The 144,179-nt window shown below is 44.0% G+C and overlaps 3 protein-coding genes across 4 annotated transcripts in view; 2 read left to right on the forward strand and 1 right to left on the reverse strand.

The window, feature by feature from the left end:
* Positions 1–17,260: 17,260 nt before the first annotated feature.
* Positions 17,261–27,594, forward strand: LOC139537152 (erythropoietin-like). Its single transcript, XM_071338116.1, has 5 exons — positions 17,261–17,406; positions 23,185–23,315; positions 23,515–23,601; positions 26,445–26,609; positions 27,290–27,594. Exons 1-5 carry the CDS (start codon positions 17,391–17,393, stop codon positions 27,443–27,445), a joined length of 555 nt encoding a protein of 184 aa, XP_071194217.1. The 5' UTR covers positions 17,261–17,390; the 3' UTR covers positions 27,446–27,594.
* A 995-nt stretch (positions 27,595–28,589) lies between these two features.
* On the reverse strand, positions 28,590–112,477 carry LOC139537153 (neuroligin-2-like). 2 transcript variants are annotated; one of them, XM_071338117.1, is made up of 9 exons: positions 111,146–112,477; positions 83,237–84,063; positions 66,117–66,170; positions 58,976–59,125; positions 37,630–37,815; positions 34,528–34,793; positions 34,223–34,376; positions 33,077–33,443; positions 28,590–32,935 (listed from the first exon to the last, which is right to left on the reverse strand). In XM_071338117.1, the coding sequence occupies exons 2-9, from the start codon at positions 83,730–83,732 to the stop codon at positions 32,002–32,004; spliced, it is 2,607 nt and encodes an 868-aa protein (XP_071194218.1). In that variant the 5' UTR covers positions 83,733–84,063; positions 111,146–112,477; the 3' UTR covers positions 28,590–32,001. The 2 variants fall into 2 exon arrangements, with proteins under 2 accessions (XP_071194218.1, XP_071194219.1); XM_071338118.1 differs by lacking the exon at positions 66,117–66,170.
* A 29,659-nt stretch (positions 112,478–142,136) lies between these two features.
* Positions 142,137–144,179, forward strand: part of LOC139537155 (fibroblast growth factor 11-like) — a 63,568-nt gene continuing 61,525 nt past the window's right edge. Inside the window, exon 1 of the mRNA XM_071338119.1 lies at positions 142,137–143,351. Within this exon, the coding sequence (XP_071194220.1) occupies positions 143,159–143,351 (193 nt within the window). The 5' untranslated portion in view covers positions 142,137–143,158. The remainder of the gene's footprint in view (positions 143,352–144,179) is intronic.

A 144,179-nucleotide genomic window follows, 5' to 3' on the forward strand; every position in this document is an offset into this window, starting at 1 on the left:
GTCACCGGGGTGACCACCATCGGTAACATGATCCGCCGGAACAACCTGGAGAACTTCCTAAAGACCCGGATGGACGTGGACCAGAATCTGCAGATCTTCTATGACAACTGCATCTCCCCCTCTCCCCTTCCTCTGTATCTCCACCGCACCATAAAAGAGCTCCTCAACAACCCTCACACACGCCTACTCTGTGTGCACAAGTGTTTACAACTATCTCCATAGATCTACTATTATGTGCTTATTATAATGATTAAGCATGTATTTTTAACATAACAATTATATAGTACTTGTGATGCTTTGGCAAAGCTTTCATTATCGAAGATCTGCTTTGCAAATTACTTCCCTTGTAGCGTAATTGTTCCTCCATTCTCTGTATTTGTAGCATTCTTTATTTATCTGCCCCCTTATAAAACAGCTCAGTGACATTCAGACACAATGGTTCAGTGTGTCAGCCATTCGTGGAGAGGTGTTATCGGCTCACATTTGGCAAAAGTGGTTGTAAAATGGATACCATTAAAGGTTGTGTTTTGAGCTGTAAAGAGCATCTTCTTTGACTAAAATAAATTTGTTATTTGACTTCCAGGTGCCATGGTTTACTGTTTCAACCAGTCACACACAATGTTACAGTATGAAACATAATAATTTAGGGTCACAGTTATGAAAACTGTGTAATTACAATTATTGACACATCCATAGACGGGGTGGTTGTTTAGAAACAAAACCAACGCGTGCTCAACTATGGGGCAAAACAGATGGAGCTGGCTTAGACTGTTGACAACATGAAAACTATGTCTCCAAATTTTGGGGGAAAACATAAATACATTTGCACAATGAGCACTTGTTGTCTCTCAAATACATTGTTACAGTTGTTGGCTAGCTAGCTAATTTTAGCCATATTAGCATAGACATGACATGAGTCAAAACACCTCAAAACAAGACATGGTATCAATAACAAGATACAACAAGCTGAAACGAGCCACCTACGATTCCCCACATAGCAGCTTCTTGCCATTGTTGTGCTAGCTATCTGACCGTTCAGAATTATAACATCATATGGCCTTCTGCCTCATCGATGTACGCATCTACAGTGCGTTCGGAAAGTATTCAGACCCCTTCACTTTTTCTACATTTTGTTACTTTACAGCCTTATTCTAAAATTGATTAAATTGTTTATTTCCCTCATCAATCTACACACACAATAACCAATAATGATAATGCAAAAACAAGTGTTTAGAAATTCTTGCAAATGCATTAGAAATTCTTGCAAATGCATTGACTGAAATGTAAAACTGAAATATCACATTTACCAAAGTATTCAGACCCTTTACTCAGTACTTTGTTGAGGCGTCTTTGGCAGCGATTACAGCCTTTAGTCTTCTTGGGTATGAAGCTAGAAGTTTGGCACACCTGTATCTGGGGAGTTTCTCCCATTCTTCTCTGCAGATCCTCATAAGCTCTGTCAGGTTGGATGGGGATTGTTACTGCACAGCTATTTTCAGGTCTCTCCAGATATGTTTGATTGGGTTCAAGTCATTCAGAGACTTGTCCTGAAGCCACTCCTGAGTTGTCTTGGCTGTATTCTTAGGGTCGTTGTCCTGTTGGTAGGTAAACCTTTGCCCCAGTCACTCCAGAAGTGATGCTTGGAATTCAGGCCAAAGAGTTCGATCTTGGTTTCATCAGACCAGAGAATCTTGTTTCTCATGATTTTAGAGTCCTTTAGGTGCCTTTTGGCAAACTCCAAGCGGGCTGCAGTGTGCCTTTTACCGAGGAGTGGCTTCCGTCAGGCCACTCTACCATAAAGGCCTGATTTATGGAGATGGGAGAACCTTCCAGAAGTCAAAGATGACTTTGACTGACATAAAGTCATCCCTCAAAATGTCCCTATAACTCAGAACACGTTGAGCTCTGGTCATTAAACAAAGTGTTTGACATGTGCATGGTCAAATTTGAATGAATGGTGTGTGAGTGTGTGCGGTACGACAATTGTTGCATAAAACTTCTGGTAAACTACAGCCACTCATATCTGATGATGAGGAATAACTATTTATTAGGCTGCCTACTGTTCTCAGTGCAATTAAACATGAGTATTTGAACATGTGACTCATGTGATGTGGGAATGACAAGAACTGTGAGTATCAAGGTTACAGGTGATTCCTGGCCAATCATATATAACACTGATTTGCATAGGGGGGAGTCATGAATAAGTTTAGTGAAGGAAATGCCGTAATGCTGACATACTGCTGAATGGTGCTGACACAGAAAAAGTGACAGACGAGTGTGAAGGTACCAGAGCAGTATTAAATATGGGTCTATTTCTATAGACTTAGCATGGGGTCTATATGGTGGCAGCCTTGGAGTGCTGCTGTGTGCATTTTCCTCTTGGTGCTCTGGGCCTGGTGTGGTGGAGGACTTTAACCATGTGGAGCACTGTAAGGACTCTCTACATGCTCAGCCCACCACGGGGCTACCTGGGGGGGCAGCAACCTGAAGAAGATATGCCAGCGCCTGGAGGACAAGCGCTGATTCGTCACCCTCTATGACCCCCGCAGACACATGCCCCTCTAATCTGCCTACACCTTCAAATGGTCTGACGGGGAGAAGTGCAAGGATCAGCCTTGAGGTGAGTTAAGGTCTGTGGACAGAGGGAAGGAAAGGGAAGCTGATCATTGTTTATGACAATTCACATTTCTACAACTTAAATTGTGTTCTTATATGAAGAAGACTGTTCTGGTCCCTTAGAAATGGACTTATATATAAACTAAAGCTCACTGTCTTGATCAGAGAATGTGTGAGCCTTTGTTTCGCCCACACATTCCATAACTCACTATCTTCCTTTAGTAATAGCATGAATCACCACAGTAAATATAGAGATCTTTAATTTCACCTAATTACAACAGTAGGTTATAATTTAAAAGATAGTTAGTAGATCGGTAGACAGTCGGGCACTGCTTTCCCGCAGTTCTGCTAACGACGGCAAGAGCAGGTGTTCGGGTACAGATTGTAAGTTGCTCTGGTAAGCAGGTGCATGGGGTTTCTCCGCTAGTGATTCCGAACAGATGGGAATTAAATCAAGAAGCCCTTTTGTTAAGGAAACAGAAAATGTCACACAGTATACAGTCTGATAAATAAAATCTTTGGCTTTGGAAAAAAAAAAGATTATTGAAACACTGAGTTTTCATCATTCCTGAAATGTTAAATCTGCACACCTTGCACCTGATAATCAAATTGATGACCTCTCTCTGCCTCTTTCTCTCTCTCTATCTCTCTCTCTGCCTCTCTGTCTCTCTCCCTGTCTCTCTGCCTCTCACTCACTCTCTCTCTCTCTGCCAATATCTCTCTGCCTCTCTTTCTCTCTAGTTCTCTCTCTGCCTCTCTTCCTCCTTCTAGCTGGCCTCCAGTAAAGCCAGTAGTAATATGGAGCCCTTCCCCCAGTCGGCCTAGATGCACATGCGTCTCATGGACAGTCAGGCGGTGCTGGATGACTTTGCAGACGTGACCCAGAACAAGAGAGGCCACCTGAACCCAGACCAGCACCAGTCTGAGCCCCTGGAAAAGCCCATAAAAGCAAGGTTGTAGTATTGTGGTGTGGATGCATTTATTCATACATACACTAGAGGGCGCTTCTATCAAACGTCTGTGGTCAAATGTTTCTTAATGTTTCTTTAATCTGCTTTGAAGCGACCTTTTAAAGGTTATGTGATTGTGAAGAAACGCAAAAGACTGATGCAACAATGTAATTTCATTTGTGTTATTGACAAAGAGCCGGGAGGAAGAATCGTGCTGTGCTTGGTGTAACATTCATCTATTACATCCAGGGGAGAATGACTACCCCTCACAAGTTGACCGACCGCGGTACTGCAGGTATTATTTCCAGAAAACAGGATACCCATTAGACAGAATTGGGAAATGGCGATCTCCGTGGTCAATATTCATGGTATACAGTGCACTCGGAAATTATTCAGACCCCTTGACTTTTTCCCACATTTTGTTACGTTACAGCCATATTCTAAAATTGATTAAATAAATAAAAAATCCTCATCAAATCTACACACAATACCTCATAATGACAGAAATATATTATTTACATAAATATTCAGACCCCTTGCTATAAGACTCAAAATTGAGATCAGGTGCATCCTGTTTCCACTGATCATCTTTGAGATGTTTCTTCAACTTGAGTGGAGTCCACCTGTGGTAATTTCAATTGATTGGACATGACTTGGAAAGGCACACACCTGTCTATAGAAAGTCTCACATTTGATAGTGCATGTCAGAGCAAAAACAAAGCCACGAGGTTGAAGGAATTGTCCGTAGAGCTCAGAGACAGGATTGTGTTGAGGCACAGATCTGGGCAAGGGCACCAAAAAATGTCTGCAGCATTGAAGGTCCCCAAGAACACAGTGGCCTCCATCTTTCTTAAATGGAATAAGTTTGGAACCACCAAGACTCTTCCTAGAGCTGGTCGCCCAGCCAAACTGAGCAATTGGGGGAGAAGGGCCTTGTTCAGGAGGTGACCAAGAACCCGATGGTCACTCTGAGAGATCCAGAGTTCCTCTCTGGAGATGGGAGAACCTTCCAGAAGGACATTTTTACATTACATTTAAGTCATTTAGCAGACGCTCTTATCCAGAGCGACTTACAAATTGGTGCATTAACCTTATGATATCCAGTGGAACAACCACTTTACAATAGTGCATCTAACTCTTTTAAGGGGGGGGTTAGAAGGATTACTTTATCCTATCCTAGGTATTCCTTAAAGAGGTGGGGTTTCAGGTGTCTCCGGAAGGTGGTGATTGACTCCGCTGACCTGGCGTCGTGAGGGAGTTTGTTCCACCATTGGGGTGCCAGAGCAGCGAACAGTTTTGACTGGGCTGAGCGGGAACTGTACTTCCTCAGAGGTAGGGAGGTAAGCAGGCCAGAGGTGGATGAACGCAGTGCCCTTGTTTGGGTGTAGGGCCTTATCAGAGCCTGAAGGTACGGAGGTGCCGTTCCCCTCACAGCTCCGTAGGCAAGCACCATGGTCTTGTAGTGGATGCGAGCTTCAACTGGAAGCCAGTGGAGAGAGCGGAGGAGCGGGGTGACGTGAGAGAACTTGGGAAGGTTGAACACCAGACGGGCTGCGGCGTTCTGGATGAGTTGTAGGGGTTTAATGGCACAGGCAGGGAGCCCAGCCAACAGCGAGTTGCAGTAATCCAGACGGGAGATGACAAGTGCCTGGATTAGGACCTGCGCCGCTTCCTGTGTGAGGCAGGGTCGTACTCTGCGAATGTTGTAGAGCATGAACCTACAGGAACGGGTCACCGCCTTGATGTTAGTTGAGAACGACAGGGTGTTGTCCAGGATCGCGCCAAGGTTCTTAGCACTCTGGGAGGAGGACACAATGGAGTTGTCAACCGTGATGGCGAGATCATGGAACGGGCAGTCCTTCCCCGGGAGGAAGAGCAGCTCTGTCTTGCCGAGGTTCAGCTTGAGGTGGTGATCCGTCATCCACACTGATATGTCTGCCAGACATGCAGAGATGCGATTCGCCACCTGGTTATCAGAAGGGGGAAAGGAGAAGATTAATTGTGTGTCGTCTGCATAGCAATGATAGGAGAGACCATGTGAGGATATGACAGAGCCAAGTGACTTGGTGTATAGCGAGAATAGGAGAGGGCCTAGAACAGAGCCCTGGGGGACACCAGTGGTGAGAGCACGTGGTGCGGAGACAGATTCTCGCCACGCCACCTGGTAGGAGCGACCTGTCAGGTAGGACGCAATCCAAGCGTGGGCCGCGCCGGAGATGCCCAACTCGGAGAGGGTGGAGAGGAGGATCTGATGGTTCACAGTATCAAAGGCAGCCGATAGGTCTAGAAGGATGAGAGCAGAGGAGAGAGAGTTAGCTTTAGCAGTGCGGAGCGCCTCCGTGACACAGAGAAGAGCAGTCTCAGTTGAATGACTAGTCTTGAAACCTGACTGATTTGGATCAAGAAGGTCATTCTGAGAGAGATAGCAGGAGAGCTGGCCAAGGACGGCACGTTCAAGAGTTTTGGAGAGAAAAGAAAGAAGGGATACTGGTCTGTAGTTGTTGACATCGGAGGGATCGAGTGTAGGTTTTTTCAGAAGGGGTGCAACTCTCGCTCTCTTGAAGACGGAAGGGACGTAGCCAGCGGTCAAGGATGAGTTGATGAGCGAGGTGAGGTAAGGGAGAAGGTCTCCGGAAATGGTCTGGAAAAGAGAGGAGGGGATAGGGTCAAGCGGGCAGGTTGTTGGGTGGCCGGCCGTCACAAGACGCGAGATTTCATCTGGAGAGAGAGGGGAGAAAGAGGTCAAAGCACAGGGTAGGGCAGTGTGAGCAGAACCAGCGGTGTCGTTTGACTTAGCAAACGAGGATCGGATGTCGTCGACCTTCTTTTCAAAATGGTTGACGAAGTCATCCGCAGAGAGGGAGGAGGGGGGGGAGGGGGAGGAGGATTCAGGAGGGAGGAGAAGGTGACAAAGAGCTTCCTAGGGTTAGAGGCAGATGCTTGGAATTTAGAGTGGTAGAAAGTGGCTTTAGCAGCAGAGACAGAAGAGGAGAATGTAGAGAGGAGGGAGTGAAAGGATGCCAGGTCCGCAGGGAGGCGAGTTTTCCTCCATTTCCGCTCGGCTGCCCGGAGCCCGGTTCTGGACAACCATCTCTGCAGCACTCCACCAATGGCCAGACGGAAGCCACTCCTCAGTAAAAGGCACATGGCAGCCCTCTTGGAGTTTGCTTAAAGGCATCTAAAGAATTGTCAGACCATAAGAAACAAGATTCTATGGTCTGATGAAATCAAGATTGAACTCTTTAGCCTGACAGACGAGAATCAAGTCTGTAGGAAACCTGGCACTATCCCTACGGATAAGCATGGTGGTGGCAACATCATGCTGTGGGGATGTTTTTCAGCGGTAGGGACTGGGAGACTAGTCAGGATCGAGGGAATGATGAACGGAGCAAAGTACAGAGAGATCCTTGATGAAAACCTGCTCCAGAGAGCTCAAGACCTCAGACTGGGGCGAAGGTTCACCTTCCAACAGGTCAACGACCCTAAGCACACAGCCAAGACAACGCAGGAGTGGCTTCAGGACAAGTCTCTGAATGTCCTTAAGTGGCCAAGCCAGAGCCCAGACTTGAACCCGATCAAACATTTCTGGAGAAACCTGAAAATAGCTTTGCCACGACGCTCCTCATCCACCCTGACAAAGCTTGAGAGGATCTGCAGAGAAGAACGGGAGAAACTGTCACGTTCCTGACCTGTTTTCTGTTAGTTTTGTATGTGTTATGAGGGGACGCGTCTAGCACGGAAGCCCGAAAAGCCCGTGAGTACTACCCAAAAATTTATTGGGGGGCGGCTAAGAGGTAGTGGGCCAAGGGCAGGTAGGAGACCTGCGCCCACTTCACAGGCTAACCGTGGAGAGCGGGAGTACGGGCGAACACCGTGTTACGCAGTAGAGCGCACGGTGTCTCCTGTACGTGTGCATAGCCCGGTGCGGGTTATTCCACCTCCCCGCACTGGTAGGGCTAGATTGAGCGTTGAGCCGGATGTCATGAAGCCGGCCCTACATATCTGGCCACCAGTACGTCTCCTCGGGCCGGCTTACATGGCACCAGCCTTACGCATGGTGTCTCCGGTTCGCCTACATAGCCCGGTGCGGGTTATTCCACCTCCCCGCACTGGTCGGGCGACGGGGAGCATTCAACCAGGTAAGGTTGGGCAGGCTCAATGCTCAAGGGAGCCAGTACGCCTGCACGGTCCGGTATTTCCGGCGCTACCTCCCCGCCCCAGCCCAGTACCACCAGTGCCTACACCACGCACCAGGCTTCCAGTGCGTCTTCAGAGCCCTGTTCCTCCTCCACGCACTCTCCCTATGGTGCGTGTCTCCAGCCCAGTGCCTCCAGTTCCGGCACCACGCACTAAGCCACCTGTGCGTCTCCAGAGTCCTGTACACACTGTTCCTTCTCCCCGCACTCGCCCTGAGGTGCGTGCCCTTAGCCCGGTACCACCAGTGCCGGTACCACGCACCAGGCCTATAGTGCGCTTCGAGAGGTCAGTGTGCCCTGTCCCTGCTCCCCGCACTAGGCTTGAAGTGCGTGTCTCCAGTCCGGTGCCTCCAGTTCCAGCACCACGTACCAGGCCTACAGTGCGTCTCAGCCGGCCAGAGTCTGCCGTCTGCCCAACGGCGCCTGAACTGTCCGTCTGCCAAGCGCCGCATGAACTGCCCGTCTGTATTGAGCCTTCAAAGCCGCCCGTCTGCCATGAGCCTGCAAAGCCGCCCGTCTGCCATGAGCCTACAGAGCCTTCCGCCAGACAGGAGCCGCTAGAGCCTTCCGCCAGACAGGAGCCGCTAGAGCCTTCCGCCAGACAGGAGCAGCCAAAGCCTTCCGCCAGACAGGATCAGCCAGAGCCATCCGTCTCCGCAGCGCCATCTGAGCCATCCGTCTCCGCAGCGCCATCTGAGCCATCCGTCTCCTCAGCGCCGTCTGAGCCATCCGTCTCCCCAGCGCCGTCTGAGCCATCCGTCTCCCCAGCGCCGTCTGAGCCATCCGTCTCCCCAGCGCCGTCTGAGCCATCCGTCTGTCCCGAGCCATTAGAGCCGCCCGTCTGTCCCGAGCCGTCAGAGCCGTTAGTCAGTCAGGAGCCGCTAGAGCCATTCGTCAGTCAGGATCTGCCAGAGCCGCCAACCAGACAGGATCTGCCAGAGCCGCCAACCAGACAGGATCTGCCAGAGCCGCCAACCAGACAGGATCTGCCAGAGCCGCCAACCAGACAGGATCTGCCAGAGCCGTCAGCCAGCCATGAGCGTCCAGAGCCATGAGCCAGCCATGAGCGTCCAGAGCCGTCAGCCAGCCATGAGCGTCCAGAGCCGTCAGCCAGCCATGAGCGTCCAGAGCCGTCAGCCAGCCATGAGCGTCCAGGGCCGTCAGCCAGCCATGAGCGTCCAGAGCCGTCAGCCAGCCATGAGCGTCCAGAGCCGTCAGCCAGCCATGAGCGTCCAGAGCCAGTCATGAGCTGCCCCTCAGCCCAGAGCGGCCATTTATCCAGAACTGCCCCTCAGTCCAGAGCTGTCTCTCTGTCCGGAGCTGCCCTTCAGTCCGGAGTTGCCCCTCTATCCTGAGCTACCTCTCTATCCTGACCTACCTCTCTGTCCTGTGCTATATCTCTGTCCTGAGCTACCTTATCCCGGTGCTGCCCCTTGTCCCGGTGCTGCCCCTTATATTAAGGTTACCATTAAAATTAAGTGGGTGTAAGAGGAGGGTGTTCATTCTAAGGGGGAGACGTAAGCTGGGATTGACTATGGTGGGGTGGGGACCTCGCCCAGAGCCTGAGCCACCACCGTGGTCAGATGCCCACCCAGACCCTCCCCTAGACTTTGTGCTGGTGCGCCCGGAGTTCGCACCTTGAGGGGGGGGTTATGTCACGTTCCTGACCTGTTTTCTGTTAGTTTTGTATGTGTTAGTTGGTCAGGACGTGAGTTTGGGTGGGCAGTCTATGTTTTCTGTTTCTATGTTGGTTTAAAGGGTGACCTGATATGGCTCTCAATTAGAGGCAGGTGGTTGTCATTTCCTCTGATTGAGAGTCATATTAAGGTAGGTGTTTTCACACTGTTTGTTGTGGGTGGTTGTCTCCTGTGTCTGTGTCGATGTTGCACCATACGGGACTGTTTCGTTCGTTCGTCGTTTTGTTTGTAGTAAGTACTTGTTCGTTCGTTCTTCGTGTTTCATGTAAGTTCGTGGTCCAAGTCTGTCTACATTCGGTTTGTTATTTTGTTTAGTTGTCAAGTATAGTTTGTTTTGTCTTGTTTAAATAAATATCATCATGTCATATCACAACGCTGCGCCTTGGTCGAATCACTACTCCTCCTCTTCGTATGAAGAGGAGGAGGAACACCGTTACAGAAACTCCCCAAATACAGGTGTTTCGAGCTTGTAGCGTCATACCCAAGAAGAGTCCAGGCTGTAATCGCTGTCAAAGGTGCGTCAACAAAGGGTCTGAATACTTATGCTTTGACATTATGGGGTATTGTGTGTAGATTGATGAAGAAAAAACCCCAATTCAATCCATTTTAGAATAAAGCTGTAACTTAACAGAATGTGGAAAAAATCAAGGGGTCTGAATACGTTCTGAATGCACTGTATAAAAAAATCAGCAAACACAATCAGTAATTGCTTCAATTTTACCAGATGTCTTTCACCAGATGTATGTCCTTGAACCGATTACTTTAAAATCCCTCAGCCTGCAGTACCTCGTCAGCCTTCAACTTGAGAAAATCAATGAGAGGGCACAATACTGAGCTACTCTGCAACGTCACTTCCTAGAGTAGCTCAAATTGTGTATCTAATGTTTCCAACAACTCCTCCACGTAGCAAGATGGTGACACTTCCTGATATTCTTGCGCAACTGAGCATTCTCATCGGAAACAATAAAATGACGTCATCGATGGCTTCGTCTATTTTTTTTAATACCGTCTATGATTACATCAGAGTAAACTTAACATTAAAATTGGGGTTCTAGACAATGCTGTAATGCAGCATTACATCACTGCTGAAACATTACGCCTTGAGCCGCTGGCTGTGACAGAAAACCAGAACCATTAGGAATGTAGGTCAGAGGACCGGGAGGGGTTAAATGCACTTCATTGGCAGAATTGACCAGTCATAAAAGGCTTTTAGATGCATCTGTCTCTTCTTTTCATTGCTAGAGCACAGCTGAGTGGTTCCTCTGTGGTTCCTCTGTCCTTGTTGGCACATGTAGTCTTTTTTGGTCTATACAAATCCCTGCAGCTATATTTATAGATCTGTATTCCTAGAACTGCAGGTAGCGGCAGGTAGTCTAGTGGTTAGAGTGTTGGGTCAGTAACTGAAAGGTTGCTAGGTCAAATCCCAGAGCTGACAAGGTAAACATCTGTCGTTCTGCCACTGAACAAGGCAGTTAACCCACTGTTCCTAGACCATCTTTGTAAATAAGAATTTGTTCTTAACTGACTTGCTTAGTTAAATAGAAAAAACTGCAAGTCATCCCAAAAAGCACAGACTATAGGCTACACATCCCTTGTATATATGTATAAACTCCTTGTGTAGGCCTGTCTGTGCTAAATTACTTTCCACACACATAAAACAACTGAGAAAATATCTTCAGCTCAATAATAAATTAGGTCTTTGAATCAATGTTCATTCAAACCACAGGGCTGGTAACCTCAGGGGCCCCCAGATAGGAAAATGTGTAGAATTGCAGGAATTTTGTTTTAAAACGGCTAAATATTTAGCTCAGCCTCATGGCAAATTGTGAACAAAATCAGACGATGAGCTATAAAACAGCAAATAAAGATCTCTGCCTCATGACAAAAATGTGTAGAATAGCATTACTAAACAGCACACTTTTCTTTCTGCACCATGGCACAATGTGTTGAAATGCAGTAAGTTAGCTGATTCCCCACTCCAAAACCCCCCCAAAGTCGGTGCCCTGTGGCCCCAAACGCAGTAGCCCGGTGCTGGTTACCGAGAAGGCCTACATCAATGCCATCTCATTTAGAAAAGACCGCTGAAGAATGACAGCCTCTATTTGCAGGTTCAGAATACAGTGGTGAGATAAATCCATAAGTGCATAGTAGTTTGCCAAACCACAACCCGGTTAACCTGTAATGAAAGTATTCCCCCATAGTTCTCCTCGCCTGGGCATGTTCAGTACAAAAACTTTTTGGGGAACGGTGCAGATGGAAATCCATGAACGTAACTGACATGACTCCTTTGAATCAGAGAGGCATGTTTGTTCTACGTAATACATTTGTATCTAAACATACACCAACGTTGTGTCAGTGTCCGTCCTTTTACTGAACGCGGCCCTGGTTCCCAGTGTCCCTCGTACCTCGAATTGTCCCTACCTATGTGAAGCTTGCCACAATAACGATTAGCTACAATAGTGGAATTTGCAGTTTGCCTATAAAATAAAAATCCCTCATTGAAAGTGATGAATATGGATACAAATAGTGGAATCATGCCATATTTGGCCTAGATAATGCTAAACAGGGTTGGAATATTTTTTACATAATTCAAGATTAAATACAATATTAATTAGTTTAATACAATATTAATTCGTTTGACAATAAACAGGAAAATCTGTTAAAATCCCACTATGGATGTATCAGACAGAATAATTGCATTGGGGACATACTTATATGCACTGTACAGCCTTCCCTAAGGACTGCACCCATGAAATGGGGTATCAGGCTACTCAGTGAAACCGACAGAACACAATTCTCAAGAGTTTGACCCCAATGCAATTCTGCAGTCTGATACATCCATAGCATGAATGAGAGATTAGCTCCCCTAAATGTAACAAAGGACAAACTTTGGAGGGGTCTCTAAATAATGCTAATTTAACTATTCTTCTATTTGTTTAAAATGCTATGGTAAATATGAAAATAAAAGCTTACAAATTAAACGAACATCCCCACCTCTATGTCATGGTTTAAACCGTATATTTCTACATAGCTGCACATGGCTGCACGGTCTAGCTGTCCACTAATGGTTCACTAACTGTCGACTAATGCCTCCCTGCCCATCCAACATTTCCTCATCTCCCACCCCTTCTAATGCAATTATCCCCGATGTGTGTCCCTCTTTTTCCCCTGCCCCACTACAAAGTTTCTCCCTGCAGGCAGTCACTGAGTCCGAGGTGCTAAAGGAGCTCCTTCAACTTGACCCCCTCCTTTCTGGGGAGGTTCCCATTGCTTGAAAGGCAGCCACAGTTCGTCCTTTATTTAAAGGGGGAGATCAAGCTGATCCTAACTGTTATAGGCCAATTTCTATTTTGCCCTGTTTATCAAAAGTGTTGGAAAAACTTGTCAATAATCAACTGACTGGCTTTCTTGATGTCTATAGTATTCTCTCGGTTATGCAATCTGGTTTCCGCTCAGGTTATGGATGTGTCACTGCAACCTTAAAGGTCCTCAATGATGTCACCATTTCCCGAGATTCTAAGCAATGTTATGTTGCTATTTTTATTAACTTGGCCAAGATACGGTAGACCATTCCAATCTTGTGGGCCGGCTAAGTACTATTGGTGTCTCGGAGGGGTCTTTGGCCTGATTTGCTAACTACCTCTCTCAAAGTGTGCATTGTATAATGTCATAAAATCTGCTGTCTCAGCCACTGCCTGTCACCAAGGGAGTACCCCAAGGCTCAATCCTAGGCCCCACGCTCTTCTCAATTTACATCAACAACATAGCTCAGGTAGTAAGAAGCTCTCTCATACACTTATATGCAGATGATACAGTCTTATACTCAGCTGGCCTCTCCCCGGATTTTGTGTTAAATGCTCTACAACAAAGCTTTCTTAGGGTCCAACAAGCTTTCTCCAACCTTAACCTTGTTCTGAACACCTCCAAAACAAAGGTCATGTGGTTTGAATGCCCCTCTCCCCACAGGTGTTATTACTACCTCTGCGGGTTTAGAGCTTGAGGTAGTCACCTTGTACAAGTACTTGGGAGTATGGCTAGACGGTGCACTGTCCGTCTCTCAGCACATATCAAAGCTGCAGGCTAAAGTTCAATCTAGACCTGGTTTCCTCTATCGTAATCGCTCCTCTTTCACCCAAGCTGCTAAACTAACCCTGATACAGTTGACCATCTTACCCATGCTAGATTACGAAGACAAAAATTAAAATAAATCAAACGGTATTGGAGAATTCTAGTGGCGCTGTTTACTCAGTAGTGCTGAATTTCAGCCTCAGCTGAGCTTCTTTAAATCAATCAAATGTATTTATAAAGCCCTTCTTACATCAGCTGATGTCACAAAGTGCTGTACAGAAACCCAGCCTAAAACCCCAAACAGCAAGCAATGCAGGTGTAGAAGCATGGTGGCTAGGAAAAACTCCCTAGAAAGGCCAGACCCTAGGAAGAAACCTAGAGAGGAACCAGGCTATGAGGGGTGGCCAGTCCTCTTCTGGCTGTGCCGGGTGGAGATTATAACAGAACATGGACAAGATGTTCAAATGTTCATAGATGACCAGCAGGGTCAAATAATAATAATCACAGTGGTTGTAGAGGGTGCAACAGGTCAGCACCTCAGGAGTAAATGTCAGTTGGCTTTTCATAGCCAATCATTCAGAGTATCTCTACCGCTCCTGCTGTCTCCAGAGAGTTGAAAACAGCAGGTCGTCCGGTGAACAGGTCAGGGTTCCATAGCCGCAGGCAGAACAGTTGGAACTGGAGCAGCAGCATGACCAGGTGGACTGGGGACAGCAAGGAGTCATCAGGCCAGGTAGTCCTGAGGCATGGTCCTAGAGCTCAGTTCCTCCGAAAGAGAGAAAGAAAGAAAGAAAGAAAGAAAGAAAGAAAGAAAGAGAGAAAGAGAGAAAGAAAGAAAGAGAGAAAAAGAGAGAGATAATTAGAGAGAGCATACTTAAATTCACACAGGACACCGGATAAGACAGGAGAAATACTTCAGATATAACAGACTGACCCTAGCCACCCGACACATAAACTATTGCAGCATAAATACTGGAGGCAGAGACAGGAGGCGACGGGAGACACTGTGGCCTCGTCCGACGTTTAAACATATAGATTTTCCTTTGTACTTTCTCATTTCCGCCATTTGTTTGCCATGCATCCTTGATAAAAAAAATAGCCTTGATTCCAATGCATTAGCTGTATCAGTCATCGTTGCTTTTGTCAGTCAGCTGTTCAGAGAACTCACTGCTTTGTTTTTCAGGTGTGCGCGGGTATTGGAGCTCTCCTTGCTGTCTGTGGTCAGAAGAGTAGCCCATTTATTTAGCTTTATTATTTTCTATCAATATTTGTTGTCTTTCCTGGAACAGCTGATGATGGTCGACAATATCAGTAGACAACTAGCCTATAGCTAGACACCAATACGCATCCGATCCATCCAACAAGTATACGTTAATGACAGTAGGCCTATAGTTGACTCTTTTGGTTAGAAGCATTTGATTTTGCAATGCCACAGGCCTACATTATTTTGTGTGCCCATGAAAACAGTTTTCACGGTGAAACATAATGAAATGGTATCGTACAGAGTTTAAGTTCAATGTTTTAGAGTGTTACTTTTTTTCACCGCGACCGGCAATCAGAGTTTACCCAACAATTTTTTTTTACCACTATATCACTGGCTACTGGTAGGTCTATTTGACGTTCATGGTAATACACAATAGCCTATACAAGTAAATTAACTGTGTGTTAGGGTGACCATCACTTTGTTCCAGGGACAGTTTCAGACCCATTTCAGGTGTTCCGACTTTTCAGGCTACAAATAAGGTAAATTTGTCAGCATGATGCATCAATTAACGTAGACGTAATCAATGGCAATCACCGAATGTCATTAGACTCACTTTTTGGTGTTTTGTAAACAGATGTTTATTTCCATTCATCAAATGGTGCGAGTATACATGCAGTTTGGATGCTGGAATTATTTTGGAGTAGACAAACATGCATAACAGGTAACCTACTTTTTGAAGTGATTTGTTTGACAATCATGAGTGGTTGTGTTCATGCCAAAAAGGTCATACGTTTACCGTTAAATTATGTATTTGTTATTAGGCCCATAACTTCTTTTTTTTTAAAGACCCCGAATGTCACAGTTTAATTCACACTCTGACTGGATCTCCCCGCTTCCCGCCTGTCTACCAGAGTCCTAGCTTAAAAATGGACCAATAGAAGTATAAAGAGGGGTTCCGATGGAATGTAGGAATGGCAACATGCAGGAACGCCCCGAATTGCTGGGCGCTAATGCACCCTTCTCGAGATGGAGAACAACAGATCCCGGTGACCCAGTGGCATGTATTCATGGATGCCAAGGGAAGCCAGGCTTCCACAAAAAATGTACCAAGAAAAAATGACCAATACTAAACAAGTTATCTTTTGTCTCTCTGAGGTTTCATAATTGTCCTTCCATTTGCAAGAGGCTGAATGTATCTCAATGGAGAAAGCATTCGGGCAAGCGAAACAGCGCCCCTCTGTCTCTGTATGTGTAGCCCATCTATCTGATGCTGTCTGGTCAAAAAGAGTATGATATTGTTGCTGCCCTTTGCATTGAATGCAAGGGGAGCCAGCGAGCATTTGGCCTCCCTTGATATTTAAAAAAAAATACAATAATATCCAAACAGCTTTGAGCTAAACTGAGTGAGCTAAACTGTGAACGGTCCTGGCACACCAAGAAAAAGTGTCAAGGGAAGCCAGTTTAGATTTGGCTTCACACCAATCACACCACATCAAGACAAATGTCATTGACAGAAAAAACATGTGAATTGTGTCATCTTGTTGTGTTGTTGTCCTCAGGTGACTAGCTAGCTAGCTAGCTAAAATTGTCCCTTTCCTAAATTAGCCATGGACTGAGATAGGGATTTGGACTTGTGGTTTTGCTTAATTATCCGTACTGGCCAATGATTATGATGTTAATTCTGATCCAACCATAAATTTATACATTGTAACTCTGGCCTGAGACAATTGAAGTTCAATATGTAGCTAGATGTAGTAGGCAAATGGTGATAAATCAGCACGTACTTGTAACAGATCATCTAAGTTAGCTGACTGTGCAATTATATGATTATAGAGTCACGTCTAACAATAACAAATCAATGTTTTCTAATCTCATTTTGAGTTAATAATTTATCTTGCCTTTAAATACTTTTTATGAATGCTTATGGTGTTATAACTATTCACTTTTTTCACATGTTGAAAATGTTTGTTTATTTCGTTGCTATGGTCACCGCAGTTGTGGCGCATGAGTGAAGTCACTGAGGAAGCCAAGCCAGGGAAAAAACATAGTACTGAGGAAGCCAAGCCAGGGAAAAAACATAGTACAACCGATGTGTTGTGATACTTGCGTTGTTTGCTCTATATAACCGGCTAGTTCATATGACTTGCCACCATGATATATAGGCACAAGGCCAAGACAATAAGAAAACACAGAATAGATTCAATGACTCTTACGCAGTGCACACTTTTAGTTTTTGTTGTCCTAGGCTACCTGGCTAAAATGCTTGATCGCTAGCCTAACTTCCTTTCATGAGAAACGATTAGCCAGCTACTTAACATTAGGCTACTTTGTGTTGAGCGTGTTGGAATGGGAATACGCCTCAACCAATGAAAACTTTTGGTGGGCGGGTCCGGCACGGGCCGAACCCTCCTCGTTACATGTGCTGCAGCGATGGGTACTTGCTCCGGTGCGCACGCGGCATTTCTTTGCGCTCGGAACAATGGACAAGGATACAGGTGGAGAAAACATAGACGAATTTCGAGATAATTTCATATAGGCTACTGCAGTTTAGGCCTACAAAATAGTCAATTCGGTCACGGATGTGTTTTTTTTATACTGTGTATATTACACATTTACTTTGTTTAGCAATGCATTCTAAAAATGTTGGACCATTTTGCGAATGTCTTCCATTTCAGGTAAGATATCTATAGCACACGATTGAAACAATTCTTAATTTGATAACCATACTGTGTTGGTGATATAGCTTAAAACTGAGGCAAACATATTCAGGAGAATATATCTATCCATGAACTTTAGTGCGCAAAGTTCCAAACGCATTCTTGAAGGTTTCCAAAGTACCCTATATTTTCAGAGGGACTACGGTGCCTTCGATGGTATCCGTATGGTATGGTTATTGGCATCGCACCACCAGTTTTAAGGGTTTAAACATTAGAAAAGTTATGGGGAACGATTTACTTGGACTACATATCCATACCGCATGCATTACACATCTATAAGCATTTCATGAAGGTCCTAAAGGTTAATTAAATATATCTATATCGCATTCATAGCATACTATGCAATATCTCATATTTAGGTATCTTAATAGATGCACTATTACAACGACAACATCGGATCATCATTAGGCTGTTCTCAAACTTGTGCTTCTGCCATACCAGTTAGTGAATATGCCAAAAGGCTAAACCACGTTTTGAAAACTATGCTGATATAGCTGGCCTGTACCAGCTCCATTTCCCCCACTGGCCAGAATAGGCCAGTGGCCAGAATAGGCCAGTGACTTAACTTCTTCTCACTGAAGGTCAATGGTGCGTGAAGAACACCTCAGGGTTGAATCCCCAGGGCACATTTTACAGATCAAATCGTGTAGTTGAGGGTAAAAACTATTTCGTAACTAATTTATAGCCCTCCACATCACAATCAAGTTGGTCATGCTGGTCTATAACGCACACACGAAAGGTCTATGTATGAATTCTATGAAGTCAAAGTAATGTCATCTATTTTCCCATTCATAAAGCATTTATAGCTAAGCACATCATGGTAATTAACTGTGCAGTTTGCCACTCTGATCTATAACACCAACATTAAAGGTCAATGTTAGAATTCTATGCAGTCAATGTAATGCCATTTCTATTTTTCCATTCATATAAACATACCTCACTTATAAATAAAAAAACACAGACACAACACAAAATTTTAAGCCTAAAGGAAACATGAACATTTTCTAGATGAAGCATATTAAACAATTGCTGAGGACTTCGCTGAAGAATCCTACTATTGACGTTTTATAGGTTTGCTTTTTCTTGAATAGATTTAACAAAGATTCACATTCAAAGCATTACAATTAAATTCCCCATTTCAGACTCATAGCATTAACTATTTAAGTGAGTAAAACATACTAACACAGGGTGGTAAAGCTAGTAGCTAGCATTTCCCCATTGTTCACTAATGTAGCTAGCTGCTAGCTAAGCCCCTGCCCTGGCAATGTCAACACTTAGAACTCATCAAATATTTAGTTAACAATGGTGGCTATCTCATAATTTGAAAGTGATGTTCTGGAACTTTTGTAAAATTTCAACCAGTAGTTTTGAAAGTGTTGATCACAAGCCAAAACGGGCCCCTGTATTTTGTGTACTTCGTCATCCAATTGCCTACTACATCATCAATTTCTTATAATATGTTAAGTATTTAAAACATTTCTGCAATTTCATATGATATGTTACGAATCCAATTCGTACAATATGTTACGTATTTGTTGTACTTAAGATCCCGACTGCATCTTTAAGACTTTTTACTTTTTACAACAGGACAAGTTAAGAGACAGAAACATTGGGCTTGTTCGACATTGCAGCCCACTGTCGAAGGCCGACTGACTGATCTACAAAGAACCTTGCATCATAAATAACTACTCATTATTATGTGTAGATCAGTCAGTCACAATGTACCCATGATACATTACAATTTGGACCCTCTCGAACACAGCCATCATGACATTCTTTCAATATTGTCTGCACCAAAGATGATCAATTATATTGACAAGATAGTCGAGTGAGAGCTCTAGCAATGGAAATATATGTCTTCAAATATGGAAGGCAGGCGGGAGGAGGCAGAAGCCTCCACCTGCAGATTATGCACCCTGATGCGCCTCAGATGATATTTTTGTGTCTCAATTGGTATGTGTGCGCAACCTGAACTCGCAACGTGTTCCAGGGCATCAGTGTGCTACGCACATACAGTCAGCCCTACGCACATAACAGTTTTGCTTCCATCCATCTTTTGCCCCAACCTGGGCTCGAACCAGCAATCATCTGAACACATCAACAACTGCCTCCCACTAAGCATTGTTACCTATCCACAAAAGCCACAGCCCTTGCAGAGCAAGGGAAACAACTACTTCAAGCTCTCATAGCGAGTGACGTCACCAACTGAAACGCTACTAGCACACACCACTAACTAGCCAGCCATTTCACACCGGTTACACTTACCCCCCTTTGACCTCCTTCTCCGCTGCCACCTCAGCAGCTGGGCAGAGCCCAAGTGAGTTATCTGTTAGCATCAATGTAAAAGTATACATATGATGTCATCTATTGAAACGCTTCTAGCGCGCAACGCTAACTAGCTAGCCATTTCATACTGGTTACACTTTGAATATCAATCTTTGTTAAATATATTGAACAAAAATATTATCGCAACATGTAATCATTTCAAAGATTTTACTGAGTTATATTTCATATAAGGAAATCAGTCAATTGAAATAAATTCATTGGGCCCTAATCTATGGATTTTACATGACTGGGAATACAGATGTGTATCTGTTGGTCACAGATACCTTAAAAACAAGGTAGGGGTCTGGATCAGAAAACCAGTCAGTATCTGGTATCACCACCATTTGCCTCATGCACCGTGACACATTTCCTTCGCATTGCGTTGATCAGGCTGTTCATTGTGGCCTGGGGAATGCTGTCCCACTCCTCTTCAATGGCTGTGCGAAGTTGCTGGATATTGACGGCAACTGGAACACGCTGTCGTACACGTAGTTCCAGAGCATCCCAAACATGCTCAATGGGTGACATGTCTAGTGAGTATGCAGGCCATGGAAGAACTGGGACATTTTCAGCTTCCAGGAATTGTGTACAGATCCTTGTGACATGGGGCCGTGCATTATCATGCTGAAACATGAGGTGACGGCGGCGGATGAATGGCACGACAATGGCCCATCGACAAAATGAAATGTTTTCGTTGTCTGTAGCTTATGCCTGCCCATACCATAACCCCACCGCCACCATGGGGCACTCTGTTCACAACGTTGACATCAGGAAACCGCTCGCCCACTCAATGCCATATACGTTGTGAGGCCGGTTGGACGTACTACCAAATTCCCTAAAACGATGTTGGAAGCGGCTTATGGTAGGGAAATGAACATTCAATTCTCTGGCCACAGCTCTGGTGGACATTCCTCTGGTGGACATTCCTGATTTTTGGTTCCAACTTCCGTGTCTTTGTGAGATGCAGATAGGTGAACGGATGACCTCCACATGTGTGGTTCCCACCGTGAAGCATGGAGGAGGAGGTGTGATGGTGTGGAGGTGCATTGCTGGTGACACTGTCTGTAAGCTTTTTATTCACTATGTTGGTTGGGTCGGGGTGTGACTAGGGTGGGCCATCTAGGTGTTTGTGTGTCTATGTTGGCATGTTATGGATCCCAATCAGAGGCAGCTGTTTATCGTTGTCTCTGATTGGGGATCTTATTTAGGCATCCATTTCCCCTTTGTGCGTTGTGGGATCTTGTCTATGGATAGTTGCATGTCAAATGATAGTCCCACTAATCACAAACCAGATGGGATGGCGTATCGCTGCAGAATGCTGTGGTAGCCTTGCTGGTTACGTGTGCCTTGATTTCTAAGGCAAAGGGTGGCTACTTTATGAATATAAAATATATTCTGATCTGTTTAACACTTTTTTGGTTACATACACTAAGTTGACTGTGCCTTTAAACAGCTTGGAACATTCCAGAAATTATGTCATGGCTTTAGAAGCTTCTGATAGGCTAATTGACATAATTTGAGTCGATTGGAGGTGTACCTGTGGATGTATTCCAGGGCCTACCTTCAAACTCAGTGCCTCTTTGCATGACATCATGGAAAAATCAAAAGAAATCAACCTCAGTCTCAGAAAACAAATTGTAAACCTCCACAAGTCTGGTTCATCCTTGGGAGCAATTTCCAAATGCCTGAAGGTACCACGTTCATCTGTACAAACAATAGTATGCACGTATAAACACCATGGGACCACACAGCCGTCATACCGCTCAGGAAGGAGACGCGTTCTGTCTCCGAGAGATGAACATACTTTGGTGCGAAAAAGTGCAAATCAATCCCAGCAGAACAACAGCAAAGGACCTTGTGAAGATGCTGAAGGAAACAGGTACAAAAGTATCTATACCCACAATAAAATTTGTCGTATATCGACATAACCTGAAAGTCCGCTTAGCAAGGAAGATGTCACTGCTCCAAAACCACCATAAAAAAGCTAGACTACTGTTTGCAACTGCACATGGGGACAAAGATCATACTTTTTGGTGAAATGTCCTCTGGTCTGATGAAACAAAAATAGAACTGTTTGGCCATAATGACCATCGTTATGTTTGGAGGATAAAGGGGGAAGCTTGCAAGCTGAAGAACACCATCCCAACTGTGAAGCACAGGGGTGGCAGCATCATGTTGTGGGGGTGCTTTGCTGCAGGAGGGACTGGTGCACATCACAAAATAGATGGCGTCATGAGGGAGGAAAATGATATGGATATATTGAAGCAACATCTCAAGACATCAGTCAGGAGTTAAAGCTTGGTCGCAAATGGATCTTCCAAATGGACAATGACCCCAAGCATACTTCCAAAGTTGTGGCAAAATGGCTTAAGGACAACAAAGTCAAGGTATTGGAGTGGCCATCACAAAGCCCTGACCTCAATCCTATAGAAAATGTTTGGGCAGAACTGAAAAAGCGTGTGCGAGCAAGGAGGCCTACAAACCTGACTCAGTTACACCAGCTCTGTCAGGAGGAATGGGCCAAAATACACCCAACTTATTGTGGGAAGCTAGTGGAAGGCTACCTGAAACGTTTGACCCAAGTTAAACAATTTAAAGGGCAATGCTATCAAATACTAATTGAGTGTATGTAAACTTCTGACCAACTGGGAATTAGATGAAAGAAATAAAAGCTGAAATAAATCATTCTCTATACTATTATTCTGACATTTCACATTCTTAAAATAAAGTGGGGATCCTAACTGACCTAAGACAGGGATCAAATGAAAACCGAGTTTAAATATATTTGGCTAAGGTGTATGTAAACTTCCGACTTCAACTGTTTACAACAAATATATATGGGGGATTGGAAATGATGCAGCCAATAACATTGATGGAAGGTACAATCTATCTGCAATATCAATACCCTCACCCTAAAAAAAATAAGGCCGACGGGGTTTCAGACGGCACTCTATCCCCAAAGTGAAAGTGGCGTATTTGTTTGTTTGATGCGGAGATAGAGCAGTGTTTGAACTAGGGCTAATGTAGTCCATGGGTGAGGAATGGAGCTAGACCTGCACCGACCTCTATGGTGCGTAAAGTATGCAATGTCTCCTGTCACTCCCAACTTCGGTAGGACTATCAGGACAATCTACCCTTCCAATGAGTTCTTGCATTAGAAAGCAAAATAGAAACCACCTAAACTAAACGCAGAACTGTTCGGACAGCCGAACAGTCGGCAGTCAGTTCGTCTACAGTACTTCCAGTAAATCTGCTTAAGGGATTTCGCTAGCTGACATCCTCTGTTCTCTGGTTGACATAACGGTCTGTTGTATGACTGTCTGTTATGTATAGCTGCAATTGCTGCCCGTCTGTATCTGCTCTCAGCCACCATTTCCAGCGTCTGCCTGAGGATGTGTGTTGTTCCCCCAGGGCTGGTGGCGGTACTGCTGACTGTACTCCAGTGGGCAGGACGAGGCCTCCCTTCTCCTGTCAGGCCCATCTGTGACCCCCGCGTTCTGGACCGCTTCATCATGGAGGCCCGCGACACAGAGACCGCTCTGGTGAGACACTGACTGACTGGGCCTAACCACCACTAGATGGACCAGGGCAACTTTTTTTATGTCTGGAAAATGTCACATTAGAAGTGAAATGGATGAGGATATTATTACAGTGTATTATGTACGGAGACAACTCATCTTTATTTGTGTGTCTGATCTTGCTCTAACTGTCAATCTCTCTTGCCTTCTTTCCCTCACGCAGCGAGGTTGCAAGGCAGGGTGTGGCGTGACAGGCACCTTCGTGGTTCCACTGACCAACGTTGACTTTGTGGTATTGGAGACAAAGGATGTGAGTATCTGTCTATCAGTTAAATACCTACTGTACATGAATAGCACAAGCCAGGGCCATATAGTATAGAGAGAAGCGTTTGGCCCATTTCCTCTGGTTTCTCTACACTGAGTAAACAAAACATTAAGATCACCTTCCTAATAAAAGCTGCAACTCGTTTTGCAGAACAGCCTCAATTTGTCATGGTATGGACTCTACGAGATGTCGAAAGTGTTTCACAGGGATGCTGGCCCATGTTGACTCCAATGCTTCCCACAGTTGTGTCAAGTTGACTGGATCTATTTTGGGTGGTGGACCATTCTTGAGACACACGATAAACTGTTGAGTGTGGAAAAACCCAGTTCTTGACACACTCAAATCTTCAATCTGCCCATACCGTAACCCCACCGTCACTATGGGACACGGTTCACATTGACATCAGCAAACCGCTCGCACACACAACGCCATACACGTTGTCTACAGTTCAATCTTTTGTCTTGCCCATTCACCCTCTGAATGGCACACATACACAATCCATATCTCAATTGTCTCAAGGCTTAAAATCCTTCTTTAACCTGACTCCTCCCTTCATCTGAAATCAATAAGGGATCGTAGCTTTCACCTGGTCAGTCTGTCATGGAAAGAGCCTGGTCAGTCTGTCATGGAAAGAGCCTGGTCAGTCTGTCATGGAAAGAGCCTGGTCAGTCTGTCATGGAAAGAGCCTGGTCAGTCTGTCATGGAAAGAGCCTGGTCAGTCTGTCATGGAAAGAGCTCTGGTCAGTCTGTCATGGAAAGAGCCTGGTCAGTCTGTCATGGAAAGAGCCTGGTCAGTCTGTCATGGAAAGAGCCTGGTCAGTCGGTCATGGAAAGAGCCTGGTCAGTCTGTCATGGAAAGAGCTCTGGTCAGTCTGTCATGGAAAGAGCCTGGTCAGTCTGTCATGGAAAGAGCCTGGTCAGTCTGTCATGGAAAGAGCTCTGGTCAGTCTGTCATGGAAAGAGCCTGGTCAGTCTGTCATGGAAAGAGCTCTGGTTCAGACAGATCTGTGTTGATGACCGCATTTGTGTGTCCTGTATGAACTATATTTAGGGGGTAGATCAGCTTTAATATTGATAGATTGTGGCTTCTATCAATGTAATTGTCTGCATTATTTCCAATCCCCCATATATTATTGTCAACATATATACAGTACCATTCAAAAGTTGTTGTTATTTTTACTATTTTCTACATTGTAGACTAATAGTGAAGTCATTAAAACTATGCCAAGAGTGTGCAAAGCTGTCATCAAGGCAAAAGGTGGCTACTTTGAAGAATCTAAAATCTAAAATATATTTTGATTTGTTAAATACTTTTTGGTTACTACATGATTCCATGTGTGTTATTTCATAGTTTTGATGTAGAAATGTAGAAAATAGTAAAAATAAAGAAAAACCCTTGAATGAGTAGGTGTGGCCAAAGTTTTGACTGGTACTGTATATATATTTTTTTTAAAGATCTATTTTTTCCTTTATTATTTTCCCTTAATTCTACCACCCTATCCCCTAATTGGAGTAAACTAATGGACAACAACACTTATTAGGCTTCTACTTCCAGCTTATACATACTATATTCATTTTACGGACACAATGTATTTTACAATAGTTATCTATTTCATAATTTTTTTAATCCTTCAGCTACCCTCAAACCCTCCCATCTACCTCTTAACACCATCTAGTTCTATTTGCCATATATTTTTTAACTGTGCTGTGATTTTTCACAAACGTTCTGAAACTTTCTATTCTCATAGTTTTACAGATTGTAAATGAAATATACAATTTTTTGCTAAAAGAATTGTTATATTATTGATCGATTGACTATGATTTTTCAAATCACCCAGCAGTGCTATTCGCAGAGTTAGCTCCAGGTAAATGTTGCAATTCTTCAGCTATTTCTGAATCTGCAACCAAAAACAAGCTACGTATGGACAGTACCAAAACAAATGATTCAATGATTCTGTCTCTTCGCAGCAAAATCTGCAAAGCTGGAATTGTTGTAGCCCCCCTATTGCAAGAAATGTGTATAATAATTTAAATTTAAAAAATCAAAGTTTTGAATTCGGTGTCATTTTGTGTATCAGTTCATAAACCACGTGCCATGGAATCGGTACATTGAAAATCTCTTCACAACTATTTCTAAATCTGTATGGTACAGCTGTCAATTCTTTGCTCCTTAAATTAAACTGGTATAATTTTCTTTAACCTATTTTTGGCTTTAATGCAGGGCCGACAGACAAGTTCCTTACTTTTCCCCCCTTCCACTTGCCTCTTCCATTTTTGCGGTAATGCTACAATTAGTTGGATGTCATTTTGGGTAGAGCAGACATTTCCATATATTTCTGTTAGCTGCATGTGTGACATAACTCCAGCATTCATTTTTATGATATCATTATCAAAGATTAAACCGTTTTTAAACATTTCGTCGCCCAACATTTTTTTTAATCAATTAGTATATTTGAGTTGAACCATACTATTTGTTGTAATATTTGTGTTGTTCTTTTCCGGTGGATTAAACTGAAATTGCAACCAGCTTTCTACGGCTTGTTTTTAAAAAAGCAATATTTTGGAGATGATTTCATTTTCAAATGACCAAAAGTGAGAGGTTGTAATCTGAATAAAGGAAAAGTCCTGTATGAACTTACATTGAGTCCATTGAGCTCTCTCTGCCAATACATTTATTTCCGTACAGTGTACCCATTAATACTGGAATACATTGGCCCAAATGTGCATGCTTCTTTTGCTATATATGGCAAATGTATAATGCCATATTCAGGGAGCTTTGTTTTATGGTATGTGTTTATGTAATGTGTAATTTGTGTGTGTATTCCCAGACTGAGGAGCAGGCTCTGGAGGTCCAGTCAGGACTGTCTCTGTTCGGCCAGGCCCTGGGTGCTGTGAGGGAGTCAGTGAGCCGTGCTGCCGTAAAGAGCCTCATCGACAACAACAAGAGCAACATCCACAGCCTGGGCCAGGTGCTGCGCAGCCTCCACATCAAGGTGACTCACTGAGGACTGTGAGTGTCTCGTCTACAGCATGACCAGTGGATGGGACTGTGGTGTGAACAGGGGTTCCGTGTGGCTCAGTTGGTAGAGCATGGTGCTTGTAATGCCAGGGTTGTGGTTTCGATTCCCACGGTGGACCGGTATGGAAAAAGAATGCACTCACTGCTGTAAGAGTGTTTACTAAAATGTAAACAGTTTGTTACGTAAGACCAGGAGGTGTTCCTGGTCTGATCAATTGACCAGGGAAAAACTCCTGTTCCTTTTTATTGGATGTGTCTCAGTGTGCACATACTGTTCCTCCACAGCAGAGAGCCTAGTTATAGATTGGAGTTCTTGGAAAGATCATGGACCATGGGTACAGTCAGACGTTCCTCTCCCCTCAGCATGCCACCAGCTGCCTGCTGTGCTCTGTTTGCTTCTCACTCAGAAGCCAGTAACTTTTCAGGGTAGGGCAGTTCAGTGACTGAGACGGCATTGAGCAGGCCAGACATAGCAGTGGGGGTTATGGAAAGGGAACAGAATGTGGCTTCTATTTGGCTGCATACCGTTTTGGCATGGAGTAGCGGGGCGGGAAGAAAACCTGGAATAGAACCCCTTCCACAGAACAGATGAGTGGTGCTTTCTTTTTAGGGTTTGTATGTTAACCCTTGTCCTTCCTCTCATCCATTGAACAGGACCTGTCCCTCTCTCCAGTGCCAGCAGTAGGTGACTCAGCGACCAGGAAGGTGTCGTCCCTATCCGAGCTCCTCCGTGTCCACACCAACTTCCTACGGGGGAAGGTTCGCCTGCTGCTCACCAACGCACCTGCCTGTCAACAGAACAGCACGTGATTGGAGCTTTCCCTGAAGACAGAGGCTGTGATTGGACCGTTCTTTAGAGAGAGGATGAGGTCATTGGACTTCTGCTGAAATCTCTGAATGGACTTCCAAGTATGGAATGTGTAGACACGGTTGTTGTTGACTGGATAGAAACTGGTGGGAAAGTCAGTTGATGTGGGTGGAGCTGATGAGAAACCATGAACGAGTGAGAGAGAGAAAAAACGTCACTTCTACAACTCATTGACCTCATCGGTTCCTAGTACTACCTGTCAGTACCACAGTGAGCTCTGATGCATGCAGCGGGAATAAGCTACAGACAGTACACGCTGGGCACAGACGTCAATTCAACATCTATTCCACGTTGGTTCAACTTCATTTCAGTGAAATTACGTGGAAACAACATTGATTCAACCAGTTTGTGCCCAGTGGGTACAGATCATATGAGAAGATGATATATAAAGTCCTAAAAAATCCAATGATTCGATTTTTCATTTTATTTATACATTGTCTTAAAATGTGCTTTTGTATAACTTTTGTGTTATAAATCTCTATTTTCATAAACGAGTGTGTCCTTTGAAGTCTTTGAACCATATTTTATGATTGATGCTCAGGTTTAACATACTGTAGTCAGTGTTTGTGTGTTCATGTAATATGCTTGTCAGTACTGTTATAATTCAGACAATGTATTAGTCACTTCTCACTGTGTGCTCTCTGCACTCAGACTGTCTGTGTGGCCCTCCCTCCGACTTACCCTGTCTTTGGGGTCAGAGTAGGCATTGTAATTTCACCACCAGGCAGCACGCACAGCTCTCCGGCCTAGCAAGCAGAGCACTGAGTCTGAGATCAGTTCCTAGTGGAGACCGTTCTGGACTCTGCTGCCCTCTGCTGGATAGACCTTGGCATCGCTGCCCTACTTATACCCTGGTTATACAAAGAACAGAACCGGCTCTATGGCTCTTAAAATATCATCCTGAAATCATCTCATGTGTATATAGACCTAGTCATTTTCACAAAAAACTAAACAAAAGAACACCAATCAAAGAAGATCAATAATGTCAACATGGGTAATCATTAATCAGATTAGCAACCACCCACAGATTAGCGATGATAAATCATTGGATATTGTGTGCTAATAGAAAATAGGGAGGCAAATATGATAATTTGTTTAAGGATATCTTTTTAATGTTCTCCAGTTCAGACACACAACATACAGTGTGTCATAGCCTCTATATGAAATATTAACGTCATTCTTTAAACCCGTTCGTTATGCTTCCTTACAGTGTCTCAATCCTCCAGTAGGTTACGGATTCCAGACTAAATGAAAATAGACACAAACAGGTGCAAGTCTTTTTCGGCAACCCAGCGCGAACCTTGGAAAAGTAGAGATTTGCATCTTTGCAATGTTTTTTTGTTTGTAACATTGAGCCAACGCCAGACTGTAGTGTCACCGTGTAAACAGGTGAGAGTGTGCTTCCAGTCTGTTGGCTGTCATATCCCCGGCATCTCAAATGGACAGCAAACAGGTGAGCTGATATTCCAGAAAATGACTTAAACAGTGTGCATTGCAGACATAATAGTAAAGGATAGCAAAGCAACCACAACCGTCAGAGTCTGAAACAAGACTGAAGAGTACTAAGCTGTTGACAACATACTGTACCTGCTCTAAGCTATTCGGTAATACTATGTCACTTCTCAGGACAGTGAGTGTCACTAACAATTACCAACAGCACCACCATCAAGATTCAAGTTCCCTTGTTTTGTAGGTTTGGGTTGAGCACAGTTTCAAACCATGCCTATCTCTACCATTATCACTGCCTTCCTCTACCTCTACCATTATCACTGCCTTCCTCTACCATTATCACTGCCTTCCTCTACCATTATCACTGCCTTCCTCTTCAGTCTCTCTCTCTATCGCTCTCCCTTTTTCTTTCTCTCTGTATCCATATTCTCTCTCTAAATCTGCTATCTATGCAGCTCTTACCATTGGCCACCTAACAGATGCAAAATAACTCATGATAAATGAATTGTCATTCCAGACAAAAGCTGTCTTCGTGATTGATGTGGCAGTTGACAAAATGTGCAAGTAATGCCGACCTCCCCCAGAACCCCACCCACGTCCAGTATGTTCCTTCTACCCTAGAGAAACCTGAGCCATATCCCTGTCCCTACTGCTATTTATGTTGAACTCAACCATGCTATGATTTTAGATGTAGTTTTCATTCACAGATCATTCATGTATGTTAATAACTGTCTATATGTGCCCATAACTTGTTGCACTTTGACCTTGAAAATCTAAGATATGAAAGAAAATCAAACAACAAGAGCTCAAATCAGCCGTCTGAACTTGCACCTGTTGTCACAAAGGAAAGATTTGGCCCTTCACTCATAAACCAAACCATAAACATAATATTTACAAATACCAGTTTGTTCTCTTAGACTTTAAAAAAATGTACAGTTTGTTTCCCATGTGTGTTTTGTTCTTTTTCTGAGTCCCGGTTCTCTGTCCAGTCCCCTGTGATGGACCCCAGTCTATAACCCCGGAGTGTGATCATCATCATCCCAAAACAAGACAGGAAACAAAACAGGAAAAACATCCCGCTAGTTTTGTTGTTTGTGTTATATGTGAGTAATGTTTATCAAATGTTTTTCTACTCAAGTTTTAGAATGCATCCTCTGTGCATCGGCGACATGTCAGGTGCCTGCTGAAGATTCGTCTCCATTGCCATTGTTTTCAATGTCAATGTTTTCCTAACGTTGTCTCAACTTCGGTAACAGTTTTTTTTCTCATGAATGTCCAGAGTTTGTCGTGTCCCTGTGTTCAGTTGTGCAGTTGAAAGATCTGAAACGTGCGTACAAGGTTTTTTCACCTTTGACCTACAGTATGTCAGTCTGAGCCCCCTTCATACCCCCTGCCCCTCAACAACAGAGAGAATCTCAGAACAACAGAAGAGATGAAAAGACTGACATATCCAGTATCCAGAAACCTGTAGCACGCAGCTAAAAGTCCACTGAGGAGAGGATAAGAGTGCTTAAAACTAAGATAATTGTTCAAAGACAACCCTCATTTCCAGGAAAATATTTAGAATTATATCCATTTTTACCATTGAGGCAATTCACGTGAAATATGACATTTTCACGATTGAAAAACTAGTATTAGCCTATCATGGATAAACACTGCAAGCTGATGGAGTGGTAAAGTCCAACAACATTTTTTACAGAGGAATGATCAAAGACAATCTTCAGTTGAGACGGTAACGCGATGACCGTGCAACACTTCACAGCTGAAGTAATGAGAGAAAGAGTGAACTAAAAAGAGAGGGGGGGAGGGGGGGCTTCAAACAGTCTCTCAGGGCGGCAGGTGCTTGTGGCACGGCCTCAGTGATAAGAAATGAAAAAATAAAGGACATATTTGTTCTTCTTGTTCTGATCAATATTCATCCCCTGATACCTCTTTTGAAGTACCTACAGAATAGAACAGTTTTCTTCATGAAGTGCACAAAGTTCAGCAGATATAAAAAACTAAAAGAAATTACTTTTCAAGAAGAAAAGAAAACAACAATAAGAAAACAAGGCCAAACATAAAAATAAACAAGCTTTCCACTCCGATGTCCGTGCTCCGTTTAGAAGAAAAAAAATCATGCAAAAGATCCCAGACAGCAAACCAGTTATGAATCTTAATATTCTCTTTATATTTTTACAAGGATATATTCAGTCTTTTCCCCCTTGAGTAAAGCCCAGCCACAGTGCAACACTGAATGCAAGAAAAAACAAAACAAAGTGCGATAGATCAAAAAGAAAGATGAAACATTTGGCACTTTTTTGATGGTAATTCCTTGTGTAAGATCAAGTCAGGATGGGCCTCTCTTGGTGGTCCATTGGACCCTCATTGAGAGAGGAGCGTTATCACAGTTCTTGGCACCAAGAATGCTGGTAAAAACGAGATATCAGAATATCACTTTTTTCATTCATATCCTTACAATTTATCAATAATACATAATTTACATTTATGTGTTTGTATAAAAGACTCCACAGAGGAAAAAAGGAGTCATGAAGTGGTTTATTTGAGAGAGAAAGGAGGATGAAAATGAGACTGGGAGGATTGTGTGAACGTTGTGATCAAGAGCTACAGGAACAGACAGGAAGAGAAAGTGAGTGGGAGGCAGAGAAGAAGAGAAGCAGTAATATGGGTTGAGAGAGAGAGAGAGAGAGGAAGATAGACAGAGTGAGAGAGAGGAAGAGAGTGAAACACCCAGATTGTACAGACATATGAACAGGTTGGAGGATGTGTGATAGAGATGTGTTAGTTGTAATGATGGGTCTTTGTCCCAGCAGTCCACAGCCTGAGTTAGACTGAGCCATGTGTCCCAACGGTAGGGGGTGACAGCACAGCCTCATGGGGAGATTGACAGAGAACAGAACAACAGAGAGAAAAAAAGAAAAAAGCAACACAGAAAAAGAGTCTCAGGAAAAAGCTGGAGGATAATCCCAGTGAGAGAGAGAAAGAACAGGAGGGGATCCATCTGTGGTGTTTGTTTGTATCTCTGCTGAACCAGAGGTTGTGCCTCGTCCTATACGCGGGTGGTGGAGTGTTGGTGTGGCAGGGCGTTGTTGCTGTGGCCAGGGGTTGGGGTGGTGGAGGGGGCCGGGGCGGGGGGGTAGGTGTTGAAAGGGTGGAGGGGCTGCATGCCGCTGATGGTGCTTGGGATCATGGTAATGGTGTTGGCCGTCATCAGCGGCACGTCCTCCGGTGCCCGCCGCAGGGCCAGCGTGTAGTCTGGTGGGCCCACCTGCGCCCGTAGAGGGTCCAGGTCACCGTGGAGACCCCGGGAAGGGAGGGGCGTGCCGATGCCGTGCTCCATCTCCACCCTCTGCTGCTTCATCTGCAGGGACATGAGCTCTTCCTCCTGACTCAATGCCAGGTCGTTGTGGGACGGGGCACCCACCATTCCCATGCCCATGGTGGTGCCTATGCCGCGCTGTGGGGACAAGCGGCGGTGGCGTCTCTGCAGCAGCTCGTGGCGTTTGTCCCGCTTGTAGTAGAGGGCTGCGAAAGCCAGCACGTTGAGGAAGAGCAGCGAGGCGCCCACCGCCACTGTCACACTCAGCTCCGTGGAGTAGTCCCTTATCTCGTCGGGGAACGGGTTGCGGCGGGGCGGCTCGGAGGGGTCTGGCTCGGGTTCGGGGGGGTTGGTGGAGATGGCGGGGTGGCGGGTGGAGCGTGCCCCAGGGGGACCAGGCCGGTGGACGCGGGGACCTCCTCCTCCAGGCGGCAGGCGGGTGGTGATGGGGTAGATGTCCTCATGCATGGAGTGCAGGTGAGGCACCAGCTCCAGCCAGAAGGCCACTTTGTTGGCCCGGTAGTTGTCCCTGACGCGGGGCTTCAGGCCGATGTGGAGGTACTGCTTGTCCTTGGAGCTGAACTTGGTCCAGATGACCTCCTCAAAGCGGTTGGGCTTGGTGTGGATGAACTTAGTGTCCTGGGGTACAGGCAGGTTGGGATCCCTTATGGGAGGGAGTGAGAAAGAGAGAGAGACGAAAATATTATCACAAGTATTGAGCATGTACTGTATGCATCTGATAAAGCATGTTTCTAATTTGATATCTCAATGCTGTGTCTAGGTCCTGTCTAAGTCCAGTACTGACCCGGTCTTGGCAAAGTTGGTCCAGTACGTCATGACCACAGCGCTGAGCATGACGTCGTTCTTGGAGAAGTTACAGGGGAACAGGTCGGTGGCTCCCACCATTGGGACCCCAAACACGTAGGGCAGCTCATCCCCGTGGGCCGCGTCTGCCCACTCTGGCCGGGCCTCCGTCTGGCAATGGTGGTGGAAGGTGTAGAAGTAGACAGGAGACTGAAACTCAGCGTGCAGCTTGGCTGTGGCCACCGCTGGCGCCACCCACTGGTGATCTGTGAACAGTGCCAGCAGGGTCTTCCTCCTCATGTCTCCGTTGTCCCTGTCGGCCCAGTCTGTGTACATGAACTTTATGGTCTCCCTCAGGATGTCCTTACCTGGAGACAGAGACAGACCGAGAGCAATAGAGAGAGCAAGCAAAAGAGATTAGAAAGAGACACAGAACGAGGGTGGGAGAAAGAGACAGAGAGAGAAAGGGGGGAGAAACAGAGCGAGAGAGGGGAGAGACAGAGAGAGGGGGGAGACATATAGAGGGGAGGGGGGATAGGGGAGGAGAGACATAGAGAGAGGAGAGAGAGCGAGAGAGGGGGGAGAGAGAGAGCTAGAGAGGGAGAGAGACAGAGAGAGAGACAGAGAGAGAGACAGAGAGAGAAAGACAGAGAGAGCGACACACAGAGAGAGGAGAGAGAGAGAGGGGGGAGAGAGAGATAGATAGGGGGGAGACAGAAGGGAGAGAAAGACAGAGAGGAGAGAAAGAGAGAGGGGGATAGAAAGAGAGCAACAAGAGACGGGGAGGAGATGGGACAGAGAGACCTTGAATAGCCAGCAATGATATACTAAACCATAGTAAAATAAAATATACATCTACTCTTAACACACATGGGTAACTGGAGCATTACTTCTGCTCCTATAGGGGTGTCTATCATGCAGTGGTGTAAAGTAATTGAGTAAAAATACTTCAAAGTACTACTTAAGTAGTTTTTGGGGGTATCTGTACTTTACTTTTTCTATTTTTGCCAAATTGTACTTCTACTTCTACTTCTGAATCATTTTCTGTTAAGGTAACTTTACTTTTACTCAAGTATGACTATTGAGTATTGTTTCCACCACTGCTAACATGTTTGTGTGGATGAGGACATTTATAACAAACTCTCACCCTCAGGGTATCCATACAGGTTGTCCACAAAGTTGGAGATGGTGTAGTCGAAGGAAGCTGCAGAGATCCCATCATCCCCCTCACTGTCGTCCACAAACTTCAGCCCTTCTCCCTGGTTCACCCCTAGCAGGATGTCATAGTTCAGGAACTCCCCCTGGTGGCAACACACACACATATCATCACAGAATATGGAGGAAGAAAAAGACACTGCTATAGCAACAGTAATTGCATTAACATAAGAGACTGTGAGGATTCCAGATATTTGTATATTTTAATGGTGACTGGAGCCAGAGACTGAGTCTGACCTGTTGCATGAGAATCTCGGGGTCGTCGGGAACCACGTCTCCATCCACCACGGGGCCGAAGGCGATGTGATACCTGGCCGGCTGGATGTCCTGGTCCACCAGCTCCCTGAAGGTTTTCCTCCTCAGACACTCCACCAGGTCGCCTGTGTCCCCGTAGCTGCAGCCTACCTTCTTAGCCAGGATCTTGGTGTACATAAGGGGCCGGTAGTTGACCGACCAGCTGGAGATGGCTGAGCCGCTCTGGGCTATGGCCCTCTGGAACAGCCCTGGGGGCCACAAGAGGGTCAGATGACTTAGTGTAGTGTAGAATATACAGTGCATTCGGAAAGTATTCAGACCCCTTCACTTTTTCCACATTTTGTTACGTTACAGCCTTATTCCAAAGTGGATTAAATAGTTTCCCCCCCCTCAATCTACACACAATAACCCATAATGACAAAGCAAAAACCTGTTTAAATCTTTGTAAATCTATATAAAAATAATAATAATGAAATATCACATTTACATAAGTATTCAGACCTTTTGATCAGTACTTTGTTGAAGCACCTTTGGCAGCGATTACAGCCTCAAGTCTTCTTATGTATGACGCTACAAGCTTGGCACACCTGTATTTGGGGAGTTTCTCCCATTCTTCTCTGCAGATCCTCTCAAGCTCTGTCATGTTTGATGGGGAGTGTCGCTGCACAGCTATTTTGAGGTTTTTCCAGAGATGTTCGATCGGGTTCAAGTCCGGGCTCTGGCTGGTCCACTCAAGGACATTCAGGGACTCAGGGCACACTTGCGTTGTCTTGGCTGTGTGCTTAGGGTCGTTGTCCTGTTGGAAGGTGAATCTTCGCCCCCAGTCTGAGGTCCTGAGCGCTCTGGAGCATGTTTTCATTAAGGATCTCTCTGTACTTTGCTCCGTTCCTCTTTCCCTCAAACCTGACTAGTCTCCCAGTCCCTGCCGCTGAAAAACATCCCCACAGCATGATGTTGCCACCACCATGCTTCACTGTAGGGATGGTATTGGCCAGGTGATGAGCAGTGCCTGGTTTCCTCCAGATCGGACGCTTAGCATTCAGGGCAAAGAGTGCAATCTTGGTTTTCATGGTCTGAGAGTACTTTAGGAGCCTTTTGGCAAACTCCAAGAGTGCTGTCATGTGCCTTTTACTGAGGAGTGGCTTCCGTCTGGCCACTCTTCCATAAAGGCCTGATTGATGGAGTGCTGCAGAGATGGTTGTCCTTCTGGAAGGTTCTTCCATCTCCACAGAGGAACTCTGGAGCTCTGTCACCACCCTGACCAAGGCCCTTCTCCCCAGATTGCTCAGTTTGGCCGGGCGGCCAGCTCTAGGAAGAGACTTGGTGGTTCCAAACTTCTTCAATTTAAGAATGACGGAGGCCACCGTGTTCTTAGGGACCTTCAATGCTGTCTCAGAGCTCCACGGCCACGGCTTGGTCTTTGCTCTGACATACACTGTCAACAGTGGGACCTTATATAGACAGGTGTGTGCCTTTCAAAATCATGTCCAATCAAGTTTTAGAAACATCTCAAGGATGATCGATGGAAACAGGATGCACCTGAGTTCAATTTTGAGTCTCATAGTAAAGGGTCTGAATACTTATGTAAATAAGGTATTTCTGTTTTTTTATTTTTAATACATTTACAACAAACAAAAAAATATTAGTTTTCACTTTGTTATTATGGGGTATTGTGCGTGGATTGATGATCATTTTTTTTTTATTTAATCAATAAAAAAATTGGAAAAAGAGAAAGCATTCACTCTCCATTAAAACTGGCTTTTTATCCCTCTGATTCAGTTACTAGCTGTTCACGAGGCCTTTAAGGCAGTACAGAGTGAGTGCTTTAAATGATGCGTCAGAGGAGGAGCCACCACCGTGGCATCGTGAAGTATTACATATGGAGGGAGCACTGTTCCAGGTACACTGCCTCTCTCCAAAGCCCCACTAAATCATTGTAAACATTAGGCTTGGCAAATCCGCTGGTTTCCTCACATCACATACGGAGGCAGCGACAAGAAAATGGCGACAGGCCCGGCACACAGCCGTGTTGGCGTTAACACTGACTGGTGGCTGTGTTAAACGGAGAGAGAGAGAAAGAGAGAGAGAGAGAGGGAGATAAAGAGAGCACTGCTGCACTGTTATGTAAAGTGCCTTGTTGTCCCCCTGTTTTCATCTGCAGATTCTGTCATTAATAATTAAGACCCCCTCCCCTCCATTCCATCCCCCATCCTCTGCAAGTGCCCCCTCCCCTGCTCCTCTCCCTGTGAAATCAATTAAGACTAGTCTCAGCTGCGGCTCAAGTCCTGAGCTCAGCTCAGCTCTGCTCTCTCCTGCTCAGACAGACATCCATATTTTCAGTCCTCATTAGAGTTCTGTCAAACACCTGTCTCACATACACAGACACACATCCATATTAACGCAGTCCCAAAGTCCTGACTCACACGCCAGTCTCTCCCTTAGATAGCTACACAAACCAAGACTCCTATTCCTATTTCCTATGCCAAAGTCAAATTCATACGGCTGTCTGGTGCATATTGATCTGATTCTACGAAACCTATTCTATGTTTCTGATAGTCGTATACACACGGGCCGAAAGTTCTACCCAATAATACTTTACCTCATTCAAATTCACACATCATCCTAGGGTTCAATGCCATACTACCTTGTTGCTCAGTTAGACACTATGGAACTGAGGCAAGAGGGACGATTGTCTTTAAGAACACCTTTCTGGGTTTCCTTTCTGACACACACCTGAAGTACATTTAAATCATCTTGGATGTTGCTATGGTAGTGAGGATGAAAATGACAGTTGTGATAATGATGACAGGTTTGACAGTGACGGTGGGGATTGTTGTCCTAGATTCGTTTTAGTAGCAGTTTATTACATGTTTACATGTAGGCCGTACTTGGCAGCTAAACGTTGAATGTCAGTACACGTCACATACAAGTAAATACATCTCAAGGCACTTTAAAAGCAACGACGGCGATGATGAGATCGCTGTCATTATAGAGGATGACTGATGAATATTTTTGATGATGTTGGCGATGACGATTATGCTGCTGTTGTTGCTAATGACTAAAACGATGGTGACAGGTCCTTACCCTCAGAGTGGTGGGAGAGGATGAGCAGATTGACACAGGAGGCTCCGGCGCCAGAGCCAAAGATGGTGATCCTCTCTGGGTCTCCTCCAAAGTGGCCAATGTTCTCATTGAGCCAGCGCAGAGCCTGGATCTGGTCCAACAGACCATAGTTCCCCTTGGCTGACTGGTCCCCAGTACTCAGAAACCCTGCAGGACAGAGAGAGAGAGAGAGAGAGAGAGAGGAGGGGGATGGAGGGAGGGATGAGGCATGTGAGACAGAAGTAAAGAGTGATTCGAGGAATAGGAGAGTGAGAGAGGTACGCAAGGGTGATACGATGACAGAGGGAATATTAATGAGAGAAGAAAGAGAGCAGAATGAGAGCGAGGAAGAAATGAGAAGGCAGAGTAGGAAGAGATTCAAGGAGAGAATACCAAATAATTAAATATTTCATCCTGGTCTTTTTCTGTTCTCCACAAACAAAGATGGCAGCAGCATCCGGTGACAGTGGCCTGGGTATTTACGAGGCCACAGCTCGTTAGCAGCCTCAAGTGCTTTAACAGAAACTTTGCCAAATTAGTCAAGCACTGTATTATCTGATAAAAGCAATGACACTCATTTTTAATACCCATGTCGTTAAATGAACGCAGTAAAGAGAGCTCGTTAGGAGAGGCACAGGAGACACATGTTTCATATGCTTCCAATATAGACACATACAGTGGCTTGCGAAAGTATTCACGCCCTTTGGCATTTTTCCTACTATGTTGTATCATTTGATTTACACAACATGTCTACCACTGTGAAGATGCAAACTATATTTTATTGTGAAACAAACAAGAAATAAGAAAAAAAAACTGAAAACTTGAGCGTGCTTGAACTATTCACCCCCCCAAAGTCAATACTTTGTAGAGCCACCTTTTGAGCCACCTTTTTATAGCTGCATGTCTCTTGGGGTATGTCTCTATAAGCTTGGCACATCTAGCCACTAGAATTTTTGCCCATTCTTCAAGGCAACACCGCTTCAAGTTGGATGAGTTCCCCTTGTGTACAGCAATCTGTAAGTCATACCACAGATTCTCCATTGGATTGAGGTCTGGGCTTTGAATAGGCTATTCCAAGACATTTAAATGTTTCCCCTTAAACCACTCAAGTGTTGCTTTAGCAGTATGCTTAGGGCCATTGTCCTGCTGGAAGGTGAACCTCCGTCCCAGTCTCAAATCTCTGGAAGACTGAAACAGGTTTCCCTCCAGAATTTCCCTGTATGTAGCGCCATCCATCATTCCATCAATTTTGACCAGTTTCCCAGTCCCTGCCAATGAAAAACATCCCCACAGCATGATGCTTCACTGTGGGGATGATGTTCTCAGGGTGATGAGAGGTGTTGGATTTGCGCCAGACATAGCGTTTTCCTTGATGGCCAAAAAACTAAATTTTTGTCTCATCTTGACCAGAGTACATTCTTCCATATGTTTGGGTAGTCTCCCACATGCCTTTCGGCGAACACCAAACATGCTTGCTTATTCTTTTCTTTAAGCAATGGCTTTTTCTGGCCACTCTTCCGTAAAGCCCAGCTCTGTGGAGTGTACGGCTTAAAGTGGTCCTATAGACAGATACTCCAATCTTCGCTGTGGAGCTTTGCAGCTCCTTCAGGGTTATCTTTGGTCTCTTTGTTGCCTCTCTGATTAATGCCCTCCATGCCTGGTCTGTGAGTTTTGGTGGGCGGCCCTCTCTTGGCAGGTTTGTTGTGGTGCCATATTCTTTCCATTTTTTAATAATGGATTTAATGGTGCTCCGTGGGATGTTCAAAGTTTCAGATATTTTTTTATAACCCAACCCTGATCTGTACTTCTCCACAACTTTGTCCCTGACCTGTTTGGCGAGCGCCTTGGTCTTCATGGTGCCACTTGCTTGGTGCTGCCCCTTGTTAAGTGGTGTTCCAGACTCTGGTGCCTTTCAGAACAGGTGTAAATATACTAAGATCATGTGACAGATCATGTTACAGATCATGTGACACTTAGATTGCACACAGGTGGACCTTATTTAACTAATTATGTGACTTCTGGAGGTAATTGGTTGCACCAAATCTTATTTAGGGGCTTCATAGCAAAGGGGATGAATACATATGCACGCACCATTTTTCAGTTTTTAAATTTTAAATAAGTACATTTTTCATTTTACTTCACCAATTTGGACTATTTTTTGTATGTCCATTACATGAAATCCAAATAAAAACATATTTAAATTACAGGTTGTAATGCAACAAAATAGGAAAAACACAAAAAAACATAGGCACCCACATACATGCACACAAACAGTTTATATATATATACACTGATATGGTGAAGGAGATAATGGGTCTATGAAGTGGTAACAGGTTTTAGCATATATATATATATAATGCAACAAATATATATACGCTATATATATATATATATATGCTAAAACCTGTTACCACTTCATAAACCCATTATCTCCTTCATATCAGTGTTGGACAGCTAATTGGTGTTGCTGGTGTTTTCACATAAAACCCTGTGCACACTGGTAGCAGAGCAGCACTCTGTTATCTGTGCGTCTGAGGCCTAGCTCTCTGCCTGTCTGTCTGCCTGTCTGTCTGCCTGTCTGTCTGCCTATCTGTCTGCCTGTCTGCCTGCCTCGCGGTCTGCTGGTTAATTGGTAGTTTGGACTTGATAGTTACTGGGTGGACTGTAAACAATGCCGGCAGTGATTAATACCTGTGGTACTGACATGCTACAACTGTACCAGGAGAGGAGCACACGTGTGAACTGATATGTGTGCGACATGACTTTATGAAAAGGGAATTGATAGCTAGGAAGTGGCATTCTGTGAATGGTGATTATACATATTATACAGCGTTTTGCAAAAGACTGTATTATTGCCTGAATAATGACCTTGACAGTCAGATTAAATGGATCATGATGTGTCAGTAACAGAATCCTAGCTAAGCGTGTTGTGTGATTGATTGTCCTTGAGCAGAGCATGCCATCCTGGCTCTATGGTTCCACACCATGCAGGTCAAGGAAAACACCACTCCAGGAGCTGCAGTACAAGGAACTACATGGGCAAATATGGTGAAATCCTTCCATGGCTCCGGGAGAGGGTTTTGTATTCTCGGTAGCCCTGTTTGTAAGGAGCAAAGGGCAGAGAGAGGGAGAGAGAGGCCTGGGGAGAGACAGAGGGTCAAAGACATATGAAATGCAGCTATTCACTCATCCACTGCTGCTTAACTGCCCCCAGCACCAAAGTCAAAGAAAAGAGACCAAAATAAGACTAAACACAAAAGCAATCTGACCTCTAACCCCTGAGCGAGCGAAAGCTGGAGAGAGAGGGAGGCAGAGAGCGAGAGAGAGAAAAAGAAAGAAAGAAAGAAAAAGAAAGAGAGAGAGAGAGGGGAATGGATTAAACAGATGAGGATTGGGCGGTCTTCACCCAGTGGCCCCACTCTGATTGGCTGACTGGTAAATGCTCGCCCGGTGATTGGACAGTTTATAGAGTGATGACAGAGTGGTGTCTCTGTGTCATAATGATTTGGATCATTGTGGTCAGGGACAGGCTCTTGGCCTCCTGTGACTCAGTGATCCTACGACCCTTAAACTGTGACCCGTGCTGCTGGCCAGAGCCAGAGGTGTGAAGATGTGTCCGCTCTCATAGCATCCATGTGCTGAGCTGTCTGCCTGCCTCTGTTGCCTGGCAACCAGCCAGAGCTACAGTCACAGAGATCATGACACACACACATGGACTTAGAGTCAGAGACACTTGCATGCTCACATGAGCTTCTCCCCACTGTCTTTGATTGGGTAAGAGGGAGAGGGAATATGGTTATCTGCCAATATTTAAGATAAGTCAAACTCTCTCCTCCCCTCGCCGCTCTCTCTCCTCTCGCTCTCTCTCTCCTCTCGCTCTCTCTCCTCTCCTCGCCGCTCTCTCTCTCTCTCCTCTTGCTCTCTCTCTCCTCTCACTCTCTCTCTCTCTCCTCTCGCTCTCTCTCTCTCTCTCCTCTCGCTCTCTCTGTTTTCTTTTCCATACTCTTCCTGTCTGCTGAGTTGGGCTTCCTGCCGACTTTAGCGCTGAGAGCAGCAGTTTACGAGGCCGAACTCATGCATATTCAATACTCGCTTTAGGTAATGGCCAAGGAACTGCGAGGAGTTTTCAACCTCGGAGAGCGAGAGAAGGAGAGATCTGGCAGAGAGAAAGAAAGGGGAGAGAGACATAAATGAAGGCTAGAGAGCACTAGATTGAGAGTGATTTGAACAGAAATGAAAAATATGAGACGAAGAGCTCTCTAAGCATCCACCAGACAACACTTCATGAAAAACTACCCCTTCCTGCTACTGGAACCATGGTAATACCGTCACAGCTGCTGGTAATACCCTACCACACATACCAATAGGATGGTTGTTTAAAATTCTCAAGTCTTATATTGTGAATGATTGATGTTTCTTCTTCAGGGGAGACGGTGAGAAACCATTATCATTAATTAATTGTAGCTTGCATATCTTAAATAGGCAACTTTATAATCATACATACCTGGTATGGGTGGTATTGAATTGTGTGTTCTAATCATGAACTATGAGCAATGAGTCGCACGCACGCACGCACGCACACACACACACAACCAATGAAACAGTTGGCTATGAGTGGAGTCAAAGCTATGAGTGCCAATTAGGAGTAGTGATGTGCTGTTCTCCAGTACAGTGGCTCAGTAAAAGCCTGTAGTGTTCACTGTTCCAAGGAGAGAGCTGTGAGTGTGTGAATAGTTGATGTAAGATTTGTTCTTGAGGTGGGCGTGGCTGGCGGTGATCAAATCAGGTCATTAAATTAGATAAGCACGTGGTCGCCACATGTTGTATGTAAACACCTTTGATCTGACTACTTTGATATGGATTACTTTGATGTACGTTCTGCTGCCGCGTATGTGTGTGTGTGTGTGTGTGTGTGTGTGTGTGTGTGTGTGTGTGTACCCAGGTGTGAGGGGCTTGTTGTGATCCTGGGGGTAGTGTTTTGGGCTATATGTAAGACAAAAGACTTGGTGCTTTTAATCAAGTAGAGTCCTTGGTCAGTTGTGGGACAAAGATGTGTTATGCCGTTGATCAGGGGCAGTGTATTAGACTATTTGAGGAACTAAGGTCTATTGTGCCTTTTGATACATTTTGTGGGGTGGAGACGAGAGGGGGGGGGGGGGGGGGGGGAGTTGGTTGGCCATGTTGAAACGGTTCTGGTGTTGAGGGTAGGGTTCTGGTTGGGGGGCCAGTTGAAACTGTTTTGAATGAGGTGCGTTTTGGGTTCTGGGCTGAAATCCAGCATTGTTATCAAACCGGTTGGGGCGAGGCTTACATGCTGACCACACCGCTTGCGTCGCGTGTGCGAGCATGGCAAAATAAATTTAAACATACATGTTTTTCAATTATTGCACCCACACTGCTCGCGCGGGCCAACGAGTGTCTGCGTTGCCAAGCGCTAAAATAGAAGTCAGTTCTATTTGTGACGCTGAACGTGGTGCAAGTCCTGCCTCTCCTATCTCCTCATTGGTTTAAAGAAGCAGATACCCACGTGCCATCTCCTCATTGGTTATACACACGTGGGTGATTGAAAGTTGAACTGAGTTTGGTCGGTCGTCATGGTAATTATGAAAGTTAGATGCCAATCGCCATATAAAGTCCAAAGAAGAAATAGCCTGGAAGGAGGAGCAATGACTAGAAATTATTTGGTTGACCGTTTTATGTGTGGATTAATTGTCGGAGTAGAGCATCTTGTGTATTTCAGGTAAAATAACAACTCAACGTTTAAATCCCAGGACAAATTAGCTAGCAACAGCAAGCTAGCTAAATAGGACAAATTAGCTAGAAACTGCAAGCTAGCTAGCTAAATTGCCATAAATGTTTAATGCTTTTCGACCTGTCCCCAAATTAATATAATTGGTTCAGAGTTTGTTTTGATATTTCAACCTGCGTGTCATAATCGCGTTTGGTGTGGGGGGACAAAATCAATTTGCGCGCGGCCGGTTTGGGTACGGTGTTAGGCCTCCCAGAGCATTCACACCTGGCCCAGTGGGGAATCAACAAGCAGTTGGCTGGACTTCACAGAGCCTTGGAAGTTCACTTTGGTGCAATTTTTATATGAAATATTTTCACAACTCTGAGCACAAAAATCTTAAATCAGATCATCGAAATGTCTCATGTTTCAAAACTCTAAGCACATTTTCAATTGACGGAGTACAACAAACACATTCACTGCACCAAATAATTTGTTCAATTTGGATACACATTCAATCTAAGTGTCTGCTTTTCAAAATGAAATATTCACTTTACTTTTGATATTATTTACTATCAGTTAATCAAACTGATCAAAACTGATAAGTAACGAACCAAAAGTATGTAATGCCTAGTTAACGGATATAGTTGGATAACGGCTGTACACCGTACATTTCTATATTTTATACCTCATAAATGTATCAATTTGAGTCAATTTATGTTGGAAGGTAAAACCAAATCATATGTGGATGTGGCTTCAAATACTACATCATAGGACAAAGTAGAAAGAGTCACTACGTGCTGCAATTTGGAATTACAGTGTACAGTGCACTGCTGAAATACCTGGGTTTGTCACGCCCTGACCTTAGAGATCCTTTTTATGTCTCTATTTTGGTTGGTCAGGGCGTGAGTTGGGGTGGGCATTCTATGTTTTTGTTCTATGTTTTCTATTTCTATGTGTTTGGCCGGGTGTGGTTCTCAATCAGAGGCAGCTGTCTATCGTTGTCTCTGATTGAGAACCATACTTAGGTAGCCTTTTCCCACCTGTGTTTTGTGGGTAGTTGTTTTCTGTTTTGTGTCTGCACCAGACAGAACTGTTTCGCTTTCCTGTTTGTTGTTTTTGTTCGATTTGTTTTTTTGGATGAAATCATGAACACTTCTAAACGCTGCACCTTGGTCCACTCTCCCTTCAGCCCACGAGAACCGTTACAGGGTTATATCTAACAATATATTCCACTCATTATCTGAATGCCATTGGTACATTGTAAGCTGATGAATTTCAAGGAGCGAGACAGGCGATACTGTATCAGTTGACAAGTCACGTAAGAAAAGGCGATCTTGTAGTGTTGCATGGAGGGCAGAAATGGCATACAACACCGTGCAACGTTTTTAAAGTAGCCAAATGCTTTACAATACTTTTCTTTACAGGGATAATGAGATTGTAAGACTGGAATATTTCTCAACATGCTCACAACCTGCCAAGGATAGAAATAATAAAAACAATTGCATGTCAAGTTACAGTCAACTACTGCATGGAATATTATATTTAGCATCTACTATTCTTTCTATTCAGCACTTCAAAAAGAACAGTTTTGAAATGTGTATGTTATATTTTTGCTATTGGATTAAATGGTAGTTAATAAGACAAAAAATGGTGAGCATATCATTATCTGCTGTATTGGATGGATTTTCCATATATGTGTCCATCACACATTTCAATGTTCACACAAACATAATACAACGATCTAGTTGATGTTTTTTCAGGTGCTTTATCATATTGCTGAATGTCCTATTGACAACTGAACAATCATTCAGACAAAACACACAAGTGTTTATATTTGTGTTTTTCCATAAATCAGTTAGTCTCAGGTTGTCTAGATATGGATTTTGTTTGTAACATCTGTTACAGTTGCATTTTTTTAAAGATTTGTTTTCAGCATGCTTTCATTTCTACTTTTTTTTGTCATTCAGAAGTTGAACGTCAATAAGAAGTAATATAACTGCAACGATGTGCGCTGAGAGTTGTGAAGCAAGTTCAGGGAGTGAGTGTTTTAATAAATAAAAGAAACCATGAACACGAAACACAAACAACGCACCGACACGAAAACAGAGTCAATAACACCCGAGGAAAGAACCAAGGGGAGTGACAGATATAGGGAAGATAATCAAGGAGGTGATGGAAACCAGGTGAGTTTCATGAGGTGCAGGTGCGCGAGACGATGGTGACAGGTGTGCGGGATAATCAGCAGCCTGACGACCTAGAGGCCGGAGAGTGAGTATACGTGACAATAACTGTGTGGTATGAATTTACAATGGAATCAGTTCCTAATCTACTGAAACTTCATGGCCAAGTTATTTTATTTAACATTCCCTCCAGTGTCTTGATACTAAAGGTTTTCTGTACCAAATCTTGGGAATAATTTTTACCCACCCTTGGATTTTGATGGATACGACATGCCATTGACATTTCACATGTTTATACTTCAAAAATATGTTTTTACAGGGTAGTGAAATATTGTTTATATGCTAAACTGTTGAGAATAAGGAACCTATGGTGAAACAGGAAGACACTAATGTTTTATATACTATACATATCCAGAAGGCTCATAAACAAGTACAGTGGCTTGCGAAAGTATTCACCCCCCTTGGAATTTTTCCTTATTTGTTGCCTTACAACCTGGAATTAAAATAGATTTTTTGGGGGTTTGTATCATTTCATTTATACAACATGCCTACTACTTTGAAGATGCAAAATATTTTTTATTGTGGAAGAACAAGGAATAAGAAAAAAATTACTGAAAACTTGAGCGTGCTTGAACTATTCACCCCCCCCAAAGTCAATACTTTGTAGAGCCACCTTTTGCAGCAATTACAGCTGCAAGTCTCTTGGGGTATGTCTCTATAAGCTTGGCACATCTAGCCATTGGAATGTTTGCCCATTCTTCAAGGCAAAACTGCTCCAGCTTCTTCAAGTTGGATGGGTTCCACTGATGTATAGTAATCTTTAAGTCATACCACAGATTCTCAATTGGATTGAGATGTGGGCTTTGAATAGGCCATTACAAGACATTTAAATGTTTCCCCTTAAACCACTCAAGTGTTGCTTTAGCAGTATGCTTAGGGCCATTGTCCTGCTGGAAGGTGAACCTCCGTCCCAGTCTCAAATCTCTGGAAGACTGAAACAGGTTTCCCTCCAGAATTTCCCTGTATTTAGCGCCATCCATCATTCCATCAATTTTGACCAGTTTCCCAGTCCCTGCCGATGAAAAACATCCCCACAGCATGATGCTGCCACCACCATGCTCCACTGTGGGGATGGTGTTCCCGGGTGATGAGAGGTGTTGGGTTTGCGCCAGACATAGCGTTTTCCTTGATGGCCAAAAAACTAAATTTTAGTCTCATCTGACCAGAGTACATTCTTCCATATGTTTGGGGAGTCTCCCACATGCCTTTTGGCGAACACCAAGCGTGTTTTCTTATTCTTTTCTTTAAGCAATGGCTTTTTTTCTGGCCACTCTTCCATAAAGCCCAGCTCTGTGGAGTGTACGGCTTAAAGTGGTCCTATAGACAGATACTCCAATCTCCGCTGTGGAGCTTTGCAGCTCCTTCAGGGTTATTTTTGGTCTCTTTGTTGCCTCTCTGATTAATGCCCTCCATGCCTGGTCTGTGAGTTTTGGTGGGTGGTCCGCTCTTGGCAGGTTTGTTGTGGTGCTATATTCTTTCCATTTTTTAATAATGGATTTAATGGTGCTCTGTGGGATGTTCAATGTTTCAGATATTTTTTTATAACCCAACTCTGATCTGTACTTCTCCACAACTTTGTCACTAACCTGTTTGGAGAGCTCCTTGGTCTTCATGGTGCCGCTTGCTTGGTGGTGCCCCTTGTTTAGTGGTGTTGCAGACTCTGGGTCCTTTCAGAACAGGTGTATATATACTGAGATCATGTGACAGATCATGTGACACTGCACACAGGTGGACTTTATTAAACTAATTATGTGACTTCTGAAGGTAATTGGTTGCGCCAGATCTTATTTAGGGGCTTCGTAGCAAAGGGGGTGAATACATATGCACGCACCACTTTTCAATGAATTTTTTTAATATATTTTTTTAACAAGTCATTTTTTTCATTTCACTTCCCCAATTTGGATTATTATGTGTATGTTCATTACATGAAATCCAAATAAAAATCTATTTAAATTACAGGTTGTAATGCAACAAAATAGGAAAAATGCCAAGGGGGATGAATACTTTTGCAAGGCACTGTAGCTGTATACTTTTAAAGGATGTAATAATATATATTTTAGTTATCAAGATGTCAGTACTGTACTACTACACTAATACTACATTGTAACATACTACTACTGTACTACTTTCTAAGATGGTAACCTTTTACACTCATACCCATATACGGGTTGAAAATGGCAGATTTGGGTACTGATAAGCACATAAACTGGAACGCAGTGGCTGAAAGTAAGATTATATAAATGACGTCAGAGCTCAGGCTCTGCGCTTCATAGCTCTGTATGGGTTTTGACTGACAGCCATTCTGAACTTGAGCACCGCACGTGACAAGAAGTTGCCCCCATCCCTCCTGCTAATGGGCCAACTTGTGCACATTTTGTTGCCCGATTGAGGGAAATGCTGAAAATTAAGAGGACTGTGTATTTTGAAAGATGAGACGTTGAGGATTATAATAAATACTGCTTTGATGTCATACAAGCAAGCCAAACACCCATCGGTCCAAATGTGCACTTCACATTTCCATATCATAAAACTCATGTAATTTAGTGTTGTTTTTGATCATTATGCTTGATGTACAGTTACAAGATGAAATTACCTCATAACCCTGGGTTGTTCTGAACAGAATGAGCCCGTTTGTCTATTGTGAAGAAAGTTTGCCGCCGAACACGAATCTGAATGCACTCATGACTGGGGCTGTTAAGGTGACCGTATTGCCACCACACTGGCAGTCACGAGTCATGAAGGCAGTCAAATTCCACGTGACCGTTTAGTTACGGTAATTAGGCTTCTCCAAGCACTGATGCTGCTGCTCGTCATTAGTAGCCTACCAAACTTGCTAACTGCCTGGTACTCAGCACTCCATTGTCCCTCTAATCACTCTGACATCAATGGAAATGTAATCAAAAATCTAATCAAACACTTCATGAGAGCCCATGAGCCCATGTTGCGCAACATTTCTATTGGCTATGCAATTATGTGAAAAAACAGAGTGATGGCCTCTATTAAAAAGAGGAGGATCCCATCAGATTTCTACAGACCTACTATATTTATTTCTTAACCTTCCTAATATTAAGCATATTGCTTATCTTTACAACAGGAGTATAGCCTTCCTGGTTGGCATGAAAATTAACCACGGGAAAATCATCCTCCATTTGCTATTTAAGTGCATAGCTATTTAAGTGCATTTTTTGCACACCTCAAGTAGCCTAGCCTATAGGTCTATACTTTTTGATAAGGTTTGAATCACAACTGAAGTGGCCAAATAACTTCTTAAAATTAAGCACATTAATCCACTTTACAAGGGGTATAGAGCCTAACTGGCATACATATGCAATGAGTTTCAAGTTTGGGGGAATATATTTCACCATAAAAAAAATAAAATCGGTCACTTTTGATAATTGTGTATTCCCGCTAATTGGCCATTCGCGCTTATAGCCTTCTGCTGTGTACGCATTGCTGCGCCTATAATGTGAAGAAATAGCCTAATAATTTATCAACATTTTAAGCTAAATGGTCTGATCTGCTACATCAGCCTCATTGCGTAAAAAAGGTTTTTGATGCTAGTGGTTGTATTAATTTGGGATCTATCGCATCCCACAACTGTCCCAGACTACAGTATGTTTGGAATATTTATTTATTGCACAGAGTAGGTCAACTTTTCTACTATGGGGATAGTAGATTGACATAGGCTAATGCTTTTGCTGTTCGTTAGGCCTACTCATGTTGTTGGCTGACGAAAAGTAAATGTGAACAGTTCTTCCAATATCTTCAATATGCACCTCGGAATTGGATAAGGACGTGCGCAGTTGCGTCCCCGATGTGTCTGTCTTCACTTGTAGCCTGTGAGAAAGACCCAATCACATGATAGAGAGCCATGTGAGCACTCAGGGAGAATAGAATTCAAATTATTATATTTAGCCCAAGGGCACAACGGCCACTGGCCGCAAAAAGCATGTATTTTTTTAGGGGGATTTACTCGCGACACAAAGGGGATGCCGCCGGAAAATTCAAAGCATTACCAAGTGCTTGTCAAATTCTGAATAAGAGACTGATGACGTGTGTACAGCCTGTGAAAAAAAACAAAGCAGAGCTCATGCCTTTCAAGCTACTTTTTTCATTAGAGTCGCATCATGCAGCCTTACAATGTATTCAAAATCAAAACATTATCCCAACGTTTGTAGAACAAATAAAGTTACATGAATAACTCTAAATTAAGCATATAGGAGAACCTATTTATTTTTTAACCGCTCAACACAGAATAGCCGCATGTGCGCACTCCCTTCAAATTGTTTGGAGAAAATATCCTTTCTATTTTATTCAGCTTTGTATTCTTCATACTATAATAATCTGTTTGTTAACTTGGCTTTCGAAGATTTTAGAAAGGCAGGGCAGGATGGATATAAGTCTCTAATAGTTTGGGTCTAGAGTGTCTCCCCCTTTGAAGAGGGGGATGACCGCGGCAGCTTTCCAATCTTTGGGGATGTTGAAACAGTTTTGGTGTTGAGGGTAGGATTTTGGTTGGGGGGGCCTGTTGAAACTGTTTTGAATGGGGTGTGTTTTGGGGTCTAGGTTGAAATCCAATATTGTAATCAAACTGGTTGTGGTTAGACTGGTTGTCCCCACACCTGGACCAGTGGGGAATCAACAAGCAGTTGGCTGGACTACACAGAGCTTTGGAAGTTACCGTTGTTGTTTTATAACTTAGGCACAATTTTTATGTGAAACTTTTTCACAACTCTAAGCACAAGAATCAAATCAAATCATAAAAATGGCTCATGTTTCAAAACTCTAAACACATTTTCAATTGACTGAGTACAACAAACTCATTCAGTCACTTGATGTAAAATGATGTAATGCCTAGTTAATGTAAATAGTTTTATAACGGCTGAACACTGTAAATCTATCAATTTGACATCAATTTATGTTGAAGGTAAAACCAAATCACATATGGATGTAAATACATCATAGAACAAAGTGGAAAGAGTCACTGTGCTACCATTTTGAATTATAGCATAGTGTACAATAGACTGCTGAAATATCTGGGTCTACTTTTAAAAATCCACCTTTCCAGAAAAAAGTCTCTCACCGTTGCCACTTGTTATAGACCCCCCTCAGCCCCCAGCGGTGCCCTGGACACCATATGTGAATTGATTGCCCCCCATCTATCTTCAGAGTTCGTACTGTTAGGTGACCTAACTGGGATATGCTTAACACCCCGGCCGTCCTACAATCTAAGCTAGATGCCCTCAATCTCACACAAATGATCAAGGAACCTACCAGGTACAACCCTAAATCCGTAACCATGGGCACCCTCTTAGATATCATCCTGACCAACTTGCCCTCTAAATACACCTCCGCTGTCTTCAACCAGGATCTCAGCGATCACTGCCTCATTGCCTGCGTCTGTAATGGGTCCGCGGTCAAACGACCACCCCTCATCACTGTCAAACGCTCCCTAAAACACTTCACCGAGCAGGCCTTTCTAATCGACCTGGCCCGGGTATCCTGGTTGCTCTTTAAAAGTGCTTTCCTCACCATTTTAAATAAGCATGCCCCATTTCAAAAATGTAGAACTAAGATCAGATATAGCCCTTGGTTCACCCCAGACTTGACTGACCTTGACCAGCACAAAACATCCTGTGGCGTACTGCATTAACATCGAATAGCCCCTGCGATATACACATTTCAGGGAAGTCAGGAACCAATATACACAGTCAGTTAGGAAAGCTAAGGCTAGCTTTTCAAACAGAAATTTGCATCCTGTAGAACTAATTCCAAAAAGTTCTGGCACACTAAAGTCCATGGAGAATTAGAGCACCTCCTCGCAGCTGCCCACTGCACTGAGGCTAGGAAACACTGTCACCACCGATAACTCTACGATAATCGATAATTTCAATAAGCATTTTTCTACAGCTGGCCATGCCTTCCACCTGGCTACCCCTACCCCGTACAACAGCTCTGCACCCCACGCAGAAACATTTCCAAGTCCCCCCCGCTTCTCCTTCACCAAAATCCAGACAGCTGATGTTCTGAAAGAGCTGCAAAATCTGGATCCCTACAAATCAGCTGGGCTAGACAATCTGGACCCTCTCTTTCTAAAATTATCCACCAAAATTGTTGCAACCCCTATTACTAGCCTGTTAAACCTCTCTTTCGTATCGTCTGAGATCCCCAAAGATTGGAAAGCTGCCGCGGTCATCCCCCTCTTCAAAGGGGGAGACACTCTAGACCCAAACTGCCCTGCCTTTCTAAAATCTTCGAAAGCCAAGTTAACAAACAGATCACCGATCATTTCGAATTCCACCGTACCTTCTCCACTATGCAATCTGGTTTCCGAGCTGGTCATGGGTGCACCTCAGCCACGCTCAAGGTCCTAAACGATATCATAACTGCCATCGATAAAAGACAGTACTGTGCAGCCGTATTCATCGACCTGGCCAAGGATTTCGACTCTGTCAATCACCGCATTCTTATCGGCAGATTCAATAGCCTTGGTTTCTCAAATGACTGCCTCGCCTGGTTCACCAACTACTTCTCAGACAGAGTTCAGTGTGTCAAATCGGGGGGCCTGTTGTCCGGACCTCTGGCAGTCTCTATGGAGGTGCCACAAGGTTCAGGTCGACTATTTTCTCTGTATATATCAATGATGTCACTCTTGTTGCTGGTGACTCTCTGATCCACCTCTACGCAGACGACACCATTCTGTATACATCTGGCCCTTCTTTGGACACTGTTAACAAACCTCCAAACGAGCTTCAATGCCATACAACTCTCCTTTCGTGGCCTCCAACCGCTTATAAATGCTAGTAAAACTAATGCGTGCTCTTCAACCGATTGCTGCCCGCGCCCGCCCGACTAGCATCACAATTCTGGACGGTTCTGACTTATATGTGGACCACTACAAATACCAAGGTGTCTGGTTAGACTGTGAACTCTCCTTCCAGACTCCAGATTCCAGACATTAATCATCTCCAATCCAAAATGAAATCTAGAATCGGCTTCCTATTTCGCAACAAAGCCTTCACTCATGCTGCCAAACATACCCTCGTAAAACTGACTAGCCTACCGATCCTTGACTTCGACGATGTAATTTACAAAATAGTCGCCAACACTCTACTCAGCAAATTGAATGTAGTCTATCACAGAGCCATCCATTTTGTTACCAAAGCCCCATATACTACCCACCACTGCGACCTGTATGCTCTCGTTGGCTGGCCCTCGCTACATATTCGTTGCCAAACCCACTGAATCCAGGTCATCTATAAGTCTTTGCTAGGTAAAGCCCGGCCTTATCTCAGCTCACTGGTCACCATAGCAACACCCACCCGTAACACAGGCTCCAGCAGGTATATTTCACTGGTCATCTCCAAAGCTAACTCCTCATTTGGCTGCCTTTCCTTCCAGTTCTCTGCTGCCAATGACTGGAACAAATTGCAAAAATCACTTAACTTCTCTAGGGTAGGGGGCAGCATTTTCACGTTTGGATGAAAAACATACCCAAATTCAACTGCCAGTTACTCATCGCCAGGAGATAAGATATGCATATTATTAGTAGATTTGGATAGAAAACACTCTGAAGTTTCTAAAACTGTTTGAATCATGTCTGTGAGAATAACATAACTTATTTAGCCCCGAAACCCCGAGGACAAACCATTCAGATATTTTTCTTTTTGAGGTCACTGTCTTTTCAATGAGTTTTCATTGGGAAACCACATTTCTAAGCAGCTTGCTTGCAGTTCCTATGGCTTCCACTGGATGTCAACAGTCGTGAGAAATAGGTTGAGGTTATTCCTTTGTGTAATGAAGAAATATGGCCATCTTGAAGTCGAGGCACTCCTGGTGTCCTAGACATGTGTTTCAATCAAACAGAAGGCATGCTACATATCGTTTTAATCCTGTATTGAACACATATCATCCCGTCTTCAATTTTATCGATTATTAACGTTAAAAAATACCTAAAGTTGTATTACATAAGTAGTTTGACATTTTTTGGCAAAGTTTAGAGGTAATTTTTTAGATATTTTGTCGTCATGTTTGAGCAAGTTGGAACCAGTGTTTTTCTGGATCAAACGTGCCAAATAAATGGACATTTTGGACATATATCGACGGAATTAATCAAACAAAAGGACCATTTGTGATGTTTATGGGACATATTGGAGTGCCAACAGAAGAAGCTTGTCAAAGGTAAGGCATGAATTATATTTTTATTCTTGCGTTTTGTGTCGCTCCTGCAGGGTTGAAATGTTTTCTCTCTTTTGTTTACAATGGTGCTATGCTCAGATAATAGCATCGTATGCTTTCGCTGAAAAGCCTATTTGAATTCTGACATGTTGGCTGGATTCACAACCAGTGTAGCTTTAATTTGATATCTTTCATGTGTGATTTAATGAAAGTTTGATTTTATAGTAATTTTCATAGTCATTCATTTTAATGTGGCGCTATGCATTTTCTCAGGCTTTTTGCCAAGTGATACAGTAGCGTCTTGCCTAAACTCAGATTTTTGGATACAAATAGGAACTTTACAGAACATAAAATACATGTATTGTGTAACATGAAGTCCTATGAGTGTCATCTAATGAAGATTATCAAAGGTTAGTGATTCATTTTATCTCTATTTCTGCTTTTTGTTAATGCACTCTTTAGCTGAAAAAATTGCTGTCTTTTTCTGTGACTCATACCTTACATAATCGTTTGGTGTGCTTTTGTCGTAAAACCTTTTTGAAATCGGACACTTTGGCTGGATTTACAACAAGTGTAGCTTTAAAATGGTGCAGTATCACTGGCTGTTGATGAGGTGGGACACTAATGTCCCACATACCCTAGAGAGGTTAAGCTAGAGACTTATATCTCCCTCTCTAACTTTAAGCATCAGCTTACCGATCACTGTACCTATACACAGCCAATCTGTAAATAGCCCACCCAACTACCTCATCCCCATATTGTTACTTATCTTTTTGCTCTTTTACACCCCAGTATCTCTACTTTCACATCATCATCTGCACATCTATCACTCCAGTGTTAATGCTAAATTGTAATTATTTCGCCTCTATGGCCTATTTATTGCCTTTATTATTGACTGTACGTTTGTTCATGTGTAAGTCTGTGTTGTTGTTTTTGTCGCACTGCTTTACTTTATCTTGGCCAGGTCGCAGTTGTTAATTTGAACTTCTTCTCAAGTGGCCTATCTGGTTACATAAACAAATAATAATAATACACATTCATATAGCCCAATACACAATCCCTAGGATCACAACAAGCCTAGGTACACACACACACACACACACACACACACACACACACACACACACACACACACACACACACACACACACACACACACACACACACACACACACACACACACACACACACACACACACACACACACACACACGAGGTGTGAAATACAGTTTGACAGACCAAACTCTACATCAACTACTTGTATGTGTGTGTGTGTCCAGCCTAGCTAGTCTGCAGTGTGAGGGAATAGGCCCTACATATCCAGTGTCTCAGATACGAACAGGACAATTATCAGGAAGTAACCGAACAAACGGCTATATGAATACATGGGTAGGTGAATAGAGCTCTACCCAGAGAGGAGAGGAGGAAGGGGGGTATGGAATGGAAAGAAAAAGGAGAGGTGAAAGACGATGGATACAAAGGAAGCATATAGATTCAGGGCATTAATCAAATGATACGTGGAAGATGAAGAGTGATGGACAGATGGGATGAAGATCACGGAAGGGACTTTACATTGTCCAAACACATCTCTGTGCATCACGGGGAGGGAACCAACCCATCATAGATACAAGGCCAATAAGAGAGAGAGACCGATATATAGTAAGAAGACTAGGAGAGATACATAGACAAAACAGAATTATAGAGACAGAGGGACAAACACAGGGAAATAAAGAGGCAGCCTTCAAAGCTATGGAAGTGGGGTCAAGTTGTGTATAAAATCCCTTAATGGAGGTAAATCCACAGATGTACACGTCAAATTTCCTGTGTTTGTTCTTTACAGATGGAGTATTACTGTAAGCTGTTTGTCCTCCACAGATGAGGCTGTGCTCAAAGAGAAGTGCTGTGTTTTCAGACTAAACTGTTCACGGACGGTTTGTTCTTTTTAATATTGTTGTAAACACGAGCCTGTGTCCAACAGCGTAAAATTGGACTCATAAGTGAAATTGCTCATTGTGCATTGTAAGGTAACCTTTGAGATCAACTGTATCCACCATGGCCTTCATCAGTATCTGTGGGTTTTATAGAAACCACTATGGCACTGTATTCTGCTATTGGGCTGTTGTGCTCTCTACAATGTTATCCTGTTGTGGTATGCAGTATTGGGTTGTGGTATATTCTATTCTAGTGTGTCGTTTGACCATCTAAATTATGATTCCATACAGTCACATTACAACCCTTTCTCTTTTCATTTCATGCTTCCTCCACTCGGTTAATTTGTGCAGGCAAATTCACTCTCTCCTGTCAGCCCCATGCAACAATAACCATATGATCGCCTCATTATAACCGGGAACATGTTATTTCTCATAATACTCAAATCCCAATACTGGCTCTATTTATTCAGTCTGAGCCAGGGTTGTAATTATACTGTACATCCAAACCAATAGAATGTATGCTGAAGTATTAATAACTCTAAAATAACTCATTGGGTGCATCAGGAGAGCGCTGGGAATTATAATTCTGTGATTTGGTGTTTGTTGGTTGCAGAGGGAGAGAAACAAACACATGAGATTAACTCATTAAGAGTCATCCGATTCTGTCAATCAGATGGGACTGATCTGATGGAGAGAACGGGGACGAGATGAACAAAAAGAAGAAGAAGAATGAGGAGGAAGAGGAAGAAGAAGGAGAAGAAGGAGAAGGAGAAGGAGAAGAACAAGAAGGAGAAGAAGGAGAAGGAGAAGAAGAAGGAGAAGAACAAGAAGAAGGAGAAGAAGGAGGAAGGAGAAGGAGAAGAAGAAGAAGAAGGAAGAGAAGGAGAAGGAGAAGAAGAAGAAGGAGAAGAAGAAGAAGAAGAAGAAGGAGTAGAATTCTACTCAGAAGAAGGAGAAAGAGAAGAAGGAGAAGAAGGAGAAGAAGGAAAAGGAGGAAGGAGAAGGAGGAAGGAGAAGAAGAAGGAGAAGAAGAAGGAGAAGAAGAAGGAGAAAAAGAAGGAGAAGAAGAAGGAGAAGAAGGAGAGCGGAGTGTTTCATCTCTCTTCTTGATGTGAGAAAGCCTCTCTCCCACAGCCCAGTGACGGTGGGCCCTTTCCCAGAGTTCATTAATTAGTTAATTAGTTAATTAGTCAGAACAGATGGCTTTGCAGCACAAATCAGGAGGCTGCATGGGCCTGGAGCAGCCACGAGGAAGGTAGGGGCAAGGTGAGCAGGCAGCAGCGTTGGGGTGGAGCTCTACTGTAGGTAGGTACTAGTATACACACTCCTAACTTCACCATGCTTAACACTCCTGGACTGTACATGGCAGACATTTAGGATTTTCTTTTAGACATATTCTCCCCTTTCACAAATCACAAGCATATCATGAATTAACTTAACATCCACCAAACGTTAAAAAAAGAGAAACCCCTTATGTAATTGTATGTGAGTATATAGAGATGTGTGTAAGCCTATATATATATGTGTGTGTGTGTGTGCTGTGGCCACATTGCATTACATTTGTTTGAATGAATTTTTTTTGCTTCGCTGCAGATTTAAAAAGCACTTCTGATGGTTTATTTTTAGATTGTTCCCATCTCCCCCTTCTGTTGCTCCTTTCCTCTCTTTAGCTATGTCTCTCTCTGTTTCTCCCTCTCTCATCTGTCTCTATCCCCCTTCTCTGTCGTCCCCTCCCTCCCTACCCCCATCTCTCTGTTAAAGGCACAGGCTGAAATAAGGTTGGCATATGTGAGTGTGCGTGTGCATAAGTATAGGATAATACTATGTGATTATGTGCTAAACCTATTGTAGAAATGTGGAGCAGTTGTCTTTCTCTTTTCAGGCCAAAAACGTTTTTGTCCATTGAGAGAGGTGGTGAGGATGGATGGCACATTGTACTGTTACATATTCAAACATACACACACGTATGCAAACACATACAAACACACACACACACACACACACACACTTACATGTACGGACACACCCACATGCACGTACACACACACATACAAACTCCCTAACACACACACAAACAAACACACACACACATAATCCCTTCAGTACAGTAGAGTAACCCATTAAAAGCAGAACAGAGGGAGCGAGAAAGAGGAAATAGAGAGAGAGAGAGAGAGCGAGAGAGAGGTTAGTCTACTCGCCTACGTACCAAAATGTTCAACCATGTTAGAGGAATCGAGGGCACTGCATCATCTCTCTGCATCGCTCAGCAGGATCTCTCAACTACCTCTGTATGTCACTGTGTGTGTGGTGCATAAATACTGTACACTACACACGGGTAAACTACACACAGCACACATACAGTATGTAAATCACACAGACAAAGACTACTATTTGGCTTGGGAATGATGCAAACATGGACTCCATTGAGGACTGTTTGGATCAGTGAATTAGAGGCATGCAGAGCAAGGATTAGATCGTGCATTAAGGAAACTTAAGTTCACACGGCGGATTGTTCTCACGCTCCACTCGCTAATGTTTCCAGTTTGTCAGACAGATGTAGAAAAGCATAACAGCACATGAAACATGCACCACAAAACAGGCAGGCCCAAATCTAGCAGGCAGGACAGAGCTGCTGCCAGGTGTACCTCAAACTCTCAGTATGTTCCCTCTACTGGCTGGCCCCGTCTGTCAATGACTGTGTGGATCACATTCCACTGTGTTTACACTAGTGGTAAAGCTTGGACTGTATCCTAAAATACTCCCATTTCTCTCTTTATGAATACTCTGATGTGTTGAGACAGGCTTGATACAATAAACCAGATCCCATTACCCAACCTGGCAACCACAATGGAGACTGTGGATGCTCTGTGGTGTACAGTACACAAACAAACAGCTGTAGAAACAAACAGGCAGTCAGCCCCTCAAAGCAGCTGACTAAACTCCTATCCACTGGCTCAGAGTCTGTACACAGGGACAGGGCAGAGCACACAAAACTCAGATCACATGGTGCAGCTAGGGCCAGTTCTACTGTTCTGGTCATGTGATCAGGACCAACTCCAGGACCTAGCTGTAGACTATAACTAGGACCCAGATATCTTCCTGGTCAGTTCACATCATTAGGAAAAGTGCCTCGTTCTGTATAATTGTAAGGCATCTAATTAAGGAGATTGAAACCATAGAATAAGAGTTCTGGGACCTGATGGTGCAAGCAGGAAGTGATGTCATAGTATGCAGACAGACAGACTCACCGAGCACGCCCAGACGGTAGTTCATGGTGACCACGATGACGTTGCCGTAGGCTGCGAGGATGCTGGCGTCGAACATGTTTCCCGCCCCCTCCATGTAGGAGCCGCCATGGATGAACAGCATCACCGGCTTCTTCCGACGGTCACGGATATCTGTGGCGAAGAGCGGGATATGGACATACACAGAAGTATGCACAAACACAAAAGATGAGAAAGAGAGTAGAAACACTTTAGATTCTGAGAAAGAGATGACAACTTTTGGTCTATCTACAAAAAAACAATCCACAGGAATGTCCACAGAGCCATTCACAAAAAATCATATATCCCCTTCTGCATACAGATGTAGGATCTTAACTGGATCACTCTTTCGTTGCTGAGATTTTTCCTGCACAGGTGTAAAAAGGCTTCTAAAGTTTAATTTCCACTGGCCCTAAAGGAAAAATGTATCAACCCCTACAAATAATGTTCATTCATTATAATCAACATAATAATACACATTCCCTGTTGCTGCAGGATTATTTACCTGATGTAGCAAACTGGCACAAATGAAGATCCTACATCTGTACGTGCCTTTTGATCTCCCTCATCTTTAACTATATCCCCAAAGTCTGAAACATACACTTCTTCTCCTCATTCCTGCTCTTCATACTGAACTGAGGTGACATTATAGGTTGAAAGCTATAAGGTTGGAACCTATCCAGTATTGTCTCTTATCAATGGTTAGCCATTTTAGATATTGGAACATCGTCTTAGTGTTGTCATGGCAGTCTGTATTTTTCTGTCCCCTCTTGTAGTGTCGTGGTCCTATCTGTACGTTTCCCTGCGTCCCCTCTCTCTGTGGTATTATGGTACAGTCTGTAACTCTCACTGTCCCCTCTGGTTAGTTATGGTACAGTCTGCCACTGTCTCTCCTACTGCAGTATAATGGTACGATCTGGGGTTTTCTGGGTCCCCCCTCTCTGTGAGGTACTGTGGTACGGTCTGCGTGTCTTTAAGAAGGCAGAGCTGCCAGTGGTTCCCAGTTAGCCTAGCGTCTGCCCTGTGGATAATTCATATGAGAGCCAGACCAAGTGGAAACATAAATAACAGCCACAGCATCTGTTTACCCTGATGACTTTCTGGAAGGAGATGGGAAAGAGACAGAGGGAGAAAGATGGGAAAATAGAGAGAGAGAGAGAGAGATGAGAAAATACATACTGTAACTTAGAGAACGATGGGAAAAGAGACAGGAAGGAGAGCGAGAGAGAGAAGAGAAGAGGAGAGATAGAAAGAAAGATACATGGCCCCTGAACAGAGACAGAGAGAGAGGGAGTGAGCAAGAGAAGGAGAAAGAGTAATGGTGGGATGGGATGAGATTAAACAAACCGTTACAAAGTTGTACATGGCAAGGTCTCTTCACGGACACAGAGATGCATGTAGGAAAATGCACAAACGCGCACACACTGACACACAGAGACACACAGAGACACAGGCAGGCAGCTGCGATGCTGAGTCGCTATGGAAACTGCCTCCTCTCTCTCTAATAGAACCGCACCAGCCATTCCATTGCATTGACTCACTCGGAGCCTGTTGCCGTGGTAATAAATTCTACTCACGTATTTGCACACCCGCCTGCATCACAACCTGAATCTCAGGTTACACATGCACCAGAACGCATCACTCACACACCACTGCAACAATGTACAATGTATCAATACGCACACATGCAGTCACCTTTTATAGAACATACAGTGCACTCGAGAGATATGAACATTCACACACAATACATTAAAGCCCTGACACACACACACGCACTCTTTTCCCATCTCTCCGACATTCACACTTATGCAACCAACATTGCATATGCACACACTCAGCAATGGAGGAGTTCACACACACTCTCCCACCCTCCATTCCCTTTCCCCCTCTCTCCAGTGTGTTGTGAGCCTCTGGTGATTTCCCAGAGGAGATGTAAACAAGTTCAATTATCCCAGCATTACCAGGCCAGCAGAGCCCTGGGTGTGATGCCTGGCTAATGGATCAGCTCTCCTCTCTGTCACCAGGCAGTCACACTCCACTTGCACATGACAAATGACACACACACACACACACACACACACACACACACACACACACACACACACACACACACACACACACACACACACACACACACACACACACACACACACACACACACACACACACACACACACACACACAGGACTGGCGCTCATCTAGAGCAGAGCTAGGACACTTGGAATACCTGGAGCAGGAAATACGTTTCCCGTTTCACGGAAGTTCAGCATTCATGGCGCGATTGAAATGTAAAGCATAGTTTACTGTGAACACCGTCTCCGCGCACATTGCCTTTAAATGACATTCGCCCTACAGCGCTGAACTTCTGCGATCAGGATTGAACCGAGCCCTTTGTCTCTGAGACTGTCGTTGTATGACTGTTGTGTGTATGTGTGACCTCCAAAGGATGCAAGACAATATATCTCATTGTATACCCACATAAAGCATTCAATTATCTCTGTGTGAATAAGAGCTAAATTAAAGTACACTGACTGTACAAAACATTAGGAACTGCTCTTTCCATGACATAGACTGACCAGGTGAATCCAGGTGAAAGCTATGATCCCTTATAGATGTCACTTGTTAAATCCACTTCAATCAGTGTAGATGAAGGGGAGGAGACAGGTTAAAGAAGGATTTTCCTTGAGACAATAGCAACATGGATTGTGTATGTGTGCCATTCAGAGAGTGAATGGGCAAGACAAACGATTTAAGTGCCTTTAAATGGGGTATGGTAGTAGGTACCAGGCGCACCGGTTTGAGTGTGTCAAGAACTGCAACACTGATGGTTTTTTCACACTCAACAGTTTCCCATGTGTATCAAGAATGTGCATTCTGAAATTATTCAGATCCCTGGACTTCTTCCACATGTTGTTACGATACAGCCTCATTCTAAAATGGGTTAAATACATTATTTTCCTCATCAATCTACACACAATACCCCATAATGACAAAACAAAAACCATTTTTTTTTTTTTTTTCAGAACATTTAAGAATAAAAAACAGAAATAGGTGCAGGTGCATCCTGTCTTCATTGATCATCCTTGAGATGTTTCTACAACTTGATTGGAGTCCAACTGTGTTACATCTAACTGATTGTACATGATTTGGAAAGGCACACACCTATATAAGGTTGAAGGAATAGTCCATAGAGCTTCGAGACAGGATTGTATCGATGTAAAGATCTGGGGAAGGTTACCCTAAATTTTCTGCAGCATTAAAGGTCCCCAAGAACACAGTGGACTCCATCATTCTTAAATGGAAAAAGTTTAGAACCACCAAGACTCTTCCTAGTGCTGGCCGCCTGGCCAAACACAGCAATTGGGGGAGAAGGGCCTTGGTCAGGGAGGTGACCAAGAACCTGATGGTCACGCTGACAGAGCTCCAGAGTTCCTCTGTGGAGATGGGAAAACCTTCCAAAAGGACAACCGTCTCTGCAGCACTCCACCAATCAGGCCTTTATGGTAGAGTGGCCAGACGGAAGCCACTCCTCAGTAAAAGGCATATGACAGCCCGCTTGGATTTGGCCAAAAGGCACCACCTAAAGGACTCTCAGACCATGAGAAACAAGATTATCTGGTCTGATGACTGGTGCGAAGGTTCACCTTCCAACAGGACAACAACTCTAAGCCCACAGCCACGACAACGCAGGAGTCGTGGCTGTGGTCATGAATGTCCTTTTGTGGCTCAGCCAGAGCCCGGACTTGAACCCGATCAAACATCTCTGGAGAGACCTGAAAATAGCTGTGCAGCAACGCTCCCCATCCAACCTGCAAGAGCTTGAGAGGATCTGCAGAGAAGAATGGAAGAAACTCCCTAAATACAGGTGTTCCAAGCTTGTAGCGTCATACCCAAGAAGAGTCAAAGCTATAATCACTGCCAAAGGTGCTTCAACAAAGTACTGAATCCTTATGTAAATGTAAAAAAAAAATGTTTTTGCTTTGTCATTATGGGGTATTGTGTGTAGATTGATGACGAGAAAACAAACAATTTAATACATTTTAGAATAAGGCTGTAACGTAACAAAATGTGGAAAAAGTCAAGGGGTCTGAATACTTTCCGAATGCACTGTACATGTGCGTTTGAAGTTGATTGCATGTACAATGGGGAGAACAAGTATTTGATACACTGACGATTTTGCAGGTTTTCCTACTTACAAAGCATGTAGAAGTCTGTCATTTTTATCATAGGTACACTTCAACTGTGAGAGACGGAATCTAAAACAAAAATCCAGAAAATCACATTGTATGATTTTTAAGTAATTCATTTGCATTTTATTGCATGACATAAGTATTTGATCACCTACCAACCAGTAAGAAATCCGGCTCTCACAGACCTGTTAGTTTTTCTTTAAGAAGCCCTGTTCTCCACTCATTACCTGTATTAACTGCACCTGTTTGAACTCGTTACCTGTATAAAAGACACCTGTCCACACACTCAATCAAACGGACTCCTACCTCTCCACAATGGCCAAGACCAGAGAGATGTGTAAGGACATCAGGGATATAATTGTAGACCTGCACAAGGCTGGGATGGGCTACAGGACAATAGGCAAGCAGCTTGGTGAGAAGGCAACAACTGTTGGCGCAATTATTAGAAAATGGAAGAAGTTCAAGATGACGGTCAATCACCCTCGGTCTGGGGTTCCATGCAAGATCTCCCCTCGTGGGGCATCAATGATCATGAGGAAGGTGAGGGATCAGCCCAGAACTACACGGCAGGACCTGGTCAATGACCTGAAGAGAGCTGGGACCACAGTCTCAAAGTAAACCATTAGTAACACACTACACCGTCATAGATTAAAATCCTGCAGCGCACGCAAGGTCCCCCTGCTCAAGCCAGCGCATGTCCAGGCCCGTCTGAATTTTGCCAATGACCATCTGGATGATCCAGAGGAGGAATGGGAGAAGGTCATGTGGCCTGATGAGACAAAAATAGAGCTTTTTGGTCTAAACTCCACTCGCCGTGTTTGGAGGAAGAAGAAGGATGAGTACAACCCCAAGAACACCATCCCAACCGTGAAGCATGGAGGTGGAAACATCATTCTTTGGGGATGCTTTTCTGCAAAGGGGACAGGACGACTGCACCGTATTGAGGGGAGGATGGATGGGGCCATGTATCACGAGATCTTGGCCAACAACCTCCTTCCCTCAGTAAGAGCATTGAAGATGGGTCGTGGCTGGGTCTTCCAGCATGACAACGACCCAAAACACACAGTCAGGGCAACTAAGGAGTGGCTCCGTAAGAAGCATCTCAAGGTCCTGGAGTGGCCTAGCCAGTCTCCAGACCTGAACCCAATAGAAAATCTTTGGAGGGAGCTGAAAGTCCGTATTGCCCAGCGACAGCCCCGAAACCTGAAGGATCTGGAGAAGGTCTGTATGGAGGAGAGGGCCAAAATCTCTGCTGCAGTGTGTGCAAACCTGGTCAAGAACTACAGGAAACGTATGATCTCTGTAATTGCAAACAAAGGTTTCTGTACCAAATATTAAGTTCTGCTTTTCTGATGTATCAAATACTTATGTCATGCAATAAAATGCAAATGAATTACTTAAAAATCATGCAATGTGATTTTCTGGATTTTTGTTTTAGATTCCGTCTCTCACATGACAGCAGTGGTCTGGACTGACCCAGTCAGACTGGTTCATCCTTAGGAGCAAGGGGACCAGGGGTTTGTCAAGACTTCCCACTTGCCTATGTTTGTGTGGGTTTTGCTGCCCATGTTTGTATGTGATGGAGTGTGTGTTGCTGTAGGATGTGTGTGTGAAAAAAAGTGATGAAGTGTGATTGAGTGTCTGGATTCATGTGTATGTGAGAGTGCTTGGAAGTCATATGTGTGTGTTTTCACGCATGATAAGAGTGCATGTGTTAGTGCATGATAAGAGTGCATGTGTTAGTGCATGATAAGAGTGCATGTGTTAGTGCATGATAAGAGTGCATTTGAGTGTGAGATCGTGTGTATCATTTTCCTCTCTAACCTTGCAGTGACAGTTGGGGATGAGGCTGTGTCCAGATGGGGAGATGACAGGAGCAGTCTCACTCAGCCTGAATCCCAGGCCTACAGGGCCAACAATGCCCTCACTGTCCTGCCTGCTTCAAAACAGCCCCTAAAATATTCTCTCTCTCTCCCTATCTCCCTATCTCCCTCTCTCCCTCTCCAAAAGGATTAGCAAGCTCTGTCTCCTTTTAAACCATAGCAATTAGAGACGGCAGAATGGGACAACTTAACACGTAAACAGCATACACACTCTAACACATGCACGCCCACATCATCACACGCACATATATACAAATCAGACACACAAACACCTGATCGGATGCACACACAAAGATGCACGCACACACAAAACCCTATGGTAACAGTTTGATCTTTCAAACCTCTTGATTACATAAAGTCAATGCATCTTTTCCTGGCTAGTTTTAACAACTGATTACCTGGGTATTTGCATGTGTAATGCATGTCAGTTAGCAAGCTCCACTGCTTGGAATCCATTCAAATGACAGCCTACAAGCCCCCCACCACCACCACCCACCCAAACTATAATGCGTTTACTGTAAAAATCCTCACCTATACCCCAACAAATAACTTAATAAAGAAATGGTAAAGTGGATCAATCGAATGACCCAATCCAAATGATGAAGGTAAAGAATATTACACAAGGTTAAATATTCACTGGCGCAAGACAGAATACAGTCAAACTTTGTAAAACATTCTATGCAAATCAAATTCTGTTTATTGGTTGATTAACCATATAGCGAAAAAGGAGAAAACTGCTCTGTGGCAAGGGTGTGTGGAACAATTGAGGTGTGTGTGTGTGTGTGTGTGAGAGAGACTGAGAGTGAGAGTCTATATCAGTCTACTTCACATCATTAACTAGTGAAGCTAGTTTTAAGTATATGGTATAAAATAATATATAATTGTGTATATTATTAGACGTATTATATTATTGTGAGACGATTACAATTACAGAGAAAAAGAATAAGTGATTACACTTAGACACAAACTAATATCAGTTTGTTATTCAATTGAACCATCCCCTCCAAAAGTTTGAAAAAGACAACAAAAGGGTAAAACATGCAACAAAAATACCTTCATCCCTCGGTTTGTTCATTGTAGACTCATCGTGTTTTTTTGTGAGCGGACCTAAGGTTCAGAAAAAAGGGAGGGAAAAGAGAAAAGAGAAAATTCAAAAAGATTGCACTTTGCTGAAAAAGCAAAAACTAAAAAGTGAACAAGAAAACAAGAGGAGAAGCAGGAAGAGCAACCTCTATCTAATTTTCAAAAGTCTCCGAAACAACCGAAAGCCAAAAGTAAGAGAGAATTACAGATAGAGCTTGTCCTGTGGAGACAACTAGCCTGTTCCCCTGCACAGTACCTAGCCAAGAGCTGCCTGGTCAACGACCCCAGAGAACATCTCATTGTTTTTCTCTTCCCATTTATTCCCTACACGTTAGTGCTTTGTAGAGGAAAATCAATGAAGAGAATCAAGCCATCATTCTTTGCCGTCAGAAGGCAGACAAGGGAATGCCAACCCATCATGAAGCATGTGCCCACTTAGCCCCTTAGCCCAGCGCTGCAGCCCTCAGGCTACAGGGTATCTGGGCCCTCTACACCACGTCCATGGGGACTGGTCTGCCACTATACACAAATACACTGGAGGGGATGACCAGGGACACACACGCACACTCCAGCGATGTTAATGCACATGATGAGTGTCTCTCCCTCCTCCAGTGTAACCATACAAGAAGCCGACCAGGGAGTGGTGGTTCAGTATTTACGCAGCCATGTGAGGACGTCTGACAGGGCTCCCCTATGCCAAGGTCACAGAGGTCCACATTCCGTTTTAATGGTGACGGCAGTTAAACGCTCCATAGGGGAAAGACAATAACGCCGCTCTCTGTAAGCCTGGCCAATATGGATCCTGTTCATTTGTTTATTGTCTCCATCTGTCAGCGGAGCGCTACATGGCCAGCCCAATCACTACACAGCTTTTATCGTTCCTCTCAATCACTGTTAGCATTTAGCACGCTAGCCTGTCCACACACACAAACAGTGTGCTAATAACATAGTGCCACCTGGCATGCTAGCTATGCTAACAACACACTCTCCCTTTATTTTTATTTATTTTATTTTTATTTAACCTTTATTTAACCAGGTAGGCAAATTGAGAACACGTTCTCATTTACAATTGCGACCTGGCCAAGATAAAGCAAAGCAGTTCGACACATACAACAACACATAGTTACACATGGAGTAAAACAAACATATAGTCAATAATACAGTGAAAAAAAATAAGTCTATATACAATGTGAGCAAGTGAGGTGAGATAAGGGAGGTGAAGGCAAACAAATATATGTATAAATAAATAAAAATATAAAAGGCCATGGAGGCGAAGTGAGTACAACACAGCAAGTAAAATAAAAACTAAAAAACAATGGAATGGTTGGTTTGCAGTGGAAGAAAGTGCAAAGTAGAGACAGGAATAATGGGGTGCAAAGGAGCAAAATAAATTAATAAATAAATACAGTAGGTAAAGAGGTAGTTGTTTGGGCTAAATTGTAGATGGGTTATATACAGGTGCAGTAATCTATGAGCTGCTCTGACAGCTGGTGCTTAAAGCTAGTGAGGGAGATAGGTGTTTCCAGTTTCAGAGATTTTTGTAGTTCGTTCCAGTCATTGGCAGCAGAGAACTGGAAGGAGAGGCGTCCAAAGGAAGAATTGGTTTTGGGGGTGACTAGAGAGATATACCTGCTGGAGCGCGTGCTACAGGTAGGTGCTGCTATGGTGACCAGCGAGCTGAGATAAGGGGGGACTTTACCTAGCAGGGTCTTGTAGATGACCTGGAACCAGTGGGTTTGGCGACGAGTATGAAGCGAGGGCCAGCCAACGAGAGTGTACAGGTCGCAGTGGTGGGTAGTATATGGGGCTTTGGTGACAAAACGGATGGCACTGTGATAGACTGCATCCAATTTATTGAGTAGGGTTTTGGAGGCTATTTTGTAAATGACATCACCGAAGTCGAGGATTGGTAGGATGGTCAGTTTTACAAGGGTATGTTTGGCAGCATGAGTAAAGGATGCTTTGTTGCGGAATAGGAAGCCAATTCTAGATTTGACTTTGGATTGGAGATGTTTGATGTGAGTCTGGAAGGAGAGTTTACAGTCTAACCAGACACCTAGGTATTTGTAGGTGTCCACATATTCTAAGTCAGAGCCGTCCAAAGTAGTGATGTTGGACAGGCGGGCAGGAGCAGGCAGCGATCGGTTGAAGAGCATGCATTTGGTTTTACTTGTATTTAAGAGCAGTTGGAGGCCACGGAAGGAGAGTTGTATGGCATTGAAGCTCGCCTGGAGGGTTGTTAACACAGTGTCAAAAGAAGGGCCAGAAGTATACAGAATAGTGTCGTCTGCGTAGAGGTGGATCAGAGAATCACCAGCAGCAAGAGCGACATCATTGATGTAAACAGAGAAGAGAGTCGGTCCAAGAATTGAACCCTGTGGCACCCCCATAGAGACTGCCAGAGGCCCGGACAACAGACCCTCCGATTTGACACACTGAACTCGATCAGAGAAGTAGTTGGTGAACCAGGCGAGGCAATCATTAGAGAAACCAAGGCTGTCGAGTCTGCCAATGAGGATGTGGTGATTGACAGAGTCAAAGGCCTTGGCCAGGTCAATGAATACGGCTGCACAGTATTGTTTCCTATCGATGGCGGTTACGATATCGTTTATGACCTTGAGCGTGGCTGAGGTGCACCCATGACCAGCTCTGAAACCGGATTGCATTGCGGAGAAGGTGTGGTGGGATTCGAAATGGTCGGTAATCTGTTTGTTGACTTGGCTTTCGAAGACCTTAGAAAGGCAGGGTAGGATAGATATAGGTCTGTAGCAGTTAGGGTCAAGGGTGTCCCCCCCTTTGAAGAGGGGGATAACCGCAGCTGCTTTCCAATCTTTGGGGATCTCAGACGACACGAAAGAGAGGTTGAAGAGGCTAGTAATAGGGGTGGCAACAATTTCAGCAGATAGTTTTAGAAAGAAAGGGTCCAGATTATCTAGCCCGGCTGATTTGTAAGGGTCCAGATTTTGCAGCTCATTTAGAACATCAGCTGACTGTATTTGGGAGAAAGAGAAATGGGGAAGGCTTGGGCGAGTAGCAGAGGGGAGGGCAGTGCTGTTGTCCGGGGTGGGGGTAGCCAGGTGGAAAGCATGGCCAGCCGTAGAAAAATGCTTATTGAAATTCTCAATTATAGTGGATTTGTCGGTGGTGACAGTGTTTCCTATCTTCAGAGCGGTTGGAAGCTGGGAGGAGGTGTTCTTATTCTCCATGGACTTTACGGTGTCCCAGAACTTTTTTGAATTTGTGTTGCAGGAAGCAAATTTCTGCTTGAAATAGCTAGCCTTGGCTGTTCTAACTGCCTGTGTATAATGGTTTCTGGCTTCCCTGAAAAGTTGCATATCACGGGGGCTGTTCGATGCTAATGCAGAACGCCATAGGATGTTTTTCTGTTGGTTAAGGGCAGTCAGGTCAGGAGAGAACCAAGGGCTATATCTGTTCCTGGTTCTAAATTTCTTGAATGGGGCATGCTTATTCAAGATGGTGAGGAAGGCATTTAAAAAAAATGACCAGGCATCCTCTACTGACGGGATGAGATCAATATCCTTCCAGGATACCCCGGCCAGGTCGATTAGAAAGGCCTGCTCGCTGAAGTGTTTCAGGGAGCGTTTGACAGTGATGAGTGGAGGTCGTTTGACCACTGACCCATTACGGATGCAGGCAATGAGGCAGTGATCGCTGAGATCTTGGTTGAAAACAGCAGAGGTGTATTTGGAGGGCAAGTTTGTTAGGATGATATCTATGAGGGTACCCGTGTTTACGGAATTGGGGTGGTACCTGGTAGGTTCATTTATAATTTGTGTGAGATTGAGGGCATCAAGCTTAGATTGTAGGGTGGCTGGGGTGTTGAGCATGTTCAAATTTAGGTCGCCTAGCAGCACGAGCTCTGAAGATAGATGGGGGGCAATCAGTTCACATATAGTGTCCAGAGCACAGCTGGGGGCAGAGGGTGGTCTATAGCAGGCGGCAACGGTGAGAGACTTGTTTTTAGAGAGGTGGATTTTTAAAAGTAGAAGTTCAAATTGTTTGGGAACAGACCTGGATAGTATAACAGAACTCTGCAGGCAGTCTTTGCAGTAGATTGCAACACCGCCCCCTTTGGCCGTTCTATCTTGTCTGAAAATCTTGTAATTGGGGATGAAAATGTCTGAATTTTTGGTGGTCTTTCTAAGCCAGGATTCAGACACGGCTAAAACATCCGGGTTGGCAGAGTGTGCTAAAGCAGTGAACAAAACAAACTTAGGGAGGAGGCTTCTAATGTTAACATGCATGCTAACACACTCCTTACTGGGCACACAATGGTTGAATCATTTCAATGAAATTAAGTCGCACCAACGTGGAATAGATGTTGAATAGACGTCTGTGTCCAGTGGGGCCTCTCTCCTTGTGTGTTGGCGATACACTCTCTCGTCTAACAGACACAGTATACTCTCTGTTGGTGAGCCAGCAGCTTTATCAGTCTCACAGTGTGCTAACTACATCTCTCCCATTGTCTTCTGATGGCTCCCTCATAAGGTGCTAACAACAGCCTCTGTCACACTGTGCCGCAAAGACAGATCTATTGGCAAAACGTATGGCCAACACTCTGCACTGCTGGATGAATGGCTGCTGGAACAGGGACACACCCAGAGCACCAGCACTGCTCTCTCGCTCTCTCTCTGCTTTCTCTCGTCATTACTATAGTGCTTCCTCAATCCTCATATGCAAGTGCTTTTTTATAAGGGGAGTGATCAATGTTGACCTGATTCCCTTCCGCCCCCAGTCCCCCTGGTGTAAGGGCAGTTCCAGTAAGAGGGTGGGGGTGAGAGACGACAGGTAGACAGCCTGTAAATGGAGGGGAAGGAAGATTATCCCCTTCCCAGTCAGCACTTTCCCAGCAGCACTTTAATACCACACCTAACTGCTTAATGGAGAGCACAGTGATTTCATACCTGCTCTAATACCCATTAAAAAGCTTAAGCTGCATACAGAGAGCAGCTCTGCTGAAATGGAACCTGTCTCCCTTTGAAATAGAGTGGCAGACTTCAGTTAAAGACTTTGCATGGGCGTAATGCTTCCTGGAAGCCCAATTCTGTCTCTGATGGGAGAGGAGGCTCAATCCGAGATGATTGTTGGATGTGTTTTGTTGGGATCTGTTGTGCTGTCAAAGGAGTTTTTTTTGTCGTGTTGGAGGAGAAAATGTAATGTGCTGGAGCGCACTTTGGGACATTTTCTGCAGTGCATTTTGGGATGCGACAAGCAGGTATGATAGCGTTGTTTCCTAACAGAGACATGGCTCTGTGGGGAGAGAAACAAACAGGTTTGTCTTTGTGTTCAGCGACGATGTCAGCATGTGCAGTGGTGCTGCATGGGGCTGTAGCTGGGGCCTTCTCTCACAGCTAATTGACAGAGCCAGTTCTACGGAGTTGTCAGCTCCACGTGGACAGCCACTTAGAGTAGGAAATAGTTACAGCACCTACACGCCTGCTTCAATGGCTTGACATTGAACAAGATGTCTGAGAATGGCCAAGAACACCTTAATACACACATCCATCCTTGAAACAGTCACAAATACTCCACCGGACATACGTCATAAACACGTATACCATACTGCAGCATTTACACACGGTACAAGCCTCATTTGAAGGGACAACCTCATTGCCACTTTCCTCATCTCTCAGCCATCACTCTCACTCCAATGAACTTATTGTTACACTTCCAGGAAAAGGATGGCAGCACAACAAGTTGGTAAAGAACGGTAGACACCTCGTTTGTCTGCATACTACTGAGCAAGAACAGTGTTACTAGATGTGAAAGCCTTCCTTTCGGTTTCTAGACAGGTCAATAAGGGCACAAATACATTTTCATTACGAATATTTTACCTTGGAGAATTCTTCTGCAGTTTGGCCTCTGATTCTAACACCATTTATAAAGTGAAATTGGCAGGAAGATGCAGCCAGGATCAGTCATGCAACCAAAAGAGTGAGAAAATAAACAAACACATCTTACGCATAATAATCAACCACACCGATGAAAAAAACACGTCTAAAGAATTTTAACAAGCTTGATTTGAATATATGTGCAGTTGAAATGTAGCTGGGTCAACAGAGGAACAGAGTATCTATTTCAGCCCTTACATGTGCTCCAATTAGGAGCTGGGCAGCAAACTGACTGACACATGATGTAATGGGCTGGCGTTCAGTGAAATCCAGTGGTCCACAGATGATCATTTAGCTCAGCTCCTGTCCCCCTCCTCCCAGTCAACACTGTTTCTCCACGGTTGAGTGAGCGTGGAGCGGCCTGAACACAAGCTGCTGTCTGCTGTCCTTCTCCATTTCCCTAGTGTGTCATGACCGTACTGTGCTGTGTGTTTGACGAGGTGTGAGACACAGCATCATGCCCCCACCGTGCTTCTCCAGCGGCTCACAGTGTTCACAGTGCCATTCCCATACCCCTCCCTCCGTCCATCCCTAGCTCTGTGGCCCCGCCTGCTGAAATATGGACGGTAAAACGGCCGATCCGACCGTCTGGAGGAAATAGGAATGCAATGACAGTGCTCTCGCCGAGCAGGCTGACGGCTAATACAGTACAGGGGATTCTCCACGTGAGGAAAACAGAGCCCCTGTGTGTGTTTGTCTCTGACATTAGGTCAGCTTTGTTTTCATTATTCTAAAAAGCTATTCAAATTTCATTGGAGTTGAGGGCGCAGCAGGCTACATAGCGGCCTGGTGGGGAAGGACATGGAACTGATTTGCATTCAGAGCCTGTGACCTCCTCTACCACAGCCCGCATAGAGAGGACGAGGGAGGGGGGATACAAAGAGAGAGCGAGGGAGGAGCTCAGAGGCTGAGAGCAGAGGGGGTTCTGTCTGAGTATTTCCTCCTTCCACGGTACTACTCTTAAAATTGGGCAAAAGGGTGTGATGTGTGGTTTCCTCTGTGGTCTGTGAGTGTTGGGTCATTCTGAGGCCTCAGATTCAGGTAGCAGATGAGGATCCATTAGAGGGACAGTCAATAAGGGGGATACATAGAGTGGTGCACTAAACAGGCCTTGGGCGTGTGGGATATTGAAATGTGATGTGTGGAAACTGTAATAATCCATATACCCTAAGCTAATCAAAATATGTCAATACTGTATGAACTATATCTGCTGTATGAGCATGGAACATTGATATTTTGACTTTCAAGAACACTCAATTGTTTCACACACAGGAAGTAATAGAGGAGGACAGCGACAGGCCTGTGTGAGCAGTGACCCCTAACAATATGTGACAGAATATGACAAGAACACAAGCCACATGTAAAAAACACACTTTCATTCACAGACAGGCACTCCTGTAACCTTGGGAATAACCAAATCACACACAATCCGTTTTCCTCCCAAGCAGCATAACCCATAGCAACTTGATATAGAATATGATTTCAGCCAATCACAAGCCAATCGCAGGCTTCCCAATTACAGTAATCTCCCCTTCTCTCCAGTACTTAGACAGTATTTAGAAAAGATTTACAACATAACTCACTACCCTATTCATACACTATTTAGTGTTCAAGGTGCTGCCTCACTTAACAAAATGATTAAACGCAATTAATCAACAGGATGAAAAATGTCTGTTGGCCAGGTCGAGCTAGAATCCAGCAGTGTTTCTAGTGCCCCTCGTTTCCCATCCCAGCCCAAAGCTCACTTTCAAAGGCATCCCTCTTTTGTGTACATGGAATTAGATAAGCCTTCAGTTTCTGGGCTAATTAGCTGTGGAGTTGTGCACTAGGTAGGAGCTAGCAGAGGTGCGACTGCTACAATACAGTACACAACGATTTCTCATTTCCCCCGAAGAACAATCCTGATCCAATTTTCACCAGATCAAGGGCTGCTGCGATAGCAAAAATAGAATAATTTGTTTGAGGTTTGTTCTTGCATCAGAGGCAATTCACACGGTAGTTCTTCTGCAGTGTCAATTGTTATTTATTCATTTATTTATACATTCATATCAGTTTCCCCTCCCCCACCAATCATCATCACCCTACCAGTCTTCATGTATATTATACTCTGAAGCTTGAAATGACTCTTGAGCACGTACCATCTTTTTGTTTGGCTGTGGAACATATTGATCGGATTAAAACGGAAATGAATTTGGAACGCTGCCAAGACGTGGCCTGGTGGATTGTGATGTCACATCCTTCGCAGTGTATTGCTGCTGAGTAGACATCACAATGGGATTGCAACACTCTAACTCTCTGTTACGACGCCTCATACACAGTGAAATATGCATGTCGGCTAAATGTAGACTGCAGCCTAAGCCCATTACATCTAGTATAATGTGTGAGCTGGGTTTTGACATATCATGGGGTGAAGCAAAGCCCAATATGTTACTACAGTAACACTATAGAGCCTAGACATTTACTTAGGTCTATAAAAAGGGTCTCTATTGTGAGGTCAGTCTAACAGTACTTCATATCCATAGTCCAGGGGGATCGACATACTGCAATTCTGTGTGGAGTGAGTTTTGTGAGTCAGTACTGTGTGTGTGTGTGTGTGTGTGTGTGTGTGTGTGTGTGTGTGTGTGTGTGTGTGTGTGTGTGTGTGTGTGTGTGTGTGTGTGTGTGTGAGTGAATGTGGCTTATGTTAAAAACTACCTGCTAATTAGCTTTACTGAATACAGAACAATCTTTGAAAAAAAATCCTTCCCTTTCCAAATGTGTTTAATTGGTCCTGATTGAAGAGAATATTGAAGTTACACTGTTATGTTCCATTATGCTTTTATTAAGTGAAAATAAATCAAAAAATAAATCATGGATAACTAATCAACTACAAGGGGGCAGAACCTGTCAAAAGAAAATAGCAAAATACTTTTTATCCCTCTCCTTAAAGCCACTCTCCAGAGTCTGTACTTCAACCCAACAGCAGCCCCAACTCTGGTTTGGGCTATGCTACGGTATATCAATAATACAAATATAAAAAACATGAAACAGCAGGAAATCTCACAGATTGTGCATTTAAATTATTACGTCAATCTTCAGCAGTAGATTTCTGTCACATAGAATATAATCAGAGATGAGCAGACCCCCGTCAGAACACTGCTTGATGCAGATGGAAGCAGGCTGATCTGCTGAGGCAAGCACTTCTTATTGAAATGATTGGTTCGTGGCCGATAGTGGGAACCAATGAGGCTAGGATTCTCAGGCCCTCTATTGCAGTGATGCTTTGGGTCAACCAATTATGACAAGCTAATGTATAGAGGTTGACCTCCATGACAACCAAGGAGATGAGCTATCATCTGTAGCATATGAAGTCTCTCAACCTGATCATAGGTTCACTGTGCCTACTGGTTACTGAGCAGACGTGTTGCTGTGCGTTTTGTTGCTGTGCGTTTTGCTGCCAACTTTACTTTGCTAGCTGACAACTTTACGTTTTTTGTTTTGTTTTTGTTTTTAATTACCGTTTATATTTTTAGTTTTTCCATCGCAACTTTTTTCCCTCATTCAACTTTTTCACTCCGGACGCTTTATCTGGACATGGTTCGTCAATACCTTCAACAGCCGAAGCTAAGTAGTAACATTAACATGATGTCTTCTAATTGCAGTCGCTGTACTCATAATATACAGGAGAACGATCGCCTTACGGCGAGAATAGCTGTGCTACAAGCCCAGCTTCAGACGCAATCGTTAGGCAAGGGTAATTTCAGTGTAGGAAAGGAAGAAACAGCGTCTGTGCCACCAGTAAGTACAGATAGTAACGTTAGTATAAATCCCCCCGCACAGTCCCCGCAGCCGGACAACTTTCTCATGGCTTCTGGAGGGAAATGCTGTTGGAATGCTCAACCGGTGTCGCTCATTCAGCCGACAGAAACTTTCAACCGGTTCTCCCCATTATGTAGCGAGTCGGAGTCTGAGTCTGAGTCTTCTCTTGTCTCTACTCCTCCCGTTACGGGGTCTGAGACGCCGAAGGCTCCCACCATTAGCTCTGACAAATTGAAAACCCTAGTCATTGGCGACTCCATTACCCGCAGTATTAGACTTAAAGCGAATCACCCAGCGATCATACACTGTTTACCAGGGGGCAGGGCTACCGACGTTAAGGCTAATCTAAAGATGGTGCTGGCTAAAGCTAAATCTGGCGAGTGTAGAGAGTATAGAGATATTGTTATCCACGTCGGCACCAACGATGTTAGGATGAAACAGTCAGAGGTCACCAAGTGCAACATAGCTTCAGCGTGTAAATCAGCTAGAAAGATGTGTCGGCATCGAGTAATTGTCTCTGGCCCCCTCCCAGTTAGGGGGAGTGACGAGCTCTACAGCATAGTCTCAGCACTCAATCGCTGGTTGAAAACTGTTTTCTGCCCCTCCCAAAAGATAGAATTTGTAGATAATTGGCCCTCTTTCTGGGACTCACCCACAAACAGGACCAAGCCTGACCTGCTGAGGAGTGACGGACTCCATCCTAGCTGGAGGGGTGCTCTCATCTTATCTACCAACATAGATAGGGCTCTAACTCCTCTAGCCCCACAATGAAATAGGGTGCAGGCCAGGCAGCAGGCTGTTAGCCAACCTGCCAGCTTAGTGGAGTCTGCCAATAGCACAGTCAGTGTAGTCAGCTCAGCCATACCCATTGAGACTGTGTCTGTGCCTCGACCTAGGTTGGGCAAAACTAAACATGGCGGTGTTCGCCTTAGCAATCTTATTAGGATAAAGACCTCCTCCATTCCTGCCATTATTGAAAGAGATCGTGATACCTCACATCTCAAAATAGGGTTACTTAATGTTAGATCCCTCACTTCAAAGGCAGTCATAGTCAATGAACTAATCACTGATCATAATCTTGATGTGATTGGCCTGACTGAAACATGGCTTAAGCCTGATGAATTTACTGTGTTAAATGAGGCCTCACCTCCTGGTTACACTAGTGACCATATCCCCCGTGCATCCCGCAAAGGCGGAGGTGTTGCTAACATTTACGATAGCAAATTCCAATTTACAAAAAAAAATATGGCGTTTTCGTCTTTTGAGCTTCTAGTCATGAAATCTATGCAGCCTACTCATTCACTTTTTATAGCTACTGTTTACAGGCCTCCTGGGCCATATACAGCGTTCCTCTCTGAGTTTCCTGAATTCCTATCAGACCTTGTAGTCATAGCAGATCATATTCTAATTTTTGGTGATTTTAATATTCACATGGAGAAGTCCACAGACCCACTCCAAAAGTCTTTCGGAGCCATCATTGACTCAGTGGGTTTTGTCCAACATGTCTCTGGACCTACTCACTGCCACAGTCATACTCTGGACCTAGTTTTGTCCCATGGAATAAATGTTGTAGATCTTAATGTTTTTCCACATAATCCTGGACTATCGGACCACCATTTTATTACGTTTGCAATCGCAACAAATAATCTGCTCAGACCCCAACCAAGGAGCATCAAAAGTCGTGCTATAAATTCTCAGACAACACAAAAATTCCTTGATGCCCTTCCAGACTCCTTCTGCCTACCCAAGGACGTCAGAGGACAAAAATCAGTTAACCACCTAACTGAGGAACTCAATTTAACCTTGCGCAATACCCTAGATGCAGTTGCACCCCTAAAAACGAAAAACATTTGTCATAAGAAACTAGCTCCCTGGTATACAGAAAATACCCGAGCTTTGAAGCAAGCTTCCAGGAAATTGGAACGGAAATGGCGCCACACCAAACTGGAAGTCTTCCGACTAGCTTGGAAAGACAGTACCGTGCAGTACCGAAGAGCCCTCACTGCTGCTCGATCATCCTACTTTTCCAACTTAATCGAGGAAAATAAGAACAATCCAAAATTTCTTTTTGATACTGTTGCGAAACTAACTAAAAAGCAGCATTCCCCAAGAGAGGATGGCTTTCACTTCAGCAGTAATAAATTCATGAACTTCTTTGAGGAAAAGATCATGACCATTAGAAAGCAAATTACGGACTCCTCTTTGAATCTGCGTATTCCTCCAGGGCTTAGCTGTCCTGGATCTGCACAGCTCTGCGAGGGCCTGGGATCGGGAGAGACACTTAAGTGTTTTAGTACTATATCTCTTGACACAATGATGAAAATAATCATGGCCTCTAAACCTTCAAGCTGCATACTGGATCCTATTCCTACTAAACTGCTGAAGGAGCTGCTTCCTGTGCTTGGCCCTCCTATGTTGAACATAATAAACAGCTCTCTATCCACCGGATGTGTACCAAACTCACTAAAAGTGGCAGTGATAAAGCCTCTCTTGAAAAAGCCAAACCTTGACCCGGAAAATATAAAAAACTATCGGCCTATATCGAATCTTCCATTCCTCTCAAAAATTTTAGAAAAAGCTGTTGCGCAGCAACTCACTGCCTTTCTGAAGACAAACAATGTATACGAAATGCTTCAGTCTGGTTTTAGACCCCATCATAGCACTGAGACTGCACTTGTGAAGGTGGTAAATGACCTTTTAATGGCGTCAGACCGAGGCTCTGCATCTGTCCTCGTGCTACTAGACCTTAGTGCTGCCTTTGACACCATCGATCACCACATTCTTTTGGAGAGACTGGAAACCCAAATTGGTCTACACGGACAAGTTCTGGCCTGGTTTAGATCTTACCTGTCGGAAAGATATCAGTTTGTCTCTGTGAATGGTCTGTCCTCTGACAAATCAACTGTACATTTCGGTGTTCCTCAAGGTTCCGTTTTAGGACCACTATTGTTTTCACTATATATTTTACCTCTTGGGGATGTTATTCGAAAACATAATGTTAACTTTCACTGCTATGCGGATGACACACAGCTGTACATTTCAATGAAACATGGTGAAGCCCCAAAATTGCCCTCGCTAGAAGCCTGTGTTTCAGACATAAGGAAGTGGATGGCTGAAAACTTTCTACTTTTAAACTCGGACAAAACAGAGATGCTTGTTCTAGGTCCCAAGAAACAAAGAGATCTTCTGTTAAATCTGACAATTCATCTTGATGGTTGTAAAGTCGTCTCAAATAAAACTGTGAAGGACCTCGGCGTTACTCTTGACCCTGATCTCTCTTTTGACGAACATATCAAGACTGTTTCAAGGACAGCTTTTTTCCATCTACGTAACATTGCAAAAATCAGAAATGTTCTGTCCAAAAATGATGCAGAAAAATGAATCCATGCATTTGTTACTTCTAGGTTAGACTACTGCAATGCTCTACTTTCCGGCTACCCGGATAAAGCACTAAATAAACTTCAGTTAGTGCTAAATACGGCTGCTAGAATCCTGACTAGAACCAAGAAATTTGATCATATTACTCCAGTGCTAGCTTCCCTACACTGGCTTCCTGTTAAGGCAAGGGCTGATTTCAAGGTTTTACTGTTAACCTATAAAGTGTTACATGGGCTTGCTCCTACCTATCTTTCCGAGTTGGTCCTGCCGTACATACCAATACGTACGCTACGGTCACAAGACGCAGGCCTCCTTACTGTCCCTAGAATTTCTAAGCAAACAGCGGGAGGCAGGGCTTTCTCCTATAGATCTCCATTTTTATGGAACAGTCTGCCTACCCATGTGAGAGACGCAGACTCGGTCTCAACCTTTAAGTCTTTACTGAAGACTTATCTCTTCAGTAGGTCATATGATTGAGTGTAGTCTGGCCCAGGAGTGTGAAGGTGAACGGAAAGGCTCTGGAGCAACGAACCGCCCTTGCTGTCTCTGCCAGGCCGGTTCCCCTCTCTCCACTGGGATTCTCTGCCTCTAACCCTGTTACAGGGGCTGAGTCACTGGCTTGCTGGTGCTCTTTCATGCCGTCCCTAGGAAGGGTGCGTCACTTGAGTGGGTTGAGTTACTGACGTGATCTTCCTGTCTGGGTTGGCGCCCCCCCTTGGTTTGTGCTGTGGTGGAGACCTTTGTGGGCTATACTCGGCCTTGTCTCAGGATTGTAAGTTGGTGGTTGAGGATTTCCCTCTAGTGGTGCGGGGGCTGTGCTTTGGCAAAGTGGGTGGGGTTATATCCTTCCTGTTTGGCCCTGTCCGGGGGTTTCTTCGGATGGGGCCACAGTGTCTCCTGACCGCTCCTGTCTCAGCCTCCAGTATTTATACTGCAGTAGTTTATGTGTCGGGGGGCTAGGGTCAGTTGGTTACCTGGAGTACTTCTCCTGTCTTATCCAGTGTCCTGTGTGAATTTAAGTATGCTCTCTCTAATTCTCTCGTTCTCTCTTTCTCTCTGAGAACCTGAGCCCTAGGACCATACGTCAGGACTACCGGGCATGATGACACCTTGCTGTCCCCAGTCCGCCTGGCCTTGCTGCTATTCCAGTTTCAACTGTTCTGCCTGCGGTTACGGAACCCCTACCTGTCCCAGACCTGCTGTTTTCAACTCTTAATGATCGGCTATGAAAAGCCAACTGAGATTTATTCCTGATTATTATTTGACCATGCTTGTCATTTATGAACATTTTGAAAATCTTGGCTCTCTCTAATTTTCTCCTTCTCTCTTTCTTTCTCTCGGAGGACCTGAGCCCTAGGACCATACGTCGGGACTACCGGCCGTGGTGACTCCTTGCTGTCCCCAGTCCGCCTGGCCTTGCTGCTATTCCAGTTTCAACTGTTCTGCCTGCGGTTATGGAACCCCTACCTGTCCCAGACCTGCTGTTTTCAACTCTTAATGATCGGCTATGAAAAGCCAACTGAGATTTATTCCTGATTATTATTTGACCATGCTTGTCATTTATGAACATTTTGAAAATCTTGGCTCTCTCTAATTTTCTCCTTCTCTCTTTCTTTCTCTCGGAGGACCTGGGCCCTAGGACCATGCGTCGGGACTACCGGCCGTGGTGACTCCTTGCTGTCCCCAGTCCGCCTGGCCTTGCTGCTATTCCAGTTTCAACTGTTCTGCCTGCGGTTATGGAACCGCCTACCTGTCCCAAACCTGCTGTTTTTCAACTCTTAATGATCGGCTATGAAAAGCCAACTGAGATTTATTCCTGATTATTATTTGACCATGCTTGTCACTTATGAACATTTTTGAACATCTTGGCATAGTTCTGTTATAATCTCCACCCGGCACAGCCAGAAGAGGACTGGCCACCCCTCATAGCCTGGTTCCTCTCTAGGTTTCTTCCTAGGTTTTGGCCTTTCTAGGGAGTTTTTCCTAGCCACCGTGCTTCTACACCTGCATTACTAGCTGTTTGGGGTTTTAGGCTGGGTGTCTGTACAGCACTTCGAGATATTAGCTGATGTACGAAGGGCTATATAAAATAAAATTGATTGATTGATTGAGCATGTTAACATGTCATACCTACATTATTATCTTCAGGAAAGGAATCTACCTTCGGTGTGTGTGTGTGTGTGTGTGTGTGTGTGTGTGTGTGTGTGTGTGTGTGTGTGTGTGTGTGTGTGTGTGTGTGTGTGTGTGTGTGTGTGTGTGTGTGTGTGTGTGTGTATTGGTGTGCTGGTCTTGAAAATAATTCAATATGAGTGCTATAAATGGCTTAACCCCAAACGGACTGGTAACACTACCTGAAATCTGATTATAGCTAATGCTCAACTCCAATGAGATTCAGTCCACAAAGGATTTCAGGAGCACAGCTGAAATTCTCAGAACCGAATGCCCTCGATACAAGCAAGCCCACTGGGCAGCCTAAAATGGAGATACAAATCCCGTATATGTAAATGCTAAACCTAGAAGTCTCACAAGTATGTGCAAAATATTGTTTTCCGAGGACACAGCGGGGAAACAAACACAGTCCAGTTGGGTCAGACAATAAAGATGATCTGGTGTAAACATACAATTCATCTATTTGCTTCATTAGAGGGACATGTTTTTCCCTCTCAATACTGTGGTCTAGATTTACTGTTGTCCCTCGCCAAGAATTAAAATATTTTAAGTTTATGTTATTTAGTCAATTTTGTCATTGAAATGTCTCAATCCTCAAGCCATGGGTAAATATACTTCCTCAACAAATTTGGACGCACAGTGAGGGAGTAGCATAGCTAACAAACACTGACCTTTTGACCGAGCCTATACTTCAATAAAGCATGAAGCATCACTATACACTAGTGATGGGGGTTTGACAGTTGTGTATCATTTTGGAGGATATTATATCAATACTTTGACTCCAAGGTTGTTGTTGTTTGTTGCTAGCTCTAGTCGGCTGTACCTGTGCCAAGACTCCAGTATTTTTCATCCTATAGCATGTTATCCATCTTCTTTTTAAATAGTGAGCCAACATGTTTTGAGCACTTTTATGGTTGATCAACCCTCCTTTTCTCATGCTCTCTCTCATCTCTCTGCAGCAGACATATAGTGAGAAATATGTTTGGAACATCAAATTGCAAAGCATATAGAATCGTGAAAATCCCAATAAATATCGTATTGGCACCTAACTATCGTGAAAATATAGTATATATTGATTGACACATTGTTTGATGTGTATTGATGAGTATAAAGGGCTCATTTGTGAAAGAGACCTTGGTCTCAGCATGACTCCCTGTTAAAATAAATAAAATATCCTATTGTGAGGTCCTGGGCAATTTCCAGCTCTACTATACACTGAAGCTAAAAATCCCTTGCTTTGACAGGACTAGGGTACAGTATGCATAACAAGGAAACCCTGCCTGAACAACAGACTAAACAGTAATCGAGGCTGACATGAGTGTAAGTGCTGCTATTCTTTGGTAATCTCATGGGTGTCTATTGGCTCAGCTTAAGAGCCCTTGTGTCTCTGAATACAATCTCCTGAAAGAATGATCCAAATGATGCCACTCTATAAAGATGCTTCTATAGCGTTCCCTCTTGCTGGGACCAAATAACAGTTGCACTGTGACATAAAAAGGCTGAGGAGGACGACACATGTAATGCATCCTGGTCATTTTCACACTACCGTCTTACTCTGGAGTGAGATAGCCAAGAAGGACCTACTTCTCAACCGGAGACGAAACACACACAAGGTTAGTAGTGATACCTTAGAGGTGTAAATGTGGTTTACTCCTAACCTTAAATGAACCTAACCTACTCCAGTTAGAACAGGATGTGAATGAACTATCTGACCAAAACTGAGGAGATCTCTTCATCCCCAGCAGTAGAAGCCCTAGACAGTCTGTCCTAGCCTGAGCCTGCCTGACTGGAAGTGTACTCTGGCCTGATAGATGGAACAGGAGCTGGACTCACCATCCTCAGTGGGCACGTAGACATTGAGGTACAGACAGTCCTCACTCTGGTTCTGAACGTAGCCTGCTGCAGCGTCCAGGTTGTCAGTGAACCACACCGGCAGCATGATCTCAGGCAGCACCCCGTGTACGTTCTGCGGGCACACGGGGGCAAACTGGGTGGCGTTGCGGATCTCCTGCCAGGAACCTGGTGCCTCAGGGGGCTGGAAGCGACGCTCGCCGATGGGCGGGGTGGCATAGGGCACGCCCAGGTACTGCTCCACGGGCCCCAGGATCTCGTTGTTGAGCTCCTTCCTGACGCCGCGCAGCTTGCCATAGCCCGTGGTGACCATGGGGTGTTTCCCGCTGAGGTCGGCCCGCTGGCAGGAAGACAGTGTCAGGCAGAGGGCCAGGCTCAGGAGACACACCAGACACGGGTCAGACATCCTGCGGGGGCTGGAGCGCCGCGTCCCACCGGATCCCTGCCGTCTGGGACCACTCTCTGAGAATAAGGACATGTCCTCCAGTCTTCTAGCCAGAAAAACAAATTATGACCAGGAGTTCACTCGTGGGCAGAAATGGGTGTAGAAAGGACCTCCAAATAACCTCAAATTAGTAGGTTATTGGAGATACTGGGAGAAATAAGGTATTGGGAGGGGTGGGGGGGTTGGTCAAAAGCAGAGGTGCAGAGTGTGTCTTCCTAGCATGGTGTGAGAAGTGAGAGAGCAGGTGTAGAGATGGGGAGGGAGGGGGGCATCCTCAGCTAGACTGTCTGCTCTGGTCCATTCTCCTGAGAGCTCCTGATAGGCCAGCTGCAGACTGACAGCTCCCACGGCCAACACGCCACACCTGGGTACACACAAGGGTCAGAGGTCATGTTTCATTAGTGGGTCTGTGTTTGGAGAGACACACACACATCGAGAGTCATTAACTATAGCCGTTTTTAGTATTATGTAAACACGGCAGTCCTACATCAGTTACATATGCACGTAAGATTTGCATTACATCGTGTACATTGTGCACTTGAGCTGCCACAACTAAGACATGTTCCCATTCACATGTTCACATCTTGGATACTGTATATCCATCCATGCTACGGTACTTTGAAGTGTAAAATGCTCTCCATGTAATCGACTTGACTCCTCAGAGAACACAACAGCAATAAAAGCCTATTGACACATCAATCAGGAAGACTAAAAAAGCGTGACACCTCTCTCCCCCCCTCCGGTGCGTCTATGTTGGCTTCCCCCTCACAGCTTTGTTTAGTTGGTTCCTGCCTTCTCATGGTTCCACTCGAATGGGCGGCGCTAATCTGGCCCTGGCTTTGGGAGATGGAGCCATTTAGGCGTGATAAAGGCTTTATGTGGCTAGCTCTCACTGTCTGCTGAATACCTCCCACCCCACCTCCACACCGCCCCTCACCTCCCCTGCTGCAGCCACTCCACCTGATGACAGACTAACACGCTACAGTGATGGCATATGATGCTACAACACGCTATGACAAGACGAGGATGTGAGCCCTATCAGGCTGAGGGAAAGGAGAAAGGAGCCAGCTAGCTGCCTGTAAAGACAACAATTCATTAACAAGCATCTGACTCCATTTTAAGACCGGCAGGCTAGGCTCTCTGTAAATGTCATGGAAATGACACAGCTATACTGAATGGATGTTATTGACTATGCTGTAGCCTACACATTCAACTGAGTCAGGGATATAGTGTTTCCAAAATATCACTATTTTTAAAACAAGCCATAGAAAGCTGGTTGCAATTTCAGTTTAATCTACCAGAAAAGACAGAACAAATATTACAACAAAAATTATGGCTAAACTCAAATATACTAATTGCTTAAAAAATATATATTTGTTGAGAAATGTTTTTTAAAACTGTATAATCTTTGAAAAAAATATCATAAATAGGACTGGTGGAGTTGTCACACATGCAGTTATCAAAAATATGGAAACGCCTTCTCTATCCAAAATTACAACCAACTGATTGCAGCATTACCGCAAAAATGGAGGCAAGTGGAAGCCAGAGAAGGTAAGGAACATTTCTGTTGGCCTTGCATTAAAGACCAAAATTGGTTAAAGAAAGTTGTGATGAATAAAAACGTATACCAGTTTCATTTAAGCACCAAACCATTAACAGCTGAGAAACACAGGTTGCAAAATAGTTGGTAAGAGATTTTCGATGTACCGATTCCATGGCACATGGTTTATGAACTGTTACATAAAACAAGGTTTTTCAATTAAATTATACAATATCCTTGCACCCAATAGAATGTTATATAGGGTACATTCGGAAAGTATTCAGACCCCTTGAATTTTCCCACATTTTGTTACATTATAGCATTATTCTAAAATGTATTAAATAGTTTTCCCCTTCATCAATCTACACTCAATTGCCCATAAGGACAAAGTAAAAACAGTTTTTTTGACATTTTTGCAAATGTATTAAAAAACAAAACTGAAATATCACATTTACATAAGTATTCATACCGTTTACTTAGAACTTTGTTGAAGCATCTTTGGCAGCGATTACAGCCTCGAGTCTTCTTGGGTGTAGCGCTTCTTGGGTATGAAGCTTGGCACACCTGTATTTGGGGAGTTTCTCCCATTCTTCTCAGCAGATCCTCAAGCTCTGTCAGGTTGGATGTGGAGCATTGCGGCACAGCTATTTCCATGTCTCTCTTAGATCGGGTTCTGGGCTCTGGCTGGGCCACTCAAGGAAATTCAGAGACTTGTCCCGAAGCCACTCCCGCGTTGTCTTGGCTGTGGGCTTAGGGTCGTTGTCCTGTTGGAAGGTGAACCTTCTCTCCAGTCTGAGATCCTGAGCGCTCTGGAGCAGGTTATCATCATGGATATCTCTGTACTTTGCTCCGTTCATCCTTCCCTCGATCCTGACTTGTCTGCCAGTCCCTGCCGTTGAAAAACATTCCCACTGCATGATGCTGCCACCGCCATGCTTCACCGTAAGGATGGTGCCAAGTTTCCTCCAGACGTGACGCTTGACATTCAGGCCAAAGAGTTCAATCTTGGTTTTCATCAGACCAGAGAATCTTGTTTCTCATGGTCAGATTCCTTTAGGTAGGCTGTCATGTGCCTTTTACTAAAAGTGGCTTCCGTCTGGCCACTTTACCATAAAGGCCTGATTGGTGGAGTACTGCAGAGATGGTTGTCCTTCTGAAAGGTTCTCCCATCTCCACAGAGGAACTCAAGAGCTTTGTCAGAGCGACCATCAGGTTCTTGGTCACCACCCTGACCAAGGCCCTTCTCCCCCGATTGCTCAGTTTGGACGGGCGGCCAGCTCTAGGAAGAGTCTTGGTGGTTCCAAACTTCTTCCATTTAAGAATGATGGAGGCCACTTTGTTCTTGTGGACCTTCAATGCTGCAGAAATGTTTTGTTACCGTTCCCTAGATCTGTGTCTTGACACAATCCTGTCTCGGAGCTCTACGAACAATTTCTTCGACCTCATGGCTCGGTTTTTGCTCTGACATGCACTGTCAACTGTGGGACCTTATAAATACAGGTGTGTGCCTTTCCAAAGCATGTCCAATCAATTGAATTTACCACAGGTGGACTCTAATCAAGCTGTAGAAACATCAAGGAGGATCAATGCAAAACAGGATACACCTGAGCTCAATTGCAAGTCTCATAGCAAAGGGTCTGAATACTTATGTAAATAAGGTATGTGTTAATTTTGTGGTTTTTATACATTTGCAACATTTCTAAAAAAAAAGATTTTCACTTTGTCATTATGGGGTATTGTGTGTAGATTCATGAGGAATTTACTTATTTAATCCATTTTAGAATAAGGCTGTAACGTAACAAAATGTGAAAAAAGTCAAGGGGTCTGAATAGTTTCCGAATGCACTGTATATGGGGGCTACAACCATCCCAGCTCTGCAGATTTTGCTGTGAAGAGACAGAATCATTACATCATTTGTTTTGGTACTGCCCATATGTAGCTTGTATTTGGTCACAGGTTCAAGGCTAGAGAATTGCAATATTTACCTTGCGCGAACTCTGCAAATAGCACTGCTGGGTGATAATAGTCTTAGCAAAAATGTGTATCTGTAGAAACTATGAGAATAGAAAGGTTCAGAACGTTTGTGAAACATCACAGTTGAAGAATATATGGTAATTAGAAATCAAAACTGGATGGCCTTCAGAGATAGATGGGAGGGGTTGAGGATAGCTAGGACTAAAAACAAACAAACAAAAAAAGACAACTAATGTAAAATATATTGTGTCTGTAAAATGTATATAGTATGTATAAGCTGGAAGTAGAAGCCTAAGTATAGTTGTCAATTAGTTTTTACTCCAATTAGGGGAGGGATGGTTGGGTTAGGGTAAAATAATAAAATAAAATATATATATTTAAAATATATACAGTACCAGTCAAAAGTTTGGACACACCTACTCATTCCATGTTTTTATTTTATTTGTATTTTTACAATTTTCTACATTGTAGAATAATAGTGAAGACATCAAAACTACTACATAACACATATGGAATCATAACCACCAAAAAGTGTTAAACAAAAATATATTTTATATTTGAAATTCTTCAAAATAGCCATGCTTTTCCTCGATGACGGCTTTGCACACTCTTGGCATTCTCTCAACCAGCTTCATGAGGAATGCTTTTCAACAGTCTTGAAGGAGTTCCCACATATGCTGAGCACTTGTTGGCTGCTTTTCCTTCACTCTGCGGTCCAACTCATCCCAAACCATCTCAGTTGGGTTGAACTAGGGGGATTGTGGAAGCAGCACTCAGCACTCCATCAATATCCTTCTTGATCAAATAGCCCTAACACAGCCTGGAGGTGTGTTTTGGGTCATTGTCCTGTTTAAGAACAAATGATAGTCCCACTAAGCGCAAACCAGATGGGATGGCGTATCGCTGCAGAATGCTGTGGTAGCCTTGCTGGTTAAGTGTGCCTTGAATTCTAAATAAATCACAGACAGTGTCACCAGCAAAGCACCCCCACACCATCACACCTCCTCCTCCATGCTTCATGGTGGGAACCACACATGCATAGATCATCTGTTCACCTACTCTGCGTCTCACAAAGACACAGCGTTTGCAACCAAAAATCTAAAATTTGGACTCATCAGCCCAAAGGACAGATTTCCACCGGTCTAATGTCCATTGCTCGTGCTTCTTGGCCCTTCTTCTTATTGGTGTTCTTTAGTAGTGGTTTCTTCGCAGCAATTAGACTATGAAGGCCTGATTCACGAAGTCTCCTCTGAACAGTTGATGTTGAGATGTGTCTGTTACCTAAACTCTGTGAAGCATTTATTTGGGCTGCAATTTCTGAGGTGCGGTTAACTCTAATGAACTTATCCTTTGCAGCAGAGGTTCCTCTGGGTCTTCCTTTCCTGCTGGCGGTCCTTATGAGAGCCAGTTTCATCATAGCGCTTGATGGTTTTTGCGACTGCACTTGAAGAAACTTTAAAAGTTCTTGAAATGTTCCTGATTGACTAACCTTCATGTCTTAAAGTATTGATGGCCTGTCGTTTCTCTTTGCTTATTTGAGCTGTTCTTGCCATAATATGGACTTGGTCTTTTACCAAATAGGGCTATCTTCTGTATACCACCCCTACCTTGTCACAACACAACTGATTGGCTCAAACACATTAATAAGGAAAGAAATTCCACAAATAAACTTTTAACACAGCACACCTGTTAATTGAAATACATTCCAAGCTGACTACCTCATGAAGCTGGTTGAGAGAATGCCAAGATTGTGCAAAGCTTTCATCAAAGCAAAGGGTGGGTACTTTGAAGAATCTAAAATCTAAAATCTATTTTGATTTGTTTAACACTTTTTTGGTTACTACATGATTTCATATGTGTTATTTCATAGTTTTGATGTCTTCACTATTATTCTACAATGTAGAAGTAGTAAAAATAAAGAAAAACCTCTTGAATGAGCAGGTGTGTCCAGATTTTTGACTGGTACTGTATATTTCCCCAAAATATATATGGGGGATTGGAAATGATGCAGACAATTACATTTATAGAAGCCGCAATCTTTCTGCAATATTAAAGCTGGGGAAAAAGTGTCACTCTTACTCTAAATGTCTGTAATTTTAAGATTCACACGTTATTTGAATCTATGTAATCAAAAAAAGAAAATAGATATATTTAACAATAAGAGCAATGGTGTGAAATTGTACATTTCATTACTGGAGACAAATGGAAAAAGTGAGATATGACACTCAGTGTCTGTTCTTTAAAAGGTTAAACATTGTGTGGGTCGTAATGGAGTGAGAATGTGTGATTTGAAAAGACATTCCTAGGTTGGTATCTCAGACCGCCAAGTGGAGAGGCAGAGGAAGGAGTCAGATGCCAACCCATCTCACAGAGATTTACACCCAGAGATTTACACCCAGATGAGAGACCTCTTCTGACCGATATGCCATCGGTTTGCCAGCCAACAACTACCTGTCCTGTTTGAAATATGGCCCATTAAAACAATGAAGTACGACAATGATGATTATGATCCCAGTTTGGCAGGTGTAAAAGCCAGAGCACAACTTCCTGTGTCACATTGTATATGAGGGTAATCGGACAGAGATTAAGATAAAGCATGATACATTTCTACCTTGAAGTTTCAGCCCATTGGTTTTTGAGATGTGATTGTGGACGATTGGAATTCCTATACTTGATGACTAAGGATGTATAGATCAGTGTTGATCCAATTGTTGATCTGTTTCTCAACATTATGATGTTGTGGTATTGCTGTTGATGTAATGCTAGACTGTAATGGTTTCACAGGGTGTATAGACCTCATGACTGCATCCAGATATGAGTCACCCTCGTGTTTTAATGAGATCTCTTTGCTCTGATTATTGGAGATCCTCAAATGTCGTTAGTCATGCATATTTATCAGATATAATTAGGGCCTGCTGCATATCGCATTTGGCAAGTGGGCTGAAATTAGATTTCATAAATATGCATTTGTTTTTTTGACCCCACACCCCCACCCCCCGAAAAACAAGACTAAACAAAGAGAAGGAAATGAAAGGAATATGACACACTAAACAACAATAGGGAGACATAGCTATGGCTGCATCGACCAAACTGTCATAAACACCACATTTCCACCCGGTTTTCACTCCCACAGATTAGAGAGCAGGAGAAGAGGAGCGAAGGTAGTTATGCTAGCAGATGACAGTACAGTGTTGGCCAACCACCGCAAATTGTGCGCTATCATTAATACGGGCAACACACCTGGAGGGCATTACTACCAGCAACCCCCCAGCCATACGCATAATATTATTATTATGATTTTATGAAAATGGATCCACCACCATTTTCTAATATATATATATATTTTTTAAACAAGCCTAGGTACAGGTACAGGCGCACACACACACACACACACACACACACACACACACACAGTAAATTGCAGTCTGGACATAGGCATGCCAAGCATAGTTAAATTCACTAGGCTATTGATAAGGCCCAAAAAGACAGTATATAATGAAAAACAAAACAACAATATGTTTTAAATAGGCTGTCTAAACAGTTACAGGCAGCATAATTGCTCCCCGTGGGCGTATTATAGGCCTATAGACAAGGAAACTGAAGACTATGGAGGGTTTTACAGGCACCCAAACGTTTCACAGGAGCTGGACAAAGATCCAGTATGAAGAGAATGGGGAATGTCCACTCACCGTGACACTGCTCCCAAATGTAATGCTTTATAGAGACCTAAGAGACCATCTTTGGACTTCTACAGACTTCTACAGAAATAGCAGACACAATTGTATCGCATTCGAGCCACGTTCTCAACAAACTCATGGACGGTGAATCGTTCTAATAAGTTAGTTTTTTCATCAAAATAAATGAAAAACAATCAATCTGTTTGTTAAAATAGGATATGGTCAGAAGCATGATATCATAAATCACATCTCTCATTCCATGAGCAAAAGGCATTGTGTGCACCCTAACCCCCACCAGAAACATCAAAATGAACTCTGAATTCATTTGGAGACATTTAGCTATTAGCGCTGCTTGAACATTGGGGCACGTTTGTAAGGATACACCTCAGTTATTTCCACTACTCCCACCTCAGCGCAAGCAAGCTCTAATAATAAGGCGCCAGGGTTGGAAAATAGCGGAGTGCCAGAGAAGTGCAAGTCGAAATTGCAAAAGAGCATGCGTTTGAAACTAGCGCCGCCTTAACTTCAGACGAAAATACAGCCGAGTCTCTGAGAGACAGGCTTATTTATATATCAGCATGATAAGGTCAGCTCATAAATCACTCACAGATAATATTTCTCTCTTCGTGATGCAGTATATGTGTGTGCGTATGCAGATGTCTCTCAGTCAGGGAGGTGTTATGTGTTCTGGCCCAACAGAGTGCTAGCATTAGCGTTTAGCTCACGGGGAGGAATCCCACATGTGGGCCCTTATTGATTAGCTTAGCGTGGGTTAGGGTCACATTCTACAGGGCCTGCAGTCTGACAGACTTCCTCCCCACTGCCTGCCCAGCTCCCTGAGTGTGTACGAGCTACAGATACATACACACTCTCACACAAGATGTGGAGTATTGACTGCAGGGGGAGGGGCTTGTGCACAAATCTCTAATTATTCCATTGTCAGCTCACACAATGAGAAAGACAACACTAGCTATATCTCTAAGGAATGGCAAGGGGAAGCAATGAAACCAGCCAAAATATGATATAACCATTGACATATTGTTCAGGCCCACCACATTGGCCTACAATATGTGTTGAAATAGGGTCAGATAGTACCAGCACCAGCAGAAGTGTGTAGGGTTGTGTAAAAGGCCTACAAATGTAGGATCTTAATTTGATCACTCTTTTGTTGATGAGATTTTTCATCCACAGCAGGAAATGCAAACTTGTAGTGTATTCAAGGTTTAAAAAGGCTTCTAAAGGTTGTAACTTCACCTTTAAAATTTCAGACTTGATTTGCCCTAATGTGAAACGTATCAACCCCTACGAAAAAAATCCATGAAATATAATCCACATGTATGTAATAATTGACTGTATGTTTGTTTATTCCATGTGTAACTCTGTGTTGTATGTGTCGAACTGCTTTGCTTTATCTTGGCCAGGTTGCAGTTGTAAATGAGAACTTGTTCTCAACTAGCCTACCTGGTTAAAACTTTTTTGGGATAGGGGGCAGCATTTTCACTTTTGGATGAATAGCGTGCCCAGAGTGAACTGACTCCTACTCTGTCCCAGATGCTAATATATGCATAGTATTATTACTATTGGATAGAAAACAATCTGACGTTTCTAAAACTGTTTGAATGATGTCTGTGAGTATAACAGAACTCATATGGCATGCAAAAACCTGAGAAAAATCCAACCAGGAAGTGGGATATCTGAGGTTGGTCAATTTTCAACTCAGCCCCTATTGAATGCACAGTAGGATATGGATATGTTTGTACTTCCTACGGCTTCCACTAGATGTCAACAGTCTGTAGAACCTTGAATGAGGCTTCTACTGTGATGTGGAGCCGGATGGGAGCTGTTTGAGTCAGTGGTCTGGCAGAGAGCCAGGTCCTGGTCACACGCATTTCACATGATAGCGACCTGCGTTCCATTGCTTCTCTACAGACAAAGGAATTCTCAGGTTGGAACGTTATTGAATATTTATGATAACAACATCCTAAAGATTGATTCTATACTTAGTTTGACAAGTTTCTTCGACCTGTAATATAACTTTTTGAAGTTTTCGTCCGACGTTCGGCTGGACCTGCACGAGCGTTTGGATATGTGTACTAAACGTGCTAACAAAAGTAGCTACTTGGACATAAATAATGGACATTATCGAACAAAACAACAATTTATTGTGGAACTAGGATTCCTGGTAGTGCATTCTGATGAAGATCATCAAAGGTAAGGGAATATTTATAATGTAATTTCTCCAACATGGCGGAATTTTATTTATTTTCTGAGTGCCGTCTCAGATTATTGCATGGTTTGCTTTTTCCGTAAAGTTTTTTTGAAATCTGACACAGCGGTTGCATTAGAACAAGTGTATCTTTAATTCTATGTAAAACATGTATCTTTCATCAAAGTTTATGATGAGTATTTATGTTATTTGACGTGGCTCTCTGCAATTTCTCCGGATATTTTGGAGGCATTTCTGAACATGGCGCCAATGTAAACTGAGGTTTTTGGATATACATTTACATTACATTTAAGTCATTTAGCAGACGCTCTTATCCAGAGCGACTTATATTAACTTTATCGAACAAAACATATATGTATTGTGTAACATGAATGAGTGTCATCTGATGAAAATCATCAAAGGTTAATGATACATTTTATCTCTATTTCTGCTTTTTATGACTCCTATCTTTGGCTGGAAAAATGGCTGTGTTTTTTTTTGACTTGGCGGTGATCTAACAATCATATGTTGTGCTTTGCTGTAAAGCATTTTTGAAATCGGACACGATGGGTAGATTAACAATATGTTTATCTTTCATTTGCTGTATTGGACTTGTTAATGTGTGAAAGTTACATATTTCAAAAAAATATATTTGAATTTCCCGCGCTGCCTTTTCAGCGGAATGTTGTCGAGGGGTTCCGCTAGCGGAACGCCTGTCCTAGAAAGGTTAAATAAAGGTGAAATAAAAATAAAAATTTCCTGTTGCTGCAGGATTATTTTCCTGCTGTAGCAAACTGGCTCAAATTAAGATCCTACATCTGTAACAGTCATTGTGGCTTTGTCAGGTGAAGCCGTTTGATGTAGTAATACCTTCTGCCTCCAGGACAGTTTTAGAGGTGTGTTTAAGTGGACAAATGGTCAAAGTGAACCGTGAAAACCCTGCAGAATGGTGGCGTTTGAACAAACAGCGTGTCATAAGCTTCTTTGTCTCTGCCGCCGGTGCTAAAAAACACATGCACTGTTTCAACTATCAAGCTGTTCTGTACTCCTGTGCTAGTGTACTTCTGTGGATGTCAAGCAGTTTATAAGGCCAAAAAACAGAATGCCAACGTCTCTGGGAGAACAAATGTATGTTTCAATACACAGCAACTCAGGTGTCCGTTTCTATGAGCAGAAAACGCACACGCACGCACGCACGCACGCACGCACGCATACACACACACACACACAGCGGATTTACTGAAAGTACAGTAAAACTGAAAGCTGGATAATTCAACTCTAATGTTATTCTTAGTTAATCTATTCCTGGTTAATATACAGTGGAGGGTAATATCCCCTCTCCTCTCCCACTCTGACTGAATCTCTTCTGATTCTTCGTTCAATCTATTTTTAGCAAATCTGTTCTGGACAGCAATATCCCACTGAAGGTTAATCTGTCTGAGAAAATAATCATTTTAGCATGTTATTTCTTGTTCCAGTGTTAATTTCAGGGTGACCTCATAATCACACTGAACCCCTGGGCTGTCATCCTTCATGAAGGCTTGGAGCTTCATCCCAGAATTCCCTCTGTTCAGTGTGAGCTCTCTTTCTCTCCAAGCAGCTCCACTCTGAGAAGTGCTCAGTCAAACACTACAGAGTACCCGGCCACCACCCTCAAACCCCATCTCACTCCAGCCAGGGGAATTTAGATTACAACGAAACAAAGTTCCCAACTTAAAGTTATGATATTAATTAACCCAAAGTTCAACCATGACTTCAAAATAGTATTATTATTTTTAAAGTTTCTGGCTAGGGGAATCCTAGAGGGGCCAGTGAGAAGGAGACAGAAGACCGTTGAGTTCATTTGAGATTTTATTTGTCTTTATTTCTCCCAGGATGCATTCCTACAAGTCACAGCATGAGAGAACCAATCAGATAAACAAGCTCATGAATAATCAAATAAAAGTAAATTAAGGGGCCTCTAACGAAGCAGGAGTGAAGGTTGTTAACGAGTCAGGGAAAGAGACTGTCAGGACCCGGTGCGAGAAACAGTCACTAATAATCGTCAGAACCCAGAAGATGAGGCAGACACAGCAGTACTAGAGATGGTGGTTTAATTAAAGAACAAAATCTTCAGGCAAAGAAACTAAATCCACAATGTCCAAAAATAAAGCCAAAAGGCACAAAATGGAAATCCTCCAAAATACAAAAGAAACTCCACAAAGTGGTAAAAAACAGCAGGGAAAAACAAACCTCAAAAGACTACTCAAATAATACACAAGAACTAAACCAGAGAACCTCTGGAAAATCCAACAAGAGAAATATCTGAATAAAACAAGGCTTGGGCTGGGGCTGGGTGCTAACTTACAAACACTGAGCAAGGAACTGAGGAACACACAGGGTTTAAATACTAACAAGGGAATGACCTACAGGTGCAAACAATAATTAGAGCAAGAAAAACAAAAGGTACAAAAAAGGTGCAATGGGGACATCTAGTGACCAAAACCCGAACAGTCTTGGCCAAAACCTGACAGAGACTAGGGACATAAAACAGCGGGCAGAAGGGAAGGTGAGACAAAAAAAGGCTCTCCGCTTCTGTTAGGGCGGACAATTAATGTGTTGCCCACGATGACCACTAGTCTTTAATCTTAATGCTAGCAGCACACATACCAGCCAGTGACCCTTCATCTGACTACCCTCCACACACATACACAAAAACACATGTCCGCACACAAGAATTATTGCCCAGATAAAATTCTATAGATTTCTACATTATGTTTTGTATGTATGTACAGTATAGCTGTGTTCGAATACTCATACTAACCGCACTAACCATACTATTTGTGACGTAAATTGAGTATGTAGTATGCTTATTGGTCATAGTATGGATAGAGTTAGTATGCCAAAAGTTCCTGGATGTCGTACTACATTCGCCAAAATACGAAGACTACACGCAGTGGACACTATTTCCATACTTTTAGGGCCCATAACGCAATTCATCGAACTTGCCAGTATATTAGCTGTATGCTAACTTAACTACCCAACGTTTATTGACTTGATTATTCACGTCAATCTTAGCTAAGTGGTATAGTCGTGCGTTCTCAGCCTCAATGGACATAAAATCACTCTGCCCATCTACTCCGATTTCAGAGCACTCTCATCTGAGTGCTGATGAATTTACGAACGCTCAACACCCGTTGAATATGGCCCGTGTCAGTAAACGTTGGCAAAAAAAAACTTAATGAAATTGTTGCCAGCAGCACAGATACAGTCACCAACGCTCTGGAAAACCAGCTCTGCTGGGGCAGTTGTGGTCAGAATGCTCGGAACAATCCCTACTCCTCAGCCAGAGCGTCCAGTATGCATTCTGAACGCTACCAGAGGGAAACGCTCTGAATTTACAAACTGACAATCTGGCAACTCTCTGAATTTACGAACACTCCGAAGTGTCTAGCTAGTCATTTGTTATGCTAACAAGCTAGCAAGAGGTTGCATAGCAACATCATCAAATTCCGGTAGTACGTTCAACTGAAAGGATACCATTTGTTTACAGTATACAAAAACGAACTAATAGTACATTAGTATGTAGTATACAGTATGTTAGTATGGGTATTCGAACACAGCTTATGTCTTGGCTGGCATTCGTGAGTGCCAGTCTGCGTGTTACTGAGGTACACTGGTGTAAACAATCTGGCCACACACTAATTACTATTTATCGAGGCAGCAAACTAGGTGTGTGTGTGTGTATATTGGGGGAGTGTGAGCAGTTTGACAGCTGCTTCCCCTCTAGCCACGGCTAATTTAAGAAGAGCGATCCTGACTGAGAAGAATGGCCTGAAAGGTTGAATAATGAACCCAAGTGGCCCCGATAACACAGAGCGCAGCAAAGCCCAATCTAACTGACCCATTGTGTCTGCGCCAAGTCATGTCAACTGCGTTCAAATGTCATGTCGGCTCTTCTATGACTGCTTAATGACTGGTGATGTTTAATGTTCCAGTTGATAGAAGGATATTCAACATTTGTAATAGATTTGAGCTGTACTCGTATCTTTCTAAATGTATATGGAATCACTTAAAACACGACGTGGACATGTTATAAAAGGATTCCAGCTGAGAGATGATGAATATGACTGAATATTGCAGGTTGTATGCTGGCTGGTGTAACATGGGAGGTGGCCTGTGTATGGGGGAAAGTGATGTACCTGTAGAACAAAGGGATGAGGGGTGGTCTAAGGAGGGGTAATCACTCTGAGCCATATCAAATGCAACAGCTACACTTCATCATGGATTAAAACAGATACAGCCCTCGCATACCTTCACTTGCCAAACCCCCCCCACACGCAGACACACACACACGCACGCACGCAAGCACACACGCACGCACGCACGCACGCACACACACATACACACAAGTTCCAGCAAATTGGTCCATGCCTAGGGGCAAGACCTGGGAGCTAGGCAGGGGAGCTGGGAGTTACAGCCAGGCTCAGGAGAGAGAGATTGAGAGAGATAGAGAGAGAGTGGAAGAGAGAGAGAGAGGAATAAAGACAGAGAGATAGAGAGAAAGGGTGTAAGGGAGAGAGGGTGGGAACGAGAGAGAGGGAGGAAGAGACAGATAGATAGAGGAAGAGAGAGAGACAGATACAGGAAGAAAGAGACAGAGAGAGGAATGGAGGGAGGGAGAGCAGAGCAAGGACTAAATCCTGTTTGTGTACTCTCATGTGTCTGTCAGGGTGTGTGTGGGTGTGCATGTGAATGTGCGAGTTTGGGAGTATGCCGCTGCGCATGCCAGAGACAAACAATGTGTGTGACTGGACCGGGTGCCGGCCGGGCCCATTGATGTGAGTGTATGACACACACAGGCTCAGAGTGTGGCATTTCATTTCTAAAAGCTGGAAACCTTTTCATATGTCTCTGAATGAGAGGGCAGAGTCGTGCAGTGTCCTCTACTGTGGCACACACCTGCATCTCAGTCTCCCCCTTCTCTCTCTCTACCGCCATCCCTCTCTCGCTCATAGGTGCTGCAGGGGCCTGATCTATGGCACGGAGTGGCAATGTACAGATGAGAAGAGGCGAGAGGAGGATGTGTGAGAGATGCTGGGGGAATGGGAGGTGCACTCATTTCTGACGCGTGAGCCGTTCTTGCGAGCGGTTCTCGACCCGACGGAAAGAGGGCTTTGATTTAGCTGGGGGTCCAGGGCGCCCTGGATGGTCTCCATCCATCTTGTAAAGTAATTACGCTACGAGCGTTTCCATTGGTGGGAGGAGGGGGGGCAGCTGGGGGATCTCAATAGCTTTGTAAATCACATTCTCTCACTAGAAACTAGAGGGAGATGGAGGCTTAGAGGGTCCTATTATATTTCAGACTTTGTAAAAAAGACTGTAAAACACTGCTGTCACACCTTAAAAAGCCAATTTAGAATTTGGGGAAAGTGCAAGGAGAGTGGGAGCTATAGCATGAGAGACATTGTAATGGTTCAGGCTTTACTAACTTCCTTATCTTCACAGCTTTGCAGGTCTGTGTCTTGGTCAAGTTTTTTTTGTATTGTACTTAATTTAGTTAACTAGCTATGGATTGTTATAACCTGCTTTAGCAACATTAATAAACAATAGTTTGCAAAGATAGAAGCAATGTATGTATTTGACAGAGAGATCACGCACAAAACACATGTAAGCACAGAGGCACTCTCTCTTTCACCCTGCCTCCCTCTCTCTCGGGACAAGAATGACTAAATGTGTCTTCAATGGGGTTGCCATCCTCTTCACTCTGTCTTTAGGGACAGCAATCACATCCCCCAGAGTCACGGCCTGTCTTAAAGTGGACTTAGCTAGCATTAGCACGTTCACAGCCAAGTTATCCTCTCCCTTTCCCCCGACCCTAACATGGACAGAATGATAAGCTGTGTTAGGGCTAGTTGTCTTGGCATATATATAGATCGGGGGTCAGAAGGTTGGTCTGGCTTGATATGTTTCCCCCGAGGACCCAGCTACATGTCACTCAGGCCTGCTACTGGCCTAGGGGATAAATTGCAGCAGATACGAGATTGACTATCCCTTGACTCAAACACAATATCATAGTTCCATGCCTTTTGGCGTTTGAGATATCTTAATTACTCCATACCGTCTGTGTTGTCTGTAGCTTAGAGTTCACAAAGAGTTCAAATTATCTTATTTTTAGTTGGTCAGAGTTGGTGATGTCTGGCTCTCTTTTTAGCAATGTCAGATACAGAACACCTTGAGGTGAACCATAGGATCAACAAAATGTTATTGAAAAATAATGAAATCATCGACCTATTTGGCGGTAGGCTGGCATTGTATCACTTCTACACCGATAGATAAGACATGCAATATTTGTATTCATTTTATTGCTGATAGTCGGGAACGTTTGTTTTTAAAGGCTGGAATAATTGTCTATGCCGGTTTTGGCCGAGAACCAGAACAATGCGAAATTAAAGTTTAAATTGATATCCGGATTTGGCGCGTCTGAAACTCTTCAATCTGTCACTAAAAGACTACAGGTGCATGCTGCCAAACTCGTCAGTGGGAAGGCATCCCTCATGTGTCCCTACAGCGGTGCTCTCGAGTCTCTCAGGCCGCAGAATACTTCTCACTTAGCAGACGCTCTTAACCAGGAGCAATTAAGATCAAGCGCCTTGCTCAAGGGCACATCAACATATTTTTCACTCAAGGGCACATCAACATACTTTTCACCAAGTTGGCTCGGGGATTCGAACCAGCGATCTTTCGGTTACTGGCCCAGCACTCTTAACCGCTATGCTTTCAATTTGGTTGTTCAATAATGTCAAAAAGGGATCTCTTTTTGCTTTCCTTTGTTTTAGCAGCAGCTCCTTCAAACGATTTATGTATGCGGTAGTTGTTTCTCAATATTCATATCAGCTGCTTCTAGGGGGGGGACGAAATGAAATATGCAAACGGCTACACGGAGTCATATTGCTGCATGCAATGGATTTTTTTAATGACGTTACTGGTGGACAAAATGAAGAAGAGTTCTAGGACATTTCTAGTTGGCCTTGTAATCTCCATACACCTAATTTCACCTGTCCATCAATATATCTGTCCACCATACAGGTTTGGCTAACAGTACGAGGAACTTCCAGAGGGCTCAACAGGTTGTTATTGTCATGAATCTTGCCCTGGAGGCAGAACTGAGCAATTTCTGATAGTTTGGCCAGCTGCAAAGTCAAAACTGTATATATCGTAAAGATTTACGAAAACAAAAATGTGCTTTTTGGTCTTTAAGGTTAGGGTTAGGCATACGGCTTAGCAGTGTGGTTAAGGTTAAGGCTAAGGCTAAGGTTAGTTTTAAAATCAGATTTTATGACTGTGGCTGTACCAGCTAGTGACCACTCTGCAGAGCTGCCTCCAAGGCAAGAATCATAAATGCCAACCTACAAGGGCTCAAATCATAAATATCACCATAGCTTATATATGAGAGCAGAGCCGTGATCTATGTCCTCTGAGACACACGATGCTGAGAAGAGCAGAAGTGCAAGCCATATGTCATATACGCTACAATATGGGACATAATGTATGAACATTGATCTAATCATATATATATGTGAAACGGTAATAATTGCCACAAGATAAATCAGATTATATATTTTTTTAACTGTCTAATAGATTGCTTTTATGCTGATTATGATATAAAACCACCAGTCTATTGTGTCTGGTCACGGTTTCAGCAAATGTTTGGTTTTGATGTCGCCATTTTTACCTTTCAGTGGCTCAGTTGCTGCTATAGCTAGCTTCCCTAGAGCCAACTGTGATTCACAGCTCTCTCTCTCCCCATGTCCAGAGTGAACCGTGTCTGCACCACCTGCCTCCGTCTTACATAAGAGCCTAAGAGTGCAAAGAAACCCTGGGCGGCAGGCGGCGCAGCACGCACGCACACACACAGCTGTGCAGTCAGGGGATAAATGCAGGAGAGAACAGCAGCAGAGATGGTCCAGGTAGTAGGTAGGTACTATACCAAAATGGGAACCCGTGATGTTGGACCCAGATGGAGTGGTTTGGAGGATGATGGAGAGCCATAGGGATGTGGAGTGATACAGGAATATTGAGAGTGATATGGGAGTAATGAGGTTTGAAGACTAATGCAGAGCATGTCGGGAATAACCAGGTAAAATGGATGGTGACAGACAACGGGTGGTGTAGAATGACATGGGGGAGGTAGAGTGATACAGGGTATTCAGGAAGGATAATATGGACAGTGACATAGGATGATGTGGAGATGGTTATGTGATACTGTTTAGAGTAGGATGTGACAGGGAGTGATTAGATATGAGTTATGAGGAGGGTCGGGGGTCAACCAATCATAATCATTTGTCTCAAGGGCACCCCGTGTTGCTCTAAAATAAACAATCAATATACAATTTTACAATCATCACGTGACACGCAATACATAATTGGTTAGAAATGAACTTAGTATATCAATAGAGTGTTTGATGACGGGGCCATGTGAGAGCTGTAGAATGAACCAAGCCTTGATCAGCCTCAGCAGACATATAAAGCTTCCTTTTGATAAATGGTTAATATCCTGCATTAGTTAAGATGCTTGTTATGTGATGTATCATCATTTGGAAGGCCAGATGCTCACCTTCAGGGAGCCTTGCATGCTTTAAAACAGAGCACATTCCAGAATGTTTCATTACACAGCACTGTACACTAGCGCTTGGCGTTAAAAACGAAGTACATCACTTATAAATGGGGACACGGACGTTACTCAACTTGGGGTGAAACAAATGTGTGGCCAGGTGGCAAACCCAACCCTTGTGATGAATAATGTCTGGAGGACTGCTACACCCTTGCAAAAAAAAACACATGTGAAATTAGCAGTTCACAAGAGATTTGCAGTTTCACAAGTGAAAATGCGATTTTCACATATGAAAATGCAAATTTGACATGCGAAATAGCTGTTTTCAAATGTTGAGCTTAAAAATGTGAAAAATGTGAAACCATATTTTTTACATGTATTAAATGTAGAGTTCATGGTCACACCACCTTTTCACATGTGAGGAGAATAACATGATTTTAATCTCACATGTGAATTGCAGTTTTACATGAAATTTGTGGTTTCGAAACTTAAAAACTTTCACAGGTGAAAAACACATTTGCCATTCCACATGTGAAAATGAATCACATGTGAAACAATCTCATTTGCAGGTTCACATGTAAGAAAACTCAACATGTGAAAATCTCACTTTCACATGTGGAATTGCAAGTTCACATGTGAAAAACAATCACATATAAAAAATAAAATTAGCAGTTTCATATGTGAAAAACTTCTATGTGACTGTTTTTCACATAAACTTTCACATGAACTTTCAATTTCACGTGAAAGTGAAAATCTAATGTGCAATTTCACTGCATAGCCACATTAAACTCCACATTAACTACAATGTTTGTAAACAAAGTAAACGTAAACAAACACTGTTTAGCCTAAAAAGCATAATTTACAGTATATAATTTTGATATCATGGATGGTCCAGCCTCATACCTCAGCTTTTTACCAAAACTGTGCCAGCGAGGCGCCTTTGTTAATGTTTCAATTAAGGATTGCAGCTTTAAACACCTTTAATAGAGTCATAGCGTTATTTTAGAGTGGAATCCTCTAGGGAGTGAGTTACTTTAATAGAGTCATAGTGTTATTATATAGTGGAATCCTCTAGGGAGTGAGTAACTTTAATAGAGTCATAGCGTTATTTTAGAGTGGAATCCTCTAGGGAGTGAGTTACTTTAATAGAGTCATAGTGTTATTATATAGTGGAATCCTCTAGGGAGTGAGTTACTTTAATAGAGTCATAGTGTTATTATATAGTGGAATCCTCTAGGGAGTGAGTTACTTTAATAGAGTCATAGTGTTATTATATAGTGGAATCCTCTAGGGAGTGAGTTACTTTAATAGAGTCATAGTGTTATTATATAGTGGAATCCTCTAGGGAGTGAGTTACTTTAATAGAGTCATAGTGTTATTATATAGTGGAATCCTCTAGGGAGTGAGTTACTTTAATAGAGTCATAGCGTTATTTTAGAGTGGAATCCTCTAGGGAGTGAGTTACTTTAATAGAGTCATAGTGTTATTACACAGTGGAATCCTCTAGGGAGTGAGTTACTTTAATAGAGTCATAGTGTTATTATACAGTGGAATCCTCTAGGGAGTGAGTTACTTTAATAGTCATAGTGTTATTATACAGTGGAATCCTCTAGGGAGTGATTTATTTTAATAGAGTCATAGTATTATTATATAGTGGAATCCTCTAGGGAGTGAGTTACTTTAATAGAGTCATAGTGTTATTATATAGTGGAATCCTCTAGGGAGTGAGTTACTTTAATAGAGTCATAGCGTTATTTTAGAGTGGAATCCTCTAGGGAGTGAGTTACTTTAATAGAGTCATAGTGTTATTATATAGTGGAATCCTCTAGGGAGTGAGTTACTTTAATAGAGTAATAGTGTTATTATACAGTGGAATCCTCTAGGGAGTGAGTTATTTTAATAGAGTCATAGTGTTATTATATAGTGGAATCCTCTAGGGAGTGAGTTACTTTAATAGAGTCATAGTGTTATTATATAGTGGAATCCTCTAGGGAGTGAGTTACTTTAATAGAGTCATAGTGTTATTATATAGTGGAATCCTCTAGGGAGTGAGTTACTTTAATAGAGTCATAGTGTTATTATATAGTGGAATCCTCTAGGGAGTGAGTTACTTTAATAGAGTCATAGTGTTATTATATAGTGGAATCCTCTAGGGAGTGAGTTACTTTAATAGAGTCATAGTGTTATTATACAGTGGAATCCTCTCGGGAGTGAGTTACTTTAATAGAGTCATAGTGTTATTATATAGTGGAATCCTCTAGGGAGTGAGTTACTTTAATAGAGTCATAGTGTTATTATATAGTGGAATCCTCTAGGGAGTGAGTTACTTTAATAGAGTCATAGTGTTATTATACAGTGGAATCCTCTAGGGAGTGAGTTACTTTAATAGAGTCATAGTGTTATTATATAGTGGAATCCTCTAGGGAGTGAGTTACTTTAATAGAGTCATAGTGTTATTATATAGTGGAATCCTCTAGGGAGTGAGTTACTTTAATAGAGTCATAGTGTTATTATATAGTGGAATCCTCTAGGGAGTGAGTTACTTTAATAGAGTCATAATGTTATTATATAGTGGAATCCTCTAGGGAGTGAGTTACTTTAATAGAGTCATAGTGTTATTATATAGTGGAATCCTCTAGGGAGTGAGTTACTTTAATAGAGTCATAGTGTTATTAGATAGTGGAATCCTCTAGGGGGTGAGTTACTTTAATAGAGTCATAGTGTTATTACACAGTGGAATCCTCTAGGGAGTGAGTTACTTTAATAGAGTCATAGTGTTATTACACAGTGGAATCCTCTAGGGAGTGAGTTACTTTAATAGAGTCATAGTGTTATTATAGAGTGGAATCCTCTAGGGAGTGAGTTACTTTAATAGTCATAGTGTTATTATACAGTGGAATCCTCTAGGGAGTGAGTTACTTTAATAGAGTCATAGTGTTATTATATAGTGGAGTCCTCTAGGGAGTGAGTTACTTTAATAGAGTCATAGTGTTATTATACAGTGGAATCCTCTAGGGAGTGAGTTACTTTAATAGAGTCATAGTGTTATTATATAGTGGAATCCTCTAGGGAGTGAGTTACTTTAATAGAGTCATAGTGTTATTATATAGTGGAATCCTCTAGGGAGTGAGTTACTTTAATAGAGTCATAGTGTTATTATATAGTGGAATCCTCTAGGGAGTGAGTTACTTTAATAGAGTCATAGTGTTATTATATAGTGGAATCCTCTAGGGAGTGAGTTACTTTAATAGAGTCATAGTGTTATTATATAGTGGAATCCTCTAGGGAGTGAGTTACTTTAATAGAGTCATAGTGTTATTATATAGTGGAATCCTCTAGGGAGTGAGTTACTTTAATAGAGTCATAGTGTTATTATACAGTGGAATCCTCTAGGGAGTGAGTTACTTTAATAGAGTCATAGTGTTATTATATAGTGGAATCCTCTAGGGAGTGAGTTACTTTAATAGAGTCATAGTGTTATTATACAGTGGAATCCTCTAGGGAGTGAGTTACTTTAATAGAGTCATAGTGTTATTATACAGTGGAATCCTCTAGGGAGTGAGTTACTTTAATAGAGTCATAGTGTTATTATATAGTGGAATCCTCTAGGGAGTGAGTTACTTTAATAGAGTCATAGTGTTATTATACAGTGGAATCCTCTAGGGAGTGAGTTACTTTAATAGAGTCATAGTGTTATTATATAGTGGAATCCTCTAGGGAGTGAGTTACTTTAATAGAGTCATAGTGTTATTATACAGTGGGATTCGAGTTATAATTCAAGTTACTTTTGTGCCATTAATATACTGTATATTATTGCAAACAAAAATAATGATATTGAAAGCAAAACATAAATAGGAAAGTATTGATAGCAAAACAAAATATTGCAAGGAAATAATGTTCTATTGCGAGAGCAAATGAATTGTATATAGATGCAAAACAATAGTTTTCAAAAAAAAATAAAAAATAGAACGCCTCCCTCTTTCCTACAATTTCCCCTGTCTTTGGTTATTACCCTGGCCTTTGCTTTCGCTTTCTTTTTTCCATTTGCAAGTTCTGGCCCATTCATTCCAGCAACAAAGCTAAGCAGGGTTGGTATTGGTCGGTCCCTGGATGGGAGACCAGATGTAGCTGGAAGTGATGAAAAAAGTTCACCCGGGGAATTTATATTTTCATGAGGGAAAAGGGTGAAAAATGTAAATGTGAAAAAAAAAACACATCTTACTCAGAACATTTCAAATGGGATTTGCACACACGTGTTCGAAAAGCAAATTTTTTTTTTCACGTTGTTTTTTTGTAAGGACAGGTACAAATGAACTTTAGGGCCAGTACTACAACACCTCTGTCTGCTCTGACTCGGGGCCTGCCTCTGTCTATTTGGCTATCTGCTTACCATCTGGTTTGCGCATGTTTGTTTGTTTGGCTTGTCCCCTCCACCGCTGCTGAAACCTAGTCCCTGAACTGACGCAGGAATGTAGTCCAGCTGGGATCTGAGTTTCTAAACAAATGAATCATTTAAGGCAGTTTTCAGAAAAGCAGGAATAAACTGCATTGCTGTTTTTTCCCCCAGCGGTATAAATCCCTATTCCCCAGCAAAGTGATAGTGGGTCTTTCACCTGAAAGTGCATTTATTCCGCAAAAACCCACTGGCAGTCCACTGACTCCACAAATGGAAACTCCTCCCATTATGCCTCTGTGTTTACTTGTGTTTTCCCTTCAGGTTCACCCCTCAAGCGAAGGAGCTCTATGTCCTGTGACATCAGGGCCTAACACCCACAGGAGCCGCTTACATACTAATCCCTGGCCCCTGAAACACAGAGGGAACCAAGATTTGACACACTTTAACACACATAGAAGCTATTTTCCAGCTCTGTTAAAAAGAGATTCTCTCTTCTCATAATCCTTGATTATCCCTGTAATGTGACAGGGTGAATGCAATAAGAGGTCTGGAATGTGAAATTAAGAAATGGGACATAAGCAGCCCTGTGTCATGTTGTTGGTATGTGAATTGATAGTGACACGTAGCAGAGGAATGATCAGGAAATAATTGCTCCCGGGCCTTGACAAAGGGACAGGCTGGAGACAGTATCTAGAGCAGTGGTCACCAACCGGTCTATCTTTAAGGCAGTCCTAGTCGATCGCCAAACATTTCTGTAGAACAGCCAAAGATAAACCCTTGCACTCCTATTTGTTTTAAATTCGTCTCGCGCTGTTGGCACCGAGTGCTAACTCAAGTGTGCCCATTGCTGGCCAGTCAGATAGCTCAAATCACGGTGCCTGGAACTTCCAAGACACCACCGCAAAGTTTGATACCAAGTGCGATTTCCGAACTGTTAAAACCAACACCAGAAAGAGACTGTCAAAGAATGCAGCGAAGAACTCCTGTTTTTATGAGTGAGTTCATGTTTAAGTTTTTATTCAGCACTGTTAACATTGGTTTTGATGAAACACATTTACAAACCATAAAACGTGCCTCTCCCTACTTCCACTCTCGCTACAACCAACCAACCAGCACTGCAACTGCAATGAATGAGTAGCCAAATGTAGCCTGCGTTGTTATTATTACCAGCTTGTTGTTTCCATTTTAATATCAAGGAATATTTGACTTTCTATGGTCATAGGAACAATATGAATTTGTGCATGAGGCAGAAATAATGCAGTGCGACTCGAATTCCACCATCAGGTGGAAGACGGTGTCCCCTCTCTCTGGTCAGTCTCACCGGAGGAAGGGAGAGAGCAGGGAACGTAAGAGGCGGATCCTCTGCTGCGCTCTCCCTCCACTGAGACTGACCATCAGAAAAATCCAGAAAAACAAAAAAGCAAATGAGGTCAATTTATGCTCAGCTGTGCCCCAAGTAATACAACAGAACTATTTAGCTCAAGTTTTGAAATATAATATGGTCTGAGAAGAACAATATTGCCAGGCCAAGCATAGCCAATATGCTGTGATAATGTATTAGGCCTACTGCACAAACCTTATTCCCACAGAACAGTTTTTAATAGGTTAATGTTGCATAGGTTAACGTTTTTTACATTTTTTTCTTTTTTAAGTCTGAGCGGTAGATCTCAGCTTGGATTTTGACTTAGAAAGTGATCTTGACTCAGAAAAGGTTGGTGGCCACTGATCTAGAAGCTAATTGGACAACACTGGGTTTAACCAGGAAGAGTTCCGCTCCATCATTTACAATGTTGTTTTGAATCATCTCTACATTACTGGTCGGAAGGTCACAAGCTTGCAACAAATGTGGCATGTTTGACCACAGTTCCCCATTTTCTTTTCCTTCTAATACAGTAAAAGCTCAAACTTTAGTCTTCACATTCTAAATAACACTAGCACTTTCCATCAGGCCTCCATAGCCTGTCAGTCGTAGCTCACGATGGAACACAACGAAGGAATCTCCTTAGTCAGCAGCTGCAGCGGATGCAGGGCAGGGGGGGACCAGCCACTCCTCTCAGTACAGCCAGTGTTGCTCTGCGACCCGGCAGGCATCATTAGCCTGGTTCACTAGGCCACATTTGGGGATTTGGGGTTAGGCACATCACATCACCCATCTGGGCAAATAACCACGGTTCACTGGGCCATGTTGAGAGCTTTTTGGAGCCTGGCACCATCACAGGCAGCTGCTGAAATATAGATCTTGCCTTGAGAAAAGTGTTGAGTCCAGCCGATGATTCACACACTACACTGGTCTGTTTGGTGTGAAGCCTGTGAATGTAGCAAATGATGAAGAACAAAACAATGACAGCTGGCTACAGTACATTGAGGTGGTGAATGGGTCAACCAAAGTAGTGCACTGAGATCAGCTGTATGTGAGAAAGGACCGTACCGACATCATTTGTATGCGCAATAGGCAAGTGTACTCTGAGATTTCCTGTCCTCTGAGGGAACTGTACGGAAGTCAGCGTAAGACAGGGTTGTACTGATATCAGCCTGATAAATGTGTGAGAGAGGACTAGGGATCACCTGGATGGGAAATGAACCAGCACTAAAGATGACCTTGTTATACACGGTGAAGACATGAAAAAGATGGCTGCACTGGCCACACACCTGCAAATTGCAGCGTTTTCTGTAAACAACCCTATTCATTCTACCAAGAAAAAATGTCTACATCCACACATTTCTACCTGCCTGACATTTCACTACACATTGCCATAGAAGTTGCATATGATATGGCATGGTTATAAAGTTTCACTTAGGACAAGAAGCCGACAACTTAAAAAAGAACAGAACATGAAAATAAAAGCACAAAACCGAGCCAACTGTCTTAAAGTTAATATCTGAGTGTGAAAGAAGCAGGCTCCACCCACCCTGATGATGGTTTAAATGTTAATCCAGCTGCAGTAGATGCCTACAAGCTGGCCCCGTGTAAAACAGAACACACATTAGTTGTGTCAGGCACCAGAGAAGAAGTGCATACTCAGGGGTTGGTGCAAACTGAACATCGCCGTACCCTTCATTATTCATCCGCTCTGAGGAAAGGCCCCATGCATGCATCCATGATGAACTCACTGCTAGGCTACATCCCTAATCTCTATAGCCCCTTCTCTTCCCTGGACCTGGCCTGCTCCAGACAGCCACACGAGACTCCACCAGTCTCCACACAGAGATGATGCAGTATAGGTCTACTAGGTGAATCTCTCTACTCCAACAGGCTACAGTAAAGATAAACTCTCTCTACTCTGCCCCAAAAAAGTCTATGGTAGATTCAATGCATCTGTTATATATGAAAATGCTATGTTTGTGCTGTGAGCATGTCAAAGTGTGAATAATGAGTGTGCCTCATAGGTGAGTGCAGACCCTTAAGCCCTACACCCTCCTTTGCATGTAGTGTTTGATTTGATGGCAGCGTTATGACACAGCGAGTGCCGCTCCAGGCATGGGGCCAGGGTACAGGCCATAGACTTAGACTCAGCCTGTTGGTTTTAGTCAGTGGAAAACCCCCTTGTGAGTTCTCACTTTAAGTAAATCAATCATGTTGATGCCCTTTTCCCCCCCAGACGACAGATCCAGAAGGCTGTACATTAAAAACCAGCACAACTCAAGAGGGCTCCGCAAGTTCCGTAGTCCAGGGCTCGAACTTGTAGCTCACACTTTTTCCTCATAACCGTCCAAATCATTGGACTGATAGGCTCCTTCTCCATACATCATGTACACATCGCAGACGTACCCGGAGTCATTAGTGTAGTTAGGAGCACTAGCTGATTAGGAGCCCATCATTCAGATCAGTGGGCAGAGACTGATCTGCTATCATTAAGAAGGCCAGAGTATAAACGTACCCAGGACCTCCATCTGAACAGAGGTCCTCTTGTCTGAGCTGAATTCTGCCATTGACTGAGTACTGCCCAACCAGCAATGAATATAAATGTGCCTCTCCTTAGACGAGAGTGTGTGCATTCACTTGCATAGTCACAATGCACTCTCCTGTGATGTGCATCTGATCATACCTGTGTGGGAGTGTTTGTGCGGGTGTGTGTTTTTACATGTGTGACTGTTAGGGCGTATGTTGATGACAGTGATCAATATTAAAAATGGCCTTTAAAGTGGCACTCCAGTCTCCTTTTCACCTCATTTAACACCTGATTTACTTAGCAAAAGGCACATCTCAATAGGAGGTCCAGGTAAGTCATAACATGGCACAAGTGTGTGTGGGGGGTGCTCCTCAAGTAAGAGGGAGGCCGATGACATCACAACTTCCCATCAGACCAACTCTTTGAATGCCCTACTCCTTGAAGTTACCAGTTGTGTATTAAAAAAAACACAAAAAATGTTTTACCTTTTTGTGTGTGTACTTTACTGTATTTATACTTGGGATATCGCTTTTCAACAGGAAAAGTAAAACCAAAAAGTCGCTGCAGGTCGTTAAAAGAAATCACAAATGCCATCAAACACACGGCAATCTATTTAACCTATGGTGGAGGGATCTGGCACGCGCGCACTCTAAGAGCCCAAAGCCTACAACCATTATCTTATCAAGTGAAAAAATAAATAAGTCCCTACGTAGCCAACGGGGCTAGCGATGGGCGCAATTAAGCCCCTAAATGGCTCCTCGGTTGGTCAGCAGCACTCCCGGTCCGACTCATAGGCATGTCCTGATTCAAATCAAATCTGATACCGACCGTCTTGGTTCCATTTTATTATTGGGTAAGACGGCAAGACAACTCGGCATCGTGGGTTGTTCTGCGGATAATAGCCAGCCATAATGTTACGGTCAAAACGTCAGGAGGCGACAGTTTATCAACAGGCAAAGGCCACTGATATAGCCCACCGTTGAAAGAAAACGTTACAAATTCACAGGAAGATTTGCCAATTGACATCTCATTTCCCAACAGTGACATTGCGCCAGGATCGATACATGGGAAGAACCTATAGAGCAACCGCATCACCCAGATGCTTGCGCACACATAAAAGCTATAGGAAATCATGATAATTATGTTTCAAAAAGGTAGGAATAGGCTTACCCAAAAGATTCCCAATAAGCGTGAGAACGCGAGGGTCTCCCTTGAAGATGCGTCTTGTTCGCTCTCTTGTTTTATGGGGTTATGGTTTACGCCATTTCTTTCTTTTGCATGATTATTTCTCAGGAAAGTGACGTGTCGCAGGCTTTCGCACATCAATTCACCTTCTCGGTGTCGGTCTGTCTCCCCCTTCCCCCCCCCCAAAACACCTAATGCCCCCTCCTTCTGTCTTTCCTCTTTCTGACAACACCCTTCTCTCTCTCTAGTCGACAGATAGCTCACCACATGTTTGATACCGTAAGAGAAAGCAGAGAAAATAAAACAATAATAAAAACAAATGCGTATAACGCATTAGCGGCTAACTCAACGCAAAGGGTGCTCGTCTTCTCTCCGTCTCTCCATGGTGATACATTTCCACGGCGCCTCCCTCTGTTGCGAGAAGGCCAACATTAGCGAATTATTTAAATGAATAAAATAAAGACTCTCCAAACAGCGTTTCAGACCTCTCCTTTGCTTAGCCTACTTGCGTTTCGTCGTTGATGTTTTATATTGGCTACAAAGGGGAGCTATGAATGGATCTTCCGTTCCGTTGTGGCTTCGTTTGGCATATCATAATTACTTTTACAGGATTGTTGCCTAACGATGTTCATTATTTTGCAGCCTCTCGCTCGTGAATATTCTTCGGCTGCTGCCTTAGAAGAGCTGCTTGTGTGTTTCATCTCTCTCTCTCTTTCTCTCTCTTTCTTTTTCTCTCTCTCTCCTTTTCTTTCTCTCGTTCTCTCTCTCTTTCCTTTTCTCTCTCTCTCTTTTTCGCTCTCTCTCTCTCTTTTTCTCTCTCTCTTTTTACATTTTTCTCTCTTTCTCTATTTTTAAAACTGACACACGCTCACTCGAATTCACTCAAAGCTACTGCAGATTGAGTGCGGTTCCCATTTTTGCCACAATAAGGATGTCTTATTATCTGCCGAAGCCACTCGGTATCTGTGAAATAATATTGACATAAATGTTGTTTTGTCCACACTCGGAGCAGTTTTAACTCTATTGAATAAAGTATATTTTCAGATGGAGATCTGCATCTGGGTGACGTCATAAAATGTTAAAGCGATAGGAACATTTTCCTTCTCCCTCGTCGACAGATAACCCATCTGAGATACAGTAGATAGCCTATGTTGCACCGGGTCTCGGTATCTTGAAATAAAGCATCTGTATTCAGTATCCGATGACTTCAATGAACCACGCTACTGTGATGTTGCATTCAGTCCTACAAAATGTGTTATAGGTATAGGCGATGCCAGAGTAGCCTATGATGCCAGAGGTTCACTTCTGTGGCACCTTGGGAGAATCTCAATTGCAGACTCCTCACATCCTCTCTCCTCGCCTCCTTCTCAAAACCTATTGGAGGAGGAGTTTCTCTGACTTTCTCATCCAATAAGTTTTGAGAAGGAGGTGAGAAGAGAGGACGCGAGGAGTATGCAATTGAGGTTTATGGCGCCGAAGGCGTGGATGTCGATTAAGGCAGCCCCCCGCACCTCTCTGATTCAGAGGGGTTGGGTTAAATGCGGAAGACACATTTCAGTTGAAGGCATTCAGTTGTACAACTGACTAGGTATCCCCCTTTCCCTTGTGTGGCCCCTTTCTTGCTCAGTCTGAGTAAAATATATACTGTATAGCCTTGGTATTCAATGGGCTGAGGAAAGGGATATGATTATTGGCTGGTGTTTCAGTGTGCTGTTATTCTGTAGCAAGCAAAACTCAGATGTCATGTTAAAATGAGAGAGGGGGTGGGTTGTTGGGTGCTGGTGCCCCCGGGGGGTCTGTGACCACTCATCACAGGTAAGGGGAGAGCAGAGGACTGACAGAGAAGAGAGCTGGCGGCTGCAGGCGCATCATCCGCTCTGTGAGTCCGTGTGATTAACCACAACAACAAAGTAGAAGAGCTGCCCAAACCAGCCCCAGGGGTTTTACTCAGCAACTCTGCGTGTGTGTGTGTGTGTGTGTTTGTGTGCATGCTGTGTGTCCTATGCATGTGTGTGTACCAGGAGATCATATTCTTTAGGTTAGGACATGGGTCAATAATGTGCTACAGTTCTATGAGTTTCAATCGTGAATCGACTGTTCATACACAGCTGTCCATATGAAGTTGTAAATGTATGGGTTTGTTGCCTGGTTATGTAGATGATAGCTTGCAGGTTTCTACATCCGAGGTTGTAAATGCTAAGAAACGTCACACACACACACACACACACACACACACACACACACACACACACACACACACACACACACACACACACACACACACACACACACACACACACACACACACACACACACACACACACACACACACACACACACACACACACACACACACACATCAACCCCTAGCCCACCCCGCCTGTGTATGTCAACAACTTCAGGCTATATTAAATCAGTATCGCGAAAGTTCAGTGCTATAGCGCGACTGAAACGTAAAAGTAATTTCAGATTGAGCTGACCTATGCCGTGTTTACCGTGGATGCAGAGTCTCTGCGAAAGCAGGAACATTGGCTTTACATTTTAATCGTGCTATAGTGCGGAACTTCTGCCATAAGGCTTGAATCAAACCTTTTATTTCAGACATATAATGTTGTTCATCTATATTCATCTCAGTCTGGGCCATGGTCTCACAGACAGTAGTCATCACCGTACACATCCTCAAATAAGGTGAGGGAGGGAGAAGAGAGATGGGAAAGGATGAGGGGAGTGAGTGGGAGAAAAACAAAACGGACAAAATAAGAGCAGGATTTGGTGAGGCACTGCGTTTTAGAACGCTGTCTGTGTAATACACTGTGTCATAATCAACTGTATGCTTACGGTATACATTTGTGTGAGGACTGGGTTAAATAGGTACAGGTGATTGTACCTATTGTGATTGTGAATGTACGTGTGTTGGTAGCAGGATGGCGTTCCATGTGCTGCTGTGCTACACGGTAATGTCGGAGCATTCGTGTGATGCATAGAAAGTGTTGTATTGGGTGTGTTTTGTAGCCAGGGCTCTGCGTACAGTCTTCTCTGACCAGGTGCTAATTGGAGCCAGTGGCAAACCCCATCAGTCTGTTTCCATCGACTTTAAGGCAGGAGCACAAAGCACTCTAATGAGCACCTAATTATACTGACCACTCTCTCTATAGCCAAGACCACAAGACAGGACAATGCTGTTACACACACACACACACACACACACACACACACACACACACACACACACACACACACACACACACACACACACACACACACACACACACACACACACACACACACACACACACACACACACACACACACACACACACACACACACACACACACAGATACAATATACACTGAGTATACTAAACATTGGGAACACCTTCCTAATATTGAGTTGCACCCCCTTTTCCCTCAGAACAGCATCAATTCATCGTGGCATGGACTCTACAAGGTGTCGAAAGCATTCCACAGGGATGCTGGCCCATGTTGACTCCAATTCTTCCCACAGTTGTGTCCAGTTGGCTGGATGTCCTTTGGGTGGTGGACCATTCTTGATACACACGGGAAACTGTTGATAGTGAAAAACCCAGTCTGGCACCTACTACCATAACCCGATCAAAGGCACTTCAATCTTTTGTCTTGCCCGTTCACTCTCTAAATGGCTCACATACACAATCCATGTCTCAATTGTCTCAAGGCTTACAAATTCTTATTTAACCTGTCCCTTCCCCTGCATTAACACTGCTTGAAGTGGATTTAACAAGTGACATCAATAAGGGATCATAGTTTTCACCTGGATTCACCTGGTCAGTCTATGTCATGGAAAGAGCAGGTGTTCTTCATGTTTTGTCCACTCAGTGTATATTATTGGGCTCTATACAGAGCTAATGCTTTATGTGCAGTGTATTTGCGAGGTGGTGTTTTTCTCTCTCAGTAAATGACTCCACTGTGAGTGCATCCCTCCATGGTTATGTGGGAGGGGAGAGAAGTTTAGGACATTCAACATGGCGCAGTAGAATAGTGCTCTCTGGTGGACATAACTTGTGAGTGTACCCACACACAGAAATGGATTTGAGCTTTAATCCTATTTAGTCTATACTCTGTAGATGTCGTGTCAATTAATAAATCATTGTCTATTTCAATTATTTGCAGATTAATTCCCTATTAGTCACCATTTCTAAAAGTAAGCTCAGCGAAGTGACGTTACCACGAGCAGCAGCGGAGATATTGAGATGAGCGAGATGCAACACTTTTGTCTCACACTGTCACACACAGTATCTGCGCATGTGCACGTGTTCTTTTCACGCTGTGAACATCGTGGCAGTCACGGGACCAAAACAGCGGAGAAGTTGAGATTCGCCCTTCAATACTCTTAATTGTTTTGCGGAAATTGACCCACTATGCTGTTTACGTTCTGCATCTACGGCATATCACTGATTCTACCTTTAAGGTAGGCCTAAATGTTTAGAATCAAATATGGCACACCAGTCTATGGCGTGTGTAGGCCTCTTGTTCGAGTAAATTGGGGTTATCCCAGTAGATAGTTGTGAAGAAATAGTCGAGTACCTGAGTGAAGGTCGGTATACACTGCTATGTGGTGCTGAAATTCGGAACTTCCGGAACGCATTTATCGCCGCTGTCCATGGTGCTGAAATCACCGCTATTAGCTTGATTTGTTACATTCTACATACTTCACATCTTTCGGTTATGTGACAAGTCACATGGCCATTCATACCTTTGATACAAAGTGTGTGACAATGGAAAAGAGTAAACATAGTGAGTAGGTTTAGTCTGTTAAATGGGATGATGTAGGCCTCTTTCAAAGGACCTAAGGATAATGTTATCTATTGGGGAACACATCCCGATAACCAATCTCCAGGTATGAAAGTTGATTCATAAGCAGGGTACAAGGCCCCTGAGTACACCAGCTGTCACCAAACCATATGTTTCAGTCGAATGACTAGAGGGTAAGACTATATTAAATACTACCTGATTACAAGTAATGATCAGTGGCGGGAAAAGTACTCAATCGTCATACTTGAGTAAAAGTAAAGATACCTTAATAGAAAATGACTCAAGTAAAAGTGAAAGTCACCTAGTAAAATACTACTTGAGTAAAAGTCTAAAAGTATTTGGTTTTAAATATACTTTTTTTAACCCCTTTTTCTCCTCAATTTCGTGGTATCCAATTAGTATTTATAGTCTTGTCTCGTTGCTGCAACTCCCGTATGGACTCGGGAGAGGCGAAGGCCGTGCATCCTCTGAAACACAACCCAACCAAGGCGCACTGCTTCTTGACACAATGCCCACTTAACCCGGAAGCGAGCAGCACCAATGTGTTGGTGGAAACACTGTACACCTAGCGACCGTGTCAACGTGCACTGTTCCCGGCCCGCCACAGGAGTCACAAGTGCTTGATGGAACAAGGACATCCCTGCCGGCCAAACCCTCCCCTAACCCAGACAACACTGGGCCAATTGTTAGCCACCCTATGGGTCTCCCGGTCACAACAGAGACTGGACTCGAACCCAGAATCTCTAGCAGCACAGCCAGCACTATGATGCAGTCCCTCAGACCACTGCGCCACTGATAAAATATACTTAAGTATCAAAAGTAAAAGTATAAACCAGACAGCACAATTTTATTATTCAAAATTGATTTACAGATAGCCAGGGCCACACTCCAACACTCAGATATAATTTACAGAGAGCCAGGGCCACACTCCAACACTCAGATATAATTTACAGAGAGCCAGGGCCACACTCCAACACTCAGATATAATTTACAGAGAGCCAGGGCCACACTCCAACACTCAGATATAATTTACAGAGAGCCAGGGCCACACTCCAACACTCAGATATAATTTACAGAGAGCCAGGGCCACACTCCAACACTCAGATATAATTTACAGATAGCCAGGGCCACACTCCAACACTCAGATATAATTTACAGAGAGCCAGGGCCACACTCCAACACTCAGATATAATTTACAGAGAGCCAGGGCCACACTCCAACACTCAGATATAATTTACAGATAGCCAGGGCCACACTCCAACACTCAGATATAATTTACAGAGAGCCAGGGCCACACTCCAACACTCAGATATAATTTACAGAGAGCCAGGGCCACACTCCAACACTCAGATATAATTTACAAATGAAGCATTTGTGTTTAGTGAGTCCGTCAGATCAGAGGCAGTAGGGATGACCAGGGATGTTCTCTTGATATGTGTGTGAATTGGACCATTTTCCTGTCCTGCTAAGCATTCAAAATGTCCAAAGTACTTTTGTGTGTCAGGGAAAATGCATGGACATTATTTTCTTTAGGAATGTAGTGAAGTAAAAGTAGTCCAAAACATCAATAGTACAATACAGATACTCAAAGTATTTTTACTTAATTGCTTTACACCACTGGTAATGATCCAGACACGGCTGCTATGTCTGTGTGTCAGGAGCAGGTGTGATGTCTGTGTCGTCTCGTAAGGCAGTGTGATTTATGTTCCTCTATCCTTGTCATTTCACACTCCCACTGAATGCTTGATTATTTCACCGCACCTCATCTCCTGGAGTGTTATAGTTTTTCACCGTCGGTTTTCTCTGGTGAGAGGTGTGTTCAATCAATTTGGGTTTCAACACATTACACACACGAGTGCTTCTAAAATGATGGTCCTCCTAAAATCGAACCTCTTACACTGTCCTCCCATTGTAAAGCAACGGACTGCCAACATAGCCTATATAGAGTATCATAAACCCAAGCAGATCGCTCAAGAGTGACTTTGAAATTGGACGTCTATCCATGTCCTGACGTCGTCGGGAAATGCCGGCCACTAGGGGCAACAGTAACTGTTATTACCATCAAGCAAGCTTGGGTTTTGGGGGTTTTGGATGTTGTGGATAGGTGTAATCCAATGATTCTGGATCAGAAGGCTGCGAGTTCAATCCCAGTAGTGGATACTTAATTATTTTTTATTTTTTTACCCTATCCCAAACCTTAACCCTTACCTTAACTATTCTGAATGAGTGCCTACACTTCCTGTTTTAACCCTATCCCAAACCTTAACCCTTACCTTAACTATTCTGAATGAGTGCCTACACTTCCTGTTTTAACCCTATCCCAAACCTTAACCCTTACCGTAACTATTCTGAATGAGTGCCTACACTTCCTGTTTTAACCCTATCCCAAACCTTAACCCTTACCGTAACTATTTGGAATGAGTGCCTACACTTCCTGTTTTAACCCTATCAAAAACCTTAACCCTTACCATAGCTATTCGGAATGAGTGCCTATTCCTGTTTTAACCCTATCAAAAACCTTAACCCTTAACATTCTAAAATGTATTTGAAACGTGGATAAACGTCTAATTCTGCAGTGAGGCTGTGATAGCTAATTGTGGTCCACACACACGCACACACACGCACACACACACCCACGCACGCGCACGCGCACGCGCACGCACACACACACACACACACACACACACACACACACACACACACACACACACACACACACACACACACACACACACACACACACACACACCTTAGCTCTCACTCTATCACAGCTTCTCTCTCTCCAAAGCCTTGTCCTATACATGCATGCACCTCTGAAGCCCTTTGGGAATACTGATAGGGTTTCCTGTAATCTGTCCAGGTGCTGTGGGTTCTGGACCTGCTCCTTGTCACAACCTCCACCATTCCAATTATCCGCCTTGTCAGAGTCCCTGCAGACGCTTCAAAGAGGACACATTTCAAGGTGATACTGCAGTGGGGAAGGGGATTCTTTAAAGGGACGGACACAGGAGCTCAATAAATGATGTTTCCTCCCAAGATTGTCAGAATCTCAACTTTATTTCCTGTTTTGGAAAGGTTGGATAGAGAAATGGACACATTGAGTGAACTAAATTATAATGGTAGTTACTCTGATATGAGGCATTTGGAATAACTGTGTATGCATTTCAACTTATAATTGGTTCCAAAATAGGTATGGTTAAGGGAAGTTACATGCGAAAGTATTTCAGGCTTGGAGAAAATTCACGGCAGTTCTATTTAGTTCTGTTCTGTTCACCGTGCAGTACAAAAATAGCAAAAATAGGAATGTATGTAACTACGTATGAAACGGGTTTGTCTTTAGAAGACATTGTAGTAACGCCTGGTACAGTATATTTACACCAGTTACCCAGAGGGTGTCGCTGTTTCCTCACCTACTGCACCCATCATCTCCTCAGCAGCAGGTCCTGCAGTGAAAGTCAGTGGGATGGAGCATGGCTCACAGTTAACAGTGACAGAAACCAAGAGTGGGACAATCCTTTTAGGATTAAACTGGACAAATCTCTGTTTAGTTACAGTAGACTACACAAGTTGTTGCATGTATAATTAAAGTGCAATGTGTCTCTATCCTACTGACAGTGTCCCCCTCAATGACCGCAATGCTCCCAAGGCTTTTAACACTCTACCTCCCTTCCCTTTTAATACAACTCATCTTTCTATTGGCTGTCACATGATTGTCAGCTGTAGGCTGGAAGAAAGAGATAGATAAATAGAGAGAGAGAGAGAGAGAGAGAGTGTGAGAGAGACATAGTGTGTATGAGAGAATGAGAGATAGAGAGAGAGAGTCAGACAAGGAAGGAAGGAGGGAAGGAGTGTAAGAAAGAGAGGTGTGGGTGTGTGAACCATGCAGGGGGGATCTGAGTTGTAATGAGTGTCTTTGATCTCACTGACATGTCTCCGTCTTATACCTCATCGATACATCTAAGTCCCCTGTCTCTCTGTTAGAAGGAAAGATTGAAGCTTCACCTTCATTTGACCTTTTACTGATGCTGAGAGGAGAGGGTGAAAAGGGAAGATGAAGGAAATTCAAAGACAGATAAGGAGTTGGTGAATGTGGTTTTGATTTGAATGTTGATGAAATGTTTTATGCTACCATTAGCATCACACACGCACACGCTGTATTTAACAGTCTCACTTCCCATAACCATGTCTGTAATAGGATGAGGGAAATCGTGTTAAAGGATTTAAACCTCTGCTGCGAAGCCGTGTAGGGGTCCAAAGCTCTCTCTCTCATTCTGTTTCCCCTTCTCTCCCCCCCCTCTCCTTTCTCTTCCAGTCACTTAATTCTGTCACACACTGTCACTCCCCCAGACTTCTGACTAACCGCATGGGGTCCCATAAGGACAATGACAAAGGCAGAAATACAGAGAAAAGGAAAAAAAGTTTGTGTTTCTCCCTACCCTCTCCTCCACTATCTCCAAACCACAGTCAGAGGCACTGCTGTGCTGTGAGAAGGGTTGTCTCTGATACAGATAAGGACTGTAGTAATTGATAGTTACGTAAGGTGAGGTTGTATACACTCGGGGCTCCTGAGTGGCGCAGCGATCTAAGGCACTGCATCTCAGTGTTAGAGGTGTCACTACAGACCCTGGTTCAATTCCAGGCTGTATCAGTTCCATAGGGTGTGCACAATTGCACCAGTGTCGTCTGGGTTAGGGTTTGGCAGGGGTAGGCCGTCATTGTAAATAAGAATTTGTTCTTAACTGGCTTGCCTTGTTAAATAAAGGTAAAAAATAATAAACTCAGACCGTTTAGAGATAAAAGGGCTCCTTAACATTACAATACCTCACCCCATGATGACAAGGAGTGAACACACTTGTTACTCACCAATTTTGATGAGCCAGGTTTAATGAGAGGCCTCAGGCTGAAGAAGAGATGAAGAGATGAAGAGAGAAAGAGAGGGACGGATACACAGAGAGAGAGAAAGAAGCTAGCATGAGATAGAGGTGTGCATGTGTGTTCTCTGTCAGCTGAGGAAGCTGATTGGCTGAATACCCAGGGCAAGAGATGGTGGGAGTTATCAACTAAAGCAGCATGACAGAATACTGCCACGTTTTCAAACTACCAGTAGTTTATTTGAAAATATATATAAAGCAATCTGTGCATTTGAACAGCAGCATAAATACACCTATTTCACTTTTGCATGACAAAAACCGATGACCACTGCTGCACATGCTGCCACTGTTTTGAACAGATTAGATTATACTATTTAGAACGAGCAGCCAGCTCACCAACGAACAAGTGCACCAGGGAGAACAGTAGTTACTAGTTACCACAGCTATAAAGCCGGCCTATTTAAAAAGAAAATCTTAAATTTTGATTTTAAACCTAAACCTTTAACCTAACATTTACCACAGTGCTAACCTTATGCTTAAGCCTAACCTTAAATTAAGGTTTTCATGAATTTTTACAACATAGTCAATTATGACTTTGTGGCTGTGGTAACTAGTGGAAACCAACACAACAAGCATGTTCACATGATCACATGATCTAGCTGTGGATAGCTAGCTAACATAATGCCACATCATGATAAGCTAACCAAGTAACTTTCATTCTGAAATAACTTAGTTTAGAAAGACTTGAAATTGGCATTGGAGCCAGCTAGCTAGCAAGCTAACAGCTAGCTATTGCTAGCTAGCTGGCTGTTTATCAAAGGTAGATAACTGGTTAATTTGACAAAAAAACACTTCTCAATGTTTCTCAAATGTACTGTAGCTGGCTAATTAATTTCATCATGTTTTGTGATACACCCGGTTTGACGTGTTTTAGTCCACGCAACATGTCGCCCTGTCACCAGTAGAACCTGATGGACAACATGGAGGGGAAACAAAATTGGCCATGCTTTTTTGTCCTACCAGATCCACAATGAGAAGGTTGTAGCTTCACAGCCTTTTTTCACTGGGCACAGACTTCAACTTCTATTCCACATTGGTTCAACGTCATTTCATTTAAAAACATAGAAACAACGTTGTTCCCACTGATTCATTTCCATATCCAACTTGAAGTGTCGTATTCTGAAGATGAAAGGTAATTCTAATTTAAATAGCACAATGTCAAATGGCTCCAAATGTGCTTGAATTGAATGCACTGTAAATTCTTGGTTGGTGTTTGGTACTGATGAAACAGGAACGAACAAATATTCATCATCACTGTGTCATCTCTCCTCTCCCCCTTGTTCTGATCAGACCCCCTTCTCAGTTGAAGAGGCAGACAGTGAGGCATGGCACCCTTCAGTCAGGCATCATTGCCTTCACATCAATATGAATCTCCTCTGAGATTAAACACAGTTAAAGCGTTAGAAGATATTTAGTCATTTATAAATTATGTTGGAAATCAGAGTATTACAGTCAGCATCAATATTCAGCATGTTGAGGTATGATGCCTCATTCAGTTAAGCACTCTCGATCAATTAGAACATGACATACCTCATTCTATGTTGCTCAGCTGAAGTTGCCTATGTTTGAGTCCAATAGAGCTTAGAAAGTATTACATGTAAACACGCCTATTAACACAAATGAATCAGCAGAGTCACCCATATTTTATTCACAAAGATGGAGCGACCTTTAGCAAGACAAATGAATCCGATGAATTTGATTAGTTCTGTAATCATAGATTAATTCCTCCACCACAATGAATCACTGAATCAATAACACACTACCCTTGCTCTGCTTCTCAAGGACACCATGGCTGGATCTGTTCTGGCTGTGGCCAGCAGGAGGCGCTGGCTGCCTACACTAACTTTCTTCTTCTTTCTTAATCCGGTGGCTGCTCTGTTTGGTGAGAGATAGTCACGGTGTGTGAGAAAGACCATCAAGGAGGAGAGGGAGACCAGGACGAGAGGAAATGAGGGAAGTAGAGGACAGAGGGAGAGGAGGATTGATGAAGGTGGTGCTGGGGAGGCAAAAAGATGAGAGCACTGGACAAGTGTCTGTGTGTGTGTGTATATATATGTATGTTTCAGTGGAGGCTGGTGGGAGGAGCTATAGGAGGACGGGCTCATTGTAATGGCTGGAATAGAATCAATGGAATGGTATCAAACACATATGGAAACCACATGTTTGACTCCTTTCCATGTATTCCATTCCAGACGTTACACTGAGCCTGTCCTCCTATAGCTCCTCCCACCAGCCTCCTCTGGTATGCGGGTGTGTGTGTGTAATTGGGGGAATGGAAGAGCTCTCCTTAAGGATATGGCTCGATTTAGAAGTACCTCTTTCCCCCCTCTAAGAGTCTGTCTCTGTTCATGTCTTCTTTTCCTCTGTCTTCTCCTTGTTGGATTTGGTCCAACCGCTTGTTCTAACTTTCCATTCTCTGCCACCCCCACCCCCTTTCCACTTCCTCCTCCTATTCTCTCCCCAAGGCTTGTCTCTGTTGGAGTTGCAGGAGGAGTTGGTGGGTATCATTTCCCACAATCAGCAGAATCCAGTCCATAGCCCCCCTCCCTCACCCTGCCTCCCTCACCCTCCCTGCCTCTCCACCTCACCCCTCCACCCCTTCCATTGCCCCATGGCCAGAGGCAGAGAGAATCCCTAGCCGTCTCAGTGGGCAGAGAGAGAACACCCTCTATTTCTCTCCTCCGAGGGGATCTTTCATCTTCTGATCACAGAGGATAGGACAGACAGAGAAGGAGGGATAGAGAGGATGAAACAAAGAGATGAAGGGATTGTGGGAATGTGGGAGATAAAGGGATAGATACGGATGACAGACAGAGGTGGAGAAGATTGGGGTTAAACAGATGAAAAGCACGTAGGATATTGAGGGATGAAGAATAGACTATGAGTGGGAGGGATGCTAGGACAAACAAACTGCACAACACACACACAACACACACACACAACACACAGACACATGCACCAATCTGCCATGGATAAGAAGATTAAGGCCCTTTGAGTTTCCTGGAAACTACTCTGCTGTAGCCCCCTCTCTCTCAATGTTGGACGCCCCAGTCTGTCACAGCTCTGGTTATGTAACCAACTAAACTACGGCCCCACAGCCTCTCAGCTGCCTGGCCGCCTGCAAGCCTCACTAACTCAGACTCTCTACTTTAGCACACACACACACTGTCCCAAACAGCCTGCAGCACTCTGACTGTTTACTGTCAATAGTCTGCAGCGGTCGGACACCGTCTGAAACAGTCTGGCCGTTTGACACGGTCTCAGATAATGGGAACTCTTGGCAGCTGTCTGAAGCAGCGTGACTCCTGGCTAGTTACATATTCATATACAATTAGCTGGCCTTACCTGTGCTACTGTGAACTGTTCTTTCCTGTGCCATGCCCTGCCTTACTGTGCTCTGCCTGACTCCTCTATGCTCTACTGTGTTCTGCTGTGCTGTAACATGTTTCCATGTTGAGCAGAGACAATGGGCTTGGTGATAGTGTTACTGTATTGCTTGGTCATGCTGGGCCAAGCTGAGCCATGCTGGGCCATGCTGTGTCATGCTACGCCATGTTGGGCTCTGCTGACCCATGCTGGGACAAACTGGGCCATTCTGCGCCATGCTGGGCCAAACTGGGTCATGCTGCGCCATGCTGGACTATGTGTTGTGTGTGTGTGTGTGTGTGTGTGTGTGTGTGTGTGTGTGTGTGTGTGTGTGTGTGTGTGTGTGTGTGTGTGTGTGTGTGTGTGTGTGTGTGTGTGTGTGTGTGTGTGTGTGTGTGTGTGTGTGTGTGTGTGTGTGTGTGTGACTAACCCCCTTTAGCTCTCTCACTGAGCATGGCAGGGACAATAAGCTGCAATCCTTAGGGGAACACCTTGCTCCGACGGAGGGCCTCTTTAGAGCCGCTGTGATAAGGTGTTTTTCAAAGCGGAACTCAGTGTTCCCTTCTTCTCTCCCTAATGACATCTATATTTCACTTTGCTCTTGTTTCTACCTACCCCCATTCCCTATTTCTCTATTTCTCTCTGCCTCTCTCTCTGCCTCTCTCTCTGCCTCTCTCTCTCTCTCTCTCTCTCTCTCTCTCTCTCTCTCTCTCTCTCTCTCTCTCTCTCTCTCTCTCTCTCTCTCTCTCTCTCTCTCTCTCTCTCTCTCTCTCTCTCTCTCTCTCTCTCTCTCTCTCTCTCTCTCTCCTTCCCTTTCTGTGGAATATTGTTGCCTGTGTCCATTAATCTCCATTAACAGAGTGAAAGAATTCATAGTTTCTGGGGCGAAACAGAATGGATATGGCTGCTGGAGTTTGGAGGGGTGGGGGTGTGAGGGTAGGATTTGCTGAGGAATAAATCGTGTCCATTAACTGGGTATTTTCTGTGTCTCTATCCTCTCTCTCTATGAACTTGGTATTTTCTGTGTCTCTATCATCCCTTTCCATTAACTGGGTATTTTCTGTGTCTCTATCCTCCCTCTCCCCTGTCGTCTCTCCACATTTATCAGTCTGCACATGTGTCTTTCCCCCTCCCAACCCCACTAGTCCCTCATCCCCATATCCTCTCTCTCTCCATCTCTGTTCAAAGGAACCCCCCCCAAAAAACATGCTAGCAAGATTTTCGGCCTCACCAGATTGGGTATGTTAATTCTCTTGTGCATATTGGAGTAGGTGTGTCAGATTCACTGGCTCACTAGAATTGGTAGTCTAAATAAGATTCACACATTCACTAGAGTGGGTCCCAGCAAGTCACTCTATGCTACAATGGATCTGTCACTTTCATTTGTTCATGGTTTCTGGAGGAGCGACTTAATGGTTGTGAAAGAGCCTTGGTGAATGGGATCCATTCTGTGTCCTCATATGAACACCGAGACAGCTAAAAGATGTATTTTCTGCCCGTGACTCTATATTAATTAAAATTCTCTTTAATGATATATTTTTGAATTCCAAAAGGAAATCTTGGATGCGACGTAATTGGCCATGTCTCAAAGCCTTTGAAGTGAAATTGCTTCGGTGAAGTTGACAATTGAAAACTGGATTAAGAGTCGATGGGGGAAATCAGTCATTCCTCTCTCCTCTTCCTCTCTCCCCCTCACTTTCTCTTCCTCTCTCTCCCTCACTCAAATGCACTCTTTCCTCTATTCTTCCAGTCTAAGCTGCTCTGTCAGGCGAGCATCCCAATCTCTTACATTGTCCCCCTCCACTTGCCATTTAAAGAACAATCAGATCTCACTCCGTTGCTGCACTTCCAGCTCAATGTCAGGTTGGGAGGCCCATTCTGCAGCTAGCCTGTCACGCTCAGATAAAAGTACAGTTCAAGACCGCATTTTCTTTTTAACCCCCTTCTTGAAAAAACGCAGATCAATACATTGCTATTTTACTGTTATTATTTTAATACCATTCCTCAATAGATCGGCAACAAGCTTCACGTTACATCTTTGGAAGATATGGTATACTACTTGATCATAGCACCAACTCTAACTCTGCCTGTAGCTCAAATTAATTTCCAACCTACTTTAATCCTAAACCCAAAGCCAGCACCAGCTCTTTAACCAAACATTAACGCTAGCCCAAACCTTTGGTTGAACAGTAACCGACATAAGCTCGAAAAGTAAACCAAGTTCGCTGGTTAAACTTTGAATCCGTCCTTTGCCGTATCAGTGTCATGCATCCTGCACACCCACAGCCCAGTGAGTGGCGGTGTGACTAAGTGCTCTGTGAGCCATGCCTCTGGAGATGGGCTCCAGTCCAACAGAGGACCGAAATGAGAAGAGCCACCGTCTACCAGTCTAGATGGGCGAGCGAGTCGAGACAGAAGATGTAGGAGGAGAATCATATGACAGTAGCTGGCCTAGTCTGGGAACGTAAAGGTTACAGTCACTCACAACTCATCCCTCAAGCTAGCAGCATGTGACAGGCCCATGAGTATTGACTGCCAAATAACTGAATAGGGATGAGCACTGACCCATTCCAATACACAGAGAAGGGACTGCAAGTGGAATGGTCTTAGAACCACTTCATTTACTTTCATAGAAATGTGCATTCATTATCCTTAGGTTATGGCAACGCAACTTTTCCCTAAAAACACGGTCATTGTGCACCACCATGATTGAGTAGCTCCATCTGAAATCAATGTGTGTTTGAGTAAATGGTCTGGAGTCAGAGGTCCATAATGAATTCATCAGGACATTTGATGACCCACTGCTCACACACTGGTTGAATCAACGTTGTTTCAATGAAATGACGTGGAGCCGACGTGGAATAGACGTTGAATTGACGTCTGTGCCCAGTGGGGAGTGATTCATTTAATTTCTCTCTGTCTACCCACACACTCCAGTGCCTGAGTATCTGATCAAGATTTCTCAGATACATGAGAACACTCAAGTACTGTAAAGAGCAGTTGAGGACACACAGGCGGATTATCCTGAAGTGTGTGTGTCTCTTCTCTCATTGGCTGTATCTCTCCATGAAACATGTGTGTGAGAGAAGCTGGATGGGACATCGCGTCGCATCATATTCACAGATCTAACAGACAGGTGACAGTGAGAGACAGAGGAGAGGAGATACTCACACTCTCCCTCCTGCCTCCCTCCCCCCTCCCTCTTCACACTGCAGTGGTCTCCCCCGGCAGCCCAACACCCACATCCACATGGCATGTGAGGGGCATCTGTAGGCTTATTTATGTGTCCACTAGGTAGATTAGAATGTATCATATTAATATCTGCATTGCAGGCGCTGCCAGGGCATCTGTTGACAGACGGGCTTAGCGAGTTGATAGATGAAGGCTGAATGGTGTGAACCGAGGGTTGTCCTCTACCACAGGTGAGAGGACAGATTTGGGGTTGGGAAGGGTGATTACTGGCTGGCTGCTAGGCTCTGTCCTGAATGGGTGGCAGGTAGCCTAGTGGTTAAGAGCATTGGACTAATAACCAAAAGGCTGTTGGTTCAAATCCCTATGATGACTAGGTGAAAAATCTACCAATGTGCCCTTGAGCAAGGCACTTAACCCTAGATGCTCTGTATAAGAGTGTCTGCAAAAATGCAAATGTTAGGAGACTAAAAATTCCACAGTGAGGCTTCAGTGATCACAAGGGACCCAAGCATTACCCACCAGATATTAGTGACTAAGTGATTAAGGCTCTCAGATACAATGTGTCATTCTCTTATTCTCTCTATTATCTGCATAATGTGTTACAAACGATATGTTCAACAGGATGTGCAAATGGCAGACTTTTCCCTTGAAAAGGTCAAAACATGAATCATACCAGTTAAAATGAATTTGTCCACCCACCTTACTCTGACTGTAACCACTGAGAGTATCAGGATATGGTAAGACCCAGATGCAGACCGTGTCGAAGTAACAATGTTTATTACAGCAACAGAGGCAAGGTACAGGATGGCAGGCAGGGTCAGGTCAGACAGAGGTCAAAATCCAAGGACAAACGCTTGTACATGGCCACTGGTCGTGTTGAAGGCGGTTTTCCACTCGTCCCCCTCTCGCATCCGCACCAGGTGGTAGGCGTTCCGTAGATCCAGCTTAGAAAACACAGTGGCCCCCTGGAGAAGGTAACAGTGCTTAACCATAATGTTGTTGAGTCCCCAGTAGTCAATGCACAGGCGCAGGGTCATGTCCTTTTCTCCACGAAGAAGAAGCCTGTGCCGACAGGAGAGGAAGAGGGACGGATAAATCCAGCAGCTAGGGAGTCCCCAATGTAAGTCTCCATAGCCTTGGTCTCCGGTCCCGACAGAGAGTACAGACGTCCCTGGGGCGGCGTGGTGCTAGGGAGAATGTCAATCCGGCAGTCATAGGGTCGGTGCGGCGGAATCGACTTGGCCCGGGCCTTGCTGAACACCTCCTGGTCTTGGTACTCTGCAGAATGGCGGAGAGGCCCGGGCACCTTCCGAGCCTCCAGGAAGACGTCAGATTGTGCTGACTTCAGTTAATGGGCACGATAGAACAGGCTCCAGCCCATGATGGCACCAGTAGACCAGTTAATGAGGGGATTGTGTCGTTGGAGCCAATAGAATCCCAATACAACGGGAATCAGAGGGGACTTGATGAGCAGGAACTGGATAGCCTCGCTGTGGTTCCCTGACTCCTGTAGGTGGATGGGAGTGGTGTTGTGGGTGAATCGGCCTATAGAGCGCCTGTCCAGCGCTCTAACATCCATGGGAGTGGAGAGAGGCTGAGTGGGGATGTTCAGCTCGGAAGCCAGGGTAGCGTCCAAAAAACTCTCGTCGGCCCCAGAGTCAATGAGGACCCGGAGAGATTTGGACTGGTTTCCCCACAGCAGAATGGCATGAAAAGGGGTGCGAGCAAGGGAAGCAGAAATGTTCTCCATATGGCCTACCAGAGTCCTTGCTCTTACCGGTGAGCCTGGCTTCTTTAGAGGTCAAGGGGACACGAAATGTCCAAGAGTCCCGCAATACAGACAACTCTTCGTGTGGATCCTGTATTTCCATTCCGCTGGCGACAGCCCAGCTCTGCCTAGTGGCATAGGCTCAGGAAGCGGTGACTCAGCCGTTTCCGGCAGCCTTTGGGGCAGGTCGGGAATCCTTGGGTCCTCTCAGCAATGAGACCACCGGGAGCTCCGGGTTGACTCGGAGGCAAGGTGGGATCCCTGGGAGTGCGAGCGAAATTGAATTTCCTCTCCCTCTGTCGTTCCCATAGTCACACATCGATTCGGATGATCAAAGCGATGAGGGAATCGAGATCTGTAGGTAACTCCCGAGCAGCAAGCTCGTCCTTGACCTCCTCCGAGACGCCATGCAGGAACATATCGAACAGTGCTTCCTGGTTCCAAGCACTCTCCGCTGCCAACGTGCGGAAATCCACCGCATAGTCAGCCACACTGCAGGAGCCCTGCCAAAGCTGGATTAGCCTCCGGGAAGCTTCCCTCCTGGAGAACGGGGCGTGAAAAACCTTCTTCACCTCTGCCCTGAATCCCTCCAGACTAACACATATGGCCAGCTGCTGTTCCCATACAGCAGTAGACCAGGTGAGAGCCCTCCCGGACATCAGCGTGATGAGATCCGAGGGGAAGGAGGATGGCAGAAGCTCGGAAATGAGGGCACACTGAGCTAGAAACGTCCGGCAGGGGCTCGACTCTCCATTGAAGCATTCCGGGGGGGGGGGGGGGGGGGGGTTAAACGGGGCTCCCAAGAAGGTGGAGTGGCCGATGAGACGGCGCTGCTAGCAGCTGGGTTACTGAGGGGCTCTGGGGTTACCACCGTTGTAAGCTGCCTCCCAGACAACCTGCGGAATTGCTTCAGCAAACCATCCAATGCCTGGTCATGGCATTCAGCCAACGTTTGGACCCCCTCCATAAGGCCACGAAGAAGTTCCTCATGCCTCCCGATGGTGGGACCTTGGGAGGAGATGGCGTCGCGCAGCTGGCCCGGGTCTACTGCGTCAGTCATGGCCAATTCGTACTATCAGGATATGGTAAGACCCAGATGCAGACCGTGTCGAAGTAACAATGTTTATTACAACAACAGAGGCAAGGTACAGGACAGCAGGCATGCTCATGGTCAGGTCAGGCAGAGGTCAAAAACCAGGAGGGCGAGAAAAAGAGAGTCTGGGAAAAAACAGGAGCTGACAGGACAAACGCCGGTAAGCATGACAAACAAGGCGAACTGGCAACAGACAAACAGAAACCACAGGTATAAGTACACAGGGGATAATGGGGAAGATGAGCGAACACTGGAGGGGGGTGGAGACAAGCACAAAGACAGGTGATATAGATCAGGGCGTGACAGAGAGCGGATCTGGCAATATTTAAACTTTTTACTGTAGAAAATAACCAAGGTTATTTTCAGTTCTGTTTTCAACACTTTATATATGCATCCCTTTTTTAAGGTTACATCACAGATTTGGTCCATATGCTTTACAGTAATGCGTCTCTATGCTGAGAGTCGCCCTGACGGAGATATTAGTCTAATCCACAGGGCCAGGAGTTCATCCAGTAGAACTCACGTCTGAAGACACTCTCTTTCTAATTTACCCAGCTAAGATCGTCCCATTGCTCAGTGAACTGGTGTCCTCTCATTTATTAGTTTGGTTTAATCATGCGGATGATTTAATGAGGCTCTACAGCTGGTAGGGACAGAGAGTGCCCGAGCAGAGGCCTGCGAGGAGCAGCTGATAAGGGTAACCTCCGGCCCCCGGGGGCCAATACATCTAAATCTACCTCTCCAGTATGGCTGGGAGACTGGCTGTGTGTGCGAGCTGACTGGCCCTTGTTGGGCAGTGGCAGACAACGTGGGTGGTATCACTGGGGGCTTGTCCATTAGCATGAAGAGAGAAGAGAGAGAGACAGAGGGAGGGAGGAATGGAGAGAGAGAGGGAGGAGGATACAGGAGGAGAGTTGAGTGTGGAGCTGCTGGGGGAAGGGAGGAGGAAGAATAATGAAAACAGTTAAATGCATGGGGGTGATAATTGAGACACCTGGTGATTATGCACATTCACCATGCATTATGCATATGTGAGTCAGAGTTTAAAGGGCTGTTTTCTCTTTCCTTGCAGAGCTGAAGCCAGCTTGGTGAGTGAGAGAGCAAAGAGAGACCGAATGAAAGAGGGAATGGGAAAAGATGAGCATTGGGCTCACGAACTGCTCCTCAGGGATTCACGCCTGGGCTAGCTGCAAAGCCCTTCTGTGAAAATGAGCCCACTCCTCAGCTCTCTCTCTCTCACTCAGCACAGGACTGGGACCTCGCTGTAAACTCACACGGCTCTTTTTCTCTCTCTCTACTTTCTTTATCTTCTTCTCTTTTATCCCTCTTCTCACCTTTCATCTCTTTATCATGTTTTTGTCATGTTTGTTTTCCTGCTCTCTTCTATTTGTATTTACCTTCTAGTCTCACACACTATCCTCTTCTCTCCACTTCTCCACACACTGTCCTCTTCTCTCCTCTTCTCCCCACACACTGTCCTCTTCTCTACTCTTCTCCCCACACACTGTCCTCTTCTCTACTCTTCTCCCCACACACCGTCCTCTTCTCTCCACTTCTCCCCACACACTGTCCTCTTCTCTACTCTTCTCCCCACACACTGTCCTCTTCTCTACTCTTCTCCCCACACACTGTCCTCTTCTCTACTCTTCTCCCCACACACTGTCCTCTTCTCTACTCTTCTCCCCATACACTGTCCTCTTCTCTCCACTTCTCCCCACACACTGTCATCTTCCCTCCACTTCTCCCCACACACTGTCCTCTTCTCTCCACCTCTCCCCACACACTGTCCTCTTCTCTCCACTTCTCCCCACACACCGTCCTCTTCTCTCCACCTCTCCCCACTACCGTCCTCTTCTCCACTCTTCTCCCCACACACTGTCCTCTTCTCTCCACCTCTCCCCACACACTGTCCTCTTCTCTACTCTTCTCCCCACACACTGTCCTCTTCTCTACTCTTCTCCCCACACACTGTCCTCTTCTCTACTCTTCTCCCCACACACTGTCCTCTTCTCTACTCTTCTCCCCACACACTGTCCTCTTCTCTACTCTTCTCCCCACACACTGTCCTCTTCTCTACTCTTCTCCCCACACACCATCCTCTTCTCTCCACCTCTCCCCACAAACTGTCCTCTTCTCTACTCTTCTCACCACACACTGTCCTCTTCTCTACTCTTCTCCCCACACACTGTCCTCTTCTCTACTCCTCTCCCCACACACGGTCTTCTTCTCTACTCTTATCCCCACACACTGTCCTCTTCTCTCCACTTCTCCCCACACACTGTCCACTTCCCTCCACTTCTCCCCACACACTGTCCTCTTTTCTCCACTTCTCCCCACACACTGTCCTCTTCTCTCCACTTCTCACCACACACTGTCATCTTCCCTCCACTTCTCCCCACACACTGTCCTCTTTTCTCCAGTTCTCCCCACACACTGTCCTCTTCTCTCCACTTCTCCCCACACACTGTCCTCTTCCCTCCACTTCTCCCCACACACTGTCCTCTTTTCTCCACTTCTCCCCACACACTGTCCTCTTCTCTCCACTTCTCCCCACACACTGTCCTCTTCCCTCCACTTCTCCCCACACACTGTCCTCTTTTCTCCACTTCTCCCCACACACTGTCCTCTTCTCTCCACTTCTCCCCACACACTGTCCTCTTCTCTCCACTTCTCCCCACACACTGTTCTCCTTTCCCCACTTCTCCTCACACACTGTCCTCTTCTCTCCACTTCTCCCCACACACTGTCCTCTTCTCTCCACTTCTCACCACACACTGTTCTCCTTTCTCCACTTCTCCCCACACACTGTCCACTTCTCTCCACTTCTCCCCACACACTGTCCTCTTCTCTCCACTTCTCCCCACACACTGTCCTCTTCTCTCCACTTCTCCCCACACACTGTTCTCCTTTCTCCACTTCTCCCCACACACTGTCCTCTTCTCTCCACTTCTCCCCACACACTGTCATCTTCCCTCCACTTCTCCCCACACACTGTCCTCTTCTCTCCACTTCTCCCCACACACTGTCCTCTTCTCTCCACTTCTCCCCACACACTGTCCTCTTTTCTCCACTTCTCCCCAAACACTGTCCTCTTCTCTCCACTTCTCCCCACACACTGTCCTCTTCCCTCCACTTCTCCCAAAAACTGTCCTCTTCTCTCCACTTCTCCCCACACAGTGTCCTCTTCTCTCCACTTCTCCCCACACAGTGTCCTCACTGTGAGGTTATTTAGCTCTCAGTTTGTCAGTATCACTCTCTGTTTTCACCAGTGCTGTCTAACTCTGCATGGCCACATCATGTCTCTTACCATAATCTCACATAAATGGGTATTGCGCTAAGCCTCGCGACCACTAATGCTTTTATGTAAGGCTCTTAAAATATTTTAATTAAAAACAAAAATGAAAGCATCATTTGGAGTGGTGGTTAGTGCTATTTGGATAGCTTTGGATAGAACGGGAGCGCCGAGATGTTATTTATAGAGTATTTACAGCCCCGTTGTTTATCAGTGATATTTAATCACAGTCAAACAACATAGTAAAGGAGACTAACATAAGCTGTTAACTCCGTCACGTCCAAGAGCAATCATTCCTCCCTTTTACACACGTCACCAAACAAGTCTCCTAACAACACACTGCTCCTAATGATTACGTTGCACAAGTAACGTTGAGTGTACTGTAAGTACAGCTACAATGTAGATACATCAGTGGTCCATGAGACGAGACCTCTGAGTTTCCATGATCTGTAGTTGTTGTGTATTTGCCCTGCTGTTGTTCCCTGTCTGGCACTGTGTGCTGTTGTTCCCTGTCTGGCACTGTGTGATGTTGTTCCCTGTCTGGCACTGTGTGCTGTTGTTGCCTGTCTGGCACTGTGTGCTGTTGTTTCCTGTCTTGCACTGTGTGCTGTTTCCTGTCTGGCACTGTGTGCTGTTGTTTCCTGTCTTGCACTGTGTGCTGTTTCCTGTCTTGCACTGTGTGCTGTTGTTCCCTGTCTGGCACTGTGTGCTGTTGTTCCCTGTCTGGCACTGTGTGCTGTTGTTTCCTGTCTGGCACTGTGTGCTGTTGTTCCCTGTCTAGCACTGTGTGCTGTTTCCTGTCTGACACTGTGTGCTGTTTCCTGTCTGGCACTGTGTGCTGTTGTTTCCTGTCTGGCACTGTGTGCTGTTGTTCCCTGTCTAGCACTGTGTGCTGTTTCCTGTCTGACACTGTGTGCTGTTTCCTGTCTGGCACTGTGTGCTGTTTCCTGTCTGGCACTGTATGCTGTTTCCTGTCTGGCACCGGGTGCTGTTTCCTGTGCTCTTGACTACTGTCACGCCCTGACCTTAGAGAGCCTTTTTATTCTCTATTTTGGTTAGGTCAGGGTGTGACTAGGGTGGGTACTCTAGTTTGTGTATTTCTATGTTGGCCTGGTATGGTTCCCAATCAGAGGCAGTTGTCTATTGTTGTCTCTGATTGGGGATCATATTTAGGCAGCCCTTTTCCACCTGTTGTGTGTGGGATCTTGATTTTGTATTGTTGCTTTTTAGCCCTACAAGGCTGTACGTTTTGTTGGTTACTCTTTCTTGTTTTGTGCCAGTTATCATAAATAAAAATGATTAACCTACCCCACGCTGCATCTTGGTCTGACCATCCTTCCAACAACGATCGTTACAACTACCTGGTGTGTTCAGAACAGAACCCTCTTCTTGAGTGTAATCCTCTGTCCCTCACAGACTGTTCCACCTCACATTTTAGTCATTTTGCAGATGCTCTAAAGCTTACCGTATGCTTCCCAGTCAAAACAGTTCTTGCATACGTATATTATGACACAGCTTTGTGACATTTTTGTTTGATTTGGTCTTCGGCAGATTATTTTTTTGCCTGTTCCTGCACACGCATTTTCTTCTTGAGGCAAGTAGAAGTTTGGTACCCGAAGTCTAAGCCCATTTGATGGTGATTGGTCAACAGTACTAGGAATCGGAACATGGAATGGGAACATGAAGTGTCTGTTGTCATTAAACGAGAGACTAGAGACATTTTTCCACTTGAGAAAGACTGCACCAAACATCTGAGCTGGATGTAAAATTGCATTACTAAGACCTCCTCAGCAAAAACGATTTTTGGATTTATCTTAGATTCATTCAGACTATTCTGAGGAAGTGTTTCTGGCTATGTTGTTGCTACGGTGGCTCAAGAGGGACAAACAGGATGGACACTCTGCAAACCCTCTCCCGGACAGAGCTGAGAACTTTTTGGTGATTATCAATAGACTAGTAGGTATAACCTTCCAATGACATACCAATTGTCCCTGAGACGGCCGCTATCCACAACTCAGCGGTGCTGAATGTCAGAGCTCAGGATCTGTCCATGGTATCGTTGTCCATGGTGCTGAAATCTACTATGCAGGTTATTTACAGTACATCAGACCATCCACCAGCCACCACAGTTAGCTTCCAAATAGCACTGATGCTTTAGCTCAGTGGGCTATTACAGTCTTGAGCTATGCAGAAACAGCCAAATGGATCATCACATGGTAACGTTTTGACGAGCATGACTAGTTCAGTGCCGTCATCAGAATGCCTTGGAGTGTCAGCTGTGGCTGCAGCGGTGATGAGTTCACACAGTTTGGTCAACCACTGATTAATACTGGATGGTTGTGCCGCCTCCAGTAATTGACGTCATTGATATCTGTTTACTGGCCCTGCAGATATTTTATTGCCTTCTTTATTCAAATCATTCAACGCTTAGTTTAGTTGTATTTTTGTTTAATTTATTTGCACCAAAGAAAACAAGTAATAAACAGTACAGATAAAAATGAACAAAAAGTAACAAAACGGTGTGCAGGTCTGGTTGGAAGCCCAATGGCTTACATGAAAACCACACCACAAAAAAATTATATACAATACATAAGTACAACAATAAAAAGGTTTGTTAAAACAGATAACAAAACTTACTAATTATGATTGTACAGTTGAAGTCAGAAGTTTACATACACTTAGTATGGAGTCATTAAAACTCATTTTTCAACCACTACATACATTTCTTGTTAACAAACTATAGTTTTGGCAAGTCGGTTAGGACATCTACTTTGTGCATGACACAAGTAATTTTTCCAACAATTGTTTACAGACAGATTATTTCACTGTATCACAATTGCAGTGGGTCAGAAATGTACATACACTAAGTTGACTGTGCCTTTAAACAGCTTGGAAAATTCCAGAAAATGTTGTCATGGCTTTAGAAGCTTCTGATAGGCTAATTGACATCACACTGCTCCAAAACTGCCATGAAATAGCCAAACTACAGGTTTGCAACTGCACATGGGTACAAAGATCATACTTTTTGGAGAAATGTCCTCTGTTCTGATGAAACAAAAGTAGAACTGTTTGGACATAATGACTATCGTTGTGTTTGGAGGAAAAAGCGGGAGGCTTGCAAGCCGAGGAAACACCATCCCAACCGTGAAGCACAGGGGTGTTGTGGGGGTGCTTTGCTGCAGGAGGGACTGGTGCACTTCACAAAATAGATGGTATCATGAGGGAGGAAAATTATGTGGATATATTGAAGCAACATCTCAAGCCATCAGTCAGGAAGTTAAAGCTTGGTTGCAAAGGGGCCTTCCAAATGGACAATGACTCCAAGCATACTTCCAAAGTTGTGGCAAAATGGCTTAAGGACAACAAAGTCAAGGTATTGGAGTGGCCATCACAAAGCCCTGACCTCAATCCCATAGAAAACTTGTGGGCAGAACTGAAATAGCGTGTGCGAGCAAGGAGGCCTACAAACATGACTCAGTTACACCAGCTCTGTCAGGAGGAATGGGCCAAAATTTACCCAACTTATTGTGGGAAGCATATTGAAGGCTACCCGAAACGTTTGACCTAAGTTAAACAATTTAAGGCAATGCTACCAAATACTAATTGAGTGTATGTAAACTTCTGACCCACTGGGAATGTGATGAAAGAAATAAAAGCTTAAATAAATAATTCTCTCTACAATTTTTCTGACATTTCACATTCTTAAAATAAAGTGGTGATCCTAATTGACCTAAGACAGGGAAGTTTTACTAGGGTTAAATGTCAGGAATTGTGAAGAACTGAGTTTAAATGTATTTGGCTAAGGTGTATGTAAACGTCCGACTTCAACTGTATAAATGAATCGATCACTAATCGCAGCACCAAGTCATTACACAATTACAGACAGACCACATTAAAAACTACAGGTAATCTAGTAAAAAAACATAGAATTCACAAGAGTATAACTAAATCATAAAACTGTAAATTAAAAACATTGACAGGTCAGGGAATCAGCCTCAAAATCCTTCATCAATGATTTAAAAACACCAATCGAGACAAGGTCTTCGAGTTTAAAAGTATTTTGTAAGGCTTTCCAGGGCGATTGCGCAGAGTACATAAAAGCCCATTTTCCAAATTCAGTTTGGACATTTGGAACAGGTAGCAGGATAAAGTCCTGCGAACGAAGAGAGTACCCACCACATTTCTGAACAATAAAAATGGCCAAATAAAATGGTAGTAAACCCAAAATGGCTTTGTAAAAGTGTACCAGTGACTGAGCCTACTATTGACTAGAGAAGGCCAGCCGACCTGGTATATAACGTGCAGCTGTGCGTAAAGGATTTGAGACACTGAAATCACCAAATAGGCACCAATCTCATCATGGCCTGCTGCTAATATCTTTAAGTTACCAATTACCTCCATCACCTCCATTACACCAGGAGGATCAAACTGAAGTACAGAAGGGAAATGTCCCTTAACGTAATACAAAGGATTTCCATCAGTTTTCTCAATTGTCTTTGACAGAGAGGAAACCACATTCACAAAAAAGTTATTAAATTCACATGAAGTAACATCATTCAATATAGAGCCCACAAACCTCTCTCCACCTATCTGTTTTATAGCCTCTTTTTCTTTCCACTCTATTCCACTCAGGCCAGTAAATGTAGTCAGGCGCTCTGCTGTACAGTGGTATGTCCCTATCTCTGCATGTCTTTCAGATATATTACTGTGATCTTTATGGCCCCGAGACTCCTGGGATATCTGAGTTACATCTACTTCTCGCCACCTATTCTTTTCTGTCCCTCCTCCTCTCTTTAAAAGAGACAAACAAACGCACAGGCGCACACACGCACACTCTCACAAACCGACACGTGCATAAACACACCCACCCACACACACACATCTCTGTCCTCAGCGCCCCTTTTCGTTCCTGTCACTGTCTGTATTTGTGGGGCGGCAGGTTGCCTAGTGGTTAGAGCGTTGGGCCAGTAACCGAAAGGTTGCTAGATCGAATCCCCAAGCTGAGAAGGTCAAAATCGTTCTGCCCCTGAACAAGGCAGTTAACCTACTGTTCCTAGGCCGTCATTGTAAGTAAGAATTTGTTCTTAACTGACTTGTGTAGTTAAATGTGAAAAATGGACTCAGAGGTTTTGGGAGGATGAGAAGCTGTTCTCGGTAGATTAACTCTGAAATCACACGATTTTGTGTGCCCAATACTATCCTAACTCCTCTCCTAATCCATCAGATTAAGGGTCATATTAATATAGCTGTCATATTTGTTTTTACATTCTTTCCTGGGGAAATGAGGGAAGGAAATTGAGGAGACCATCTAAAGAGAGGATTGTGCTGGATTGCAGGTGGAAGTCAAAACATCGCTGTCTCAAATTTCCTTGAAGTCTAAATGGCTTTCGTTACAAATCCCCTGACGTTCACAGAATGGGGTAGCTGAACCAGATGACAATTCCAATGCAACATTCCCTGCTATATGACATGGATCTTTACCTAATATTTTATGCAACAGTAATGGAAATGTTTATGGATCTGAGTGACTGCCATTTGGTCTGTTTGAAAATGTGACATTGATGTTATAAGCCCAATAAACACAACCTGATGATTACTCTGATGGACATGACTTAATATTCTAAACATCTGGTTACTGGGCACTAACGTTACATACAGATGAATGCACACACACACAAACTATGGCCCCACAGCCCCACAGCTGCTTGCCCGCCTGCAAGCCTCACTAACTCAGACCCCTCTACTTTAACGCACGCACGCATGCCTACACACACACACACACAACACACACACACACACACACACACACACACACACACACACACACACACACACACACACACACACACACACACACACACACACACACACACACACACACACACACACACACACACACACACACACACACACACACACACACACACACACACACACACACACACACTCAAACACACATAATGCAGAGCGGCACTCAGGCCTCAAACATAATTACCAGGCGGTCTGAGTAAATACCAGAGAATGGAAATGATATCTGCAGCTCACTGCTAATGAGGAGCTGACCGGGAGGTCATGGACATTACAAATATCATCTCTGCAACCGGGAGGCTGGTATTCCACATGGTTACATAATGGTGGGGGGATTACTGAAGGATACCTCCTGTCATCTGTGTGGAGCAGTGATAGAAAGAGAGAGGTAGAGGGAGAGGGAGAGAGATAAAGCGAGGGGGTGACAGAGAGACAGAACTGGGCCAACTGTTTGGACGTGCCTGTGTGTGTGCGTGTGCTTGTGTGTGTGTGTGCGTGCGCCTGTGTTTGTGCCCCCCCCCCCCCCCCACAATGAAGGGGAACTCAGGGAAGGGATGCCCACATTTGTCAGGCAAGTCTTGGGGTCCTCTGTGGAATGCAGTAGCTTCGGAAAAGCAGATCAAGGTCGCACTTAAGCCGTCCTCTATGATGAGAGCCACAGAGACAGACTGAGAAACACAAAGTCCCTGCAACTACATTCAAAACACAAAGTCATCTAAAAACACAAATATTCATCCACCTTTCTCTCCATCTCTTCCCCTGTATCTCAATACATCACAAGTGACAAGTGTTTTTGAATACAACAAACAAATACAGATGTTTTTTTAAATCACATTGATAATGTTAATCAGAAATGAATGAAAGCTCCCAACATTTGCTAACCTTGACCCCCACCTTACATCTACTAAACACTCACTTAGCGTTAATTAGGTGTTACACTACTATTATTAGACTTCTAATATAGAGAGATGAAGGAGTTGTAAAAGTCTTGGCAATGTGTGTAATGTCTTCTCCATTAGGAGATTGACTCTGGTCTCCTCTCTCCACTCTGCTCGTCTTATGGCATGAGTTCTGCCTGTGTGTCCATCTGTCCGTGTGTCTGTCTGTATGTGCTCTGTATAAAGTAGTGCATGCAAACAGACAGACAGAGGGAGGCTCAGATGGAAGGAAAACATATTTCCTGTTTCCTTGTCAATGTTAACTGTATTAACCCACACCACCCCCGCTCCCTCCGCTCTCCTCCTCCTTCTCCCTCCTCCTCCCCGTGGAGACCGGACGTCTACTGTCACCTGTCAATCAGTGTTGACCTTGCTCCCAATCGAGGAGGCGTAATGTAAATCGACCTTGCATTTTCAACTTGCTTCCACTGCTGGTTTCCATGGTGATTGAATGGTAAAAGAGGTGCCATGCCAAATAAAATGGAAGTGATTGATAGGCTTTATTGGGGTGTGAGGGACGGGACGAGTTAATTACTGTGGGTGATTTTATGCTCAATAACAGTTTTGCTAACCATGCAAGGTAAACAACGATGACAAATAGGATAACATGACAGGTGGGAGCCGGCCCGTCATGAGCCTCTTAACTGTAAATACTGCATATATATGTTCAATGTTAATGACCAACTAAGCAATTTCTCCAGGAAGGGTTTACCCAGGAACTTTGCATAGAGTGCATTTGGAACGTATTCAGATCCCTTCCCTTTTTCCACATTTTCTTACGCTACAGCCTTATTCTAAAATTGATTAAATGATTTGTCTTATTTATCAATCTACACACAATACCCCATAATGACAAAGCGAAAACCGTTTTTTTGAAATTGTTGCAAATGTATAAATAAATAAAAAATAATAGAAAGTATTCAGACCCTTTGCTACTTTCCGAATGCACTCTATGTTTTTCTGTGTGTGAGTGTGAGTGTCAATGTGTGTGTGGTGTGTGTGTGTGTGTGTGTGTGTGTGTGTGTGTGTGTGTGTGTGTGTGTGTGTGTGTGTGTGTGTGTGTGTGTGTGTGTGTGTGCGTGCGTGCGTGCGTGCGTGCGTGCGTGCGTGCGTGCGTGCGTGCGTGCGTGTGTGCGACTGGATGAGTGTATGTGATAGACTGGGCTTGGAGAGCCAGGGCCGGTGGTGTTCTGTGGTGGGTGTTGTGGCGGGAGGGAAGGGGGGAGGCTGTCTAACTCAATCTGTCCCAGGTCGTGTATCTGTCACGGTTAGCGTAAGCCAGCAGCCTTCCTTGACAGACACTCAATGACCGTCTCTGTAAGCAAACCTGCTTTTTCTACCCTCCATTTCATATGAGGAGTTTGAGGAGAGAGAAGGAAATAGCGGAGGGAAAAGGGAGGGAGACATGCAGCAGAGTCTCCAGAGAGAGTCAGCATGACATACTAGTGTAACGAAGATGGTGAATGACAGAGAGCAGACACACCAAACAGAAACACATACCATATGCAGGGATGTACCCAAAAGTGTTGTGTTTATGCATGCACCTTAAGCACGCATGCACGCACACACACACATTCTCTCTCTTTCTCGCTCTCCACCTCTGACGGACAGTCAGATGGATGGGGAGGCAGCGCGACAGAGAAATTGTATCTCTTCTAAGAGCGTTAAGAGGTGGCTGCATGGTTTCTCTCTCCTCAGCCTCTCTCTGCTTCTCTCTTTCTCTCCTCTTCCTCTCATTCCCAGTCGATCTCATTCTCTCCCATCACAGCCGCTCTCTCCCTCCCCCTAACTCTCTCTTTTCCACTATCGCTCTCTCCCCCTCTCTCTCTCTCTCCTTCTCTCTCTCTCTCTCATGAATGTCACCTCTACTGATGGTGGCTGCTGAAATTCACACACACAAACACACACACACACGCACACGCAAACACACACACACACACACTCTCACACTAACTTGCTGGCTTTGGGTGGAGGGAGGGGGGGGTTAGGTGAGGGCTGTGTGGAGAAAGAGTATGCCAGAAGAGGCGGAAGAGAAATCTCTCTCTGTCCATCCCTCTGTTCCGTTCCCGGCTTCATTCTTGTGAGTCCGTCACCATCCCGCCTGTATGCTGCCACTGGATCTAAGTCTGCTGGATTACCGCGCCGTTTCTCCGCTCATTATTCCTGACGCCTGCTTTTCCACGGCAGGCAAAGTTGGGCATCCAGAAACTACATGGTGACTGCCTGTATATTTTTATGCTGTTTGAGCTTCAAAATGATTTCACTCTTCACTGGAAGAAGTGTAATTTTTATATGACAGAGAAAAGAGCTCTGTCTCTTTTGGGGGGATTGTACACTTATAGGATAGGCTAGTGATTTTGCAATATTTTGAACTTCGTTGTCTGGTGATTTGGTCGTGAGGGACAAGATGGGTGGGGTTAAAAATGTAAGAAATGGAGATGTCTTTACATGTTTTTTTATCGACCAGACATTCTAACCTCAATCACCCTTCTTTATTTTGACTGATGATGTGACCTTACTGGTCTTTGTTTTGGGTGTTTTTTTTAGTGTTGCTGTATTAATTTATCATCACACTGGAGGGTCAACATTGGATGTTTGACTGCACTTGAACTTTCACCTTCTCCGGCTCTTTCCTTTTCCAGGGGGCTCTGAACCTAACCCCCATACCCCCAACACCGCGTAGAACCCCTCTCCCCCCTCTGGGGCTCTCCCTGGACCTTCCCATCTCTCTCTGCTGCTTGAGGACAGAGACAGCCCCACCAGGAGAGGGGTTGTTGGGTAGGAAGACACCCCCCTCCCAAAGGTGAGAGGGGGGGAAGATGGCAGCTCTCGCCAGCTCTCTCATCAGACAGAAACGGGCGGTCAAGGACGACGGACAAAACCGACCTGTAGCCAACAAAAGGAAGCCCTGTCCCAAGAGCAACAAGTCTCTGTGCCAGAAACAGATCTTAGTCCTTATCTCTAAAGTACGGCTATGTGGGGGTCGAAAAGGTCGAAACGAAAAGAGACCGGGTGAGTCATCGCTCTCTTCTTCCTCCTCCTCCTCCATCTCCTCCCCTTCCTCTCTGCCAAGTCACTGATTGGTTGGTGGAATGGTGGTCACAGGTAAACACAAGATATGCTTTTGAGCCTGTCTGTAGTTTTTTGGGGTTAACATTGTGGCGGTTAAATTTTATGGTGATGTTCATGTTGTAATTGTTTGTACATTTGTTGGAATGAATGATTAGAGAATTAGATTCTATCCAATGTGTCCGTTTGGGTCAGACCATATCAGAATGAAAAGGAACGCCATATTAGATGCCGCTGGTTGTAGTGGGTATGCCCTAGTCACAGAGAGACAACGGAGCTAAATCAACAGTGGTGAGCAGGAGTCTCCACTCACACTGCTGGATTATATAGTGTACAGTCAGCCTTCTCCAAATCCACACAGCTGTTCCCATCCTGGGTAGTGGCTAGTTGGATAGTGGGTATGTCATGTGGAGTGGGTTATTACTCTGCCCATACTGGAGGGACCACATGATGCAGTAGACTACAAAGAGAAAACCCACATCTCACATGCATACACTATTCTTAGTTCAGTGCACCTTTTAGAACTGCCTTTGGGGAGGTAATTAGAGACACTTATTTCTGTCTAAGTGTGTGTGTGTGTGTGTGTGTTGGTAATGTGCACTGTAATGACACCTCCGGTTAAAATTCAGTTATGTTAAAGACCCTTCGACCTTTCCACCCCCACTCCAGAGATGATTAATACATTTCGGATTGAGACCAATCTAACCTGTGTTCTGATCTATGTAACCTTGCCAGTTTTCTAATCTATGTAACCTTGCCACAGGCAAAAAA

Source organism: Salvelinus alpinus, chromosome 13 (assembly GCF_045679555.1).
Source record: "Salvelinus alpinus chromosome 13, SLU_Salpinus.1, whole genome shotgun sequence".
NCBI classification, from domain to species: domain Eukaryota; kingdom Metazoa; phylum Chordata; class Actinopteri; order Salmoniformes; family Salmonidae; genus Salvelinus; species Salvelinus alpinus.

Excerpts from the sequence above, each read along its gene's own strand:
- LOC139537152 (XM_071338116.1), top strand. Across the intron at positions 23,602-26,444 it reads TGGTATTGGAGACAAAGGAT|ACTGAGGAGCAGGCTCTGGA; the intron begins GTGAGTATCTGT and ends GTGTATTCCCAG. Across the intron at positions 26,610-27,289 it reads TGCGCAGCCTCCACATCAAG|GACCTGTCCCTCTCTCCAGT; the intron begins GTGACTCACTGA and ends TCCATTGAACAG.
- LOC139537153 (XM_071338117.1), bottom strand. The coding sequence starts at position 83,732 with ATGTCCTTATTCTCAGAGAGTGGTCCCAGACGGCAGGGATCCGGTGGG. Across the intron at positions 37,816-58,975 it reads CTACCGTCTGGGCGTGCTCG|GGTTTCTGAGTACTGGGGAC; the intron begins GTGAGTCTGTCT and ends TCTGTCCTGCAG. Across the intron at positions 32,936-33,076 it reads ACCAACTTTGCCAAGACCGG|GGATCCCAACCTGCCTGTAC; the intron begins GTCAGTACTGGA and ends CCCTCCCATAAG.